The sequence below is a fragment of the Myodes glareolus genome, chromosome 5 (genome assembly GCF_982192425.1).
Source record: "Myodes glareolus chromosome 5, mMyoGla1.1, whole genome shotgun sequence".
Classification (NCBI taxonomy): domain Eukaryota; kingdom Metazoa; phylum Chordata; class Mammalia; order Rodentia; family Cricetidae; genus Myodes; species Myodes glareolus.
Window position 1 is genome coordinate 365,435 of NC_142030.1, and position 144,179 is coordinate 509,613.

General features: G+C 40.6%; 1 protein-coding gene and 4 long non-coding RNA genes across 6 annotated transcripts; 1 reads left to right on the forward strand and 4 right to left on the reverse strand.

Moving 5' to 3' along the window:
- Positions 1-20,900: 20,900 nt before the first annotated feature.
- LOC146894771 (uncharacterized) lies at positions 20,901-27,042 on the reverse strand. The gene is made up of 3 exons (XR_015737821.1): positions 26,770-27,042; positions 26,029-26,252; positions 20,901-21,028 (listed from the first exon to the last, which is right to left on the reverse strand). It is a non-coding gene; the product is annotated as an uncharacterized LOC146894771 (long non-coding RNA).
- A 221-nt stretch (positions 27,043-27,263) lies between these two features.
- On the forward strand, positions 27,264-43,239 carry LOC125403773 (uncharacterized). Its single transcript, XR_015737820.1, has 3 exons — positions 27,264-27,490; positions 27,648-27,813; positions 42,399-43,239. It is a non-coding gene; the product is annotated as an uncharacterized LOC125403773 (long non-coding RNA).
- Cd34 (CD34 molecule) lies at positions 38,694-60,993 on the reverse strand. Of its 2 annotated transcripts, none has more exons than XM_048439335.3 (8): positions 60,834-60,993; positions 51,584-51,751; positions 50,664-50,926; positions 49,190-49,270; positions 41,521-41,677; positions 41,245-41,297; positions 40,879-41,043; positions 38,694-40,177 (listed from the first exon to the last, which is right to left on the reverse strand). In XM_048439335.3, the coding sequence occupies exons 1-8, from the start codon at positions 60,910-60,912 to the stop codon at positions 39,992-39,994; spliced, it is 1,152 nt and encodes a 383-aa protein (XP_048295292.1). In that variant the 5' UTR covers positions 60,913-60,993; the 3' UTR covers positions 38,694-39,991. The 2 variants fall into 2 exon arrangements, with proteins under 2 accessions (XP_048295292.1, XP_048295293.1); XM_048439336.3 differs by lacking the exon at positions 38,694-40,177 and adding an exon at positions 40,188-40,321.
- A 43,346-nt stretch (positions 60,994-104,339) lies between these two features.
- On the reverse strand, positions 104,340-107,833 carry LOC148121965 (uncharacterized). Its single transcript, XR_015737822.1, has 2 exons — positions 107,579-107,833; positions 104,340-106,206 (listed from the first exon to the last, which is right to left on the reverse strand). It is a non-coding gene; the product is annotated as an uncharacterized LOC148121965 (long non-coding RNA).
- A 13,543-nt stretch (positions 107,834-121,376) lies between these two features.
- Positions 121,377-122,251, reverse strand: LOC146894772 (uncharacterized). The gene is made up of 2 exons (XR_015001093.2): positions 122,183-122,251; positions 121,377-121,532 (listed from the first exon to the last, which is right to left on the reverse strand). It is a non-coding gene; the product is annotated as an uncharacterized LOC146894772 (long non-coding RNA).
- Between the last annotated feature and the right edge of the window lie 21,928 nt (positions 122,252-144,179).

The window sequence follows — 144,179 nt, forward strand, 5'->3', positions numbered from 1 at the left end:
ATCTATAGCAATTTGTTATATATTTCAAAATAACTAAAAAAATAAAAAAATTCTAACACGTAGAAATAAATGAAAATGTTGGAAGATACAGAAATGCTAATCATGCTGGGTGGTGGTGGCACATGCCTTTAATCCCAGCACTTGGGAGGCAGAGGAAGGTGGATGGATCTCTGAGTTCGAGATCAGGACAGGCAGAGCTGTTACACAGAAAAACCCTGTCTTGAAAAATCAAAAGGAAATGCTAGTTATCCTGATATGATCATCACAAGTTATAATAAGTATCAAATTTCCAGTGTTCCATAAACGTGAACAAATGTTACCAATTTAGAAAATAAAAACAAATCCCCCTAAGGGAAGGCAGGCTCCTTGAACACAAGGTACATCTGAGATATGGAGGCCCTGAATAGATTTGTTATATATCTGTGGCCCCACCTCAGAATATGACAGCTGGCTACTGCTCATACATGTCCCCTTCTGCTTGCTTCTTCCTCAGAATGCAGAAGGGAACCCTTTGGGTGATACTTCACTTCATATCTCACACAATTCTTCTACCTCGGAAGTGCTTGATTCCAAGACATTCTCTTTGGGAAGTAGAAACCAACTTGGCCATCCTCAGATCTTGTGTCCCCTAGTAAAACCCAGGCAGCCTTTTCCCTCTTCATCCCACAGTAGAAATCCCATGGAGAACTCCTTCTGTAAACTCAAGCTAAGTGGCAGCTTCTATCCAGGAGCAATCCCAACCCTGTCCAAACTGTCTTCCTCTCCAAACACCTTGTGGGTGCTTCCTGAAGATTGGCTGGAACCTAAGTTCTATAACAGAACTAATGCTTTACAAACTGCTGAATTCCCAACAACTAGAATAATGCCTATCACTAAGTACCTGTGAAATGCCAGCACCTCACCCCCACCTCAGTAGAGCTGAGTAGAGTAGAGTAGTCCCGAAGGACTTAAAGCTAGTTTATGGCAGAACCAAAATTCAAGTTCAAGACTTCCCAGATACAAGCCAGCATCTACATAGTCATACTTAACTGAGTATCATCTGAAATACACAAGACATTTAGGATACAAAAGAAGGCAAACCCATGATCACAAAACTTATGGTGATTCATTTAGGTTATTTACCAGGCACTAGGGAACAAAGTCCATGGTCCTTCCTTAAGGACCTGTATGTGCATGTTCATGTGCATGTATAAATCCACACAGACAGAAATGTAGACATTTATGTACAAATGCTAATACAAACAAATGCTGTGTATGCATATAACCAAAAAAGTCTATGTATTTTGGAGGTATTCACTAGGTAGAATGGAGAATTAAAGGACTAAAATGGTTGATGAATGAAATAGCAGCCTATAAGTTAAAGAAATCATTAGCAGCAGTGAAATTCCATGAGAAGGCAGAAGCTAAAGAAGACCCAAAGGAATTCAAAACCCTCCACGAGACTGGATGGAGCAAAGGCAAAGTGAGGGGCAGGAGTCTTAAGTAGAAAGATACAGAAGCCGTACTAGGTGCAATTCCCAATCAAGTCTAATGACCTCATCTTTTTTCCTATTTTCATCTCCTCTTCTTAGAAAAATTGTAGCTTATTTTACTGTTTTATATTTTTTACCTTTAAGTAATATTTTGTTTGAAGATAATGTTCTCTATTTCTTTTGGAAGCTACTGTTCAAACCCAACCACCTGAAGATGGGAACATAAAAATTCCCAAAGTCCCTAAATTAGCTTTTAGAGAACTGAGGACAGACCCTATGTCTCCAGGCATCGCCCCAGTCACTAAAATAAACTTTACAGGTATAAGAGGGTCAGAGACAGTGACCACTGGAGAAACAACAATGTGAGGTGTAACATGGAGGAGGCCTGTTTGTTGGGGTTTCTGTCTTGCGCAGTACCCCACAACCAGCAGGCCCCAAAGAAAATCACACAGAGGACTCCGTAAGTTATAAAGCTGATTGACTCTTTAGGTCAGGCTACTTATTAGCTCTTATAACTTTTGTTAGTCCATTATTTTTATCTATGTTAGCCACACGGCTCAGTACCTTTCACAGTTGGGCAGGAATGAGAGCAATCAACTTCCTCCTTCCCAGAATTCTTCTGTTCTCATTGCATCACCTCTACTTCCTGTCTGGTTTTCCCGCCTATACTTCCTGCCTGGCCAATCAGTGTTTATTTAAAACATGACTGACAGAATACAGACAATTCTCCCGCATGAGTGAGGGCCAGATCTTAGTGTCCCCACAAGTAAGAAGTAAGGGGTGTCCTTGCACCCCTTAGCAGGAAATATTCAGGGGTTCTAGATGGTCTTACCCCTGTTTGAAAAGTTTTGTCATTTTTTTCTGCTGGAAGTCATGAAATGTTGGTTTGATTTTCCTACTTGACTTGTTTTTACACAGGGCAGGGGCTAATCTATAGATAACACACATGGCAGAGGGCCCCTCTCTGAAGCACCAGGTCAGCTACTTCAACAGGGTGAAATTTAGGAACCAATTCATTAGAAGCTGAACTCCACAAGCAGCTACACATTCTATTTGTCTCAAATCCTCAAACTGGCTCACACATTCTGCCTCTGCATATATACCTCTAAGGGAAAAACATTATAACTGACACTCTGTTTCCTCACCTTTCACATATAATAGTTACTCTGCAATTACTGTGAAGTTTCAATGAGCAAACACAAAGAAACTCTTATTGACAGGTGTACTGTGATGTCACTGTTTACGTATGAGAATCCTGAGAAGTTGGTTCCCAGGTCAGCATTAGTACAGGAAGCTGTGGATATTGACAGATGAGCATCTCAGGAGTCTTCAGACCTTCTGTGGGTCTCCAGTCCTATAGCCTCAGGTAAGTCTAGGCACAGCCAAGGTACAATCCTTACTTCTTATTCAGTCCTCCTGTCCATTCTCTAGCAATGCTGCACTTCTCTATAAGTAATATCTTAATAAAACTGAAAAGGGGATCTAGATAATGGTAATTTTCTAAGTAGCTTCCTTATCTGAATCACAACCTAGCCTGTTCTCTATCCTGCACACCTTCTCCTCTCCCATATTAAACCCAATCTTACCTCTTAAATGCTTTCCTTCCATCTTCCATCCTTGTTAGTTCCACAATTCCCATCAGCTCTTAATTTTAGACATAACATGAGGAATTAGGGGGAAAATGTGGTACCAGGTTCTAATGTTAGCTCTGCTAATTACTGAATAACCTCTCATTGGAGTTTTAATTTCCTTGCCTGTCAAATGAACAGTTGGGCAAGACATTCACAGGAGTTTCTTCTGGTTCAACCTGAGCTAAGTCTCCTTCTGAGTTTAGTATGTTCTTCCTAAGAACTCCAGACTACCAAGAAGAAAGGCCCCATTCAGAAAGGGAGTCCAGGCTGGCAAGGGAACTCCTGGCTCTCTCCAGCCACCCTGAACTTTACTGCCTGAAACCTCATAACCTTTACTTACTTGACCTTGATTCGTGCTAGTCCTATATGCCTGTGGAGACTTTTCCTAATCTGTCAATAACGAGGATGGCCTCTCCTGCAGACAAAGGACCCTGTTCTTTGACCACAAGCTTAGCTGCCCTGTTTCTATACAACCAGGATACTCTAGCTGAACTGATGTTATCAAGCCTCCCCTATAACACCAACTGATCTTCTTGCCTTGGTCTTGATCCCTGCTGAGTTCCCACATCTGCTAAGCAGGGTCCACTACCTGTACGCTGATTCTTTCACTCCACAAATGTTCACTGTCTCCTCAGTGACAGATATTATTTGTAGACAGAGATACAGCAGTATGGGATGCAACTGCTTCTCATAACAGCTTCCCATTGCCAGGACAAACTTACCTACTCAGTAAAGGGTCTGTCTAACACACACTGTTGAATCCTTATTAGGAACTGGCACCATAGAAAAACAATACTTGGGAAATGTGGCTCTTTGTGCAGTAAATAGCACAGAATAGCATGAACAGCACAAACTCTGCAACCAGAATCCTAGCTTTGTGATCCTGAGCATTTATAAAACTTCTTTGATTTATTTATTTACTTATCGCTTGAATATAGAGTAATAATAGCACTACATTGACCAGATTTCTTTAGGAATAAATGGGGCAGCCTATGTAGCCTAGGTGGAGTGTCTAGAACATTACATTACACACAGCAAACATTTAATACTTTTATTTTTATGGGTCCCAAAGATATCAGTTTTCATATTCCAATAACTTGAAGAGATCCTGAACTATCCTTTATAACCAATATCTCAGGGGTTCTTTGAAGATAATTTTGATCAATGTGGCTCAACTTCAGTAAGGTTAGCAATAAGATATGCTCCATAGTACTGTATACAAATCTAATATTTTCAAAGGGTTAATCTGAAAATAGGGAGACTAGAGGCTATAGGAAGAAGAAAATCTTTACAATACATATATCAATACTGAATTTCCTACAAACCACTAAGAATAAGACAGGCAAACCTATTATAAAAATGAGCAAGAGGCTAAGCATTAAAGTGTATGTTTAGACCACAGCACCTATAATACTAACAGTGATAAGAAAGATAACATCAAATACTGACAAGGATGTGCAACAATTAGAACTTTCCTGCCGGAAGCATGACTGGTACAACTGCTTTGTCACCACCTTAATAATACAATCTAGCAATTCTACTTCTAAGCAAATATAACAGAAAATTTATGCATAAGTACACATATGTACACATATATGCATGCATATGTTTACAATTACATTCTATATAACAACATGTAGGTCAACTGTAGACCAAATATACAGTGATGGTTCCCTGAGTTTCTATCTGCTAACGACAGAACTAAGAATATTCAGTAAGGTTCTCATAACTAAATTATTTAGAACATATAAATATGTGTTGATATTCATTCACCAAAAGCCATGAACAAACATATTAATGTAGTATCATTTATACTGACAACCTGGGCACAGACAGATGTTCAACACAGTATAAGGAGTACCCATTGTGGCCTGTTAATAATACAAAATACTATGGTTCCCAAGAAAATAGCACACAACATGGATGAACTTCATAAACAGAAAGGAATAAAAGAAGTCAGACTACAAAGGAAAAATTCTGATGATTCAATTTATATAAAGTTTAAAATAGGAAAAATTAATCTATTAGCAAATAGATCAAAACAGCACCCAACCTTGGATGGTAGTGAGTGACAAGAAAATACTTTGGAGTATCTTTGGGAGATTGTAATATTCCTATTTTTATCTTTATTTTGAAGCTGTTTATAGGCTGTGTATGCCTTGTGATGAGCACACTATGTGGTCATGTCTTTACATGTATATTATAGATCAGTAAAATCACTATAAAAATAAACTAATGACAAGGATTTTAAATGTTATTTTTTTAACTCTAAGAAAATGGAGTCTTATACAAATAGACTGACTTTCCACCAGCAACAAATTTTAGCACAACAACAACAACAGAAATCCAAAAGCCACATAGAGAGCTCTAAGCACATTCTTACCACAGTTGAAGACATGGCAGACATGTAACATTACACTACTCACATAGAAAAGAAATATGCTTTCAAAATTCTTTAATTTGTCAAATTTTATACTCTTTGAGACTGAGTCTAAAGATGGATTTGTGGTTTACAAATATAGTGAAATGGAGCCACTTTTCACAGGAAATAAAACTGACTAATGAGATAGAAGCGGTGAAAGCTATGTGTAAAGGGTTTGCAAAAAACAAGACCAAGAAATTCAGTAGATGCACAATCTGGAATCAGTATTCCACGGCTGTAATTCCCAGTGGATGCCAATGCTCTAGGTCAGAGAAGAAGGCACAGAGGGAGTCCAAGACAAGTTCTGGATCTGAACTGTGAGGGAAACAAAACTCTGGTAGATGAGCAAAAGCAACTCTGAGGTCACAAGAGGTGTGACCTGTACTTCCTGACCCAAAACAGGAAACAGTGGCTGGGTGTAGGCAGCCTTGGGTACATAAGGAAATGACCTCAGCAGGCCTAGGACAAGAGGATGCGGCCTGGGTGTACTCTGACCTGCAAGCAAGGATGAGCAGCCAGGCTTACCCAGGGTTCTTTCCTCTGGAGTGAGTTTCTAAATACACACACTCATCTGCTGATCCATTCAAATATTTGCCTTCACTGGTCAGGACTCCTGAAACTTTTGGTTCTGATAGCCTGTTTGACCAGAGACAGCAGAAGCTAGCTCCAGAGCCCACGAACCTCACCTCAGTTGCTTATGAAAGACAGCAGAAATGGACGTGAACTTGAAGAACACCAAGGATTCTGACCACGCAAAATAATCTGTAGTGACTGTTTGCTTGTGTTTTAACAAATAAAGCTTGCCTGAAGATCAAATAGCAGAGCTGAGCCACTAGAAGCCAGGTAGTGGTGACATACACCTTTCATCGCAAGACTCTGGAGACAGAGACAGATGGATCTCTGTTAGTTCAAGGCCACCCTGGGCTACACAAAGTTAATCCAGTCTAAAAGAGAAACAGAGCTCGCACAAAGGCTGGTGTGGGATAATTTTGTGACTTCCGCCTTCAAAAGGTGATCCCAGCACTTGGGAGTCGCAGGCCTTTAATTCCAGCACTAGGGAGGAGGAGACAGGAGTGATATTCTGGGCGAAGGAAGGAATATAGGGCAGTCTGAGCAGCAGTCAGAAGTCTGAGGAAGCAGTATGAGGAAGCAATCTGAGGACGGGAATGCCTTCTTGGTAGAGGTAAGAACTCTAGGGGCAGGTCGCCCTGATTCTTGGATCCTTCAGCTTTCATCCCTTGATAGCTGACTCCGAGTTTTTATTATTAAGAACAATTAGAATTCATGCTCCAATAATCCCTGGTGATTTACACTAACAAAAGGAAAACTATAAAAGGAGAGGTACCCAAATATCCTTTGTGAATGCTATTCACTCTCTAGAGCAAAAGTATCTTCCCAACTGTGGGCTACTCCACAAGAAAAGCAAGTGTCACCCCAAGGAAAGGGAAATATGGTGAGTACAAGGGACACAGGGACTGTCAAGCCGTAAACTGTTGGAATAGATGTCTGAGGCACCTAACAAGAGAATGTGCTCATCCTCCAGGTCCCTTAGCTTCTGCCCTGATGACCTCAGTTTCTCCCCTCTCTCTTTCCTAGTCACAGGGATCACTCACATCTTCGCTCTGACATTACAATTGCAAACTATAGGGGATGAGACTACAGAAAAAGAAGCTTGACACCTATCCTGTACTTTAAAACAAATCAACGTATTCCAGAATCTACACAAGGACCCTTCCCTTTACCACCCAGAAGCAGCAGAGGTCCTCCCAGGGAGACTCATTCTCCTTTCCAGAATGAAGCAACTTGCCAACTGCAGGTGTTTAACTAAGAGACATGATGGCTGCCGAGTGTTGCAGAGGACCATTGACTGTTTATCAAAAGGTTGAATCTTTTATCTAGGAAGTAGGGTAATAAGTATATGTTTCCTGTATTTAAGAGAATTTCAGCAAGCAGAAGTTCTGTAACTTCAACAAATACTTCAACTACAGAAAGAAGAAAAACAGCTCCAGGCTACACTAGAATCATTTCCACAGAATGCCTGTTTGCAAATCCTTCTCTGTTACCCTTAAAGGTATCGGAACCTAAACATGCTTGTGGCACCAGGGGCATGGCCTTGTGTAGTGCATGTGACCAGCCTGAAGTGTAAGAGTGTTAAAGGGGGTAGAAGCTGGGACAGATGCCGGGAAACAACTTTCTGGATACAAGTATGGCAAGATACTGAAGTATTTCTCCATTGAGATCCCTTACACATGAGAGTGGGAGAAGAAAACAAAGATAATGGCAGTGGTCCAACAGTTCCTGACTGAGATATAGTGATTTATTCTAGCAAATCATATCACAGAGGCATGATCCCAGCCCTGACCAACAGTGTAATCATCCATTCTGAAAGATCTGAGAAAATTCAGCCAGGTCATCATCTTCTGAGATATTAATGAGACAGAGCTCCTTTGGCCAAGCCATCACCATTAGATCTGAGGAGGGGAAGAACAGTCAGTCCCAAGGGAAGATGTTCTGTTACCCACAGACTACCATTCTCTCGTCTTCCAAGCCACTTCCCCCAACTGCCCACATCAGGACATAAGCCTTGGCTGGTCATAGAGAAGTCCTTAACTGTCTATGACTTGCAAACCAAACCAGCACAACTGACTCTGGGTGATAACTGGACAACCCACTGGCTTACTTTCTAGGAGTCAAAAAAGAGCATCTCAGCCCTTAAAACCCTGTTCAACCATCTCAGTTCTTCTTCTCCCAACCCCTACCCTGATCACCACGATCAAAAGTATCCCAGAAGCCAGATGGCTTGGAAAGAATCTACTGAAGTTCAGATCTTCTCTCTAGGGCCTTGCGGTAAAGGTTAGCAAGCTTGCCAACAGTCATGAAAGAAATCTACAACCCAAGGAGAGGCTATGCGGTGAGAAGTTCAGACCATGAAGAAGGAAGGGATATATGGATGGGTAAATGGAAAATCAAGGGATTGTTTCCTTAGTGTGGATGAAGCCTAGTCTCCAGGGGCAAAGCCAGGAACTCCTGCAGGACAGGCCAACAACGTCTTTGGAAACCAGAAGATGCTATGTAACCTCAAGCTTGCCCAGCATAGGTGACACTAAGCAGAGACAATGCTGACCGCATTACTGACTATAAATCTAGTCCACTCAGCTGGGTCTGGCCTCCTCCAGGCCGGCCCCCCAACAGCTACAGTTTTGCTAAATTTAGGGCTGCTCCCAGCCACCCCAGCGACTCGGCACTTCGTGTCCATTTCAGGTTCAGCTGGGGACAGAGAGGAACAGAACTTGTTGAGATCTGCCCTCATGTGACCCTCCCTCTTCCCCATTGAATGCAGGAACCCAGGAGAACAGAAGATGTGAGTAACCAGTCAGAGATTTCCTGAGCTTTGTGAGTAGGCTCTGCACTCAATGTTTCGCTCGGAGAAAATGGCTGCTGGTTCCAGGAAAATCACCCTACCAGGTCTGCTCCTCCCCACACAAGTGTCACTCTCTAGGAGTCCCAGATACTGTGGGCTTGTTGGGATAGGATATAATAGCCTGCCACTAAGTGAACTGATAAAGAATCACCCTCTATACAGGGAAGAAGGAGGACCCTGCTACAGTTAAATGAATAACTTAGAGTCAAAATATGGTCAGTCAAATACTAGAGGCCTTAAAGTATGGAGATTAAGCTGCACTTCCTAAACCAGACTCCACAGTGGAACCAACCAGGAAGCCCTGAAATTCCTGACATCCCTGCAACCCCTCCCTAATCAAAAGACCATTGGGTACCTAGTATGAGTTTTGTACATTTTAGGAGACTCGAGGATCTCTGTGCAGAAGTTTATCAACTACAGGTTTGGGAATTTAGCTTTTACTTTCTGAGAATTCAGCCTTCAAGATGCCCTAATATGGATTCCAGACAATCACTTCCTGCTATGTCACTGTGGGTAAGTTATTAAATCTTTGTTGGCTATAAAGGGCCTACTAAACACTAAGTACCTGTGACAAGATTGCTATGAATATGTAATATGATACTCCATGGAATGCATACAAAACACCAATATGTAGCAAGTGTTCAATAAGAATCAGGAATCATTGTAACAACACACAGGACGAAAGGAGTAACCCAAGAGCTAGGCTTAAGTCATGAAGTAAGAAAGTATGTGAGACTGAACATGAACCAGAGATAAGGCTCCTACTGTCGGAACACTGCCTGCATAGACATTCTCCCTGTTTCAGTTCACATCTTTCTCCCACATTCTGTGCTTTGCCCTCACCCCAATTCCTAAATCCTACCATTCAGAGCTCAGGGCTGTCTCCTTTCTCAGTATTTCTAACAATACCCCATGCTTATGATTTTGAGGATTTATAATTGGCCTACCTGAACAAACACAGCTACCAGTCAAATAGAATACTTGGCCTGTGGATGAATGTTTCAGCAGGGGTTAGTCTTGCACCTTAAATAAATAAGTAACACGAGGAAAGGCCCAATTCTCACACTTCTGAGTTTTCCTCACAGCACTGGCATTATGCTGGGCATACCAGATTCATATACATGAGATGAAAATACATGTTTTACAGATATGAAAACACATCCTTTGCAGAGCTAACTTCACATCAGCAGGTATTTAGGCTTAATGCTCAGGAGAACAGGGCCAGTACCCAAGACCCACAGCACTTTGAGCTTCCATTCAATCACAGCAAGAACACATCATTGCTCTACTCCATTATACAAGGTCTTACTCACCCAATCCCAGGCCCTGTGGCTCCTCCTACCAAATCAACAACCCTCATGATTTACTGAACCCCACAACAGCCAGCCAAAGTTCAGTTCTGCCCACATCAAGTTCAGAGCAGCTGGCTACTCACAAGCTGTAAGCTTCTTACAGATTAAAGATCCTAATTTAAACCTCTGTGTGAGGTACAGCATGTGGGTCAGTACTCTGCAGGCCCTTTGGCACAGAGAAGCAGCTATGATTTGAGAAATGCTTCGGGGGGGGCTCACAAATGAAAACACTGAGCCTTAGCAACTGTAAATCTGAGTATCTGAGACCTCAGTGACTCACCAGAAGGGTCAGCTCACTTCTAACCACCAGGAACCTAAGAATATGAATTCTATCACCTTCTTCAGTGAACCCCAGAAGCATAACACTAGAAAGGCAAAGTAAGTCAGAATGGCTTTTTTTCCAGCCCAAACTTTGATATGTGGGAAATATTTCTGCTGAGGAAAAAATTAAAAGAATAAATCTTAGAAAGTAAGGAAATGGTTATTTAAGCAGGAAGCACAGGACAGCGGCTGGGGCTAAACCTCTATATTCTGGGAAACTCTTCAGTAAAAAGGGAGGGACTGTGACATTTGTTCCTAACCCCTGCCTCTGTCTGGTCTCTCTCCCCAGCTCCTCTGCAACAGGAAGCAGCCCACATGGGTAAACAGCCTCAGATCTACCTAGGTTTTTTGTAAGCCCTCACTACAGTTGCTTCCATAGAGATAGCTTCTGGGAAAGTAGCTGGAACCGGGTTGCTCTGCTAAGAACACAGGAACCCTTTCAGGACAATACTCCTATATAATCTAGAGCTTGATCCATCGTAAGACCCAGGTTACATGGACTCCTGCACCCCTGTGTATGTGTCCTGTGTGTATATCTATACACATACACAAAAATGAAGCAACACTTTATGAAATACCACCTTTATCATATATTACACACTTTGATTTTTCTATTATAGATACACGTACTTTTTATTTTTTTTACTAACATGTACCTACATAAAATAAGTTTCATTAAGACTTTTTCATATGCATGCATATTTTCTAATGCTGTTCTCCCATTATAGTGATTTCATACCACCCCACTGTTAAGGACTTGCTCTGAAATATCCTAAGCTAAGACTACCTGAGTCCTTGAGCCTTCCTAGGGGCCCATGATCTCTTTCTTCTTGCCCCAGTGATGCGTCTAGTGCTGGTCCAGCTACTAAGCACAACAGGTTGATTCCTGGCCCCAGAACTGAGCAGACCTGTGGCACCAGACAGAATGGTATCTGTGCTGTTCCTGTGTTCACCTCTTCTAACAGTCTAGTTGTACATCAGACATGATAAAAAATCCTAGAGCCTGAAATCTGTTTGCTGATGTTATTAAACAGAAACAATTTTATAGTTTTTTTAAACATCAGGACAAATTAATTCATTTTAAAACTACCCTTAGCTTAGTCTTTTTTCCAAGTAGCCTATGAAATTTTGCCACCTTCTCCTCCAGATAGCTTACCCTAATGAATCTAATAGTAAAGGAATTTCCCAATACCCAGATTACAGTAATATGAAATCCTAATCATTCCTTTCTATTCGGTCCCCGTTCCCAGAAATATAACACACTGGTCTTTATATCTATGGCTACTGCCATCTGGGTATCAGAGTCAAAAACCATGTCTTAGAAAATCAATATTCTAGCCTGGTATGCCTTTCGTCCCAGCAGTTGACAGTATGGAGGGCCTATAACCAGGCCAAAGCCAGTAAGTCTCCTTCTAACAGCCCACCTTTTAAAAGTGTGCTTCTGCTCATAACTATCGGGTAACAACTCCAAATGTATCCATAGCCTCTTGTAAAAACACAGTGGAGAAGGACCCTTCCAGGCTGCATGCGTATGGACCTGGACCACATGGTAAAGAGCTTGCTGAAGATGACCCATTGTTGAAACTGCTGCACAGAAAGAAAACAAGCATGAAAAGACAACCTGCAGATCTTGAGAAAATGTTGTCAAACTACTTACCTGCCAGGATCAACATCCAGAACATATAAAGAACTCAAACAACTCAACAGCATTAAACAAATAATCTGATTGTAAAATGGGCAAATGATCTAAACAAACATTTCTTTTTTTTATATTTATAATATACACAGAATATTTATTGTTATTTTATATTTATATATTATTATAACATAATGGTTATATTTTAATTATTATAAGATAGATATAATAATAAACAATACATTTTTGCCCAAAATAGATCTGAGATGTCTATTGAATCAAAGCTCCAGTTGGTGCCACAGTAAATGGACTTAACAGAGAGCTAATAGTCTGGACAACAAGCCACCCATGTCTAAGTTAACAACTACATAAATGTAATGAGCTATCCTATCCACATAGCCATTAGAAAGCTTGCAGCCTGGGACTAAGCATTCACCTTCAGGTTCTTCCCCCATCACACTACATGACATTGAAGAAGCTACTACAAATAACTCTCTGAAGATATTTGCAGCTCGATCCTAACTCTCCGTGGAAATTAATGGCCCACAAATCTCACATCTGTTTTGATTCAAACATTTCTTTTAAAAAGACAAACAGCCAACAAGTATCTGAGACAATGCTCAATGTCACTAATTATCAGGGAAATATAAATGAAAACCACGGTGGAATATCATCTCACCCTAATGAGAATGGCTATTGGAAAAACCACAAAATAATAGTAATAGTAATAGTAGTAGTTGTTGTAGCAGTGGTAGCAATAGCAAATGCTGGGAAGGATAAAGTGAAAATGTAACTGTCATACTGTTGGTAGAACTGTAAATTAATACAGCTGTGGTGGAAAACTATATTAAGGTTCCTTAAAAATGGGAGGCAGAGGCAGGCGGATCTCTGTGAGTTTGAGACCAGCCTGGTCTACAAGAGCTAGTTCCAGGACAGGCTCCAAAGTTACGAAAAACCCTGTCTTGAAAAACAAAAACAAAAACAAACAAAAAAGAAAACAAACAAACTAGAAATAAACCAGGCATGATATGTGCAGGCCTACAATGCCAGGACTCAGGAAGCTGAGACAGGAGGACCATGAATTCTAGGCTAGTCTGGGCTCTATCTCAAAAAACAAAACAAAACAACAAAAAAATAGTGTGGAACTACCACATAATCCAGCAATCCCAGTACAAGGAATATATTTAAGGAACTGAAGTTGATATGTCAAAGAGACATTTTCATACCATGTTTACTGTAGCACTAATCAAAGTAGCCAAGAGAGAGAAAGACAGTCAACCTCAGTGTCCATCAATGGGGTAATGGACAAAGAAAATTTGGCGCATACACAGACACTCACATAGTAGAATATTATTTCACCATAAAAGACCAAAGTCCAGTTATCTGAAGCCATACGACTTAGAAGATCACACACCGAATGACATGAGACGAACACACATTCTCATCGGTATGTGGAAGCTGTGACTTCACAGATGCAGTGGTTACCAAAACTTAGGAGAGAGTCAAAAGCACAGAAAGTAGACAATTCATGAAGGTGCAGTAAAATATGGACAAAAAAACTTCTAATCTCCTGTAGTACAGTAGAGAAACTACAACTGACAATCATTTACTGTATAATGCGGAACAGTTGGCATAGGACTGACTGATTAACTGATGGGCTGGTTTTGTGAAGAGGACTCTGAATGTTTCCAACATGAAAAAAAATTATATCTATATCTGAGAAGACAGATACATCAATGACCCTGACTTGACCATCATACATTATATACATGTAGTGAAATACCAGCATCCCCAAAATATAAGCAATTATGTCTGTGTGTATACATTCATGTATATGTGCTTTTAAGGAGTAAGCTGGCTACTCCAGCAATATTCCAGAATGTTCTTCTTGCAGATTCCAAAGCAGTGTCAGCCCCCTAAATCACAGCATGGCCATGACCATAATGGTCACACTATGAAACTAGAAAAACATACAGTCAATAAATGCCTCAATGCTGTTTTCCCTAACATTACAAAATTATTCCATACAGTATCTCCAGCAGCTATCAAATAAATCTGTTTTGTCAGACTCTGTTGTCTAAGGAACACAGTTTTATAGTCCTGGATCATAGGACGGACCTGCCCTCCAGCCCACCAAGCAGTAAGTATTGATGAAATTCAGGTCCTTTAATATGAGGAACAACAAAGACAAGGTTAGCAGAATGTGGTCAAGAACCACTGAATGAGCATGTCTAAGGAGGTACCTTAGGATGAAGATGAAAATACTAGAAAATATCTCTTTTTTTGCTGAAAATAATAGTAAGTCAAACCAAACTATTATTTAGTATGTTTATAGACACAGGCACAATGCTTAAATTTGTGTGGCAACTGTCACATAATGTCCAAGAGGCCTCCTGTGTAGGATCCCAAGGGCAGAAGAGAAGCAGTGACATGCTAGATGCACAAACTTAAAGACACTCTCAACACAATAATGGTTGAGCACGCTAATGAGAGTAAGTCCTGAAAGCCAAGCTCCTATACAGTTCCTGACTGGCTCACAAAATATCGAGAAAGTAGCTCAATTTAATAATTATTTTTTTTAACAAGGACGGTTTGAAAATTTGCTGACCTAAAATGAATGTCTATCAGTAGGACATTACTTAAGGAACATCTTTAAGGAAGTAAATATTAAATCTGTCCCTTTCAAATGAAAGTTTTAAACACGGGTAAAAGTCACTATTCGTTAAAAGAACGCTGTGAAAACAAGCTCTTAGAAATAAATACCACCTTCTGTCATGACTCTGTCAATTTCAGTTAAGGACACCATGTCTAAATCTATCTCCATAAACTTAACTAGAAATATCTAGCTTCAAGTTTTCCCCAAATAAATGGTCTTGAATCCAGTTATTAAACATAAAAATATACAAACTCTTCCAATGAGTTTGCAACTACTGATATCTAGAAATAATAAAACTAATGTATTAGTTGAGTTTCAGAAACTGATAGATTTATTACATAGAATATAGAGCTTTCTTGATATAAGCATATTTGTGAAGTCTCTATAAAAAAACATATTCACTTGAACCAGAACGATAAACTACTAGATGATTCCAACATATTCCAAAGCAGTATAGTATACTCATTTTCACTAGTCTTACTAATAAGCATTCTTAGTCATTTATTCTATTTAATTATCAACAAATGTCTACTTCCTACATGACAAGCACCATCTCTGCTATGAAACAAAGCAAGGGACAAAACTGACAAAAACCAATAATTGTATAACTCCTGTTCCAGTGAACGGAAGGAGAAAAGATACTGATGGAAACTGTCTTAGCTCTGCTGCTGTGAAGAGACGCCATGACCACAGCAACTCTCAAGAAGCATTTAATTGGGGTTTGCTTATAGTTTCAGGTTCAGTCTACTGTCATCACGGAAACATATAGACAGGCAATGGTGCTAGAAAGAAGCTAAGAGTTCTACATCTGGATCCACAGGCAGCAAAAGAGATCTTGGGCTGTGTCAAGGCCCAAACACTTCCTCCAACACGACCACACCTACTCCAACACAGCAATACCTAATCCCTCCCAAGTACCTGATGACTAAGCATTCAAATATATGCGCCTAAGGGGTACACTTGCTCAAACCACCACAGAAATAACTTATTATATTAAATGGTGATAGAGAAAAGGCACTGTGTGAAGGGGCACAGAGAATGATAGAGAATGGTGAGGGCTGGGGAGAAAGTAACACAAAGAAAATAAGAAAACAACACAGGTCGAATTGGAAGAAGATTCCAAACAGAGAAAACTAGAGATAAAAATGCCCCAACACAGAGTTTGAGGAACGTGAAGGAAGCCAATGATGACGGCACAAAGTATAGTCGCACAGCAGCTGGGTCCTACAGTCCTGTGTTGTGCTGCATGGCAGTCACTAGCTACAGCCGGATTGTGCTATGACTCAGCACAAACGGAGCTAAACAAGAACAATGTAACCCACTTGAGAAGAAAAACACTTCTGACATACAAGCTAAAAGAAAATACATGACTACAATTAATTTCAATAGTTTTGTTTCCTTTGCCAGATATTTTTAAACTAACTGTGTGATTTTCTTATGTTTCTCACACTGTGTCTCTATTTCTCAGTAACGATACAAGCTGCAGTGTCCTAGGGACCTAGAGAATCACAGTATTTACTGACTGAGACAGAAAGTTACCCCTGGGTTTGAGTACATCAGAGCATAACAAGACTTCTGCTTCACAGGAAGATTCTGGCTGCTATGAGGACTTCAGACTATGAGGGACAAAGAAGGAGAAACGACAGCAACTGGCCAAGGTGCTGGCAGGGAAAGCAGTTCTGACAGGTCAGATATGGGGGTACTTTACAGATGGACCACAAGAATGAGAAAGGTGAAATACAACATTTAGTGTTCTAATAAACACCTAAACAGAATGCATTCCCATCACTGTGATGGGAAAACTGAGTAGAAAAGTCAGTTCGGTTTGGGACATGCTCAGGTAAATATCTACTACTACCAATACTAAGATGTTAAACCAGCAGACCCATATACAGGTCTGCAACTGAGGAGAAAGCCTGGATTAGAGATGAAAAATTAGGAAGCATCATCACACAGACTTTAACCTTTCATTAGGGAAAATGTATAACATAAATAAAATTATACAGAAAGCAATAAAAATAAAACTCATCAAGTACCCTCAGAAGCAATCAATGCATGGTTGTTGCTATTTCTCTTCTGTGACTATTCTGAAACCATTGAAGACAACATTTATAAGTAAGACATTTAAACACTTGATGTAGAAAAGACTCACAGTGAGGATGGAGAAGATGAAGAAGTGCCCCAAGGACAGAAAACTGAAAATGAGTGCCCAGCTGAAGACAATAAGAGACCAGAAACAGATGTCCTGGAAATGAGATGAAGACAGCCTCAAGGGAAATGGCAGAGCCAGCTTTGTCTGACACTGCTGAAGAGCCACCCAGTGAAGTCCAAGTCCAAGTGCTCACTGGGGAAGTGTCAGGAGCATGTTAATTAAGAGTGGTGGGACTCAGGGTGGATGTGAAAACATGAGAGTGAAGAATCTGGGGCTTCTTTAAAATGAGAAAAGTCGCCAGTGGAACAGATCCAATAGAAGGAAAACTGGTGAAATGAGTGGGCAGGGGAGCAGGGCAAAGTCCTAAATATGCAGGAAGGAAGATACCCAGGGTCTGTCTGGGGTAGAACTGTGACCGGCAGAGGAAAAAAAAAGTACCACGTATAATAGCCACCAACAACTTTTTTTCTATTTTCCTCTTTGTAGATTTTGTATGACATTACCACATACCCAATTTATATTTTATTTATATTGTCCACATACTGAAAGGTCCTCATTATGCACATTTCTGAATTCTTTGCTGAAGCGTTACATTATTAATGTATGACAGGAACAGAATCTGCTGATATAATTCAGGCTTATCATGCTAATAATTTGCATTTACATATGTAAATAACATCTCCAGATTTTAAAAAAGTGACCTGTGATTCTTTGGTATTATTAGTTTTATTTTTTATTTTTCAGTTTAATTCAGAATTCAGAAAATGAAAAAAAAATAAACAATGTTATTTATAAGTAGACAGTTTGATGGTTTCTATGTATACTATATCAAAGAGTGGTATGTTTTTCCAGGATTGATCAACCTTCACCCAGGACACTGATCTTAAATATTTAAAAAAAAATTTTTTAATGTTTTTATTCCACTAAAGACAAAATCTCCTGAATAAATAGGGAGTGGGGGGGGGGGTCATGGGAGACAGTAGAAGGGAGGGGAACAGAGAAAAATGTATAGTGCACTGACAACTTTCAATGCTGTGTTTTACTATGTACTATTAATACAGAAATGCTGTACTTAACATATACACAGCAAGATAATTAAAAGTTTAACTGATAGGTGCATGTATCAAAATAATATTTAGAAAAAGTCAAATTCTAAACCATGTAACCTTCAGTGACTAGAGACATGTATCATGCTAAATTTAAAATATTCTGTATTACTTGAATTACATAATAGTGAACGGATAAATGTTAAAAGTATTCTGGTCTTTACATCTGAGAATATACGTATTTTAAAAAACTGTACTGGTGTGGGATGATTGTCTATATTCTGTCAACTATGTTCTAAATAAATGCTGATTGGCCAGTAGCCAGGCAGGAAGTATAGGCGGGACAACCAGACAGGAAGTAGAGGCAGGTCAATGAGAACAGGAAAATTCTAGGAAGGAGGAAGCTCATTCCTCTGTAGTCCTGCCCAGACATAGGAAAAGGAAGATATGACCTGCCCCTCCAAAAAAGGTACCGAGCCATGTGGCTAACATAGATTTAAGAATAATGGGTTAATATAAGTTATAAGAGTTAATAAGAAGCCTGCGCTAATGGGCCAATCAGTTTATAACCTAATGTAGACCTCTGTGTGATTTTCTTTGGGATTTAATGGCTGTAGGAACTGGGCAGGACAGAAACCCTAACAAGCAGGCCCGCATGTTACACTGTACAGATATGCTAATCCTACAACACACCTGAAATTAAACTGAAAATAAAAAAAAACTAATAATACAAAAGAATCACAGGTCATTTTTTAAAATCTGGAGATGTTATTTACATATGTAAATGTAAATTATTAGCATGATAAGCCTGAATGATATCAGCAGATTCTGTTCCTGTTACATTAACAATGTAACATGAACAATGTAATGCTTCAGCAAAGAGTAGCACATTGAAAACATGGAATTGACACCTGACCAGCTGGTAGATCAGGCAAGAGCCCAATCCAATCCACAGCCAGGAAAACCATGGATCCAACTTGCTCTAATAAACCAGCACCACTGGGCACTTGCCAAGATCTTTAACAATTGGGAAGAGACTTTTAAATGTTTTCATTTAGCCTCTCTGACATCCATTATTTAAGTAAGCTCACCACTTTAACTGTCTGAGCTACACACACTCAAGCCAGAGTGCTAAACGCAGTAACAAAGCAGGGCCACTACAAAAGGCAAGCTACAGGACTATGAAAAGGAGGCCAGTCACAGAAACCGCGCCTGGTTTCTTATGGATAGCGCTCATCAATCATGTGAAATGACAGCATGAATCCATGAACTCAAAGCCCTAAAACATAGCACATTAAGCAGCACAGAAGTGACAGCCATATACTACACAAGAAAAGCTGACTGTATTTCTCACTATTTAGAATGTAGTATCCATGACAGTCAGGCCCTGACCATCTTTTCCTATTTGTCTGTCCAATGCCTGGTGCAGAGCAGGCCCTGAATAGTTAGCAGCTGGGCCTGGGGTCACAGGCCTGTGATTTCTGCATTTGAGAGCCAGTCTGGTCTATGTAGTGGGTTCCAAATCAGCCAGGGCTACAAACCAAGACAAGAAAGAGAGAGGAGGAGAAAGAGAAGGAAATAGGGAAGGAGGGAAGAAAGGTTACTGAAGGAAATAATAAATAACCAAGAAACTATAAACACAGTAAGAATAGCAATGTTTGAACAAAACTGGTAGTAGGTTGGAGAAAAAGGTAGGCAACCAAGCAAAGCTAAAAATGCAAAGCTACAAAGTAGATTCCTTATTAACAAGTGACTTACAAGTTATCAACTAAATAAAACATGGATCCTATTCACAACATGACTTTAAAAAGAATTTCATATTTTTGTAATGACTCATCAGAGAAATTGAAATACATACTGTAAAACAGGTCATATTTAGGTATATCTTTGCTTATTCACAGTGTGATAACACTAACAGAATTATATTCTTAAAATAACCTTTCAGGTAGAAGCATATAACAGAATTTGTACAAAAATGCTACCATGCTTAAAATCTTCTGTAACTCCAGGATTGGGGAGTAAGGTGGGGGAATACAAGTAGAAATTTAACTGAGAAAGGCCAAATTCTGACTTCCTCTGGAAACACTGGGCAACAGGAACATAGAGGTTGATGACACGAATTCTGCTTCTGTCTAAGGTGAAATAAATACTTACAGGGAGAGGTCATAAAACCTGTGCATTTGCCCCACGACAGAAAAACCACTGAGTGGTATTTTGGAATACACACTAGCAGTTTTTCAATGGAGACCTGCAGAACAGTGTTCTGTCTGTTCTCCACCCCTGACAACCTGTTCACCTAGGACTCTCACCCTAGCTCACTGATATCTCACATTAGCTTCTAGTCCCCTGCCCTGCCATCCTGGCTTTGCCTTCTTACTCCAGTCCTCTGCAGCATCTCTTGGTATCATCACAACCTAGCATTCTCATGGCTCCACTGACACCAGAGTCTCTCCTGCCCATGTAGCTCCACCCCTTCTCTATCCTTTCCTTAAATGTTATCATAACTACCCTAGAACGTCAATTTCTCCCAAACATGTTACTCTCGTTACTCTGAGATCCTCTCTTCCATCTACCTACTCAGCTATAGTCTGTACATTTCCAAGGCAAACCAAATAAAGATGGGTCAGCCAATTAATTATCTGGATTCCTATTGTGTGCCAAATTCTGAATCCAGCAAAAGGTGACAGAAACAGATATAACAGATGAAGACATCCTCTAAACCACATAATCTACCACAAATTTTCTTAGCTGCGGTTTCTACTTCTGTGAAGAGACGGAATGACCACAGAAACTCTTATAAATGAAAACATTTAATTGGGGCTGGCTTACAGTTTTGAAGGTTATCATCATGGCAGGAAGCACGGTAGTGTTCAGGCAGACATGGTGCTGGAGAAGGAGCTGAGAGTTCGACATCTTGATCTGTAGGCAGAAGGAATCCATGTCACCAGGCCTAGCTTAAGCATATATGACCTCAAAGCCCACCTCCACAGAGATACACTTCCTCCAACAAGGCCATACTTCCTAACAGTGCCATTCCCGATGGGTCAAGCATTCAAACACATGAGTCTGTGGGGACCAAACTTCAAACCACCACATTCCACTCACTGGCCCTCATAAGGCTTGACGCCATAACATAATGTAAATGCATTTAGTCTAATTTCAAAAGTTCCCATACTCTATCACAGTCTCAACAATGTTTAAAAGTCCAAAGTTCAAAGTCTCTTCTGAGATTCATGCAATCTCTTAACTGGAATCCCTTATAAAATCAAAATTAAAAACCAGGTCACATACTTCCAACATATAATGGCACAGGATATATATTACTGTTCCAAAACACAGGTAAAGGAGGATACTGAGGAAATACTGGGCTAAAGCAAGATCAAACACTGACTGGGCAAACTCCAAACTCTGCACCTTTATGTCTAATATCAAAATGCTCTTCAGATCGCCAAATCCTTTCAGCTTTGTTGATTGCAACACATTTCTCTCTCTAGAAAGGTTCCACTCGATCAGCAGCTTTCCCAATGGCTCTGGCATCTCCAATATCATGGGGTCTCCAAGGCAATCCAGGATTCACCTTCACACAATGGCCTCTCTAGACCTCCATGCATGGCCTTAAAGGTTTCCCTTGTAGTGGAGGGAGATTCCATAACTCCTTTCTTCTAATCTTGATTCTAAAGCCAGGACCATTTGGCTAAAGCTGCCAAGTTCTGCTGCTTGCTGGAGCTAGAACATGCTCCCCTCACTCAATGAAATCTTTACCAGCTTTCTGGTTTTGATGGTTTGCTTCACTGCCTAAGCTTGTCTAGCCTGAAACTCTAACTGTAGACCAGCATGGCCTCAAACTCAGAGATCCACCAGCCTCTGCCTTCCGATTACCCTAATAATGCCATTCCCTATGGGCCAAACATTCAAACACACGAGTCTATGGGAACCATACCTATTCAAACCACTACACAAATGGTACTGAAATTGGTTCAATTGTCCATGAACCTTCCAGACCAGACTGTAAGTGCTTTACTTCCCTGTCTTCTCGGAACTTCACATACTGCCTAACACAGAACCTTAATGAATATCCAGACCATGAAATCAATAACTCAAGTCAATGCATTATTTAAACCTCTACAGTACTGGGTCATCCTAACTCTACAAATGAAAGGTAGAAAGGGTGTTTGATGAGGGCTTTTGAAGTATCAGGAAGTGAAAGGAAACTCCTGGAGTCAGTCTCACCACTACCAGTTAAAAGCAACTCTGGATGTAGTTGGCTACTGTCTTTGCTATTCTGGATCCTCTGTTCCCTCCTCCTACTGGCACCTTCTCCTTTCTCCCTCCCAGCTATAATGGGAATAAACCTGTCACCTCTTCTTTCCCCACTGATCAGAGTATGTGGTTTCTTCTTGCCACCAAAACCTTTCAATTCCTACCTCACCCCTAGACCAAACTTCCCAGCTGTTGTGCTGCTGCTAGCTCATAGCACCAAGTCTTAAATCAGCACCATTGCCTGCCAAGGGTTTGACCAAGATTCCAAGCTGAAGACCAGGTCGACAAGAGGGCAATCAGGAAACAAAAGGTCTCCAGGAAGAAACAAAGAGGCTGATCCCAATCCCAAGATGACAGACAGCCACCACAACACCAAGCCTAAGCCTTGTTCTAACAGTGTGGATGGGCGCCATGATCAGACAAGACACACAGGCTGCTTGCAGACAATCTCTAGACTGGTACTCTCGGGACAGAGAGCAAAGCAAAACTACCAGAAAATATCCTACGGGACACCAAAGAATTCATCAGTCTCCCTTCTTCTGTCCCAAAATTGGGTTGAGCTTAGTCTAGCTCCTCTGCACAAACCTGAGAATCAGGCACAACAACTCGTCAAACCATGGCCACGATCCAGCTCTGCTCAGGAACTCTAGACTCTAGGCCCCCAAACAGAGTGGGGTACCTTCCAGGCTCCACAGAAAGGGCTTAGAAAGAAAGGAGCTTCCCACTATGGAATTATTCTGGTCATCGACTTTCTTCTTATGAGGTCACTGTAAATATCTAACACACAATCTTTAAGAACCTTTGAGGTCTGAACCAGTCCTAGCAAGAATTCCCAATAGAGACTCATGTGCTCTTATGGTAGCCAATGGCAAGGTTGGCAAACTTCTATCTGTAATGTCTTAAAGGATAAGGTGGTAAATATTTTAAGCCTGCAGGTCACGTGGCTATTGTACCTACTTGACCATACCATTGTGGCAATACATAAGCAACAGGCATTTCTAAGATCCAACAAAGTACAGAAATAAGCATCTGGTCTACATAGGCCATAGTTTTGTTTTGTTTTGTTTTTACACTAGAATCTGTTCTTTTAGTATTTGATGTTTCAGAAAGGAACACAGGCCATAATGTATCTATGTATCTCTACTATGAGATTCAGTTGTCCATATCTGCTACTTGCTCTATAAGGAACTAAAAAGAAGTCTAGTCTGTTTATTCTAAAAACTTAACCTGAATCAGAAACTTAAGCAAAAGTGGAAATGGCTATAGACATCATTTCTGGGGGCTTCAGAGAAGTAAAAACTAGATTCCTTATGCTAGATGCTAAGACCTGGAAAGGAAAGTAGTACATCCAAGACGGTGGACAGGTCGCCGACTCTGTGCTCCTACTCAGTGATAGGAAGGAAGGAAGGAAGAAAGAAAGCAAGCCAGAAGCACTTCCTGAGCCTCTAAGTCAGTGCTTCTCAACTTTCCTAGTACTGTGACCATTTAATACAATTACTCAAGTCATGACCTTCAACCATAGTTATTTGTGTTACTTCATAACTATAATTTTCCTACTGTTATAAATCATAATGTAAGTATCTGTGTTTTCCAAAGGTCTTTGGCAATCCCTGTGAAAGTGTTCGTTGATCCCACAAACGGGCCACAACCCACAGGCTGAGAATCATGACTCTAAGTGAACCACAAAGGTCAAGAAGGCAATATGGGGAGGGAAGTGAGTCTGCATGTGTTGATTCTGCATGTACTCAGACACGGCTACTACAAGAAGAAAGTATACACTAAAATCTGCATTTTAAAAACAGATATGGTCTGACAGAAGATGTAAGTAGTTAATAGAAACAAGCCAAGGAGTCTGAAGTGGTCCTGGGATTATAAGCATAACAAAGCATAAACCTGTACTTCCAAGCTCTTCCTAGAATCTCTCCCCAGAACTGAGTTCCATCTCACACTGTATATCTGACCATAAATGTTTCTATACCGATATCTAACGTCATTCCAAAGATTTCCAAAAACAAATCAAATGTGTCTCCCTTGAACAGTTTGAATACTAACTTTATTTCTACCAACTATTAAGGCTAAAATTTTAGCACCTTCCTTCCCCATGTCCTGTCCCCAAATCAAAATGGCTGTCTGACCTGTCTCTCGTTTCCATTCCCACAGGCTTCACAGACTCCTACCTCCAGTCTGGCATCTTACTTGTCTTTTGCCTGTACTATCGCCCCCACCCCATCCAGGCTTATAGGGTCTTACCCCATTTTATTTACTCATCTTCCTCCCATGCATACATTCTCTTCAAGGTCACGGCTCACTGCTACCTCTCTAGCTTCCAAGCTTCCAGAACCTTACCTAATTTAAAGGGCACACAATAACTGCTGAATGAGTGAACCCTGGTTTTTATCATAAGGCATGTCTTACTTCCCACAACCCTGAGCCCAGAGCTGCATACTCTGTATACCCTCTACCATCGTACTGTCTCCCTTCTACCTATCTACCATTCTGGAAAAAACCTCTGGCTTGAAGAACTCATCAATTCCTGACCCTCTCCATGTTCCTGTCACTGCTGCATCACATCTCTGCCCACGCTCGCCTAGCCTTGTCCAGTCATGACGTTCATACCCTGCCCCCTCCATGTATTCCAACTCCCACGCAACTGACAACTGTAGAGATTTAGGGGGAGCTAGGAAAAGTAGGAAAGGGGAGATGATTTTAAAAAAATGACAATGAAGGACATTAAGAGGGTATGTTGGAGCCTTTGATCCCTAGGGGCATCACCCTCCCAATGGGCAGGGTTGGCAGGCAATTGAAAGAGGAGGGGGAAGAGGAGGAACCAGATTTTTCCACTGAACGAAAAGCATGATTTCACCACTGCCTCTGTTGCCCTGGTAACCATGGACAGCCCAGTGGAGAGTACAGTAAAAGAACACCGTGTTTATCTTTGCTGTCTGATCCACTTCCCTGTACACCCTTCCCTGACCACCTCTTGTCCCCTAGGCCAGCTCCAAATGTCATATAATGCCAGCATCACCGTTCCAGTCTGTTGCTCAAAACCTCAAGGACAGAGCTAATCCTGATTCTCAAGCACAATGTATCATGTCTCCACATCCTGGGGGTTATCTCACCACACCCACTTGCCATGCCAGGTAGCCCCGAGAACCAACAGCTGGACTCAACGCTCAAGAATGGCATCCACATTACCAAACAATCCACTGGACAAGGAGAAATGAAAGGATGGAATGGAGAAAACTGCCCAGCTGACACCTTTCATAGTACAGAACTGCTGGGGTATGCTGGGTACCTGTTCAGCTAAACCTCTCCTGTTCCAAGACCAACAAAAGGATTCTAGCTGGGGATGAGCTGAGAGAACAGGTCCATTCAAAAACCACAGATCCTTTCTCCTACATAGACATACACACCCTATCAGTGTGACCTCAGAACAGAGAGAAAGCTATCACCGTGGGAGATTATATAAGCGTTATATAACATGATGACATCAATAGCACCAACGCAGTTATCCAATGCCAGAGACAGGCCAGGAGTGGAAACCAGCCCAAGGGGCTGGCATACCAATCCTCTAGCCACCAGTGCCAAAGAAAGCCAGGCCCTTGCTGCCTCAGCCCTGTCTATACCTGCTCCTTTCACCCAAGAGAACAGAGACTTGCCTGGCTCTTGCATTCTTCTTCCCCTGCTGGGTGGCAGGTGGGGGCCACAGAACCAACACCACCCTGGCTAAAGGCAGACTGTACAGCCTGGCAGGAGGGTATCCAGGAGCCTCGGCAAGTGAGGGGGAAGGTACAGAGACCCATCTATCCTGACATAAGAGGCACTGCAGCAGCAACAGGTTTGGCTGGACCCGCTGTCCTCTGCTCTGTGATTTGCTGTTTCTCTAAAAAAAAAAAATAAAATAAAAATTTAAAAAGATTACGTCCAATGTGAAATTTCAAAAAAATAATAAAGTCATATTTGGTAAGGGCCATATCCCATCTCTGATTACAAACAAAGCTAGGAAGGAGTCCTGAGTAAATTCAACGTTTCCCCATAGCCCCACTTCCCCCACGGGAAGATGACCCACCACCCAGAAACTTAAGTGCGGAACTTAGTCCACAGCTCTGACTCTATCTGCCCTATCTCTGTAGCTACCTAGGTTGCCAGAGCAGCTACCCAGAGGGCTTGCTCCTCCCCCCCCCACCCCCCGCAACGGCGCAGGCGTCTGTGGCTGGTGGATATGCACACGGGCCAGGGGGGCGCAGCTGGCCAGTTCAGAGCTCTGTCCAAGTCTCCCATAATCACTACCACACCCACGTTATTAATGGGGTGGGGGAACCGCACAGAACCTGCGCGGTGGCATCTCCTCCGGCTGCACCTGCGAGTACCAAGCTACACCCTGGCCTTCCCTCACGCACCTCCGAGCCTCTGAAGAACTAGAAGCAAGCTCCCACATCTCGGAACGTGCTGCGCCGTCCCTCGCCCCCTCAACCACCTGTCTCCGCTTCCCTCCCGGGAAGCCGCTCCAAGTCGCCGCACCCCTGCGTTAGCACCCTGCTCGCCGCCTACAGGGAAGCTGAGATGCAGGGCGCCGTTCAGGTTCGTGCGCCCAAGGCTGCGGCCCCTCAGGCCTGCACCGCCCAGGCCGCCGTCCGCACCCGCCTGCCCGCCCGCCCGCGAGGCGGCAGGGGAGTGGTAGGCGCGGCCGGGCCGGGCATGCAAGGGTCACGCGCGGCCCGCCCCGTTCATCCCGCCCCGCAGCTCCTACCTGGGCGGCCGCCGGCTTCCGGCACAGCTCAGCAATCGCAGCCCCGCGGCGCAGCTACCCGCGGGAGGCGCAACGCTGCGGACTCCGCTCCCTCCGAGAGCTCCGCCCGCTCTTCCCACGCTCCGCGCCCGCGCCGCGCCGCGCCACCATGCGGCCAAGTCCGGCGCTGCGCCTGCTGGGAACGCGATCGCCCCCGCCCAACCGTGAGAAATGCGGCAGAGGATCTAACCAGCCAGCCAACCAACCACATTCTCGCCGGCAAGGGGCCCGCCCTAACCTGAGGGCGGCTGCAGAGTTGTCCTTTTCTTCACAGGTTCTGGTTTCTCTGACCTTTTCTTCCAAAGTTTCTCTCTCATGACAGCTCTTATAAGGTAAAAAGTAGGAGATGTGGGCCGCGCTCAGGCAACTAAAGCCCTGTGTAGTGAGGTTCACAGGGGTGCACCTAGGTCACTCCTGGTGCTCGTTAGAAAACAGATTATGCTTCTGTCTACCTGTAAATGCTTACTCAGGGGGATGTTTTCTTGACAGTTTTCTGACTGCAACCTGTGGAGAACTGGAGAAGAACTGTGGATCCTCTCTACAGAAAAATGCGCACTCTCACAGAAGCAGTTTTGCATGGTATTTCAGGGTGTTTTGAAACTTCTCCATGTCATGACCGCCAACTTCAGACCTCTATATGTGCCTGTGAGGGCAGGTAAGCCAATTGGCAGTTCCTGAAACTGCCACTTTGCCGTCCTTCTGGAACATCTTCACCAGTCTCTGAGCCCATGTTTCTGCCTGTAAAAATACCTTTTTGTAATCCCGTCGATGGGGATTGGAGGCATAGCAGAGACAGGCAGATTGTAGAGGGGTCTGGTTTCTGGCCAGTCTTGCCGAAACTTGAGCTCAAGATTTAGTGAAAGATTTTATCCGGAAAAATAGGGTGGAAAGGAGAAGAGAAAGACACCAGATTTCTACTTCTAACCACTCATGCCCTCCTCCTCCTTTCCTTAAAGGCTAACACAAAAGCCTCCTTGATGATTTTCCTGCATCACATTCTGCTTTTTAACTACTGTTAGATGTATATGCTCCTGTTGCTGTGGTTGATTGTAAACTCTTTTAAGATCAGTGTTTTCCTTCTGCAACCGAGGTAATTTACATAATTTATTTGACAACAGTTTATTAATACTCAAAGTGAAGGAACTGAGGGGAATAAGAAGCCCAGCAGGATACCCAGAGGAAACTGTACCCTCCTTTTCTTTGGTTGCTCCAACAGCAATATATATTCTCCTGGGTATAATTCCATGACTAGAAAACAGAGCGCTTAAAATGGCAAGATCTTCTCATTTCTATTTTCTTCTGGACAAAACAGCCTCAATTCAATGGTTGCTAGATGGAGTTAGGATACAAGTTCATGCAGAATGCTCCTGTCAAGCAACAGTTATTTCACCACCAATGTCCATGAGTCCAATAAGGGGCCCCACCCCCTACTCATTGTACCTGAGAGAAGAAACAAGAATATCACCAATGATTTTTCACTTCCTCCAAGCCAATCACCATGTTCTGTGACTTTTCCTGGGAGATAGGAACAAACCAATCCATGGCAGCTAAAGAAACTATTCCAATCGGGTTTAGCTTAGTAAACCAGTGAATTTATTGGGGTCGCTTATGGGAACATGGGCGACTAAAGGTAGCTGCATCACTGAAAAGCCTGCTCCCACGATGAGTGACAGTTCATAAAACCTGCAGGTGTGGAACTTCCAGACCTGTTTATTGAAAGCTCAGAGTATCTTCTCTCCCCAGCTAATGCTATTGCTATGTAACCTTAAGAAGGGACCTGTGACTTGTAAATTTCAGGCGCTTGTTGAGACTCCTCGGTTTTTAAATTCGTACTTTTAGTTTGCTTCCTGACTCTTAAGAAGACTGCCTCCAGAAAAGTGTGGAAATAACTCTTACTCCAGAAAGAGTAAGGAAATAACTCTATAACACACTGTCTATGTTCTACTTCCTAAATCACATCTCGAAGTCCTCTTCTTCTTTGTTCCCAGCTCAGAACCACTATTTCTTTTTTGAATTTCCACATGTGTCTCCACCCCAGCTATACTCCCTGCTTCCAACATCACCAGGCTCAGATCCAGGCCCACATCTGCTATGGCCTGGATATGTGTCCTCTTAAAAATTATTTTCAAATCCATAGTCCAATGTGATAGTATTAGAGGGTAGAATCTTTGGGATATAGTTAGGTCATAAAAGTGAAATTTGTGAATGGAGTTTATGTCTTCAAAGAAGGGGCATTTGCAGGGTGTAAGTTGCACACAAATGCAATTTCAGTACTTTAGAGTCCACAGCAGAAATATCATGAGTTCATGACCAGCCTAGGCTATATATCCAGAAAAATATAAAATACACCCGGGAACTTGTTCATTCTCACTGTCTTGTGCCACCTGTAGAAAAACTAAGACAAGATAAAAACTCCAACAGCAGAGGCTGACCTTTACCTGAAAAAAAACTTGCCAGCACCTTAATCTTGGGTTCCTCAGCCTCCAGAACTATGAGAAATAAGCACCTGTTGTGTAATCTGTCCAGTCAATGGTTCCCTATTATAGCATCTCAGAAGAAATACAGCATTTCAGGCTGACAGGTCTCCAAAAGTATCAATCTCTTCTCTACTTACAACCATGTGAGAGTCAAACCTCTTCACTTGGTTCACTAGGCCTCAAAGATCTGTTCTTAACTGTATCTCCAGCCTCCCCTCTTGGTACTTTGCTTTAATTGCACACTTCGCTGATACTAAACATCAGTGTCCTTCCCACTCAACAGTGAGCACTCTCCCTGCTACACCCTGTTCAGCTATTCCCTTTGCCTTCTCTTGCATCTCTGTTCAGAGTCCATTCTTTTTATGGCATTATCCCTTCAATACTGCTATTTACTTCTGTGACATCTGCTTTCCTTGCCATAGAGAGACCTCTGCACTGCTGTTCTCCATGCCTAACACAATACCTGATGTTATGTAGAAGCCTGAACATTCCCATTAAATAAATGAAAGGTAGAATATGAGAGACACCCCCAGATAAGAGACCCTGGGGCAAATATAGTTGTATTCTTAATTGCAGTATGACCAACCTGGCTTGTTTTATTCTGTTTGACTTTTGTTTGTTGAGATAATGTCTTACTCTATAGCCCAAGCAGACCTCAAATTCATAATCCTCCTGCTTCAGTCTTCTGGGTGCTAGGAATACAAGTGTGTGACACCACACATGGCCAGAAGGCAGATTTTAAATATGGCAGAACTCAGCATTTTCAAATGATTTTCAATCTTTCTGAGTCTTCAGTTTCTTTAACTGAAACATGGGGATGATAACGCCCAGGGTTGCTCTTAGATGTATGTGGTGGTACCTAACAATTTTAAAATCTTCTCCATCTATGTGCTAGTCAGTTATGTTGTATCACTTACTTGATCCTAGCAGTAACATTTTCATTTGGCAGCTAACATTTTTTCATTTTGCATGTGAGGAGACTGAAGTGGATCAGTGGAACCCCATTTGTCATAGGTTACCTAGCTAGTTACCAGGCAACAGAGTGTGAGTTTGGGTTCTACGTCTAGGTATTCTCTACCAGAACCAACCCCCAACCTGTTCTTCCCTTCCAGCTCCAGAGGAGGAAGCACTGTTGGGACAGATATGTCACAGACATGTAGCTAACGAATGGAGATACAGAACTTCTGAAGGGTTTTCAAAGTATAAGGTAGTTTGGTTGGGAAAACTTAATCAGAATAGGAAGAAATGGGCTAAAGAGTCATTGACCTTGAGGCTAAACCTGTACTTGAATTTTTGTCCCCTTTTGTACTGTGGGACAATTGTCTTGTACCCTGTAATTGTATTGGTTTAAAACGTTGATTGGCGAGTAGCCAGGCAGGAAGTGTAAGTGGGGCAACCAGAATAGGAGAATTCTAGGAAGAGAAAAGGCTCAGTCTGCAGTCTTCACCCAGACACAGAGGATACAAGATGAGAACGCCTCATTGATAAAGGCACCAAGCCATGTGACTAACACAGACAAGAATTATGGGTTAATTTAAGAGATAAGTATTAGTTAATAAGAAGCCTGAATTAATACGCCAACCAGTTTATAATTAATGTAGGCCTCTGTGTATTTCTTTGGGACTGAATGGCTGCCAGGCCACGCAGGACAGAAACCTCTCTCAATACTTTTGTATCCTAATAGGAGAATCTCAATTAACATACTAACTTTATATGTGACTGAACACCTTCAGGCTCAAAGATTACCAGAAGCCTGGGTCTGTTTTCTCTATATTTGTACTTCTGCCCATCACCAAACAGCTATCAAACTCTTACTAAATGTTTTGTTATGGCTTGCAGATGTCTGGCCAAATTAACCACTCTGAGCATCCATTTCTCCATTCTGTAAAATGGGATTGATAATATCCCAGCATGTAGCTGTTAAGAGAATTAATCAAGATGATAAAACAGCTGTCGGTGGGTTGTTGCTAGTGGAAACACCTTCCCAGTGTCCTACCCTCTGTCTGATGGTGTTTATGCTCGTAGGTTGTCTGTTTAGCAACGAGGCAAAGGACAGAGGGAAACTTAGGGACTTGAAAAGCACAGGAGTATGAAAGTGGTTGTTTTCGCCTATTGTTCCTTTCACAGAGATCTGGAAATAGCTTTGAGGCTCTGAGTTTTTTGGAACTGTTCAATAATGACATATGATTCATATGCAGTAATGTTACCTATGTTGATGGCTTGTTGCCTGAGGCTGTAAATGTATCTGATATGCAAAATAATTTTTTAAGACAGAATCTTTCTAAAAAGCCCAATTTGGCCTCAAACTTACAGTTCTCCTGCTTCAGCTACACAAGTATTAGGTTTATAGTCGTGTTTTACCACACCTTCACATAGAAGGTATTTGAGGAGAGGCTTTCTCAAGACCTTGGTGGGCAGGAGGCCTGGACCAGTAATTGCCAAGACAGGAGAGCAAGAACAAAGTCGTTTTCTTTACTGATCATAGTTTAAGGTCAGTACTTTGAAAACATCGATGAAATCATCTGTCGTTGGAGGCCACCAATTTGTTGTCTGACCACCCTGACTCAAAATAATCAGAAACTATATTATTTGCAATACTGTTTGGCCAATAGCTTAAGCGTATTTATAGCTAGCTCTTATATTCTAAACCAACCCATCTCCATTAATCTGTGCATCACCACAAGGTCGTGATCTATCAGCAAAGTTTCAGTAAGCTCCAGTGGAGGTGTCTGTCTCCGGCTACATGACTCACCTACTCCCTCTCTCTACATCTCTGTTTGGATTTCCCACCTGGTTTTACTCTGTTAAGCCATTGGCTGAAAGCAGATTTATTTGTTAACCAATAAAAGCAATACATATACAGAAGGACTTCCCACACCAATCATCAAATAAGATATTATAGATATGAAGGACAGAAATGGCATCAGAAATTTAGTAAGAACTCAGTACACATAAGCTCCTGAAGAAGATGAGTGCACTTGAGCATCGGGCAGAGAACCACTCTTCTGATCAGTCTTCTAATGCCACCTCTGCACTGAATTGTGTGTGTGGGGGTGTGTGTGAGGGTGTGTGTGTGGGGGGGGGTGTGGGTGTGTGGGTGTGAGGGTGTGGGTGGGTGTGGGTGTGTGGGTGGGTGTGTGGGTGTGTGTGGGTGTGTGTGGGTGGGTGTGAGGGTGTGTGTGTGTAGGTGTGGGTGTGGGTGTGTGTGGGGGGGTGTGAGGGTGTGTGTGTATGTGTGTGTGGGTGTGAGGGTGTGTGTGTGTGTGTGTGTGTGTGTGTGTGTGTGGGTGGGTGGGTACACACACGTGTCTTGAGCTCCAGGAAATACCCAGTGGAATGGTCCTTCTTGGGTCCTCTTATGATTATGGTAGATTTTGTTTTAAAGATTAAATCGGGTTCTTTTTTTTCCCTTTCTTTCCAACAAAGACAGCAGCGCTTTGGGTTTTGATAAATGTTCTTTGCCTTGTAGCAGGTGGATTTGCCCCGGGGCACCACTAAAAGCTGTGCTTTTAAAACATACAGAAGCCCAGCTGTTTGTATCTGCTGCATCTTTTTTCTCCTATTTTCTGCCCTGAAGGCTGGGTTTTCTCTGCTTTGGCAGACTGATAACATGTGGAAGGAAGAGAACAGTTCTAACTAATAGACTAATTAGTGATACAAGCCTTTAATAACTGAGGATAGGAAAGTCATTCCCTACCCTCAAGTGATTAATTTATTTATTGCTGTTGTGCTGCATTAGGGTAAACTAGTCAGCTTCTAGCTATTGGTAACATAAATCAATCCCGTTTCTTCATTTCCTTCCTTTCCTTTGCTGTAGTGTGCATAGGCAATATGCAAGAATCGATGCAGCTGACAGGCAGCTCTGGCAGACGTGCTAGGACCCTGATACCACCATTAGGAACTGTAGGAACTGTGAAAACCCAGCTGCTCTGTGTTTGCTTCTTCAAGATCCTTTCCTCATGGCCACTTCCATCAGTTACAGCTTCCCAGTTTTGTCTTCCAGAACCAGCCTACTACGAAGCTTAAAAGCATATATTGACATTCAGTGGCCTACATGTCAATCCTGGCTTCCTCACTGGCCTGTCCAGAGGATCTAAGACAAGTCCCTTCACTTCACTGTGCCTCAGTTTTCCCACTTGTAAAATGTTGTTTTGGAACGCTTATCTCTTGGGCATGGCATGGCCATTGCCATACTGAAGTCAAAACAGCTGTAAATCATTCACAGCTGACCCTCACAAGATCAGGCCTATTAACATTTCTTCCAAGAAGGTGGGCAAGGAGGGTCAATGGACCCTCAATTTCAATTCTAGTTACACAGTCCTATGCCTCCCCAAGCTTCATGCAATCTTGCTCTAGCTTCATGTGGTTTGGGGAGGCACTAAATAATATAGTACTCCTGTAAAGTAGCACTGACCAGTTGTCATCTGTGGTGTGATGGGGCATTTTAGTGGCGGAGACCTTTGTGAGTCACCCTTGAGTAACATGGAAGTGACCCTTCATTCATGCTCCTTACATGCAGACCCAAAAAACTCCTTGGTTCATCAAGTTGAATGGAATTGCTTTTATTATTATTATTATTATTATTATTATTATTATTATTATTATTATTATTTATTACGCATATAATATTCTGTCTGTGTGTATGCCTGCAGGCCAGAAGAGGGCACCAGACCCCATTACAGATGCTTGTGAGCCACCATGTGGTTGCTGGGAATTGAACTCAGGACCTTTGGAAGAGCAGGAATGCTCTTAACCTCTGAGCCATCTCTCCAGCCCCATGGAATTGCTTTTTTCACCTGTCATTGGTACCCTATCTAGGGTGAAGACTTGTTCAACTCTCCCCTAAAAGAGTCATGTAACAAGTGAGAATATATTTGTTTCTCCCTAATGTTCATCTGAGGATTCAATAAAAGTAGTTGTGTCCAGTACTTAGGACATACTAAGCTCTCAGTAGCTATTAAATATACCTAATACATAGGAAGATAATTTGATGAATGCTAGTAGAACAAATGAGTAGCATAATTTATGAGTAGATTATGAAGCCTTGAAGTTCAAAGGGATGAAAATAAGAGGAAATGAATAATAAATCAAAATAATAAAGGCCTTTAGTTGAGTGCTTATTAATCAAGGTCTATGTTCTGAGCTAATTGCTTCTTGTACACTCTTTCATATAATCCTATGCAACTTGATTTTTATCGGCCTTCTTAACTCATGGTTTGTTTTTTGTTTGTTTGTTTGTTGTTTTGAAATCTTGAACTCCCATACAAAATTATGTGAGAACTGTGTGATCTCCTAAGATCTCAAAGGAATCCTGGAAAAAGGGCTGACATATTTATGTTTTCTTATGGATTTCTGGGCCAACCAAATTCAAGCTCTTCCAACTACTTCTGGAAGATGCTGCTATTGTTTTTTCTTCTTTTTAAAAAAGCCTTCAGAACACAGGGCCATTTTATACAAAGATTTTTACTGAAAGCAGGGCACAGCACAGGATACTTATAGGTTCACCAATGCAGCCACATCTAAAGTCCTCTGTTGATGCTCCAAGATGCTCTTCCCCAGCTGCTCTGCACCCTGAGCCCTGCTGCTATCATGTTTTCATCCAAGATTCTCAGCCATCTCTCTACTACCTCCTATATATTCCTGCAAACAGTAGATTATTATACAAAGAAATTTAGTTTTTGAACAAAGTCTACTCTAGGCTATTTTTAATCTGAGGTCAGAAAAAAATCTTGTCTGCCCTGTAGGAATTTATGAGCAGTATGTCTTATGCTGGTACCTGCAGAGGCAGAGAGCAGCAGATCCCTTAATCTGAAGTTACAGGTGGTTGTAAGCCAGCCAATGTGGGTATTAGAAGTAAAACTCACATTCTCTACAAGAACAATAAGCTTTATTAGTCACTGAGCCATCTCTCCAGCCCCTGGTCTGCTCTTTAATCAAATGTTATTAAGGGTTTTCTTTGACCAATAAGCAAAGTACTTTTGAGATTAATTTTGCCCCACCCTAATGAAGACATAAGACATTAGTTTGTGGCATAGCATGTTTTTATATATTCTTTCTCCTTTTTCATAAATGAGGAAACAGAGAGTTAAGGGTGTTTGAAATATAATACACTCAAGGTCACATAGTATCAGAGCTAAATCCAATTGTAGGCTAACTCCAGACCCTCATGGATTGACCAGAAAGCAGCTCAGGCAGGTCCAAGCAGTTCTATTCATGAACCAAGGGAAACTCAAGAAATTCTTCTATGGGAGAGTCTTGAGGTTCAGAGGAAAGTGAATTGCTTGAGCAAGATCAATGGCATTCAGATGAGTTAGAGTTTAGAAGAACTGCTGATCTATAGTTTTGTGTCTGAGAGCCTTAAGTTTCCAGAGGCCATCACTGAATGGTTGCACTGATTGCTTCATCTCCTTGTGTTCCCATCTCTGAATTACATTATGTTGTGTTCATCTTTGGTAAGCTGTGCTCAGGGAAGACAAGGCAGAATCATTATGCTTATTGAATACTTAACTTCTTTGGTAAAACAGTCTCATCAATTTGAATGCCAGTGGTGTCTAAAATCGCTAGCAAAATAATGGAAGCGCCTACAAAAGTTCCATAAAAAGCTATGAAAAGAATAATTCATTTCTGTCCTAGTTTTGTCTGTTGATGTGATAAAACACTGACCAAAACCAACTTGGAGATGAAAGAGCTTACCTGGCTTACATCAAGGAAAAGCCAGAGCAAGAGCTCAAGACAGGAATCTGAAGGCAAGAACTGAAACACAGATTGTGTGTGAGTGTGTGAGTGTGTGTGTGTGTGTGTGTGTGTGTGGTGTTTCTTGTTGCCTTGTTCTCAGGCTCAGGTTCAGCTGTCTTTCTTCTACTTCCCAGGACTGCCCTCCTATATCATCAACAATTAAGGAAACGCCGCACAGAATGCCTACAGGCCAATTTGGTAGAGGCAACTCCTCAAATGGGGTTCTGTCTGTTGTCACGGTTATCAGGTCAACCCTTAAAGTATTACAATGATTGTCTACAGGCCTCAGTACCAGCTAAGGTTTAAATCCACCAAAGGTCTTGGAATATACTGAAGGGGACGCTCATAAGTATTTTTATAGTTCTATATAGTACTTGAAAATGTATGCATATGTTTGCTGAGGTAAACTGTTTTTGCTCTTTCTCCTCTGCTAGAGCTGGAATCTCTATGAATGTCTGCTTAATCCTGTCTCTAGAGCAGCCACTACACAGAGTATACTCAATAAAATGTGTTGAATGGTTAAATTTTGATAGAAAAATCATTGGGCCATGAGTAGGTTTATAAGAAAATGAGTAGCATCCTACTGCACAAAACTGTTTGCCTCTCCCTGGCCTTCTGCCATGAAACAAGATTGATTTATCTAGAAGATACAGAAAGGGGATAGTATGCCTGTCAGACTCGAAGGACAAATCATTTATTTATCTGTTTAGACAAAAAGCTGGCAGAAGAGTCCATGTGTGTAACCTCATCGCCTCCTAAAATTTTTGTTTCTAGGCTCAGAGCCTACTAGGCTTTTGAGTCCTGGCATGGCACACATTGGTAAAATGATGCAAAAAAATGTAGTCACAAACTCACTCTGAAACATGCCACTGGCATTGAGGCACCTAACTGGAGGAACCTAGAGGCCTCTGCAGAAGAGCAGGATGCTCAAAGCAGGACATCTTCCTAAAGGCTTAGTGTTAATCCACACTAATACACACGCTGTACACATGGCATTGTACTGAATATATATTTAAAATCCTCTCCATTGTTACCTTTCTATAGTTGTGTGAGAGCTACGAATGAGATAAATTTGACTAGACTGTTAAGGATAGGACAACACCAGAGAGAAACCCAGCAAACATCAAGTACCAGTTCTGAGGCTGAATAGTGGGAACTCAGCAGAGCCAGCAGGTGGTGCCGTTGCTGCATCATGATTTTCAGACCTAGTGGAAAATAATGCTTTAGGAAGCAAATGAGACCTTTACAGTAAGCTATCCAGCTATCATAGTCACTACTCCATCTATCCCAGCACATACAAACCTCTCCCCTAAAGCCTGCATCCTCAGAAATGCAGGGTAAAATAGTCCTGAGGCCCCATAGCTTCTTTTCTCTCTCCGATGTTTCCAAGGACTCCATTTCCAGTACTTAACTACTTTCCAGACACCGCTAACCAAAGCCAGGCCCTTAACTGGTAACTCATTGCAAGGCATGCTATTAAATGGCGAACATAAATTTTATGTTCAATTACCATCTTTCCTTTCTCTGATCCCCCAAACACGCACCACCATGTGGGCAAGGTCTAGCCTTGTCCCTCGGCTTTTTTATCCTAGGGAGGAGTCTCTATGAGCAAAGTTAGACAAAAGCCATCAAGAAATATGCCTGGCTTTGACAAGGTAAGACTGAAAGAATCAACCTTTATTTAGCCTTTAACCCCCATGCACTGTTGGCACATGGATGTTCCCAGACGCCTCTGAAAATCTAGCAGCACCATTCTTCCACTTCATGTGACATGGAGGCAGGTTACGTGGAATCTGGCATGGGCAAGTATTTACATAGGGCTGCTGTATCTGGGAGTTGGCAACCAGCTCCAGAATAGACTTCACATAGTTCTTTCTGGTCATACCATGAGCTGGGTCAGCAGATGATCAGGTAACAAAGGCTGCCTAGAACATAAATCCTTTCCTTTGTTTTGTATGTTTTTCCCTTTCCTTTGTTTTGTGTGTTTTTCATGCGGTCACTCACATGCCCCTCTTCTTGGAATGGTGTTTTTGAATACCCAACATTTCTCATCCTTCTGAATGAGCATTGCAGGCATTGAAGGGCACTGAAAGGCATTGTAGCCTGCCATTCTCTCTACTATAAAAAGCTTCTAGCCTCTATGCCTCCCAATATGGAAGGGAACATTTCACAAAGTCACAAGCTCTGGGTGTCCTGTCTGGTACCTGAGTCCCTCCCTAAGCAGAGCTCCTCCTTGGTTGACCTCCCCCATACTACCACAGTTTCCCCAGGCCTGAAATGGAAGCCACCCAGTCACTTAGCACACTCAGCATGATAGGCCACAGCAGATTTTATCATCACTTTAATTATATTATTCTCACTCATCACTGTTTATTCAGAAAAAATTCACTCAATCTTCTCATCTCTGGAAAGTTCAGTTTCCAGTCTCATTGAAACCAGGATCCCTGTTCTTCTCCCACCCCCCTGGAAAAATTAGAGAAGGGGTCCTGGGTCAGATCCAGGAGAGGAAGATTATAGTCTTGAAGGGGGTTGAGCTAGGAAAGGCACAGACAGAAAGGAGTCTACCGGGGACTGCGGCCACAGCTCCCCCAGGAGTCAGAGGGCAGGGAAGTCATAGAGTTATAGAAGGTTAGGAGCCTGACACCAAGAGGGTTCTTCTGAAGAGTTCAGGGGGTTTTGAAGAGCTCAACTGAGCCTGGTAGTTCAGACCTGTAATTCAAGCTACTTGGAAGCCTAAAATAAGAGTTTAAGTTTAAGGCCTGCCTGACTGCATAGTTCAAGGCAAGCCTGGTCACCTACATAAAACCTTGCCTCTAAATAAGAAGAGAGAAGAGGTGCTGAGGATATAGCTCAATGGTAGAGCACTTGACTAATATGCATGAAGTTCTGGGCTCAATCCTAACAACAAAACAAAACAAAATTTAAAAAAAGAGAGAGAGGCTCAGTTCAAAGTCTAGTTCCACTGTCCTGTCTACATTGAACCAATGGGAATTTCTGTGAGGCCCCAAGAGACTAGGTGAGCTGTTGCTTTACAGCATGGAGTCCAGTATCAGGAACCAGACAGAAAGTTGTCCTTTCCTCTGTAGACAGATATTCGGGAACATGCGACCAAGAGAGAAATTGGTGACTAAATCCACAGTGTCTTGAAGAGTTATAAAGGATATACTGTTTTCTGGCTGTATACTTAGAAGGGTGCAGATGTCAGTGAATACCTTGGTTTTCCTAAAGTAGGGGAAGAAAACAGAAAGAAGAAACAGTAAAAAGCAAAGTTTCTTGGGAGGAAGGTATAGCTTAGAAAAGCTAGTCTTCCCAAGAGTCACTGAAAGAGGCAAGAGAAGAGGAAGACCCAAGGCAAGTGCTACATAGCCACCAATCTTCTTGGCAGCTCCTCTAGACCTAGGCTTCTCTCCATCACAACTTGACCCAAAGGTCAGAGTTTAGGTTCAGGGAGCTGAACGTTCAGAAGGCAGTTTATCTGCCTTCACAAAAGTGAAAAGTCCTGGGAACAGTCTCTAAAATGTGTGTGATGTGAGAAGGTAGGACATGAGCTGGAGGCAGCATGAGGTCAGAGGCAGAGATGCCACTTCCTGGATACCACCCAGTTTTGCCCACACAGCCAGGTCACAGTTCTGTGTCAGCCACCACATGTTGTCTTGCTGAATGGCCGTTTCTGGAAGTGGCCTGGCCGGTCCCGTTCTCCTGAGCCCCTCGGGTCACACTGGCCTTTCCCTGAGTCTCAGGGGAGGCCCCAGGTCCTGAGCTATAGCCCTGGCCTCCACCATTCTCCGTGTAATAAGGGTCTTCACCCTGGACAGTGTAGAAATAAAGTAGTATTATCTGGTAAGTCGGGTTGTGAGGTACTATGAGGAGAGCACAGAGGGAGGAGGAGGGGGGCAGGTCAGCTACATGTGCAGGCTCTTTTCTTCCCAACAGCCGTCAAGGTTCCAGCTCCTAGAGGAGAAAGGACAGAGGAGAGGCACCATACCATGTCAACGTGGCTCAGTAACCAGCCCCATAAGAAACAAGTCTCAGGGACAGAAAAGCCTTCCCAGTAGATACCAGCCATTGGCAAGAGTCATACTTCAATCTTGTCCCTCCCTCTATCCAGAACATTTCAAAAGTAGATATTCCTTCCATATGCCCCATGCTTGTGAGCAAAATGGCACCCACGGGGCATTCAATATGTTTACAAATAAGCATGTCCAATTTAGCAACCTGTTCTCCTTTATCCAGCTGAACTATCCAGGACAATATGAATAGATCACATAGATCATCAGCTGTGACAAAGACTAGCAGGTGAACTCGCCCCAGTTTACCATGCTCCCCATTTGCCGCATCTTATTCCTACTCTTCTGTAGATACAATGTCTTCATGCATGTATATCCCTATGTCAAAAATACCAGAAATATCTTTTATGGTATTTTCCCCTTCCCTCTCATGATATCCATGGGCCTCCCCAGAAGTTCATTATCTTCCTCATTTGCTTTTCCCCATACCCCAGAACTGACCAGCCTTTCTCCTGTGGGGCTCCAACTGCGGCGATTCATCAGAAAATAGCCAGTGGTGCCCAAGATGGCCAGCAGGACTCCCGAGGTGACCAGTGCAATCAGAGTCTTTCGGGAATAGCTCTGGTGACTCCCAATATCTTGTTTATTGAAGCCTTGGATCCCCAGCTTAAGGAAAAGATAAACAAATGGCAGCATGTCACTTGTGAACAAAAGAGTTCTAGCGAGAAGCCCAGACCACTCCATATCCCTGGGTGCAACTCCCTGATGTGGACTGTAGAGGATGGAAAGAAGTGGATGCCTGGAGAGGTCACCATCTCCTCTCCTGACCCAGTGCTCCCCCTGAGATGCATCATCTTGTGAACATACCTTTTTCAAGTCAGACTGGTGCTTTTCCATAAGCTGGAGTTTGCTGGAAAGTTCTAGAATTAGAAACAGGGGTTGCTAAATCTAGAAGCTAGTCCAGCTCATCTTGATCTGTCCTCCCATCTTGTCCTAGAAGCTTTTATCCGGTGATCCTTTTCAACCAGACCTTTCTTCCCAGCACCTGTAGTTTCTGAAGCTGAGTTCCAACCAGGATCTTCTATCATGAACCCCATTTAAGTTCAGCCCTAGTCAATTCCAAGTCCCCAAAGTGGCCCTTACCTGTGCTATTGGCCAAGACCATCAGCAAACACTCGGGCCTAACCTCAGATTGGGCTAGAAGCAAGGAGCAGACACTAGCACCAGCATCAGCCTCAGCCTCATCCTTCTCACACAGTATTTGGGTTAGGCCCTCTCCTTTTTCCTTCTTAAATTCATCCTGGAAAGACAAAAAGAAAAAAAGAAAAGAAAAGGCAAGAGATGAAATTACTTGTAGCCTTGAACTTCATCCAGAGTCTCAGGTAAGAATCCTGATTCAAGTCACACTATTATGCTCTCCACAAGAAATCCTTCTTTCTATAATTCCAACATAAAAGACCAATGCTAAATTATGTACAACAACATAGTAAGAAAGAAATAAGAAACAGGAAATATTTTGTTATTCAATAATTGCCTATATATGTATGCCAAATACAGAGCCACCACCAACATGATATCAATGCAATAGTGAATGTTTAATACTAATTAAAAACTAAGAAAAATCCTTTACTTCAAGGTTACAACAGTTCTAAATGATAGAGAAAAGCCAACAAAGATGAGGAGTAGAGAACAAGCCTATGCAGATGGATTACACAGCCACTCAGTACTGGTTCCCTCTTTCTGTACCAAAGCTATGTCAGCAAGCCTTGCTCACAATGACATAGCATTTTCATTGAAAGCATGGAAGCCAGTTTAATGAACTTCCCAGGTCCTCCCTCAGGTTGCTGCCTGGTCTACAGGATTCAGGAACTCAGGAAATAAACCCCCATAGTTTTTAACAACTGAGTCTCAGGAACAGCACTAAAGGGAAGCCCTGGCTATGTCCTTCATAAGGTGCTCCCCCACTACCCTGAACAAACTAACTAGCGCTCTCTCTCTCTCTCTGTCTCTCTCTCCCACAGTGGCCTCCCAACCAAGAAAACCAAGACTTTCTCCAGTTTTGATGACAGATGTCAGAGAAGGAAATGCCTCATGGACATGACAACATTCCTGTTAGGGGAAAACTCTGGAACTTGTAACTATCATCACACCTGAGCCTTGTAGAGAAGGCTTCCAATCTGCCCATGGTTTAGTCCAGAGGTCTTCACAGTTGGAAGGGAGCCTGGGTATTTTCCTTCTATTGTGATCTTAGGCAGGAAAACCTCCTTTGTGCCTCCGCCAGACAAAGTCAAGACTGGCCTTAGGCCCTGGGGGATTTCAAAGAGCAGTAGGAAAATAACTGGACCTGAGTGAGGCCAGCAGGGATTGGCTGGCCTTATAAGCTCTCCACTTGAGCAAAGCACCTTCCCTGGTATCATGCTTTTCAGGTTATAGAAGAGACCACACATGATGAGTCTGGACTCTTTGTGAGTCTCTAGCTAAAATGTTTGTTTCCTGAAAGAAGAGGAGAAACAGGTCTCCCACAGAATCTAAAGTAGCCACACAAAATGGGACCTTCCCACATTCTCTAGTGCTAAGACACTGCACTTTGACAGTATTCTGTCATTCTAACATTTAACAAGCCCTGATAGTAAAGCACTGTCAGAAAATGTGTGTGGGAACTGGAGAGATGGCTCAGAGGTTAAAAGCACTGAATGCTCTTCCAGAGATCCTGAGTTCAATTCCCAGTAACCACATGGTGGCTCACAACCACCTATAATGAGATCTGATAACCTCTTCTGGTATGCAGGTGTATATGCAGACAGAGTACTGTATACCTAATAAATAAATACATCTTTAAAAATAAAGAAAAAAGAAAATGTGTGTGTGTGTCTGTCTGTCTGTGTTTGTGTATTTGTCTTTACCTTACATGAGGATAAAGTTGAAGGTAAGAGGAGTAGCTATGCATTAATTCCACATGATCAAAACTCTTGTCTATATATGTAAAGATGTGGCAGTTAAAAATCAATGTCAGTTACTATGACCAATGCTCTGTCTTTGGTGCTTTTCACATATTGACTCATTTGGCTCTCCCACTACTCTACTCTTTTCATTTTATAGATAGATAAATTGAGGCATAAAGACTATTTACTATAAGAAAATTATAACAAAGCACTTAAGCATGCAAAAGAGGACAAAGACACATCTGGATAGTGTTAGCAGAAGTAACTCAGTGTGCTCAGGTAAAGCTGACAGGAAAATGCATGGAAGCAAGTCTATTGTGTGATAGTCTGCCCAGCCTCACTACAGCTAAAAGAAAATGCAAAAGAGTCTACCTTCTCTGTTTTGCTCCATGTCCTCCAAGATTAACTCAAATTCCATGTCTTCCAGGAAGCCAGTCCTATCTTTGGCAAATTGGACATTAATCCTTGCTGTCCAATTTTCTAGAATCTTTTCAAGTCATCATCAACTAGCCAGGTTCCTTAGCTCTAAATTGGTTATATGGTGATCACAACAGTGATGTATAAAAATATTTAATACATAAAGATTTTGATTGGTACAAAACAGCAGCTATTACTATTATTATCAATAATCATAGTTTTTGATGTATTACCTAGAGATCCAAATTGTGTGATCATCTTCTTACTGTGGTCATTTCCCTCTGACTAAACTGTTAAACTCCTAAGTGCCTGTGTGATGAGGGTGAGGGTGCACGTTATGTAATTGAAACCAGACTGCACTTAATGTACCAAATAAACATAAGAACTCAAGGACTTGTTAAGTCTAATACTCCAACTGGTTGGCCTCTACCAGGAGTCTCTCGACTGCATGGTTAGTTTCTTGGATTGAATTCAAGGCAGTAACAGTGGCCAGCCTCCTACTCTGAAATTTAGCAGTTAATTGTGTTTGGGCTGGAGAGAAGCAGGTGGATCCTGAACAAAACACAATGGTTCTCCGGATGTTCAGGATAAACATCCTCCCCCAAGAGACAAGTATCATGAGAGAGTAGGCAGGAAGAAGCCACAGCCACACTATTCTGTCCATGAGAATCACATTTAAGAGTTTCTAACTGCATCAGTGCACATATGTCCCTTTTGAAAAATAAAGATATCATCTAACCTTTCTAGAGGTGCATCCTAAAATTCTGTGATGCCTCTGCCCATGCTAAAGAAGCACATCAAGTATTGGTATGGAGAGGAGGGTACAGGCACATTTCTAAAGGGTCTTTGAGATATTTCCCAATGCTATTATTTCTAGAATCAATTGTCTCCCATTGTTTCTTTTCCTTTTTTTCTTTTTTTCTTTTTTGTCAATTTGACACAAGTTGTAAGTTGTTTGGGAAGAGGGACCTTCAATTGAGAAATTGACTCCATAAGATTTATCTGTTGACAAGTCTATAGAACATTTTCTTAACTAGCGATTGATATGGAGGGCTCAAGTCTTTGTGAGTAGTACCACTCCTGGGCTGGTGGTGGTCCTAGATTGGGTAAGAAAGCAGGCTGAGCAAAGCCAGGAGCAGGCAAACCAGTAAGCAGCACTACTCCATGGTCTAGGTGTCAGTTCCTGCCTTGAGTTCTTGCCCTGACTTTCAACCCTTTTTTCCCAAAGTTGCTTTTGGTCATGGTGTTTATCATGACAATAAGAAACCTAAGACATCCTGCAGTCACCTGTTTTAAAGTAATTTTATATTCTTTGCTGTATTAAATTTGTCAGTGGCAGGCAATTGAAGAGACTGAAATAATTAAAGGACTATTGTTACAAGCCAAACAACAAGTGGGCAATGAACTAAGGGCAAGAGTTAAATTGTCTCCAAATATTTCTTTCCAACAGACAGTCTTCCTCAGTTAGTACTTCATTGGTAAGTGATGTTATCTCTAAGGTAACTGACCTTTACTCTTTAGGTAGAGGGCAAGGAAGGCAGAAGCTGTGTGTGATTAGAGGGTTGGAAACAGACTGCCTCAGAGGAAGTTGGCATAATGTGTAAATGAGGTAATATGAGTGAGATGAGTAGATATAAACTTAGAAAAGATAGTAAAACCCAAACACTTTCATATTTTCAAGCTATATGGATATAAATAGTACATATAACAGACATAGCACTGAATAGATAAAGTAGTTCCAAAAATTATATTTGTAGCAAAGAACTACAAATTCCTCCAGAGATACACAAATGGCCAAGGACCACAAGAAAAAATTTTCGTTGTCACTAAGCACCTGGGAACTGTAAACAAAATCACAATGAAAAAATAATGAGATGATTGTTCATGTACATTGGGATAGCTGTGTATTTAAAAACAAGAGAGGGACGGAGGGCAGGTGTTGACAAGGCTATGGAGGAAATGGAGCCCTGTATACCATTGGCAGAAATGTCAAATGGTGCAGCCATTATAAAAACAAACAAACAAACAAACAAACTAGTGAAGTGGACTGGAGTGTAGCTCAGTGATAAAGCCTGCCTAGCATGTGCAAAGGTCTGGATTCAATGTCTGGGAATGCAAACAAAACCAAACAAAAATATGGTAATTCCTCTTCAAAAATAGAATTATCATATGAGTTAACAATTCTAAAGCTGGGTATTTAGTTTAAAAAATTATATTAGGGTATCAAAATACATATCCACATTAATGTTCACAGACACTTTATTCACAACAGTCAAAAGGTGAAAAAACTTGTGTCTACCAATGGATGAGTGGACAGACAGAATAAAGTATACACACATAATGTGGAATATTAGCCAGTCTTAATATAGAAGGAATTTATGTCACAATCTACTCATATCAGTACCTAGAATAACCAAGTTCATGGAGACAGAAAGGAAAGCAGTAGTTGCCTGGGGGGATGAGGAACTGTGTCATAGGAAGATACACAGAATTCTGGAGAGGTTGCTGCAAGGTTAGCATGAATGCATTCAACATCACTCCGTGTTACTTAGAAATCGTTATGGTAGTACTTTTCATGTTGTGTGTATTTTGTCACAAGTAAAAATGTTAGAGAACGCCCTGCACAAATGACTACTACACAAGAAAATGGAATCGTGACTACAAACATTAAATTAATAAAGATAGTGAAGAAGAGAGAATGGAAATTATACTTAGGGGACATGCTCTACGAACAAGGGCTCTGAGATGTGGACACAAGGGCTTGGAAATAGCTCTGCCATCCTTTAGAATGCATAAGATGCAGAGCAGAAGTAGAGTAAGTGGGGAATTCAGGGTTACCGTACAGAAAGATCTAAATGGTCCACACAGGGAGAGCTAGCACCTTGGTGCTCATCATGTAAATTGCAAAATCTGTTGAAATTTGTACTAGATGCAGGTAGGTATCAGTATCAAATAAGCTCTGCAAGCATGTGTTAATGGGGAAAATCCTTTGGGCATGGGTAGGACCTGGAGTGTCCCACTAGGACAGTAGTTCTCAACTTTCCTAACACTGTGCCCGTTTAATAGTTATGTTGTGGTGACCTCCCAATCATAAAATTACATTCTTTGCTACTTCATTACTATAATTTTGCTACTGTTGTGAATCATAATGTAAATACCTGTGTTTTCTGATGGTCTTAGGCATACCCTGTGAAAGAAAGGGTCATTCAACCCACAGGTTAAGAACCTCTGCACTAGTAGAACCAGTACTTCAAAACCCTCTGACACCAAAGCAAAAATGCAACCTATGGCAACTAGGAGGGACTGTGCCCCTACAACTTTTGCAAAGACTATCCGACTAGCGGGATTCAAGGTAGGGACTCTTGAAACACTGGGAGCCATGACTAGAAATTCTGGATCCAGGAGTGCTATCTAAGAAAAACTACTCCAGGGAGCACAAGGAAGCACTACTGCTTGTGGCTTGGGAAGAATGATCTGAGGAAGAAATGGAATGGACAGTGTGGGAACACCAGAGGATGACAACGCTTCACATCTGTTCTGCAATGGTAGTTAGTCTTTGTGAACAGTGTAGAGGTCTTTGTTATTGGCTCACACGGGAGAGCTGCTCTTTCCAGATCCTAATCACAGGTCTTCCGCCCATCTCAAAGGAACACACAAGGAGCTCTCTGGTCAGGAATGAAACAGACTAACAGCATAGACCACAGGTAGAAAGAGCAGTTCTTTCTGGAGTATCACTTGTCTTAGACAATGACTCTAGTTAAATTTGATCCTGAGAACAGCAGACTGATAAGAAAAATTCTCTGCAGTTGTCTCTAAGCCCTGGGCACAATAAACTAGCATTCTGGTACAAACCTCTGTGATTCTCAGTTTAAACAAACAAACAAATAAATAAACGTTCCATCAAGATGATAGGTAAGATTTAAAAAAGGATGATTTTATTTTTATCTTTAATTAGTGAGGTTAAAATTGGCATCAGACACACATTAACTATTGCTTTACTTTGTCTATTTATGCTCCCTAAACAGTTTTGAAAACTTCACTGAGTTACTATATTCTGCAAACTTGTATATTTATGAAACTGCCACTTTCAAATGCTCTAAGTTAAATGGTCCTTTTGAGATGTCGTTTTAAAATATTTGTAAGTCAGAGATACCCACCTGATAGCTGCAAGTAGGAAACTGGTCATTTGAGTGTCAAAATACGTAAGGCATGTCCTCTACAGCCTAAAGTCTGTCCAAACCATACTGTCAGCTGTTACCTACAAGGTTCCCTTCACTGCATTTCCAAAAGAGAACATCTTACTGTAAAGGAAAACAGCACTTTTTCCTTTACCTCCATCCTTACTCCAGGGCCATGTTACTGCTAGTAACAGGGATCTACTGTAACACACAAAAATTCACATATATTCTAACCAATGCAACCTGACAAGAAACAGAAATAAGAATCACTACTACTAAAAAGAATTTGAAAAATAACACATTATAGCAGATAATATGTAGTTCACTTTAAAAATGAAAAAGAACCAAGAATCTCCTAGAATTAATTAGCAGGTTCAAGAAAGACATAAACTGAAGACAAATATTCAGGCTCCAATAATTTTCTAATATCTAAGCAATAGTAAGTTAGAATATCTATTAGGATATCCTTGCTAAAAATCTATAAAACTTATAGTGAAAATGTTGGGGATATACCTCAGCAATGAAATACTTGCCTAGCATGTACACAACCTTGAGGTCTATCCCCTTCCAAAAGAAAAAAATGTATGCTGGGGAGTGGGGACCAATATTGAAATATTTCAAATTAAAAAAAGATGATGATGAACGATACAAAATATGACTTGTAAAAACTGAAGGATTTTTAGCAAGTTCCTATTCAAATTTTTGTGACTTTTCGGGGCAGGGATCTAGTAAGATATCACCAAAGATTTTCTAAAAAAAAAACAAAAAACAAAAAAAAAACAGAGTTGAAAGCTCACTTTTGTGGTATAATTAGGAAAGATCTGGCTTGCTGGACAATAAAAAACATTGTAATGTAAAAGCACAGCAAATTTAAAACAGACAAAAGTATAATCAACTTGAAGAAAGAAAATATCTCTGAAGTATATGACAAGATCATATAAAAACTTAATATAAATTCAGTATGCATTAAAGAGTTACATGTAAGTAATAAGATCATTTGAATTTTAGTTGACTGGTTAATATCTGGGCATTGACAAGGGCTCTTAACATTAAGTCTGACCTCAAATAACAACAAAATTTATTTAAAATTGGTTTTGCCCTATATGTTCACAAGATGGGGACTCTTATTGTCCAAATACAATGCTCAATTTTAGAAACAGTCTGACCCTGCTAAGCTTCCAGACTACTTACTCAAGTGAGGCCAATCCAAGATGGCTTCAGGTATTCAGAGGGGTTGGGGTGGGTGTGGGAGGAATGGGGTGGAGGTAGACTTACACAGCTAGATGCTTCACTTAGTTCCAGGCAGATGCCCTGGGCCAATCTCACTTCTCGGATTCCTGAACATTTGATTTCTCCCTATATTTAAAAAAAAAAAGTAAATATGCAAGTACCCTAGCCCCTCATTTCTTCCTCTACCTCTTTTAAGGCAAGGAAGTCTCTTAAAAAGTTTAGGAAAAAGTAAATTTAAAAGTTCTCAGAGGCCTAGGGATTTACATTATTTATTTAAGTACTGTTTTTTTTTAGACAAAGTCTTACTCTATAGTCAGGCTGGACTAGAATTCACTAGGTAGCTACATAACCTGGGCTGGCTTCAATTCATAGTTGTCAGCCTTTTGGTTGCTGTGATTTCAGACACTCCCAGTGAGATTTGCAGAAAAAAAATGAGCACCCTTAATCCAAAATTTAGAATATAATATGTTTGAAAATCTAAAACTTTCTGATTCCCAAATGATGCTACAAGTGACAAATACACACTACAAACTTTTGAGTGCATAAAATTATTGAAAAGTGTGATGTAAAAATGACCTTTTAAATTATGTGCATATGGTATATATGAAGCACAGATGAGTTCTATGTTTTGACATGGGTCTTATTCTCAAAATCTCTCATTATATATTCTAGAATCAAATTAAATATTCCAAAATAAAAAAACCTGAACCCAAGATTTTCAGATTAAAGGCACTCAGTATGTTTGCTCCCAGCTCATAAACTTCCCCATGGAGAGAATAAAGCTTTTTGTTACTATCCTGGACCATAAAAAAAGATGCTATTTGAAATCATGGGAAACCTGGGATGGATGATGCTTAAAAAGAAAAAGATAAAATTATTATTATTATTATTTCTTCACACATACAACGGGGTAGTCAGGCAGGGTGACACCCGATTTTCTCTTGGTCCCTAGGAGTCTCTTCATTCATCTGCTACGCCTTTAAAAACAAACAACTAGGCCCCTCATGCCTCTCCTTAGGCCTTCATACTTCCTGCCCTTCATACTGAAAGCTGTGGACTGCCACAGGCTCAAGGCCAAGAAGTCCAGAGGAACTCACCATTCCTATGTGTCTAGTTCTCACCTCTTCGGATGACCTCCTCACTGATATTCTGTGCTTCACTAAGCCCTCCATATATCAGAAACACTTTGCTCTACACATTTAAGAAAGGCAGCCCCAGTATACAGGAGACAGATCCAAATATCCACCCCCCCCCCCGAAAAAAAAATGGTCCCTCTGAAGAACCAGAGAACTAGAAGGATCTCTGAGACTCTCCCCAAAATACAAAACCCAACGCACAGATCAGACTTCTCACTGGACTGAACCCTCCCCTCCCTGTCTTCCTCCTGTCTAGAATTTCTAGCAATACATAAAGTACATATTCCATATTGATTCCAAGATGACCCAAATCTCATTGGCTGGTATGAGCAGAGGGATAGGTACTGAGGCATAATCTGCCGCTTTGGGCCCAACTCACCCACCTTGATAGTAATTGGGGCAGTAGAAGATGATGTGTATGCATATGGTTCAGTGGTTGATATCATCTCAGAACTGATATTAGTAGGTGAGTAATCAGAAACGTTTACAGATGGCACGCTGGGCTTCCAGGTCATCTCTGAAGTGGAAACATTGTCTGAAGTGGTGGGCAGTGTGATGGCTGGGGACGTCTGTGACTGCACAAAAACTTGTGTGGTTCCAGAGCCTGAAGGAATCCCAGAAGTAGCAGTAAAGTTGACTGTTGTCTCTGGAATACACCAAAACACAAGTAAGTGTATGCATCTGTACAATACACTTAGAAACACAATCTCACTTTATGGTGCTAGCACGGATTTCTGCACAGAATAAGAATTTGGTGAGGTCACGATTACTTCATATCTTAATCGTGACTCAATTTATTTCAAGCCAGCTGTTGGAACCATAGCTATAATATAAAACAAGGGTTTCCAACCTTTTAACATTGTAACATGTTGTAATCTACCAATATGTTGGGCTTCATTCATAGCTAACCTGAGATGCATGAGGCCCTCAGGTATTAGATTGGATGTACATGATCTAGAATATATCAAACATGCCTTCCAATTCTGAAAGAGAAAATGATTCTATCCTACAGAAGTGAAAGACCTACAGTTTGAACCCACACCATCTTCCATCACTTAGAAGAAAACAGAGACACCCATCAATGGAATCCCATCGGATCCTTTCTTTTACCAGTCGAACTTAGCATAAATACAAGAATCAGTTCTGTTCAGGACCCACTTGTCATGTATGGCCTACAAATGTTGCCAGCATAGAGAAAGTCATTTAGAACTTATTTAAGAATGCCCTTGCATAAAGCATTGGTTTATGTGACCCCCATCTGTGGTAGGGGAATAGGCTATACTAGCTGAGTACTTCTGGTTACCTGAGATGGCTGGTGTGGTTTCATTGCCTTCCTGAGAAAGGAAGTAGGAGCTGGTACTTCCAGGGATGCTAAGTGTGGTAGTTTCCTCATTGGATACATTTGTAGGAACTGATGGAGATATTCCTGGGGCAGTAGTAGCCGTCGCAACAGAGGTCAAGTTGTTTAGATCTGTGGGCCCAGATGTTACAGGAAAATAAGGAAAAATCAGAATCCGACCTTGGAACCTCATGACAACACCCGATTCAACTTCTTGATTTTAGGTGAATCTACCTGGAACATTCTTGCCACCCTCGACAATAAAGAAACATTAATAATATATTCGTGGACACCAGATTAGTTTTCTATTCTGTTTTCCCTAAGGAAATATACTAAACATTTATAAAACATAGGAATTTCAAAGTAATTAAAAATGGTAACAACACAGAAGGTAATGTTTGTAATATATTTAGCAAAATAGCAAGATACAAAATTTCACCTATGTAAACATTACAAGGATAGAAAATATGAGAGATGCTATGTTCCTAGTTCCCTTCGATTACTCACTTCTCTTTTTTGGTCAACCTCTATCCAATATACTAATTATTGAAAATAACCTACATTCATACTTTCTCTATGCACATCCCCTTAAATAATTTTTCATGCTCAGTCTTCCTTTTTCAAAGTTCAGGACCTTCAAACCCATTGTTTCTTTCAGATGAGGAACTCAACTGCAGTGGGCAACCTGGAGACTTCTTTCAGGAGGTTCAAAATGGAACCCTTCTTGATGGAAAGAAAGATAGAGAGCTTTGGCTTTGCCAGGACCATATATTTTCATGCATGTGTACCTAAGTTTAATAATCCCTAAATATAGATAGTTTGTCTATTTTTGAATGAGGAAAATCAAACTACTAAGGTAGAATGATTCTTTATCTATACATTCTCTGAATACCTGTGAGTGTCCTTGTCCCCATTATTCTATATATCCTTAGACTCGGGAAGGAGAACCTTGACCTTGCATATTATGGGTCCCAAAGCCTGTTCTACCTCTTACATGAGTCAATCAGATGGTCCTTCCATCTAGATGACACTTTGGAGACTATACTTCTTTATAGAGCTTGCTCAAATGGCTCTTTGCTCACATCCAGACCAGTATTAACCTATGATGGCTCATCCCTCCAAAGGTGAACTGCAGCATCACACTGTGTACCTCCAAGTTCCAGGAATGACTATTTGAAGGGAGAAGGGTTAGCATATGGATATATTAGTATTCTATATGTACATGCAAGATCCTTCACATCATAGTTCTAAGTCATATGAAGGAAGAAAAAGTAAGGGAAGTGGTCTGGGGCCAGAGTTGTGGATAGAAAGAAAAGAAGTAAGCTGGGGCCAGGGCTTATCTTGTCCTGATCAACCACATAAAGACTGAATTCCAAAAGAGTTAAAGTTCCAAATTCAAAGTTAGCTTTCTTAGTGACCAAAAAGGTGTATGGTTAAGGTAGGGGAATGAAACTGTTTGGTTTATAATTTGGCCTCAGCTACTAGTGTGAAGTTCAAACATACAGGGTGTGGGCCTCTTTGTGCATTGGCAAGGGATAGACTCAGGTCCCAAGTTCACGACTGTAATACCACCTGCAAGGAAAGGTCCTAAGGGCTCCAGGACACCTTGAAGTGCAACTCTAAATTTTCCTAATTGAAATCTAGCTCTGTATTTTTTTCTATGTTTCAAGGCCAATAACAATGTAGACTGATTGCTATTGCCATCAGCATCAAGAGGGAAGTCAGACTTTCAGTTTCTAGTCAACCCAAGGCCAAGAATGTTTTTCATTAGGTGCTTGTCAGGGTCTCAACTTCCACCTCTACCTTCTTCCCAACCTGTAACAAGCAGACTGTATTAACATTGACCACAGAAATCATATCTTATTATGTGCCAGGTAAGTAGGGAAAGAAGTGATATTACTCTATTCATTACAGAAAGGAAAAATCTATGTCACCAAGTTGTTGATTGGGGAAGAACACAGATCATGTGGTCAAGCAGCAAAGAACATGGACCTTGCTGACTCTGGTAGTTGTTAAAGATCTGGATACAGCCTCAAAGCCTTTGTAGACAACAAGACATGTGTGTTCCTATGTAGTTTGGATATAGACGCCAACCTAAGCTACTTCCTTAAGATAGTACCCCACCAATCTGACCCTAAGATACAAATTCGTTACAAGGGCAAGTGGTGGTAGCATTCAGACACTGAAATAAAGGAATCATACTTTCAATGGGCTATTCTAAGATATCCTTTGAATTCCCCTTTGGAACCCTTCCTTCTGCCCACACCCTCCTTGCTTTACTCAAACACGTCAATTCCTGGGAATCCCATCTGGTCTAGGTTGGCCCAACCCTTCTCTTTCTCCAAAGGAAGCCGGGCCTGCCTGAGATGATGTCATGCTTTTGAACCCCTCCCCCAAGAGGCCTCCTTCATCCAGACAAACATTTTTGAACTTTTCCAGATGTGAAGAGAGACCTGCTGTTGTTCTGAAGACAGAGGTGCCTGTTCCAGAACAGTGAATCAACTCCAGATCTAACCCAGCTATGGACCCACTGGGGATGGGCTCCCAACTATAGCAGTCTTATCCCCTCTCTTCTCCCCACTCTTTGGCCAGGTTGAAAATGAAAAGAGGACCCAGCCTCAGATGTATAGCTCCAAACTTAGGATAAGTAGCAAAGCATATGAGGCTATAGGACAGAACAAGGAAGGGAGCAGAAGGCAAGGCTAAGTGAAGGGCTACGTAAGAACTGGCACAAGTGAGGGGATACTATGGCCATAGGTCAGGATATACTCACAACTTATACACTACAGCACAGAGCCTTCTGTGAGTGCATCCCTGGGCCTCAGCCTCCAAGGCTCTTTTGCAGAACTAGTGGGTCATGAAGGAAGGCTCTACTAAGACTGGCAATGAGTCTCTTTGTTCTCTCTTTCTACATCTGTCCACTACCTTAAAACATCAAACACTGGCCTTCTTTCTCTGAACTTTTGATTCCCATTCTAGGAAGGAATAAGAACAGCCTACACTCAGTGAAGCCTTTCATATGCTGTAAAACTAAGGGAATCTTTCTTTCATCCCACATAAACGTGAGGAAAGCTAGTATAACTCAGAACTAAGTAAAACACTGCTCCTAAATTTAGTTCCCAGTCTGTCCTGTACCACCTCAAAGGCTCTACCTGACTAGTTTATTCTGGTAGATATGTATGTATGTCTGCCACATGTATGCCCAAGGGGACCAAAAGAAAAAGAAAGAAAGAAAGATTGGATACCCTGGAACTTGAGTTACAGATGGTTGTAGGCTAAAAGTGAGTGCCAGGGACCAAACCTTTATCCTCTGCAGTAACAGCAAGTGCTCTTAACCACTAAGTCATCTTCCCAGCTTCTTTCTATCAATCTACTCAATAAACTTTGAGCAAGACAGGAGACAAGCTACTGGGAAGCTATTAAATGAGAATCTTAAGACACCAACAGATGTAACAGAAAGAATTTGTGTGGTAAAATTTACACACTGACCTTGCAGGTACTTATTTAGAAGCAACTATTTTCACAAACAGTATTAATAAGCCTAGTTATCTTGATATTCCAGTCAAAGTTAGACGTTAGAAACAAATAGGGAGAGGTGGCAGTTGAAAACTAAGAAACTGAAATTTCTAAATTAAAAACAAACCCAAGTACCAAACCCATGCTGGTCTTGAGTCACTTATAATCACATTAAACAGAAATAAACACCTTGATATATATTAATCATGCTACTGACTGCAACAAAAACACCTTATTTCCATGATCCATTTGAGTCACAAAAGTTAAAGTGTTAGGGTAGGGAGTATTCTGAAGAAGCAGAGGCATGTACAATACATTTTGGAAAAAAAATTCTACTTAACATTAGTAAACTAGAGGTTCAGTTTTTGTAATAAAAAAAGGTTACATATTCTAAGATATTCAGTAAGTTATTACCTAAATAACCAAGTTTATGTGTGTTCTTGGTCTATTTTTTTTTCAGGTATCCCTAGTTTTAGAGTTCTGGGAATGTTTTTGTTTGTTTGTTTGTTTGTTTTAGATAGGGTGTCATATAGCCCAGGCTAGATGACACTTTATGTAACCCACTTTAGTGAAGGATGGTGTTGAATTCCTGTTCTTCCTGCCCATGGCTGTCTCCTTAGTGCTGAGGTTACTGGTGTATACCACCACACCAGGCTAGTTTTATTTTTTTTCTAATGCTGTTTTGTGATCACATCCTCAGTCAGCCCCTAGCTGTCCAACCTTTCTGTATATATCTGAAGCAAAGTCACATCCCTGAGAAGTGAATCACTGGACCTCTGAAGTTGAAGGCAGAACTACCCAGAGACAAGGAGGCCAAGCCTTGAAGACAGATGCTGTGGGTGCTTCTCTCCTGTATCCTAGCTGTGTGGCTCCAGGGCCACCGCAACTTTCAAACTTCTCCAGTAAAATGAGATCCAAGTAGGTCCTGCCTCGCAGTTGTTCTAAGAAACAAAGAAGGCGAGGAAATACAAAGCAGCCAGGCTGTCTGGTCCATGACTACCATCGTGAAAAGGCCCTTCCTTCTGCTTTTCCAAGTCAGTTCTTATCTCTGTCACTCATCTGGCACAGAGTCACACAAGTTGCTTCCTCAGGAGAGGTTCAACTGTCACCTCATTTAAGTTATAAATTTCTTGAATGTCAAGACCTTTTTTTTACATGTGTGTGTTTTACTCAGGATGCTTGGCAGATCCTGGGGTGTTAGGATAAGCAACTGAGTTGAACTGTACTGCTCACACTCACTGCCTACAGCTTTTTAGCCTTATTCTGATGCTCTATGGTTTATTATTATTTATAATTATTGTTATTGTACATGTGGGAGGAAGGGAGAGAGAGGGAGATGTGAGGGCAGGTAAAGAGGCACCCAGCATATACAGAGGTCAGAGGGCAGCTTGCAGTCTTCTCTCTCCTACCATCTGGGATCTGGGGATCAAACTCCAGTTTTCAAATTTGTATGGCAAGCACTTTTACCCGCTGAGCCATCTTGCTTGCTCTAATGCTCTGTATAAAGAGGAAATTTATTAAATTGGGGAGTGACTGTGTTAAAAATATCCAGTTTCTCCATATAACGAGGAAAAATCTACAATCCAAGCCACGGTGCTAAGGACCTGATTCTATGTCATCCAGATCGGGAACTGGCAAACTATAGCTCCTAAGACATATATTCTGCATTGGGGTTGATAGTGTGTGGTCAGTCAGTGATGCATGCCATCTACATATTCAAGTGTCAAATGCATCAGAAGCCACATCCAGATACCAAGCCTGAGATGCATTCTGTTTTGCCCTTCATAGGAAAAGTTTTCAAATAACCCTCTTGTAGACTAATTTCACTTTCATAGTATATGTATTTTTTTCCTTAAGCACCAAGGACATTCAAAGGATCTCACTAAGTTCTGAAGAAAACACAAAATAAGGTATAATTTGATTTTTTTTTTTTTTACATCCTTAGGCCTTAGCATCACAGCTCTCTAGGAGAGGGACTGACTAGACAGGTCTTTAGGGATTTTTATGAAGACTGGATTCATCCTAGGACAATCCAAAGAATAGAAAATACGACAATGATTATAAGTCCAAGAAAGGCCAATTTAACAGTGATACAGGAAACGAACTTAATGCAGATATTATTATCTTTAATGGGATGAGCTCATTAGTAGGTAAGTGAACATTCAGAGAAATCTTATTAGAGTCCCTTCACACCTGTCATATACATGAGTTTGAGCCATTGTTGGGTTAGAACAAAGGGCATGACAGAAGCTTTCCTTAGCTTCAGAGGCAAGGCAGAGGTGTCAGCATGAACTGGCCTGAGCATCCTCATTACATTGAGATTTCCCCATTATAATCAAATAATATCTTCATCCCTCCATTCCTCTGGATCCCCAAGAGGCCTACCTTTCTCCCACTTGCCTTTCTTCCTCTTCTCTGGTACCACTTACTCCTGGATGCCCACTCAGTGCCTTGCTCTGATCACTACTGTCACTTCTGCAGGTCAACCAGTAAAGAACCATTTTTTTTCAGTCTCTCTGAGTCCTTCTCAGGCAAACCTGCTATACTTGGGCAGTTTTTGCCAGAGGTTTGAAAGTGTGGAATAAATACCACAGAAGTCAGAAGAGACAGTGGTACAACCTTTAAATGTTAGTCAATGCTGTGCTAATGAAGCTATGCTATAAGAAACCCCCCTTAAGTCCTCCAACTCTGCAGAAGCATCACCCTTTTGAGTCCACCTTGGGATCTGGAGTCCTTCTACCTTTTGTCTATCAACCCATCCCAACACAAGACTGCACCTTCCTCTTAGCCACCCTGCCTCCTGCCTGCCTTCGACTTTCAGAGCTTGTCTGGGGTTCTAAGATTTCTTACCCAAAGACCCATTTACACATTTTCTTAAGCAATGGAGCCAACTACCTAGGGATACCACTTCTTTAAGAGGTTCACTTTTATTTTCCACTCCAGGAAGTAGCAGACTTCCCAGTTAAGCCAGAAGGCCTTTTCCTTTGCATCATTAGGGAAATGATTCATTCCCTGCCTTTCCCACGTGTAGGTCCAGGGAAGTGTACCTTGCCAGGCCTCCCAGTTTGTTTGGATCCCTACCCCCACTCCACCCCAAGATGCATGTACCATTCTCCTATAGCACAGCCAGGATCCTTGAGAGCAATTTTAAAGACACTATACTTTATTTCTTAGCCACTGTAAGAAGAAAATGATATAATCAGAAATGTAAACCACCCCTCAAAATATGTAAATTGTACCCTGGCCACTGTGAACATTTCTTTTAGAGATGAATTTGTGTTTTTTTCCATGTCTTCACATTTTTTACTTTGCCACATTACAGGCCATTTAGTTAGATGAACCAAAGTCCAGAAAAGAGGGAAGTTCAGGTACTGGAGACTGGAGCTGGGGAACCCTGAGAGTAAGCCCAGGTCCTCAAGCACAAAGTCAAAAATATCAAGCAAGGTCATAAGCAGTGGAGTCTGCTCCTCTTTTTTACTTGTTTTTCTAGGACTTTGTGACCAACTTTATCTGCTGCAATTTGGCACTTCTTGCCTTGGGTTTTTGTAGACAAAGACCACTCAGGAAAGGAACGCAATAAAAGCCCATGAACAGGCCCAAGGGGTGGGGCCAAAGGGATAAGAAAAGAGATCTAGGCCCTTGCCTGCTTATCAGCCAGACCGGAATGCCCAAGATGAATACATGTACTGGCAAAGCCTGGTTTGGTCCTCCAAGGGGAGCACTCAGATCACTGAATTACTCGGCAATCCCTAAACTCTTACTCCTCCTCACCGTGGAACAGAGAGTAAAGGGTGGAGGCCTTTCCCTTCTAGAAAAAAAAAACTGATAAAAGTCTTTTCCCTTCCATCCCCCCCCCCTTTCACATGTAGCCCCAGACAGGATACAGATGTGGAATCACCAGACTCAAAGGATGTAAAGGAAGGAAAGGAAGAGTTGAAGGTAGTGTAGGGGTAAGGGGTAAGACAGGCCTTGAGAAAGGAGACCCTGGTTTAAAAAAAAAAAGTCCTTAGCTGAAAGGCTTTTAATTCAACTGGCGTATGAAAGTGTTGCCTGGTAGTTCCCAGCCACAACCCAGACTCTGCTCACTGATCTCTCCTGCCCCTAAAAAAGTGGCACTTTGTAGTTGGCTAGTAGGTGTTTATACTAGCCTTTCACAGGGATACAAGAGACCTATCTCTTCAGAATCAGTTCCTACTCTACACCAAATTTTCAACTAATAACAGCACTGAATTTTTGCTGTTGTCTACGGTGGGCATTTTAGATTACATATAGTTGTTGGTTTAATTTATTCCACAATGTATTCCAGGACAGAAAATAGCTGTATTAACAAACAAAAGAATCTCAATACAAACCTTTGGAAGTTCTTGGAAAAAGTACAAAGCTTTGTTTGGCCCATGAAGTCTGGTTAGGTAGGGAATGGTGGCCCCTGCCCTGCCCTTTACCCCTAAAGCTGAGACACTGATATCCTCAGCATACTTGCCCTGAATTTCAGAGGTTTTTATGGTCTTCACCCCCACCCCTTCGGCTCAAGACATGGTTGACACTGGCCAGCTGAGGAAATACGAAAAGACAGCACTCCACCCTGGCCTGGGTCACTGCTGAATTGAGTAACCAGGAGAGTATCTGATGAGAACTCCAGCCCATGGTCACCCACCTGTGCAATGAAGGTATCGTATTGCTTCATTCTGGGCAATTCAGTCTTCAACAAGTTTTACCCCATCTAAAAGGGCATGTCCAGAGCTGCCAATCAGGTGAGCCCAGAACCTAATTCAACTCTTCAGTCAGCTCTCTTTGGGGTGGACCCAAAGACAATCGCACAGAAGATTGGGAACAAAGAGGCCTTGTGGGCAGACCCATGGTAAGTGGCCTTTAAGATGTACAATGGAGATTTAGAAGCCGTAAAGGGCTAGAATCAAATTGAATAAACCCCAAAGTTGAAAACCTCCAAGAACATGAGATGAGACAAAGAACAGTACCCTCCAATGCAATATAATTTGCTACAGACTGAGTGAATACTATTTTTTTTTTTTGCCAACTAACGAGAGGAAGAGCTTAATAAGTAAGTGTGGGGGGGGGGGGGCAACAGGAGGTGTCTTGGCCTGCCTACTAGCTTTAGAATCTGAAGGAAGGCAGGGCAAGAAAATTCCAAAGAGTAATGAGTGTGGGTTTGTGCAGGGTGAAGACTGGTGAGCTGAAGGACTTGGTGTGCACACCAAACCACCTCCCCACTAGCATCTGCGTGGTGTCTGCAGGGGCGACTCTAGTTTAGCTTTCTAATTTTAAATTTTAAAAATTGTCCTTCTTTTTCTCTGCTTGCTCTTTGTTCTAAACTCCTCCGCTAAAGTCCCTTGGTTCTCCTTGAGGGTCTCCTGGCCCTCACTGGGATTGGCTATCCTCACAAATTCTTTATGTCCTTGTCCTGGGAACAAAGGGTGCCTGGATCCTTCTCTGGGCCCCACTCTGGACCCTTGCTTTCTGAATCAAGGACAGTTATAGAACTTTTCCTTCCTTCCATCTGCGTTCTAGCTCCAACTTTGAGCTTTGCATCTTCAGCCACTCAATGAGGAAACTGGCATCTCCCAGCACTATCAGAGTAAGCTCACACCTAGCTCCAGCGAAGGATTCCCAGGTGAGGTCAACAGCTGGGGGCCTTCCCTCCTCCCCACCCATAGCCTGGCCCTCAGCGGTTAATACTCACGCAGCAGACTCATCAGGCAGATAGTCATCCAGCCCCACGGCAGCAGGAGCCCCGCGTGTGCGTCCCTGTGGACCTGCATTCTCGTGCACCGCTCCTGAGATGCTTCGGTGCAGGAGGCGCCGGGCGCGGGACGCGCTCCTCCGCCCTGCGCAGGGGTGGAGGATACTTGCTCTCCTCCCCTGCTCCGTGTCCGGAGGGGGGTGGGGGATGCTGGCTTATCCCCTCCCTGTTGTGTCTTGGCGGAGCCGGCCCCTCTCCTAGGCTGCTGCCAACCCTGAGTTCCCGGTCTACCCAGAGGCCCAGGACCTGAGCAATGAATGAGGTTGGGGCTGCAGACAGATGACTTGGAAGGTTGCCAGGCCAGCCGCTGACTAAGTGGGCAGATCGGGATAGTAGGTCTTCGAACTTCTTTACTTCATTTTTAACCCTGTGTCCCCTTGGCTGCATCTGGGCAGGGTCAAGTTTCTCCTTTCTGTTTTCTTTATTTTCAAGTTTTAAGTGTGGCAGGAGGCCACTGTGACCCTGAGTTTTTCCAGCTAATCAGGAAGTAACAGAAATCTGAAGGCGCCTTTAGTGATGGCCACAGTAGAATCTGTGCTGCAAGCTAAAAGTGAACGGGACAGTAACAGCCACCTGACCCATCCAACTCTTCTGCCATCACTCCCATCTCTCTTTTACACTTATTTTTTTTTCAACAAAATATACATAATTTGTATTAATTTTCCTGTGGCCATCCATATTTTCTCCAAGTCAGTCAGATCATAGCAGTTACCAACACCACAAAGATAATACAGCTACTCCACAGCACCCTGGATGATTTCTCTAAAGTCTACTCTTCCATCCTGGATGTAAATCTCCCAAGCTTTACAGGCCTCCCTTTCAAAGGATTCCTTGGATTCCCATCCCCCTCCACCCCTACCCCCCTGTATAACACACCTAGCACTCTTTGAGCTCCCTGTTCCTCAGCAGTTGTTCTAACTGAGCAGACAGACCAGTCACAGGAAGAACAAGGCAGGAAGACCAGGCAGATGACAGCATCAGGTAGAAGTTAAGATAAGGCACAGAAGGGTCTATGATGACAAATGCTCAGCTCCACTTTTTCCATCCTATCTGCTCACAGCCTAACGGGAGAGAAGATCAGACAAGTACCCTGGAGTGCGTTTGTGTTTATTCCTCTGAAGACCTACCTCCCAGAAGAAAGGAGAATCGTTTTTGTTGTCCATATACCTTGGGATTGAGGAGAAGACCATCAGTCCTCAAACTCATACTTTTACCCTGTTGCTTAGAATACCATTAAAACAGTGAGCAAAGGTTTTTATTAAATAAAAGCAGAGGCTGATTGAGATGGGTTTATGTTAAAGTGCAGTTGATGCTTTAAGATCTGACACAGTGTGATGGAGAACCTGCAAAAGTGCTTTTAAAATCAGACATCGGTGCATGGGATATGAACTAACAAATCACCATATCTTCTCTACTAATTCTTCAGCTTTAAAAGTGAATTTGCTTCCGGTACCTACCATAAAATTATGAGCAAAACATAGTTGTATGAAAACGAAGTACCTTTACTTCCAGATGTTTTCTCTGGTTACTTAATTTAATTAATTGAGGTATTCTGAGACAGAATTTTACTCTGTAGCCCAAGTTGGCCTTGGACTCAAGAGAATCCTTTCTCAGCTTTCTGAATGCTGGGATTATAGGTTCATACCACTGTTCCAGACTCTCCTCTGGTTACTTTAGATGTCTTTTGTCTTCTGGACCATAGGAAATGGGACAATAGAAAACCTATCTTCTGGACTTGAACTTCTTGACTAGCTTTGGGAACCGAGTGGGAGTGGGGCATGAGACAGATGTTGATTCCATGCAAAAGTTTCTGAAAACAAAATCCGTATAGAACCAGAATCAAGGCTGGATTAGCATCTGAACTTGTTACATGTGCTGTCTGTCATTCTTATTCATGCTAAAGTTCAAGAAGTCTTGAAAGAAAAAGAAGACATGCTAGGCACACAGTGTAAGGACAAAGCAGTGTTGAGCATCAGGGAAGTAAAGTGAATGCAGACATCTAGGAGGCGGGAAATCCATTCCTTGGAGAAACCAAAGCTGACTATAAAATATGGAGATGGAGAACTGGCCCTCAGCATGCAGTCAGTGAGACACCTTACTCACAGATTAGCTTCTCCCAGTACATGTACAAGTCCACTTGCTGCCTCAACCTTCTTGTGACTCACAGAACAGGTAGAATTGAGCAACTATATCTCTTCTAGTCTTCCTAGACTGTCCCTCAAGATCCCTACTTTCACACTCCATCTCATAAGCTCATGCCAAAAGACGACACTAGTTATTATGGCTATACCACTTAAAGCAGAGGATCCAAAAGGAATACATCAAGAGCAGCATAGTGGGGTCCTTTATGAAGGTCATGTTCACACTTATCATTGAATGATCTGTACTTTTCCCATCCTTCCCCAAACACACTTCATTCCAAGTTAAAACAGACTGTTAAATATAATGGCTTTGATGTGAAAGACAATATCTTAGGTCTGTTTCTTTAATAAAATACCTGAGGCTGGATACTTTATAAAAGATAGAGAATGCTGGAGGCAGAAAGATGAGCAAATACAATCATTTTCAACTATATTAGCAAGTTTGAGTCCTGACTGAGGTACATAAGACACCAATTCAGAGGACTTACCCCTCATAAACAGAGAGAAAACTTAAAAACAACAACAGAAATTTATTTTTTGCTTCATGGCACTAGAGTGTTAGTAGTTTAAGAGCACTGTACCTGTATCCACTAGATGTCTATTGAGAACATTTTTGTTGCATCATAGCATAGCAGAGGCCATGACATGGTAAGACAGAACAAGTAAGTGAAACTCACTGAATTTGGATCCAGAACACTCCCCTGGATAGCCCATTAATCCTTAAATAAATTCATTTACCCAGACAGACAGAGTACCCAAACCCATTAACATCTAAATTTGCAGATTAGGAAATGAAATTTAGAGGAAACATTTGAACCATAGAAGTTGGTGATTTTAATAAATCTGAGTTTATAATATATTTGTTATTATGTTTATAATCCAAGCCTTAATACATTTGAATAAATTATTAAAGAGTTTAATAGAAGTTTATATGTTAAGTTACCTTCTATAGACATTATTAATGAAGCATTTGTTCATTTCTATTTTTAGTTTCATACTTTGGAATCAAAGCTTCCCTATCCCCCATGTTGCAAATATTCTTTTGAAAGTATTTGAAAGCACTCAGGGACTGTCCTGGTATGCACAGAAAGATCCTTAATGGTGGTGGTATTAGATACTGGAGGCAAGCAATAAGAATTTATATTCTAAAAGTGATTCCCTCTTTTACTCTTTTTGCCCTCTGGGGACTCTTTTAGATATAATCAGGCTAGACATCTATTGATAGTGAAGTGTAGAACACCTGGCCTGCTGATTCTCCATCCCGGTGTCTCGTGGGAAACTATCTTGACGTTGTGGCTGTCTCAATGGCAGGCAGTCTATTCCAAAGGATACACTCAGACCACATTATTATGAGGCAATCACAAAGGTTATTTAGGACATAAAATGCCAAAACCAAGAGGCAAGAGTTGGGGAAGGTTAATCCACTTGGGATGGTGTGCAAACACATGTACCATCTGGATCATGTGTTTCCAACAAGGAGGCTGTAATTATAAGAACAAAGAGTGAGGCTGTAGAATAAAGCAATCAGCATGCAGAAGGCACCTGGAACCCACTGTTGTTTCACTGGAAGAGACCTGGCCTGAGGCTCACTTACATGGTTTATCAGTGTTCTAGGCAGTCTGTTGGCCCAGAGATGACATGATCAATACATTGGCTATGGTTTCCTTTCCTGTTTCTTTCTATCTCTGGGCCACACTCTACTTTGTTTGATTATTTTATAATATATTTTAATTATTCTAGTTTCATATGTCATTCATTCAGGTTACTGCCTGCCTATTTCTAGTACATGTTCTGAATTCTGCCAGCCTTACAAATTACTATGATCTACAGTTAATGTATCTGATGAGTTCTATTCATTCTGTTTGCTTTTCCTGTCCTCTGTGGCAGTGTTGAATGTTCTACATTGGCAGACAAGTATACTAACAAGAGGAGGCTGGAAGGGTCAGAATTAGACTTAGAGATGTAGCAGAAATAACTGACAGAAATCCAGGCCCAAATATTATTCACACAGATTACCCTGTTGCAAACTTTGTTTACTGTATAGTCTCCTCTCTCCTGATCTGACCTGACTTCTTAGTCACCTGCCACATCCATGTGTTGGTTCATCTGCCCTTTATGTAACACATGCCTCTCACACCGCCTGTATTATCATCTTATTTAATTCAGCTTTTCATAAGTCCTGTTATTTTCAGGCAAATCCCCCTCCTTTATTTTCTTTAGAATTGCCCTTGTAACATGAGGGACCGGCTTGTTGGGGTATCTGTTCCCGCCTGGTAACCCACAGCCGGCAAGTCCCAGAGAAAATCAATCACACAGAGATCTCTATAAGTTATAAAGCTGATTGGTCCATTAGCTCAGGTTTCTTGTTAACTCTTATATTAACCCATTATTCTGATCTATGTTAGCCATATGGCTTGGTACCTTTTTCAGCTGCCAGCTCACATGTTGCCTCTTCGGTGGTCTGAGCAGGAATGGCGGAGGGAGCTTCCTGCTTCCCAGAATACTCCCAGTCTCTTTGCTCCACTCCTACTTCCTGTCTGGCTTTTCCACCTATACTGCCTGCCTGGCCAATCAGCGTTTTATTAAAATATGATTGACAGAATACAGACAATTCTCCCACACCATGCCCTGACTATCCTTGGATCATTATTTCTCAGTGCATAATAATAATTTGATAAAGAATTATCAGATCTTTTTCCAAATTAACCTTTTAGAATTTTTTCTTTCCTCCTTCCCTCTTTCTCCCATTTTCTTTGCTGGTGTTGCTTTGTTTGTTTTTTTTGTTTGTTTGTTTGTTTGAGGCAAGGTTTCATTATGTTGCCTAAGCAGCCTTCAAATTTGAGAACCTACCACCTCTGCTTTCCCAGTGCCAGAACTACAAGCATAAGCCACCACACTCTGCTCTTCTCCTTTCAATTATGACCAAAATTATTGCACAGATTAATTCAGGGAGAACTGAATTTTTCTGTCCAACGAACCAGATAAACATATCTATGGTTTGAGTCTTTGTTAAAGTTAATGACTTTCTCTGAAGTGGTTTTAGTTTGTCTCATCAGGTTTATTCCTCAGCAATTTGTGTCTCACTCTGTGTGATGCAGCATGTTGGTGTCAGGCTTCCCACTGCTCCTTTTTCTGATCTCTTGTAAACTTTGCAGAGATCTTCCTTATCTAACTTAGCACTGCTCATGAGTGTTGCAAAACTATTGCAAACAAAATCTTCTGCTTAATTATTTTTGTTGTTAATATATGAAAACATAATTTATTATTTTAAATTAATAATAGTTAATAGTTAAATAATATAATTACTTGGTTTTGAGTCATTTATATCTTAGTTTTTCAGATGTCTAATTTAGAAAGGTTTTCAGATTCTTATATTTTTAATATAAATATATGTGTCATAACTATATCATACATAAATATCTTATATATAAGTAAATAGATACTATATATGTGTAAACATTAAGTGAGCTGGAGAGTCTCCTATGCTGTGAAAATACCACCTCTTGCACTTGTGTAGGGCAAGACAGGAGTTCCAAACAGATAGAGGAGAGAGTAGGCTGAGTCAGGGAGATGCCATGTAGCCGCCAGAGGAGAAAGACACAAGCCACCAGTTGAACCTTGCCAGTAGACCATAAGCCTCGTGATAAAATATAAAATAATAGAAATGGGTTAATTTAAGATGTAAGAGATCACCAATAAGAAGCTAGAGCTAATAGACCAAGCAATGATTTAATTAAATACAATTTCTGTGTGATTATTTCGGAAGCCTGGGCAGCCAGGAAACAGACGAGCAGCCTCCAACAACAGCAACCAATTTATGAGTAAGAGAAGACATGGCCTCTGAACTGGAATTACACACATAATCTGCAGTGTTTCTGTGTTTGCTACGGCTGTTAGGAGCTTGTGAGATTGCAATCAAAGTATATCAAAGTAGACTGTTGAAAAGGAGATTTAAAAAGAAGTTACTGTAGTTGGTGATAATGACTCATACATGATACATATGATTATTCTGCGTCTTAGTTTACTTTTCTATTTTTGTGGCAAAACACCATGACTGAGGTGATTTATAAAAAAAAATCCCTTAATTAGGCTTACAGTTTCAGATAGTTGCAGTCTATGAGAGCTAAACAAAAGAATAGCAGCAGGAACAGTGGAGAGCTTACCACATCTGTGTGGTGGTATTTTGTTTACATCGTAACAAATAAAGCTTGCCTAGAGATCAGAGTGCAGAGCTAAGCCACTGGAGGCCAGAAAGTGGTGGCACACAACTTTAATCCCAGGATTCAGGAGACAGAGGCAGGGGGATCTCTGTTACTTCAAGACTACCCTGACTTCACAAAATTGACTCTGTCTGAAAGAGAAACAGCTCACACAAAGGTGATCCCAGCACTTGGGATTACACCTCTTTAATCCCAGCACTAGGGAGGTGGAGACAACGGTGATATAGTTGGGTAGAGAGGGGAAAATAAAGCAGAAGGAGTCAGGAGGAGCTCAGTGCAGTCTGAGGTTTGGTGGAAACAGCTGCAGCCTGCTCCTTTGGTTTGAGCATTGGTAGAGGTAAAAGAACTCTCTAGTGGCTGGCTGCTCATCTTCTCTGATCTTCAGCATTAACCCTATATATGACTCTTAGTTTTTATTATTAATACCAATTGGAATTCATGCTAAACATCTGGATCCACAAGCAAAGAGAGAGAGCAAACTAGGAATAGCATGAGCCTTTTGAAACCTAAAGACTACTCACAGTGACACATCTCCTCCAACAAAACCACATCATCTAATCCTTTCCAAACAGTTCCATTAAGTAGGGACCAAGCATTCAAATACATGAGTCTATCCTCATTCAAACCACCACATTCTAGATAGTGGAGTTACGGGCAGTTTTCATTTTCTTCCTCATTCCTTCTAACATTTATTACATGCATATAAGTCTGTTTTGCACAATAAGCACACACTATTTTGCAAACAATTGTAATAAACAAATGTATTTTCCTTTTGCAAAAGAACAGAGTGTAGTAGCTGAATTAATGTACCAGTTTTCTTTGGATGTGTCAGGTCCACGTCATTGTGGGAAGTGTTTTATGAAGGATGAACACAGCTTGTCCAAATGTTAATAATGAAGGCAACTTGGGTGACACTCCTCGGCTCTGGGGAAGCAACCTCTCAAGAGCTTCTATTTTGTGCAAATGCAGCCTGTTGGGGTGCCAACATTGCCTCTGCTCCTTTCTCTAAATCTCTTCTAAACTTCTGGAAGATCTTTGTGATGGTGCAAGTTTAGCTTAACATGAATGTTGCAAGGCAGTATTTGTGTTCCCATTAAAGCCAGGGGCTCCAAAGAGTTTCTTGGTACCTGAGGTCAAGAGACAATCAGTTCAAGGAAACTCCAATGAAGAAATTATTCAAGAATATAGAGACTAAGCCAGGCAGTGGTGGCACACGACTTTAATCCCAGTACTCAGGAGGCAGGGTCAGCTGGATCTCTGTGAGTTTGAGGCCTGTCAACCTGGCCTACAGAGCTAGTTCCAAGACAGGCACTAAAGCTACACAGAGAGAAACGTATCTATTAAAAAAGAAGAAGAAGAAGAAGAAGAAGAAGAAGAAGAAGAAGAAGAAGAAGAGGAAGAGGAAGAGGAAGAGGAAGAGGAAGAGGAAGAGGAAGAGGAAGAGGAAGAGGAAGAAGAAGAAGAAATGTAGAGACTATTCTTTTTTTACTGGAGAGAACTGTAATCTTCTCAAGGGGTTGGCCCTTCTTACACCCTATATTTTATCCAGTTCCTTCCCCAAAAGGAAGCAAAAGGCAGGAACCAATCAACCTGTGTCTGTAAATTCAAAGGAGGAGCTTTCATGACAAGTGTTTTATGGATGTCCAAGCATTAAGCTGGCTGTTTTAAACAGCTACAATAAACAGCTGCAAAGGAAACATCTGTCTCACTGTTCTTCTGACTTCACACAGAGAACTTCTCTATCAAATTAAAATACAGAGCTCAGTCCACCCCTAGATTTAGAAGAAAAGGGTGAAACAAAGCTTTCTTCCTTCCCCTCTAAGTTGTGTTTACAACCTGCAAGAGGCTATGTTAGAGGATGGCTCAGAGATAGCCAAATTCCTGTGAAGTTCTGGATGCGCCCAGTACAGCATCTGTATCCAAAATGTCCCCGCCCTTGGGTTCAAACTTTGCAGATTGTTCAGCTGGGAGCCACCAGGGGATTCATAGTTGGAAGAGTTAACAGCTGAGTACAAGGACCCCTCCCTTAACAGTGAAGTTGCTGTACTCTGAGTGGAGAAGGCAGTCTTTCTTCTAGAGGTAGCAAAGGAATTCCCCTTATTCCAAGATCTGTCATCTTTCTGTGTCTAGACTGGAGTGTGTAGGGGATTCGGGGACATATTTATGTCTCCACAGAAGGAGAAGTATCTTTCTGAGAAAACAGGCTCCACTCACCCATCAAGGGCTCAGGGTGGTTTAAGTGATGGGGAGCCTGTTTTGTAACAGATGGTGCTCAGGTTATATACCGTACAAACCAGGAGATTCAGAGACTGGAATCTATGTCTGTTCACATCTCACATTGAGGGAAGGTAAAGAAGCAGAGGAGGAGGGCCAGAATGTGTGGGTGATTGAGAGGTTCCCAGTTTTTGTCTTGGAAAATTGGCCAGAATATTCACAGGGCAATTCTATGTTCTTTCCCATTTTTTCTGCTTATTTGATTTTTTTTTCTCTCTCTCTCTCCTGTTCTTAGGCAAGGTCTGAGCCAGAAGAAGAAAACTTTTTGTTTTCCAGATTGAGTAGGAAGTTGCCAGGAGAAATGACAAGGAAAAAAGAATAAAAGAGCCTGCACAGATCCATTCCCTCCCTCTCTGGGTGCATTCCCAGCATACAGTGTCAAAGCAGCAGGACTTGCATGGTGTGAAATAGGGATGCCAAATTGCATAAGTCTCTAAAAAGATCCATATGTCTGGGCTGAGGCAAGCCTGGAGCTCAGGGTGGGGCTGATAACATCATCTGCTGGACAAGAGTGTGCTCTCTTTCTCAGGGAGGATTAGATGTCAGCTTGACTACTTGCAGTTAGACTCAACATGGCCCAGGTTGGGAACTCAGGGTACATTTGGAGAAGGGAGGGAAGAAAAAAATTAAGGAGCAGGAAAAATAGAGAGATAAAATTTGGAAGCTAGCATCTGGAACTTTTGGTAGGGAAGCAGTTTAGAAACTCCAGGGCACTTTGGAGGGAGTGGTTGTGCAGAATGCCAGGCTGTGTGCCCACTTTGTGGGAAGTCTTGATTGCTGAGTCCCCCAGTAAGCCTTCCAGAGCCAAAGAGCACTCACTCTCCTCCCTTCTGTCTCCAAGCTCCAAGTGTAGCTTCCTTAGTAGTGAAGAGTGGCAGATGGTGTGCAGCTGTGGGACACATCTGGCCTTGTAGAAACTAGAGGAAGACACAGTGGCCAGTTGTACATTTAACAGCCACCCCAGAGGCCTATCTCTAAAACATAAGAGTAGTGCCCCAACACTCTACCCTTATCTTATACCAGGAACAATCTATGTTTTTCCTTTAGTTCCCATGCCTACTTTCCACCCCAGCTTCAACTGCATCAGGGGGATATGTTTCTGTGACAGTTGCCAAGCAGCTGTTTCCCAGATGTGTTTTCTCCAGAGATGGAGTATGCAAGTTAGGAAGATCTGGCAGTATTGTTAGAGTAACAGGGTCAAGCCAGGGAGGATTTTCTGAGCATAAATGTATGGATTTAGAAACTGACCATCAGAAAACCTGATGGCAAAGTACTAGGAAGATCCTAAAAGTTCTGATTTTCTCTATAAAACTACCCAAATGTGTGAATTGGCACATGCATGTGTCCCTGCAATGTGAAAGAAGTACTACTTTCCAGAATTGAGGGGAAGTGTCATCTTAAGCCACCCTTTCTCCATCTCTTCCATTGCTAAAATATCATTGGCTTGTACTATGGTTCTGATTCACTTAGTAGGCAGAGCAGTGTGATTTAACTCAAAATTAACCATTGCATTTTCTTACCGAAAACTCTCCACTGACTTCCTTTTCCTCTAAGATGAAGTTCAGTACCTTCATCATAGCTTGCAAGCCCTGTAAGGGCTAGATGATCACTGTCTCTTTCCCTTGACTATTCTTATCTTCATGATGTTAGCCTCTTCTAGCTACTAAAACTTTTTTCTGGCCCCAAATCTCTAACTGAGTTTTCCCTTTACCAAGCTGCCTTTTCCTGTTTATTCTCAGGACAATGGCACCGTGTCATCTTCTGACTTCCAACCAATTCTTTCTAGAGGCTCATTTGTGATCCTTTTCAGTTTTACAGTTACATGGTTACATTTTTATTGCCTGCCTTCTCCATTTGACTGTAAGAAACATGCAGAAGACATCAGGAATACTTGGTACCTTGTTGCAGTGCACACCGAAAGTAAACACTTTGAAAACCAGCTGTGAAAATGAATGAACTATTTTCATAAGCTTCTGAGTGTTCTCCAGTCTATGACTTTAATATCAAGGGTTGTGGCATATTTTTGTATCCATTTCATAAAAATAAAGGCTTTTTTTAAACCTCAAGGAAAAAGTAAATTTTGGAGAAAGCCCATTCCAAAGAAGAATGAAATATCATGTCATTTTTTTCTTGTTTTACAGAGGGTCTATGGAAATGTGGTTATATGTGGACACTGTCCTGATTGCCGTTTACAAACATCAGCCGCATGACTACCTGGTAGAGTTGAGTGCAACTCTGGGCATCCACAGTACCTAGATACCTGGACAAATCAGGGCTCCTCCTTGGGACTCAGAGCTGATATTCCCATGATGACACAGGGTTCTCTGGAAAAACACAGATTATTTTAGGCCCCTCCTAGCTCTTTAGTGTATCCACTCCTGATGTATAAGATGAAGGCAGAACTCTGCTGTCTATAGAGGAAACTAGAGGGTGACACCATCCCCAGCCACAAACTACTTCTGGTTGGGTGAGTGGGGTGGCCATTTCCTTGTGTGAGGGGCAGCCAAGGAAGAGGGGAAGCAGCCAGAGTGGGTGGCCGATTCCGGTCTCTGACCCTTAGGGCACTGCCTGCAGCTCCTGCCAGGCTCCCACACCTTGTCTAAGAATAGCTGCACTCTTTCCTGCTGGTCTGCAACTCTGGAGCTCAGAGGAAAGCATGCTAACTGTCTAGCCCCAGGCAGGGCTGTCCCTTCCGGCCATTCTCTCTCCCGCTGCAGATCAAAGGGCTGCCAGGGAGTTCAGCTCTAATTTCTGATGATGCCACCCAATAATAGTGTAACAGTGTGCAGGCATGCTAGAATTAAGACCATTTTCTGAAGGATGAGAAGCTACAGGCCTTGAACCTGAGAACCAATGCTTGAAGGAGATGTACTAGAGCAGAAAACAAGTCCTTCAAGGGAAGGTTCTCTCACGAGTGGAGCCAAGACAAAGTTCGGAAGCCTGCTTATACTCCTAGCTAAAGCAGCAAATAAACGCTACCCTTGGAGAAACAGCTAAATGATGAGTATACTGGTCCTTAGATGAGGTATTGGTCTATTTTGGCTCCTAAGGTGACCCCAGGACCATTGTATACCCTAGTTATTGTAATTTATCACCCAAATGAGCCTTTACATTGTTTTTTTTTTTTCACAGTTAAAGAGGATTTTTGCTAAATATGCAGAATGGCAAACACAAATGAGGACTATCTGGGTAAACCAAGTCTTCCAGTTTTTCCAGCTACTGTGGATTGCTGGGCATTCATGTTCCCATCTGTGTTGATGTCTTTAAAAGTTGACTTAAGAGGGAACAGATTAAAAAGAGTACCAGAAACTGAGACACCACAGAAACCTGGAAATTATTGCCAAGGTTTCTTTCATTCCCGCAGGTCACATCCCTTTTGCATCAATCCAATGAAAGAAAGTTAATTATAGATCTAGAGGAGTTAAGCTACAGCAGGGGTGGGAAAGAAAGGGGACTGTTTCTCAGGAAGTTCCGTGCTTGCTGGGAAGGAGAGTCTGGATGGAGAGATAAGCTGAGCCTACAGGATCAGTTGCTGCCTCTGCCCTTTATTTTCTGAAGCTGAAACTCAGGGCTGTTGGTAAAACACAGGCAGATCCCTTACACACAATTCATGGAAAACGATCTTAGTTAGCTCCCCTCCCCCAAACCTGTAGGTCAGTGCCTGTGGATCAAGAAGCAAGAAAGAGCAGCTGCTGTGTTAAGTCATCTTCCTGGAGCTAGTAAACAAGCAAGGCCACAGTCCTGCCACTCCAGGAATGCAATCAAGCAGGAAGTCACAGGGCCAAGTGGTGTGTGACAAGAGGGGAAAGATGCCCTTTGGAAAACACTGTTTCAGGACCTCTTTTGTGGAGCACGGAAAGCTTCTAGAACTCCCCTTTAAACACAAGGCAGCTGGCTGTATAGCAGCATGTCCCTAAGGTTGTGAAGCGTTCTGAGAGGCCCTGGCAAACATTCATGAACGTCATAAGTTGGAGAATCCATTTGCCTGAATTTGGATTTTAGTTCTTCTCACTCGCAAATTGATTATTATCCAACAAGTTTCCTCATTTTTTGGGATCTCCTACAAAAGGTTAATTTAGTAGCATTTATTTCATAAAGCAGGATCTGGAAAATGTAATATATGAGCAACTCATCTGTCACCGTGTGTAAATGCAGATTTTGATCCCATAGCTGTAGTATATAGTGCCAAGTTCTGCATTTGTAAGGCCTTCCCCAGCACTGCCAGTGTTGCTGGCCTGAAGATCACACTTTGATCAACAAAGTCACAGAACACTGGAAATGCTCCTATTTGTTAATTTGCTTGTTTTTCAAAATATCCTGCTCTGCTAACTTGGTCCCTCTCTTGGAAACCAGTTGTCATATACATGCCACACAGAAAGGGTCCCATCTAGATGCCACATGCATAGTTCACAGAATAGCTCATCGCTCAGTCATTGAAACCCTGACATCAGTCATTTAAACAAAGGGACCAGCATATTGTTCCACCTCCCAACTATTCATATCTTTTCAAACAGTGGACAGAGAAATCATATTTCCTGCTGGGTTCTAACCCTTACATTTCATAAATGAGTGCAGCGTTTCTTGTTTTAATGCCAGCAAAGGTGTATGGTGTCTTATTACTCAGCAATAATTAATTCAAACAGAAGCAGTTTTTTGACTGGGGAAAATATAGACATGATATTCTAAAATTAAAGTTTATATTGAAACTTTACTTACTTTCAATAGAGTCAGTTGCTTTTTAGGTTTTTAAAAGTAAGTTTTATTGATCTTTTTCCTGCAACTAAATTTTAATGCTGAGGTTAAGTATGATATCCTTAGAAGAGGAGGAGTGAATAGTAAAGAACTGATCTGGTGCATTAGTTCTCTGATGCTGTGACAAAATCCATGGCAAAGCAACATAAGGAAGGGAGGTTTATCTGCTCACATTTGAGATTGCATTCCCTCTTTTGCAAGGAAATCCTGGCAGCAGGGGTGTGGGCTGATTACATTTGCAGTTGGGAAGCAGAGAGAGATGAACACAGGCAAGCAGCTTTCTTTCTTCCTTCTATTCAAGCCTGGAGCCCAGCCTATGGCACGACGCTGCTCACATTCAGGATGTATCTTCCCTCTTCAGCTGAAGCTCTCTGGAAATGCCCTTATCAACAAGAACAGAAGCATATCTCCTAGGTGTTTCCAAATCTGATCAAGCTGACGATCAAGATTTATAATCACACCTTTACCGTTGCAACTTTAAAACTGATTAGCTGTGTTTTCTCAGACAACTGGGTTTACTTTTCTACAACTTAGTTTTTGTTGTTGTATTAAGTGATATGATACTGCATAATCTGGGGTATATTAAATAACTAATTATCAGACATGAGCAATAGCTGTTACCATTATTTTTAAGAATGATTTCTTGAGTAAAGAATGTGCATTGGGAAGTATAAGTTCATGTAAGAATGGAACCAGGAGATTCTACAATGGGCACACATAAGGATATATTAAAAGAGCTGCACCTAAGTTAAATCTCAAAATGAGTAACAAATAGCTAGGTTAGATATTCTCATACTTCAGAATTCCAAAGTTTTTAAAATCTTTTAGGAAACTTTTTAAAACTAAATTTTATGGAAACCCTTTTTAAATTAAATTTTCTAAAATTTTTGTTGAAGTTCAAAAGCTAAAACATTAGTATCAATATCTATTCTAAAGGTACAGTAATTAAGATAGTGAATTTTGGAACAAGACAGATAAACTAAAGAATGAAATGGAATAGAATTTAAAAAGACAGCCATGTATATTTCACCTGAGTTATACAAAACAAACAAATCTGAGACTGTGAAGAATTTGAAAGGGGTATAGAGAGGTAAGCCGGAAGAAGAAAAGTTATCAAAACCAAGGTACAAAGCAGCTTCCAGGGAAGGAGCAATCAAATCAATAGCACCAAATATAAAAAGTGTCAATGATCTGATAAGTTGCTTTGAATTAACTTCCAGTGGATTGTTGATGCTTTAGATAAGCTCCCCTAGCAAAGGGGACCAAGAGTGATAGTCGCAGTTTGCACTGATGTGCTTGAGAAGGGAGCTCAGGCTGGGCAAGGAGTTGGGCGAGAAATTGACAGTAGGTACATAGGGGCAGAATTTCCTTATTTCACTGATGAGAATAGCAGAGCCTTGAGCATATTTATAAGCCAAGAAGAAAGTGGAAGCAGAAAGAAGACACCTGACACGGATCTACAGCACTAGTCTCCAGAAACAGAATAGCATTTTAGCTAAAATCCCTTCAGGTTTTCCCCACCCCTTCCTTACCTTAGATAGATCTAAGATAATGTTTATTGCTTAAAGATGCATTTTGAGGTATTTCAGATAGTTACAAAAAAGGGTATAAAGAGTAATATGAGAAATTTATGAACCCTTCACTAAGGTTAAGAAATACAACATAAAAAGAGCAAGAAGGAGTATATGAGAGGGTCTGGAGGGGGGAAAGGTAGGAGAAAATGTTGTAATGATTTTATTATCCCAAAAATAAAAGAGATAATTAAAAATAATAAAATTCAGACGTTAAAAAATTTAGCATACCAATACAGTGGAGATTACATTGCCCTAATTTCTGATCGTTACTTGTCCTTGTCCCTCTACCTCCTTCTGAGTTTGTTGTTTATCTCAAGGCCTCCCCACAACCCACTCTGAGTATGTGTGTGTGTTTCTTTCCTTTCTTCTCTCCTCTTTCCTTCATTTTAAAATTTCATCTATTTTTACTGTGTGTGTATGTATGTGTGTGTGTATTCTTGGTGTATGCAAGTGTGTGCATGTTTGTGTGTGTATGTGGAGGCCAGAGGTCAATGTTGGTGTCTTTTTTAATAGATCTCTACCTGTACCTTCATTTTTGAGTTTGTTTTCGTCTCTCATTAAAGCTTGAGCTCATCAATTTGGCAAAGGCTGTCCAGTAAGCCTTTGGGGGTCCTCCTGTCTCGGCTTCTCCAGATATAGGTTCACAGGCACAATCCATGCCTGCATTTTTAATTTTTTTAAAAATGAGAGTTATGGGGACTGAATTCTGGCCATCATTTACCCTGAAAGTGGTTTATTGATAACTTTCACCCCCAAAACTTATTTTTATTGGTTATGCACACGCACATGTGAGTATGTGAAGGATATTGCTCCGTTACCCAGGCTAACCTGAAATTCACTGTGTAGTCCAGCATGACCTCAGATTTGTGTCAGTTCTCTTGCCTCAGCCTCCTGAGTGTTTGTATTACAGGTGTGAAGCACAACAAATGGACATTCTGAGCATTTCTTTACATTGACATTTGTGCCTTTAAGTGATGTACGTTTGCAAGAGTGAATATCTTAAGTAAATAGCATGGTACTAAACATTCTTGATTTCATGTTTCAGTGTTTCATGATATTTATTTGCTGGAATATGTACATCTTATTCATTGCTCTCTAGTGGTGCATGGTATTGTGTTATATACGTTAAAATTTATCTTTTTTTTTTCTCTGTTACTTTCACTATTTTTAAGTTCCAAGCACAAATGCAATGAAAGTTCTCCTTACTCATCATCAGTGTGGGAAAGGCTCGTTTAGTCTCTTCAAAAACCTTTTTGTGCCCCAATTATTTCCTTTTGAATCTCTGATTTAATCCTTATTAGAATTTCTTAATATTTCCTCTTAATTTTCTTAGCACCATCTCTATTTGCTTGTCTTTCATTCACTTCTTTGAATATCTGAGCCACGTTTTAGAAATTTCTTCATTTCTATCTTATTATGCACTAATTCAACTAATTCCTTGTCTGCAAATTATTTTAAGCCTACGTAATTTATTATAGTTATAAAATATACTCTACATGTATAAATTTGGAATTTTGAAATATCTATCTTCAGAATACTATTTGTCAGTAATTATTATAAGGTTTTATCCCAGCTTGTCATTTGATCCTTTTTAAATTATTTGCTTTTATAGAATGGAAGACTTTAATTGTAAAGAAGTTGAATTTACCAATTTTTTACTTTTTATCTGTGCTTCATACTTTATGTAAGAAGTTCTTCCCTATGCTACAGTGGTAAAGGCATCTTGTTATAATTTAATAATAAAGCCTAAAGTGCAGCTTTATCACATTTAGCTTTTGATAGCACTGGAATGGTTGTTGGGATCATAAAGATGGAGTGTGGTATAGTCATTCTGCTTGAAGTTATGTGATCCTGAAATATTAAAATTCTTAGTCTGCCTTTTGTTTACTGCTCTTATTTATTGTTGTTTTGGTTATTTGAAACAATATGTAATGTAGCCCAGACTGATTTTGGGACTTATTATATTTCCAAGATTGGACTTTATCTCATGATCCTCCTTGCTCCTCTTCCAAGTCTTTCTATTATAGGTATATATCATAACACCTAGTTTTAGTTACCAGTATTAAATTCAAGTTCGATTTTAGATAAATTTTCAGTGTTGTTTTAATTTGTTTCTGGCTACCTCCACTCATTTATATGTCTGTCATGAACTGATAACCATCTAACTAGTATAATTTAAAATAAAATTTGATATATAAATAAGTGGATAGATACAGTGATATTTTGTTTATGTTTTAACAAATAAAACTTGTCTGAAGATCAGAGTGCAGAACTAAGTCACCATAGAGACCAGAAAGTGGTGCACACAATTTAATCCCAGGACTCAGGAGACAGACGCAGAAGGATCTCTGTTAGATTAAGGTAACCCTGGCCTTATGAGATTGGCTCTGTCTAACGGAGGAATGGGGCTCACACTAAGGTGATCCCAGCACTTGGGAAGTGGAGACAGCGGTGATGACTAGGTGGAAAGAGGATGTAAGGAGAAAGGAGACAGGAACTCGCAGGCAGTCTGAGTTTTAGTGGAGACAGTTGTAGTCTCTGAGGAGACAGTCTGAGGACAGAATCACTATAGTGGCATTTCATTTGTATTTTAATAAATAAAGCTTGCTGAAGATCATAAAACTAAAACAGCCACACTGGCCAACCTTACAGATCAGGTAGCAATGACACACACCTTTAATCCCAGTACTCGCACTAACTTGTCATAGAAACCACGCAATAATGGTGCATGCCCTTAGTCCCAGAACTTGAGAGAATTATAAAACAGGAGGAGACAGTTCTCAGTCTCAATCTTATTATGAGGTTTGCTGGAGGCAGGATCACCATTTTAGGACTGAGGTCGAGGTAAGAGCCAGTGGCTGGCTGCCTTTCTTTTCTGGTCTTCAGGTTGAACCCCAATATCTCTCTTTGAGCTTTTAATAATCATGCAACAGATGGCCCCTTTGGTCTGAGCATTAAAAGGTCTCTCTAGTGACTGACCACACTGCTTCTCTGATTCTTCAACATTAACCCTTTATCTGACTCTGGATTTTGATTATTAAGGACGGCTAAAATTAGTGCTATAGATAGATGATAGGTAATTGATGATAGATGGCAAAGCCAGTTCTTCATACCTCATTCTTAAGAAAAAAAATCTTGACTATTACTGAACTTCCGCATTTTCATATGAATTTTATGATGAACTTACCTCCAAAATTATTTTGAATATTTTACATTTATAGTAAAGTTTATAATTATATAATTAAATAAAAGACCAAGGATATGCATATCTAAATAATCCTCGTCAAAATGTGGTCCTGCCCACCATTATCCAGGTTTCTTGTAAAGTTGTTAGAACTGTATAAAATTTCTTTCCAGGAGACAATTCCCCTTTTGGCTGACAATTTTTCTTCTTCCAGAGTGAGATTTCTGGGGAAATTCCCGTTTCTTTGTAATTTATTGTTTCAATAGTCTGATAGTTGGATTAAAAGGCACAAGTGTCCCTTTGTCCCTTTAGAACTAACCATTGGGCCAGTTAGTCACGCTGTTTTTTTGTTTTTGTTTGTTTGTTTTTTGTCAACTTGACACAAAATGCAGTCACTTGGGAAGATAAATTCAGAGATACCTCCATCAGATTATCCTGGGGGCAAGTCTATGGGAGCATTTTCCTGATTAATTATTAATGTGAGAAAGCTCAGCCCACTGTGGATAATGTCACCCTTGGGCAGATGGGCACCCCTGGCATATATAAAAAGCAGACTGAGCAAGCCATATGAGTGAACAAACTGTGAACAGTGTTTCTCCACAGTCTCTGCTTCAGTTTTTGCTTCCGTGTTTCAGGCCTTGAATTATTTCCCTGACTTCCTTTACAATGGACTATAAGCTGTATGACCAAATACACCCTTGTCTCCCCAAGTTGTTTTAGTGTTGATACGGTGTTTATCATATCAGCAAAATCAAACCAATGCAGTCCCTTCCTCACTCCATCCCCAAAGTTCAAACAGAATAGAGAAATTATCTTCTCATTTATCTTTGTGTATAAGCTGACATATGTCAAAGTAGAAACAGACCTGTCAAATTGCACATGTGCAGCAGGACAAGTAAACTGTAAGTCTAGATTGCTGCTAGGAAGGGAGAAGGAGACGAGGAAGAGAGGCAGCTATGGCTTTTGAGTTAGGGTTCAAGACAGCAGGCAGCTTCAGTAGAGGAGGTGCAAGCAGCTGCATTGGAGGAAGGAGAGTCTGTAAGGTAAGAGAGAATGTGAGACTTCTGTTTTGTAGGGCTCATTATAAAGATGAAATAGAAATAAAAGTAGAAAAGGAAAAAGAAACTTTCACCTCATCCTCCTTCTTCATATGAGCCACATTTCTCTCTTTTTCCAATTCTTTGGGCATTTCTCTCCATATTCCTAGATAACATGTCTACATTTACTGATTTTTCTTTTAAATCATTATTCATAAATTTCCTTGGTTGACAGATGAGCTATGACTTTTACTCTCTCCTGTGTTTGTTCAATTCACTCTTCATGGCCTACAAGATTAATTTCAGGAAATATAATAAGTAGTCCATTTTTCATAGTTACATCTTAATGTTGACCTATAACACTCAAATCATTCACTTAGTATTTAACTAGTAGGTCAGCCAAGTGACTTTTGAATTTTTTCCTTTTTCTTGGCTTTTAAAAGAAAATATTATCTAGAAACAGCCATAGGTTAAGCTTGGTGGAGTTTGTTTTGTGGGTGTTTTTAAGATTTATTTATTTTTATTGTGTGTATGTGTGTGTGTTTGTCTACATATTTGTATGTGTACCATGTGTGTGTCTTGCATGAGTAGATGCTAGAAGAGGGCATCAGGTCCTCTAGAACTTGAGTTACCGATGGCTGTGAGCTCCCACATAGGTGCTGGGGAATCAAACCTGGTCTTCTGTAAAATCAGCAAGTGTTCCTTTTTTTAAAATTTTTTTTGGAAATTAATATAAATACATAATTTTCTCTTTCCCTTTTCTGCCTCTAAATCCTCCATTGTATTTCCCCCTCCCCCCCTCATTGCTCTCTTTCAAATTCATGGTCTCTTTTCCTTTCATTGTTGTTACGTGTGTGTGTGTGTGTGTGTGTGTGTGTGTGTGTGTGTGTGTGTGTGCTCACATCTACATGTGTGTATCCCTAGCTATATAAATACAACCTGCTCAGTCCATATTGTTTGGCTGGGGTCATAAGCTCTTGGCATAAGCTCCCTCCCGTGGGAGTTGCCTCAGTTCAAACTTCATCTCCAAGAAAGCCTGCCAAATGGTGACCCCTCCCCAGGGAAGGTCACAGCCACTCCCACAGGCTATTTAAACTGCCCCCCCAAGAATGTTCTGTGTTTTTCCGGAAGGGGCGCCAGGGAGTGCTGGCACCCATTAAACCTGGGCATCTTCTAATTTGGTCTGATTGGGATTATTACATCGACGGAGAGGTTTATTGGCTAAGCAATAAGACTTAACACATATAAATTATTTTTTTGTGTATGCTGTCAGGACTGATCATTTTGGCACTGAGTAACCAATTGGTGGGCTCTTCCCTGGGGAAGATTTTTTTCTACCGCTCTCAGCATTCCTTAGTTGTCTGTAGTTCTTTGTGTAGGGTTGAGGCCTTGAGGTCTTTCTCCCATCCATGTTGGCATGTGTATTGGTGACATCCTTATTTAGGTCATGTTTAGTTGGTGAGACTTCATGGGTGTAACTTTTGACACTTCCAGAAGACAGAGTCTCTCAGCAAACTCCATGTTCCTCTGGCTTTCACAATCTCTCTGCCCCTTCTTCCACAGTAATTCCTGAGCCTTAGTTGCAGGAGTTATGTTGCAGATATAGTCATTGGAATTGGGCTCTACAATTCTGCATTTCAATTGACTATAGTTTTCATTACTAATCTACATCTATTTCAAAAAGAAATTCCTTTGTTGAGAGGTGAAAACTACACTTACCTGTGAGTATAACGACCAATATTTATAATGTAGTTAAGGATTATGTTGGTTTAGTAAACTGGCATTTGCAAATTCTCCTCCAAGATCCTTGACTTCACTAGACCTAGGTAGTTTGTTAGGTTTTCAATACAGTCATGATTTCCCTCTTATTGAGAGTGTTTTATTCAAATTAGAGAGCTTTTGGTTGCCATAAAAGTATGCATGCCACTACTGCTACACCCTTATGGTTATCATGCCATGCTGATTATTGAGATTTACAGACTATATTGGCTGTTTATCACTGTTAGTTGTTTTTCTCCTTTGGAAGCTTGCATGGATCCTTATGGTACCATGAAAGCTAGTCCTCAGGAAGGAGACTTTCAGATCAGATTCATCCTGGGCTTCTGGATCTGTATATGAAGTGCATGGTGTCTTTAAGACAGGAGCTTACCTTCCACCTCTGGGGTGCAACCAAGGGCAATAACACTAGCAATAGCCTATTCTGTTTTGAGACTCTCTTGGATAACCCTAACTAATAACTCAAAATAGGATTTCTCATGCCTCTTGTTTGGGTTTCTGTTAGGTGGTCTTTGGCTTTTTGAGAGAGCATTGTCAACTCCGATGGAAATTTTTCATTTAAACTATATGTGCATATTTATATACAGGCATGTATTATACATAGTCTTAGTATGACTTGTCAGATGTCCCTACTGTTATTTTACCTTTCTCTCTCCTTCAGTATTTATTCGCTCCCCCTCCCTAATTAGAGCTCTGATTTTTCCCCATTTTCCCTTTCAGGTCACTTGCAACCTTTTTTTCCCTTCTCTATTGCTTCCTTCTTTCCTGGCAAAAACTTTCCTGGTTTCTGCAATAACTCCAGATTTTATGACTCACATTTCAAGATTTTGAGCTGCAGCATTGTTCTTAACTGCTAAGCCACTTCTCCAGCCCCTTGGGCTTTTAAATTTATCTATCATCTATCTGTCTGTCTGTCTGTCTACCTATATATCTATCTCTATCTACCTATTATTTATTTATTTATTATTTTAAAATTTATTTTAATCTGTAAACATTTGCATTTATGAGTGATGGATTTTTCCAGGATACAGATTGAGTTTACATGTACTTTGATTGTTGTGAACTCATTACTGCTTCTCTCAAAGAGATGAACTCTCAAGATATCTAGACACAATATTTACCCTAACAATTAAGTGTCTTAGACTTCAGATCTGTCCCAAGCTGTACTTTCACCTGAGTCTGATGTAACTCTTACTGTGGGTTCTTTTAACTTCATCTAGGACGCTGCATTCTGCTCTCCTGGGTTGAATTTCCTGCTTCTCACCTTCTCTTTAATAGCTCATTTTATCTGTGAGGAGCACAGCCTCCACCAGCTCTCTGAGAAACCCTGAACAATAAGCAATCATTTTAACAGCATATCTATTTGAAAATGCTTTTTGTATACTAACAGTTAAAAATTCTTGACTGGGATTTGATTATCTTTATAATTCTGACAGTATTGCTTTAGGATCTTCTTAGATCCTAATGTTGCTGTATTTAGCAGTCTAGAACTGTTCTGATACTGACCTTTAGATATTTATTACACTTTTTCTCTCTCTGGAAGCTTGTAGTATATTTTCATTGCTGTTTAGTGTTTTGATGTGTCTTGTGTGGGTGAGATTTTCTGTATAGCTGGGCTCTCCATAAGGTCTTTTAGGGGAATCATAGATTGAATTACTTGTCTGAATGCTAGACTGTCTAAATTAGTTCTCACAGTTGCCTTTTCAACACTTTGTTTTCATATTTATTGTATGATGCATATTTTTGGAAGCTTTGTCTTGCTTTTAGCTTCTATCATAATGGTTTTTGTCATTATTCTAGAGTGTTTCTTGCTTTATTTTCTGAAAATTAGTTTTTTTTTCCTTTTCTTTGTCTTTATTTTGGCTTTTTTTCTTTATTTTAAAGACACTTTGTTTTCTTTAAATTTTTACTTAGTCTTCCCTAATTCAATACATACCTGTCATAGCCTCCCGTCTCTCCACTCCCCCTCCCACCTTCCCTCTCTCCCAGATCCACTGTTCCTTCAGGAAAGAGCAAGCCTCCTAGAGTTGTCAGCTGAACACAACATGACAAGATACAATAATGCTAAGTAAAATCCATCATATCAAGGCTGGATCATGCAGCCCAGTAAGAGGGAAAGGGTCCCAAGAGCAGGCAAAGGAGTCAGAGATACCCCAACTCCTACAAAAACCCAACCGCAGTATATATGCAGAGGACCTAGTGTAGACCCATGCAGATTCCTTTATTACCACTTTAGTCTCTATGAGCCACTATGAGCTCATGATTTTGTGGACTGTGTTCTCCTGAAGGACACAATATTTATCTCTCTAAGTATATGGATGAGGATAGTTCTTCAAAAACCTTTTCTTTGCCTTCCTGTATGGTCTATATTTCCTTCAAGTTGCTTTAAAAAAAAAACCACTCATTTGTTTTGTATTTATATTTCAAGACAGAAGCTTTCTTATGTTTGATGGTCCTTTGGTGTCCATATCTAATAGTTATTGTGATTCTAAAGATCTGATAGGAACCTGAAAGTCAAAGTCTGGGTGTGATTTATGTTTGGATATGCGCTGCCATCAGTAGTGTTCTCTTGCACTCTCTTCTTTCTCTATTTGAGTATGTGTATGGTGTGCAGGTGTGTGTAGACCAGAGCTCAACCTTGGGTAGAATTTCTCAAGCACCATCTACTTTTTATTATTATTATTACTATTATTATTTAATATTGGGTTTCTCATTAGCCTGTTTGTTTAGGCAGTGAGCTCCAGGATTCATCTTATCTCTGTCTTTCTAGTACTGGGATTACAAATGTACACCACCACAATTAGTTGCCTTGTTTTGTTTCATTTGTTTTTGGCATGAATTCTGGGGATAGAACACAAGTCACTCCACTTGTGTTTCAAGCACTTCACTAAAACCATTCCCCCAATTCAGTAGCTTTCTGTCTTCTTGAGCTTGTTCCAGAGATCCCAGAACATATTCTGGAGTATTTATTTCATCCTGCTACTGGGTTAGGTTCAGCTAGGTTCAGACCAGGAACACTTCCTAAACAAGTACCTGAACCCTTTGTTATGGAAAAAGTCCTAAGACAGCTGCTCCTCTGGCACAAAGAAATCCAATCAGGTCAAATCAAACCAAATTAAAATGCCCATGTTTTATTAAATGCAGCACTCTCAGGTGGTCAAGAGCATGACAGGGGAGACAGAGAACTGGGGAGAACATGCAAAACCTGGGACCATGTGTTCCTCCTCCGGGTGCCCACTTAAATACCCTGTGGCCGGGTCACGCTGGGAGCACTTTGTAGGTTGGCCAAGGCTTAGGCAGCAGGAGTGACCTGTAAAATATGCTTGAGACTGACTGGGGTTAGTGTAGCAGTAAAACAATTAAAAGAATTGGAAACCCTGGATTTTACCAGACCTGATTCTGATGTAGCAATAGAACTTTGGGGGGCCAACTTTCAGCTCTCCCCACTCCCATGTCATCCCATGCCCGTAGGAAGTAACCAGACTTGAGTCTATGCCCCTTTTTCTTTCTTTTTTTTTTTTTGAGAGTAAATTTTATTAAATTATAAAAGTTTCCATTTCCGCCCCTCTTCCCAACACCCTCCCACTCCCCCCACTCCCTCTCCTCCTCCCTCTTCATCCCTTAGGGCAGTCAGGGTTTCCTACCCTGTGGGAAGTCCAAGCTCCTCCCCCCTCCCTCCAGGTCCAGGAAGGTGAGTATCCAAACAGACTGGATCCCCAAAATCCAGTATATGCAGAGGAAACAAGTCCCAGTATCATAGTCAATGGCTTTTCAGAAAGACTTCGGGCCAGCCACATTCAGAGAATCCGGCCAAATTCCGAGAATCTGGTTAGATCACGTCCTCGTTCAGTCCCAGTCCAACTGGCCTTGGTAAACTCTCATTAGATCCGTTCCCTTGTATCAGTGGGTGATAGCATCCCTCACAGTCCTGATTTTCTTTTTCATGTTCTTCCTCCTTCTGCTCCTCATTTGGACCTTGGGGGGCTCAGAACGGTGCTCCAATGTGGGTCTCCGTCTGTATCGCCGTCCTTCGCCAGATGAAGGATCTATGGTGATAAGCAAAATATACATCAGTATGGTTATGGACCACGGCCGGTTCAGGCACCCTCTCCTCTGTCCAGAGAACAATCTGGGGATCTCTCCTTGGACCTGGGATCCCATATATAATCAAGTCTCCTGTAAACCCTAAAATGACTCCCTTATTTGAAATATAATCTTCCCTGATCCCATATTCATCCTTCCTCCCTCCCCCCCCATCCCAGGCCACTGAGCTTTCCCCATTCCTCCCCTACTCCCTTTTCTCTAACCCTCTCCCCTTCCAACAACCCTCCCACCTCCCCACCATGCACCGGAGGTTACCTGGGACTCTTGTCTATTTCCTACCTCCTGGCGGGTAGCTAAATACTCTTCATCAGGTTTATCTTCTTATTTAGCTTCTCTAGGATCACGAATAATAGGCTCAAAGACCTTTAATCATGGTTAGAATCCACTTATGAGTGAATACATACCATGTTCCTCTTTTTGGGTCTGGCTTACCTCACTCAGTAAAGCATTTTCTATTTCCATCCATTTGCATGCACAATTCAAGATGTCATTGTTTTTTACCGCTGAGTAAAACTCTAATGTGTATATGTTCCACACCTTTTTTAACCATTCTTCTATTGAGGGGCACCTAGGTTGTTTCCAGGTTCTGGCTATTACGAATAGTGCTGCTATGAACATAGTAGAACAAATGCTTTTGTAGTATGTTAGGGAATCTCTAGGGTATATACCCAAGAGTGGAATTGCTGGGTCCTGAGGGAGGTTGACTCCCAGTTTCCTGAGAAACCGCCACACTGATTTCCACAGTGGCTGCACAAGTTTGCATTCCCACCAACAATGGATGAGTGTTCCCCTCACCCCACATCCTCTCCAGCATAGGCTATCATTGGTGTTTTTGACTTTAGCTATTCTGACAGGTGTAAGATGGTATCTCAAAGTGGTTTTGATTTGCATTTCCCTGATCGCTAAGGAGGTTGAGCATGACCTTAAGTGCCTTTTGGCCATTCGGAGTTCATCTGTTGTGAATTCTCTGTTCAGTTCAGTACCCCATTTTTTAATTGGGTTAGTTAGAGTTTTAGTGTCTAGTTTCTTGAGTTCTTTGTATATTTTGGAGATCAGACCTTTGTCTGATGAGGGATTTGTGAAGATCTTCTCCCAGTCGGAAGGTAGCCTTTTAGTCTTACTGACAGTGTCCTTTGCTTTACAGAAGCTTCTCAGTTTCAGGAAGTCCCATTTATTCATTGCTTCTCTTATTATCTGAGCTCCTGGGGTTCTGCTTAGGAACTGGTCTCCTGTGCCTATATCTTGTAGACTACTTCCCACTTTCTCTTCTATCAGTTTCAAAGTGGTCAGATTAATGTTGAGGTCTTTAATCCATTTGGACTTGAGTTTTGTGCATGGTGATAGATATGGATCTATTTTCATTCTTCTACAGGTTGACATCCAGTTATGCCAGCACCATTTGTTAAAGATGCTTTCCTTCTTCCATTGTATGCCTTTAGCTCCCTTGTCAAATATCAGGTGTTCATAGGTTTGTGGGTTAATACCTGGGTCTTCTATTCGATTCCATATGTCGACTTCTCTGTTGTTATGCCAATACCAAGCTGTTTTCAATACTGTTGCTCTGTAATAGAGTTTGAAGTCAGGGATGGTAAGGCCTCCAGAAGTTTCTTTATTGTATAAGATTGTTTTGACTATCCTGGGTTTTTTGTTTTGCCATATAAATTTGATTATTGTTCTCTCAAGGTCTGTGAAGAAGTTTGATGGGATTTTGATGGGAATTGCGTTGAATCTATAGATTGCTTTTGGTAGAATTGCCATTTTTACTATGTTGATTCTCCCAATCCAAGAACAGGGGAGATCTTTCCATTTTCTGGTATCCTCCTCAATTTCTTTCTTCAAGGACATAAAGTTCTTGTCAAATAGGTCTTTCACTTCCTTGGTTAGAGTTACCCCAAGATATTTTATGCTATTTGTGGCTATCATGAAAGGTGATGTTTCTCTGATTTCCCTCTCTGCTTCTTTATCCTTTGTGTATAGGAGTATGCCCCTTTTTCTAAAGAGAGCCTAAAATGTTGGTTATAATTGTCACCTCAACTTCCTGTCCCCCTATAGCCAAAGAGTCTGGAATGTAGTGTTAACTTGGGAGCATCATCCCAGCCCCTGGCATCCATCCCAGCTCCCTGGCCTGGGAGTTGCGTTGGTCTGGACTCCAAATTCCAGCATGCCACTCCCATAGGGTGTTTAAGTGGGTGCCCAGGGGAGGAACATGTGGTCCCGGGTTTTGCATGTGCTCCCCAGTTCTCTGTCTCCCCTGCCATGCTCTTGACTACCTGAGAGTGCTGCATTTAATAAAACATGGGCATTTTAATTTGGTTTGATTTGACCTGATTGGATTTCTTTGTGCCTGTGGAGCAGCTCAACTTAGAATTTTTCTTAACACCATTGGTCACCTTGCTTCAGTTAGCAGAAGCTGCAGCCCAAGAAGGGAAGGATGAAATGGGTGGTGGATTGACTGTTCCAAAGTAGCCTTTCAACCAGTCCTTTTATTTTTAACTTACATGTGTGTGTGTACACATATACATACATATATAATATCTTTTATATATATAGTCCATTTATATATATATTCATAACAATATTTTAGGATATCTTATCTACCCACATTGCATACTAGAAGTCCCATAATTTATCTTCTGGTCAGCACTTCAGTCATCCTGTTATGTCCAGGTGTAATTTATTCCTAAAAATGTTTTTGATTTTGTAATTTCATATCAGCTTGAACCTATAACTACTTCAAATAAAAAAAGAAGTGGTGTTTTTAAATGTTTCAAGTAATTTCCCCACAGAGAATTTGTTCTGTAGTGTTTATAATAACCCATGGAGATTTCTGAAAGTTAAAAAGTATGTAAACCTCAGTACGTTTATTTGGCAAAGTCACTGGTGAATAGTCATGATTGTGCTTGGGACATCTTGTTCAATGTCTGCCATAAGGCAGGTCGTTCTTTCTGTTTTGTTTATTCGCCCCTCTAAAGATGCTTTTCACACTTCACACACTTACACATTCCTTTGGAGTGCTTCTAGGAGCTCTGCTGGACCTCTGTGGTTTGTGCTTTTTTTTTTTTCCAGAAGCTTTCTATTTTTGAGAAGACATTTTTGGTAAGCATTGTGAAGATGTGAGATACAACACAAGTTTAAACAGTAGGATGGATAATGCAAGCAAGCAAAAATCCATGTTATAGTTAGAAAGACTGAGGCCAACTGCAGACCTCCCACTTCTTGTCCAGACTGTGTTTAGTTCCTTGTTATGCCCAGATCACGGAGCCCCCCCCAAACCAACCAGGAGACCGAGTCCTGTATGTAAAAGCGAGGAGCCTTTATTCTTACACAGTTTGCAAACTTGTTCTCTCCATGTGTTCAACGTATTGGAGTGATCGGAGATCCCTGAGCTCAGTGTTGGGTTTTTATAGTAGCAAAGGTGGGGATGAGAGATTTTTAAGATTTAGGACCCCTGATTGGCTGACATTTGTTTAGGGGTATCCTGGTGAAAAGCGATGGGTGTGTACTGGCAGGTGATCCTATCAATAACGGTTTGAACATTAGGAATTTCTTTTGGATGATCTGTCCCTGGGTGGTGCCGGGGTAGTCTCAGTTTGTGTTCTTTATCAGAACGCAGGCCTCTATTGTCATGGCTGGGTCCTATGGTCCTAAGTGTCACTGACCCCAGCAGGAAGATGTCTCATTTCAGACTTTTGGTGAGAATTATACTGAAATTAAATAAAATGAAAATAAAACAAATGAAATAAAAATAAAACTGAGGAAATGTATGCAGGCCATTACAGGAAAAAAACTGGAATTGGCAAGACTGGAATTGGTAAGAGCTCTCTATATGTCTGTAGATCCATTGACTTCTAAAATAGAAGTGAAAGGTTTTCTGTTTGTTGTTAAGAAAAGACAGAAACAAAATTCAAAGAAGACAAATAATTATTTGTATTTCATTTCTTATGGTTTGCACTCTGTTGATTAGACAAGAAATCCCTCTATGAAAATTACCTTATTTTACAATTCTATCTAATAAATGATGCTAGCTGCCTCCATGGAACCAGATCCCAGGCCACAGAGCTCCTTGTAAGGAAGACCCAACATGAAGCCTGTTGGTAAGCTTGAAGGTTTATTCCCTCCCAGTTTCTATGTCCAGGTACCACATTCTGCTACTGTGTAAATGGGTTAGCTCTCCATAGAACTCCACCTCTCCAAATTAAAGTAACCTTTTCTAGACCACAGTCAACAAGACAAAATGACAGTCTGATTATTTATGCTGATACCCCCATGTAATATATCAGATTATATATATATATATATTTATTTAAATATATAATTTATATTTTAAAATAAAATATGTTAAATATAAGCACAATATTAAAATATAAGCATAAATTATCAGGTCACTGAAGGGACACTAGCTTGTGGCTCTGGCAGGCCTTGCCCTTCTCCCCAGTTCCCTCTGTCTGACTAAAAACTGTAATATTACATTCCTGAAACTAGCCCCCAGGGTTTATTCCCTTATTTGGCCATTTCCTCCTCCTAAGGCTGACTACCAAGGTCCAGCTAGCAAAGTATTAACGTCCAACAATTAAAAACCCCCTTTGGTTCACCTAATTAACATGCGCAAACAAAATATATCACCACATCCTAGCCCCTTCTTCTCTTTTTAAAAATTATACCTGCAAGGTCACTTGCTGCTGTTTTTCTGTCTGAGTCAGAAAACAGCCACTTTAATTTTTCATCCCCACATAATAAAGGATCTCTATGTGAAAAAAGGTGTTTGGGTGTGGTTTGTGCATAATGGGGGGGGCTGGGAGGAATCCCCTGCCGTGCAGGGGTTCTCCTGCAGTTACCCTGACACACCACTGTGTGAAAAAACACAAAACAGGAAGGCAAACTATCTTTCTTTTGAAAGATATGAAACTTCAAACTTTATCTTTAATCACTTCATCTAACCTCATATTTTCTTTTACTAAAACAAAAATTTACTTTCTTAGGTGAAGTTTCTGCTATCCCAAGTCCTAGCTTTTCATAATCCAAGAAAATCAGCTTCTTCCCTTCTTTGCTCAGAGGCCCTGGTAACCCCGAAGACAAAAGCGTGAGGGTGTCCTCCTACACTTAGGAAAGACTGTTCAATCTCCTCACATCTGGCCTCTCTGAGCAGACTCTGGGCAGCTAGGCATCTAGAGGAAATCTGCTCAAAGCTTCCAGAAGTGAACTTCCTCTCATTTTCTTTCAAAGTTAAAAGAGGAAGGACCAGGAAGACAATGGCAAGCAACAAACAATGAAGCCTGAATACCCCTGAGGAAAAAGAGTTCACACTCTAGCTGGGTATCTATGGGGTCTCTCCAAGCAGCAACCTTAGATGGTTTACACTCTTCTAGTCTAGTGTCCTGATAGAAATTCATTTCAACTCAAATATATATATATATATATATATATATATATATATATATATATATATATGAATTTTTGTCTTTTATATTTATTAATATCAATTATGCATAATGGGTTGCATTATAACATTTTCATATATGTATATAATGTTTTTTATCATATTCCTCTCATTACTTTCTCTTTTACCTATTGCTAGCCTCTGAAATTACTGGTGCGAGAGAGAAGGAACCACAAAACACACAACAAACACGCTTAGGAGTTTATTAGAGGGGGTGTGTAGAGGCCTGGGGAATCCATGTGCAGAGAGAGAAAGATGGTGCATCCAGCTTTTTAAAAGCAGCCTAGCGCATGCACACAGGGGGGTTGATGTGACCATGTCATACACAGATGATAGGGCTCACGCATATGCGCAAGGGCTTAGCTGAGTCATTCGTGGATGTAACCACGCATGTGTGCACATGGGTCACGCAGGGCCCTTTAACATTCAGGCATTTCTGCCTTAGGACTTGTCTGCACGTGCATGGCCCTAGAACCTGGAAATGCGGCTTTATTTGTGGCTGAATAATTACAACCTTCCTCTTCCAAGCTAGTCCTTCTATTTTTCATGTCTTTTAAATTTACTTTATTTTTTTCCGTTGAGTTTCATTAGGGCTGTTTACAGGAACATGGGCAACTTACTAGCGGCTACACGACTGAAGAAAATGTTTCTTTCAACTTAAAACTTTTTATTAGTTACATTAAAAAAGCAAAAGAACCAGGCAAATTAATTTTAGCTATTATTTTATAAAATACAGTGCACACAAAATATTCCTTTTAAAGTGTGTTGAATGTAAAAATATTTAATTATTTTAGATTTTCTTCTTCATGTTATGTAAACTTTATATACTTATATAGCAGATATGCATGATATATTCTTTTTTAAAATTGTGTGTGTGTGTGTTCTAATGCTCATGCTTGTGTGTACATAAAGGCCAGAAAGTGTGTCCTATGCCTCCTAGCTAGAGTTACAAGTATTTGCAGGATGCCAGAGTTGTTATGTAGGTGGTAGGATCTGAACGTGGGGCCTCATGATTATGCAACAAGCATTCTTTTTATTGTTTTTGGTTTTGGTTTTTGACTTTTCAAGACAGGATGTCTTTGTGTAGCCTTAGCTGTCCTGGAACTAGTTCTGTAGACCAGGCTGGTCTTGAACTCACAGAGATCCATCTGCCTCTGCCTCCTGAGAGCTGGAATTAAAAGTTTATACTACCACTACCTGGCATTTTTTTGTTGTTGTTTTGTTTTGTTTTTGGTTGTTTTGACTTTTTGTTTTATTTTGTTGTTTATCAAGACAGGGTTTCTCTGGGTAGCCCTGGCTCTTCTGAAACTCACTATGTAGACCCAGCTGGCCTTAAACTCAGAGATCTGCCTGCCTCAGCCTCCCAAGTATTAGGATCACAAAGATCTGCCTGCCTGTCTTCTGAATGCTAGGATTAAATGCATGAACAGTCCCAGTACAACAATTATTCTTAACGTTGAGCCATCTCTCCGGCCCCATACTCAACTCTAAATGGAAAATAGTTGAGTTAATCCATATAATCTTATAAATTCATATATATGGATATTCCAAACATTCTTAATTAGCTGAAATTATTCTTTAATAATTTCACCTAGATTTGGTTTCTCTCTCTCCACCTTTTATGATTTTTTTAAAAGACTGGATTTCATGTAAACCATGTTGACCTCAAGTTTGTTCTGTAGCTGAGTATTGCCCTGAACTCCCCCGGGAGAAACTTGCCTATGTCAGACACTGATGATGGGGGAACGCTATGCCTTGCACATGCGCACAGGCGTTTTGCACAACAGATGCTAATGACACAGATGGCAGGCGACTCACGCATGCACACACACAGGGGGTTAGTTGAGTCGCTGGTGGAAGTAACCATGCATGCACATATGTGGGTCACATGGGCCCTATTCCCAAGAATCTGCCCACATGTGCCTGCCTTAGAACCCGCAAGTGCAGCCTTACACGTGACTAAATAATTACAGATTATATTATGAAAAGTCTATTTCAATTAAAAACCTCAAATTTAATTAGCTATATCAAAGGTAAGCTTTCAATTCCTTGGAGTTCTAAATTTGGTTCATTTAGACATAGTATGATATTACAAATAAAAATGTAAATCTTACTGTCTTTTTTTGGTCTTTTATCTTATTTTCAAATATTCAACAATCTTTTCTTTATAAGAAAAATCTTGTACTAGAATAAACAGGCAATAAATCTTTGTAAAGCCCTTTCATGACTCAATAGAAGAACATTGGCAAAGAAGTCACGAAGCTATTAAATTCATTGTCTCCTATTTCTTTCAACAGTTCCATAACTCTCAAATGACTCATTGCTTTTGCATGTATGCAATGAATGATTTAACAACAGTATCCAGGGCACACTTCATGGAGTCTGCTTCAACAAACAGCATAAATATTTTTAAAATGTATCATAGAGCAAAACAAAGAAGTAAAGGAAACACTAGTCTGCCTTTGAAGATTTCAATAAATCTAAATTTTGACTGAACTTAGTTGGAAAAGTGTTTGCTGGGTTAGAAATTAATTTTTAGTATCTCTCCGAAATTCTTCTGTGACAGATACAGAACATTTATAATAACTGTGGCATGAATCTGATAGTGAATAAACAATGTTTTCTGTAAATTAAACATTCTTTGGGTTGAAACTTATCTAAAGTACTTATTGGACAATGTATTTTATGTCTTCTGACTTAGTTAAATTTAAACAAAAATACAAAACAGAAAACCAAAGGCCCACGGGGGAGGGGTGTTGGAGTTTTTCAGAATTTGAATTAATGGATTTTTGTTATTGTTCAGCTCTTACACTCTTACAGTCTTTTTTTTTGAGCTTACAGGTATCAGTGTGTGTGTGTGTGTGTGTGTGTGTGTGTGCGCGCGCTCATGAGCACTGGCACATGTGTAAATGTGTAGACATGCACATAGAAGATAGAGAACCTCAGAGGCAGGAGTGCTGCCTACTTTTTTTTTTTTTTTTTTTTTGCACCAGGAGCTGAGGACCAAACCCAGGCCTTGCATGCTTGCTAGTTAAATGCTTCACCACTGAACCAATTCCCCAAATCCTGTTGTCTACTGTTTTATTTCTTTTAACATTCATCTTGCCTTATAAAAATGTGTATGTATTTTATATGTATATGTGTGAAGCAAAGCACTTTAACATCTGGACAAAGAGACAAGCTTGATTCTTGTTAAAATTCATACATTAAAAAAAAAGTTATTGGGGCACTTGTGGCTCTTGTGGAAGACCCAGATTTGGTTCCCAGAATCCAGTTCCAGGGTATCTGATACCTTCTTCTGATTTCTGTAGGCACCACACATGAACATGGTATGCATGTACAAATTGGGCAAATCATGCCTATAAAAATATCTTTAAAAATTAAGTTTTTACATTTTCCTTAGATATCCAATTTTATAAAATTTTTATAAAAATTTCATCATTTAACTTGGATTCCCCAAAGGACAGGAAACCCTGACTGCTCTTGGGAATGGTGAGGGAGGAGGAGAGGGAGTAGGGGGAGCGGGAGGGTATTGGGAGGAGGGGAGGAAGTGGAAAGAGTGTTTTCAGATACTTGAATAAACAAAAAAAAATTCATCATTTCTTCTTTGAATACTGAGAGAAGTTTATCAAATTTACTGTGCCTTTGCTGAAAATGCCTCCTAATAAACTACATTTTATTATTGTTGAACAAAATACACATAATTATCTGTCTCATTTTAATCTGTTTCCAACAAATTACAGCAGTAATTCATTGTGGAATTTAGAGCATATCTCTGATCCTTCTTCCTTTTTTCTTTTTCTTTCTTTCTTTTTCACTTCTGTGAGTGTGGAATGTGCACATGTGGAAGAAAGGACAGTCCTGGCTGTTTTTTTACAGATGTCATCCGTTCTGTTTTATGAGACAGGGTCTCTTATTGCCCTGGATCTCTCCAGGTACAGTAGGAACTAATCGGGGATCCCAGGGACCTACCTGTCTTTACTACTCCAGAGCTGAAATTACAAGATTTGCCATCCTATTGTGCTTGGCTTCTTTATTTTTTCACATGGGTTTGGGGGATTAAATTCAGATCTTCATGCCTGAAAAGATAAGGTATTCAAATTAACAATCAAGCTATCATAGCATTATCAGCTAGAGATATACAGTTCTGCATCAATCATGTACTTTGACTTCAGATTTTAAAAAGTGTCCATATTTATTTTTAAGCTGAAAAATAATTATGTTGTGATTAAAATAATGTTTTTCCATCCTTATGATTACCAGTTATTATTATTTATATAGATGTCACTGTAGCTTATAATATCAGACTAGCATATTACAAAACAATATGTTATATAGTAAAGAAATAATTTAAGTCAGTTGATATGTAGACATGAACTAAATCAATGATGTACATGCAATACTAAAAATAACATGTGCCCACAAACGTATACACATGCGTGCTCACACACACATACCATGAGCAAAACAGACCACTATATGTGACAAGTGTTAAGCAAGATACATTTCCTGCCAAAAGGATCAAGATCATTAGAAAAATTTATACTGCTTCAGTATTTACTCATTTTATTGTTGTTGTTATGGAGACAAATGCTCATTATGTCGTCTCATACTGGTCTTCACCCCATTGTTTTCCTCCTTCAGCATCCCAAGTGCTAGAATTGCAGTGTGTACCATCATGCTCAACTATTGCTTCAGTTTTCAAAGTTAGTTGAGTAAGAACATGGCACTGCAGCAGTCCTAGACATATTTCAAGTACTTCAAAGCAAGTTGTGGTTGGTTACATCGTATTGGAACATGCAGTCTCTGATGGTGCATCATTTAGACCTTACCATCTCCCAGTTCCATCAAAAATCCTGGATTAAAAAGCTTTAAATTTCTTAAGTAAATATTTTTCTTTTAAAAAACATTTTTGGTATTATAATTTAATTACATTTCCCCCTTCCCTTTCTTCCCTCCAAACTCTACCATACAATCCTCCCTGCTCTCCTTCAAATACATGGCCTCTCTCTCTTGATTTTTTAACTAATTGTCATTGCATGAACATATGTACACACATATGGGTATACACATACACACACATTCCTCAATATAACCTTTCAGTCTATACAATGCTGCCTGCATGTATGTTTTCAGGGTTTATCACTTGACAGTCACCATCAGTTGGTATATTCTTCCCTGGGGAAGTCCACCTTTCCCATTCCGAGCTTTTCACATTTTTCTCTAGTTCTTTGTGTAGGGTTGAGGCTTTGAGGGTTTCTCTCCATCCAATTTTAAATAAATATTTTTAAACACACATGAATAGATGTTTTTAAAATATGGTTAACATATAATTGATTGTGACTCCTCTAAATAATGATGCAATAAAGTGAAATTTAAACTAAAAATTAAAATATCTTAACTTTCACAAATTTTACTTCTATACATTCCATGTTTTCTATTGCATAGTATAGTAAATAAGAGTTCCATGTATATATTTAACAAAGCTCAGGGTCTGGATCCTGATAAACCACATGCCTGCTTATTTTTCCCTATGACATCTGACTGTTGATGATTTTGAGCCAAAAGAGGGTGGTGGTGTTATCTTGAGCTGTTGCTGCTGAAGATGGGGGAGAGCCAAGGGTGAGCAATGACTGAAGGCCGAGATTAGACTTCCAAGCTGGCGGGGTTCCTATGCTTGTCCTTTTCCAGGGTCATGATTGCATCCCTTGGCGTCTGGGTTGAGAGTGCTCACAAATTGGAGTCATCTTTACAGATTGGTTGGTGTCTTGCTGTTGCCTCCTTCCCTGGAATCACATGTGCGGGGAATGCTGGATGCCATGGACGGCTTCACTAACTGGATTGAAGAGGAACTCTAATGTAGTGGTTGACTGGAAAGATAGAGAAATTTCCCTTTTCTGTGCAGTTCTTTGTGTTTCTTGGTCAGGAACAAGGGATGTGTGTCCTCCCTTCTCTGACTCCATGGTTTACCAAGTCAGGAGCCAGTTCCACAATCACAGCTGCTTTATCCTGACCAGATGCAGCTGTTAAAGATTACCATGTAGTATAGACAGAATTTTCTCTCCTGCCAATGAGCTCCTAAATAACCACACAGAGACTTAGTACTAATTATAAATGATTGGCCAATAGCTTGGGCATGTTACTAAGTAACTCTTACATCTAAAATTAGCCCATGTTTTTATCTATGTTTTGCTAAACAGCTTGGTACCTTTCCTCTCATCTTGCTTCTCTCCAGACTTCTTCATCCCAGAGCTCTCTCTTTGTCTGCAAATCCTGCCTAACCTCTTTCTGTCTAAACCATTGACAATTTAGCTCTTTATTAAACCAATGAGAGCAATACTTCTTCACAGTATACAAAAAGATAATTCCCCAACAATGTAGTCAGGTATAGAGGCTCTCAAGAGTCAGAGGTAGGAAAACCACAAGTTAGAGGCCAGTGTGGGCTACACAGTGACCCTTTGTCTCAAAATATAGCAAAAAACCCCACAAAACATTGACATATGATCTAGATAACTATAATCTGACTAAAGAAATCTCTATTGAGAGTAAAATTAAGGGATTTTTCCCATTCAAATTTTGGTTTCATTCTTACCTGACAGCATATAAGACTCTAGTATGAGACTATTAATCATGCCAAGATCTTTCAATGACAGGTGAGAAAAGGAGAGTTGAAAGAGTAAAGATCAGTAGTTACTGGGAGTTAATTATCCCTAGGAATGTCATGAATCTTCAAAGTGCATTAATTTTGATGGTTTTTGTCTATAATTTTGAGATGATGAATTTGAAGCAATAAGAAGACAAGTAACTTGCCCAGGACATAAAACTGGTCAAAGGACACTGGTATTCAAGTCACCCTTCAGGCTTTGGGGTTAGTCATCTTCCCTCTCTAATGCAGATGTCACATGTCTCTACACAAAACCTGTCTGGTTTTTGGCTTTCCTGCAACTCTTCTGAACAGAAATCTTAATTATCTACACAGCAACATACTCATATTTGTTTGTAAGAGTGACACAGTACTTGTGCTATTTACTGGTATTGTTGAATTAAATGAAATGCTTTTTCCTTTCATTTACAGTCTGAAGGTTGTCCTTCTTCCTGTTCTAGAAGGGCTCACATAAAACACAGTGAAAGACAAGATAACTAACCGCGAAGTTCTGCAGCGTACATGGGAGGATGCAGAAAAAGAAGGCAATGAAGACCTAACGGATTGAAGCAGGCACATGGTGATAAACTAACTATACACTTTTTGGGAGCCTAGACAAAAGTTTAAGATGTTGGATTGCAGACGTTTCCTTTCCTGACAATCAGAAGGATAAAACTCCTCTGCCGACAGCTTAAACAGGAACTGATTATACGAGTTCTAAAAAGAAAATTGAACGACGGCATGGAAAATATCTCACTCTGGCTTTATTAGACACAGAAGAGTCATTTAGATACTGAGTTGTCATATTATTCTGAAATAAGAGCAGTTGCCCTTACATACTAACCTGCTTGTTAAATCCTTTCCACAAGACTGAAGAGACACAGCATGACACTTCCTCCAAGGCCTGAGATTATATGATGGGAACCTGGAGAATGCAGACTTAGTACTTTCTGGCAACTTTCTCAGATACCAGATGCTGAAACAATCACCAGGCACATGTTAAATATCTATAAATAATGAAAAAAAATTCTCTAAACAATACAGGATTTTTCTGAACTGTTTGTCTAAATGAAAGCTACATACTTTAAATACATGATGGGTAAAAATAAACATGTCATCTGAATTTTCAGACCTGGGTTTGTCATCTTGTCCAGACAGACTGACCACTTCCTGTAGTAGGAGGCCGCTTATACGTCCTGGCTGCCCAGAACCAAAATAACCACACAGAAACTATATTATTTAAATCACTGCTTGGCCCATTAGCTCTAGCTTCTTATTGGCTAAATATTAATTTAGCCCATTTCTAGTAATCTGTGTATTGCTACGTGGCTGTGACTTCCTAGCTAATATTCCGTCTGGCTCTGGTGAGACTACAAGGCTTCTTTTTGATTCTGCCTCCTTTCTCCCAACATTCAGCTTAGTTTTCCCTGCCTAGCTCTTGTCTCCCTATAGCTCTGCTATAGGCCCAAAGCAGTTTCTATATTAATTAACCAATCGTATTCAAGCATACAGAGGGAACTCCCACATCAATTTCCAACTTCCAGTGAGACCTGAGCCCCAGGCCAGGAGAGACAGTAGAACAAAGAATAATGGAGTATTCTGTGCACAAAAGTCTATGAAGGTAATATCATTGTTACCTCCATTCTGCACGTTAGAAAACTGAGGCACAGGGAAATCAGATCCTAATTGCTCTGAGTAACAAATCTTTTCTTCCTTGAGGACAATACTGGTTCTTGAAAACTTATAAACTGTGTTGTAAACTACTTAGTCCAAAAATGCATCTGATCATCTTGGGATGGTGTGGGACAATAGTTTTACCCTGTAAAGATTTGTTTCTTGTACTTGTTTAATAAAATGTTGATTGGCCAGTAGCCAAGCAGAAATTATAGGCAGGGTGACTAGACAGGAAGCAGAGAGAGGGCAATGAGAACAGAAGAATTCTGGGAAGAGGAAAGATTCAGTCTGCAGTCAACACCCAGACGTAGAGGACACAGATGAGAACGCCTTGCTAATGAAAGGTACCAAGCCACGTGGCTAACACAGACAAGAATTATGGGTTAAGATGTAAAAATTAATTAATAAGAAGCCTGAGCTAATAAGCCAACCAGTTTATGATTAATGTAGACCTCTGTGTGTTTTTTTCAGGAGTGAATGACTATGGGACCTGGTGGAACCTCTGTCAACATAGGCTTACCTTTCAAAGGAATTCTCTACATTGCAATTGCCTGTCTTTTCTTTTTAAAAGAAATCTGTTGATGTCAAAGTGGGTATTATAAAAGAGTAACTTAAATAACAGAATGATTCCATGAAGCTAAATGAAGTTGGGTGTGGTGGCTCACATCTGAGACTCTAGTGCTTGGGAGGCTAAGTCAAGAGTTCAGAGAGTGGGTGGTCAGCCTGGAATACATAGTAAGATACTGTCACAAACCCAGACCAAACAAAACTTTGCCTCTATAGACACCTGGAGTGTGGAGCTGTTCTCATAGGACCGTTCTGTCTACGTGACTAAAGGAACAGAGGCTGTTCTGAGTCAAATCATGTCAATTTGACCAGGTATTCTTGATGATTTCACATGGTGGAGGAACCTATTTTCTTTTTTATTTTTCTAGTCAACTGGTTTTAATAGATCTTAGTCTATGCATATTTAAATATATGCACACAAAAATAATAGGTTGTCACAGTATTTAGTTTCAAACATGAGTTTTAAAATTAATTTTACAAGCAGATAATATGATTTCTAGCATGTTATAATCTGAATGCTAGGAGGAACAAATACATTCATATACTGATAAAACTCAACTGAAAATTCTTGTAGTGACAAAGTATTTTTATTTATTATTAGTGCATATTAATTATATCAAATAACAGGATTCATTGTGACATTTCATACATGCATATACCATATTTTGATCATCTTCATATACACACCAACCTTTAGCTCTTACCTGCCTTCTCTCTGGATTATCTTTTCTAATAATCTCTACTTTCATATTATTTCCACCTTCAAGAGTCTACAATGAGAAAAGAACATGTATTACTTTGCTTTCCGAGTCAAGGTAATTCAGAGGGTGATTTCTAGTTCTATTTCTCTGCAAATGACATAGTTTTCTGCTCTTTATGGTTGAATAATATTTCATTGTGTATATATACAACTTTTTAACCATCTAATGAAAAGGATCTAGTCTCACTCCGTATCTTGACTATTGTGACTAATTTACAATTCTACGTATAGTAAATAACAGTTCTTCTTTCTCCCACGTCCTCATCAGTATTTTTTTCCTCTAAGAGACAGCCATTCTGACTGATGAGTAGAAATTCCTGTGTGGTTTAGATTTGTGTTTTCCTGGTGGTTAAAGATGGTCAATATTTTTCATATAATTGGCCATTTGAATGTCTTCTTTTGAGAACCATCTTCCAGTTCATTGATCACTTACCGACTAGATTACTTTTTCCTGGTGTTCTTTTTTTTTTTTTTTTTTTTTTTTTTTAGTTTTTTCATGATCCTTTATTAGAGTTACATTCCTAGACAAAGTACTTTTGTGTATGTGTTTACATGTGTATATATTTGGGTAGATAAATGTTAATATGTGTTAGAAGCTAAAGGTCATTCCTCAAGAGTCTTCCAAGTTGTTTTCTGAAGCACAGTTTTTTCACTGGGACCAAGGACTTTGGGATTTGAGCCCCAGAGATCCTCCTGTCTCTACATCTCCTGTGCTAGGATTACAGGCATGTTCTACCACACCCAGTCTTGTTTTTTTTTAAATGGGTTCTGGGCATTGAATTCATGTCTTTATTCTTCGCAAGCATTGTATTGACTGATCCAATGTCCTAACTCACAAAGTACTTCTTAATACTAACAGTATGACTAGGAAAATTGTTTTATATGGAAAGTGAGAGGTCTTGACAGAGGAGATGTTGGACTTTAGGAGCACTGGTAAAGCCAGTAATGACAGGAGTTTTACATTTAAACAAACAGCAAAAAACATAAGAACAATGCTTGTAACCAAACAGTTGTGGCACACACTTTTACCCCTCACTCAGGAGGCAGAGGCAGGCAGATCTCTATGAGTTCAAGGCCAGCCTGGTTCCAAGAGTGGTATGCAGACAAATGTAGACATCTCAAAGGTGGATGTTGGGAGCAGCAATGGTTCTAATGAATAATCTCCCTACTTCCTTTGTTTGAGATTCGTTTATACCTTTTCTCAATTATCTTCAATGTGTTGCACCAGTAGTAGGTCATCCATCCATCTATTCTTCTTCCTACTCCATTTATCTATGCAACCAAGCTGTGTTTCTGAGCCAATCACTGCAGGCACTATGCTGGGAACTTGAAGTAAGGTGGTTAATAATCTCAGCCTTATGAGAGAGATACAAGAACAGGGGAAAAGGGGGGGGGAACATTTTGAAAAGTCATCACAGAAACAGCTAATTCAGTCACTAGAAACTTCCCTAGAAGGGGTGATGATCAGGTGCTGACTGGAAGCAACATGATAGGAACTTTTCAGGAGGAGCTGGGAACAACTCAATATTGAGGTAAGTAAGGAGATACGGAGAGAGTTGGGAGTAAAGACAGACAGGTAGGCTGGATCATGACGTGCGTGAGTCTTCTACAAGGGTTTCAACTTGACTCTAAGAGCGGTGTGGTGTGTTTCATGAAGTACTAGAAAGATCTTTTTCCCTGAAGTGGGAAGAATAAAGTGGGCTTGAAGCCGAGCTTCAATAGCTGTGTAGTTGCTTTCAATTAATTACCTGTAAGCATTTTGACTTATATTTCAATTGAGAGCATTGTCAGGGTCCAGTGCCAGCCCAGACCATAAATTATTTCTCCGGACCAGAGGGGAGGCGTGGGATTAAACTCACATGGCTTTATCGGGAGGGAAATTCTCAGTGATCCCTCATAAAATCCTGAGTTTACATCCTGAAAATTCCACCCATGTTTATTCTTCAAACAGCTTTTATACCAAAATGTAAACTGAGGGAAAAATTTATTAGCATTCTGTTTTCTAGGTAACCAGGCAAAAATGTCTAAGGTCTTGACCACACCTATATATGCCTGCTCTGTCACATTGGCTAAATTAACATCTCTATCTCAGGGATCCTCCAAATCACAAAGAAGGAGCAGAACAACATTAGCATATCCTGACCCTTTGTTAGATTTTTCTGGAAAGGCTAGGTGACAGCCTTCTGTGAGGCCAGGTGCAAACTATGGCCTGAGAGTCTGGCCACCATACAATGTAGACATATGGGCCTGTATAATATATGGCCCTACAGAGCACCTTGGGAGTTCAGACTTTGCTCCAAAGTCAGCAAGGCAGAGCCCTGTCTCTGATTGTCTTCCACTACTATGTTAGCAGTGCTCCCCAAGACACTAACCTGTCATAACCCTTTATGGCTCCCTCACAATATCCCTTCACAGCTGTGATCATTATCTCCCTCCACAGAGGAGAGAACTAAAATTCAAAAATATGAGCATGTTCCAGAAAGCACAAGAATGGCAGAGTGAAGATTTGAACCCAGGAAAAGTGACTAAAAAGTCTCACACATTAACTGATTTCTCAGATATGGAGTTATAGGTAGTTTTCTAAGGAAAATAATCTTAGCACTTTAGAACATGCCATTTAAAAGATTTTAATTGTTATGCAACTATCACCATCATCTATTTTCAAAACTCTTCTGTTATCCTAAACAGATTTGTTAGTTATCCCTTTGTGCAGTGACTCCTCATTTCACACTTCCTCTAATGCCAGTGATTGTCTTTATTTTCTCTCTGTATGAATCTGCCTAATCTAGATATTTTACATAATGAAATCACATACCATTTGACCTTTTCAATCTGCTTTACTCTATATAATATAACATCAGGAGTCATTTATACTGTAGCAGATATCTGAATTTCACTCTTTGTATGAATGAATTAACTTCCATTATATGTATGTGGTGTACTTTGTATATTTATTCATGAGTAAATGGGCATGGGTTTTCCCTCAACTTTTTTGCTGTTATAAGTAATGCTGTAATGAGCATTTATGTAATGCTAATCCTGCTTACAATGCTTTTAGTTGTCTACCTTAGAGCAGAATTGTTGGATTGTGTAGTGTGCTTTTTTTCCCCCCAATGAATCTTACCTTCAGGCTGGTCTGGAACTCCTACGTTCAAGCATTTTTGTTTTCTATCCTCTCAAGTAGTTGGCATGTGCTACTACACTCAGCTATGTTTAGTTTTTTTGTTTGTTTGTTTGTTTTTGAAGTCTCAAATTATAGAAGAATGGAAACACAAGTCTATTAACGAATCAATCCCACACCAGTTATGTTTTAAGGGGTTATTTATTTGGCGGGGGGTAAAACTTACATACACCATAAACCGTCAGGAAGGGAGCCTAGTCGCTGGAGCAGGAGCCGGGAGCAGCAGCTGAGACCGAGCACCGGAACCAAGAGCCGGAACCAAGAGGGCCTTATCCGGAACTGCTTCTCTTTTTAAGAGAGAAATATACCACGCCCCAGTGGGCTGGTATTTCAGCAGCTATTGGCTGACGGAGCGGAAGTCGCTCCCCGCTGCACTGTGGGCTCCTGCTTCAGTGATTATTGGTTGAGGCAGCGGAAGTTACTCCCACAACACCTCCCCCTTTTGTTTAAGTAAGAGAGTTCTAAGCCTACTACGAAATTATATACAGTAAGTACAAACCTACACAATTATATACAATAAATACAAATATCCTATTCTAACTAGCTTAAGTCTTGTATAAGAAATAACTTGGTCACGTCATAAAAGGAAAGTAACTACGTTTATATAATCTTCAATCCCATCAAAGATCTGAGAAGGGAAATAATGTTACCTAAGTAATTAGGAAGTGCAATCAAACTTCCAGAACATGTAACAAATCACAGAGACAACTGGCTACCTGGGCAATCACCCAAAATCACGTTTGCAGCGTTGAAGCAACCAACTTTGGCTAAGGCCTAACGTAACTGACATACCATTTTCAAAGGCAAGGAACTTTTCAAAACTATCTTATCCTGTCTTGGCAGGATATGACAGTCCTGTTTTATCCATTTACGGATACTCTGCAACTCTGTCAGTAGTTGAGGTATGGGCATTTCTTTACCCAAAGGCCAGTTCTACCAAGAAGAAAGGCTCCAGGTGGAGTGTCTTTGGTGCTCAACATTCTCTCGGGAATAGATCAGTGTTGCCAGGAAGGATTGTGTCTCCCTACCACAGAACTCTGAGTTAGATTAAAGGCCATTTTCTACAGCTCTTTGAAGAGGTTGAAGATTATCTATCTATACTGAATATAATCTCTATGTATCTAAAGAACCTGATTAGTCTAATTATAAATGACAAACTTAGATAACTATTGATCTATATTATTCTCAATATCTATCTAACTTAAAGACTGAAATAGTAAACAACTGTGCAATAAATGGGGACAATATGACCTCCAAATATAAACAATGTGCAAGTATACATTGCAATATGGTAAATATATATATCAATACATAAACAATATATAAGTATCTTAATCAGAGGTAGAAGTGTACAATGCAATATGGTAAAATATACATATATCAATACAATATATATATGTCAATACATAAAAATGTTTTAAACAGAGGTAGAAGCATGTATGCATAAAATAGTCAACATAATTTAACTTTGTATCAATATATAAGAATCAATACCAATATATTTGTCAAAAACAATAACTCACAAGTACAAAGCTATTATCCCATAATCCAATTATCCCTCTTTTTTTTTTTTTTGATTCCTGCGCTTATAAAATTCCTCCCCCAACCCTCAACCCTATACTAATTATAACCAACCCCTAAATGATGTCCCTAAACCCAAGGACAAACTTTACTGGGAGAGGGGACGTCGTTCTCTAGAATTACTTCCAGCTGTCATGGGGGCGACGTTCTTTCTGGGGGATCCTGTGAAAGTAAAATGATGGTTAAATTTCAAGATCAATGTCTTTTAAAATTGCAAATAGTCTCTGAGTATTTTGTGGAGGTCTGGCCAGAATGTTGTACAAGATGTGCATCATTTCAGCTAACCACGTTGGCATCGTCTTGTGCAGCTGGTACTCAAAACAGGTCTTGTAGTAGCGCTATCAGTATCATGATGTCATATCAACCAGGTGGAGTTGTTGTTATGGGGCCCCATCTTCTTCCTGGAAACTTCAAATGTCACTGCAGGAAAAACTTATTGTTCATTGTGGAAAAATTAAACATTAATCATATATATTAATCATATATTAATATCATATATTATATGATTATAATAATATATATTCGTATATTAATCATATAGACATATACAGACATACATATATTCAATGAAAGACATGATAGATATATTCACTGAAAGGTATGATAGATATGAAGAAAAGTAAAAATGTTTACTAAACTCATATTTCTTTCTGTCCCATATCATGGCTCTTGACATGAGACAGAAACTCCAGAAATTCTGGGTTTTTCTTTTAACAACAGGCTTGGAATTAGAGAGGGACTGAGCCAGAGTCCAACTCTAAAACCAGCTCTATAAATTTAGAAATATGATTTAGTATATTTTACTTACAGAACCTATTCAGTTTTCTTGATAGTCCTTATTGTGCCATTATTTTCCATCTGTCAGTATTCAGATATCCAGGGTCCCTTGAACTTTTCAAAAATCAGTGTTTTCCTGTGGAGATAAGAACAGAACCCTGCCCCCATTCTATATGTTTTTCTTACCAACTATGAATATCATCATTGTGGATGAGCTGTCATTTCTCCTTTCCAAGAGGTTTCTCCTCTTCAAATCGAACCTTTATTAATTTTGATGGTATCCACAATTTTTCTTCTCCTGTGGAAACAAGAGCAAAACCCCTTCCCCAACGCAGCACATCTCCTGGCCTCCATTGAGAGGTCAGCACGTCTTTGAAATAAACAGGTTGGTTTAGTTCAGAAGTTTTTTCCATTATCCAATGCCTCTCTGCTGCTGTTGTTCCTTTCTCATTAGCATTAAGAAAATTCAAGGTTAATAAAGCATTATGCAATCTATTTCTGGGGGTATCTTTCGTCCCTTTCTGTTTGTTTAGCATATCCTTTATAGTACGATTTGATCTTTCTATAACGGCTTGACCTGTAGGATTGTATGGTATACCTGTAACATGCTTAATATTATAATAAGCAAAAAATCGTTTCATTTTCCTAGATACATAAGCTGGACCATTATCTGTTTTTATTTGTGCAGGTATACCCATAATGGCCATAACTTCTAATAAATGTGTGATTACTGAGTCAGCTTTTTCTGAGCTTAAAGCGGTTGCCCACTGAAAGCCTGAATAAGTGTCAATGGTGTGATGTACATATTTTAACTTGCCAAATTCTGGAAAGTGAAACACATCCATCTGCCAAATTTCATTCCTTTTAATACCCTTTGGATTAGTCCCTGCAGGCAATGGTGTTTGGTTATAAAAAGAGCACGTTGGGCGCCAATTATTAACGAATCAATCCCACACCAGTTATGTTTTAAGGGGTTATTTATTTGGCGGGGGGTAAAACTTACATACACCATAAACCGTCAGGAAGGGAGCCTAGTCGCTGGAGCAGGAGCCGGGAGCAGCAGCTGAGACCGAGCACCGGAACCAAGAGCCGGAACCAAGAGGGCCTTATCCGGAACTGCTTCTCTTTTTAAGAGAGAAATATACCACGCCCCAGTGGGCTGGTATTTCAGCAGCTATTGGCTGACGGAGCGGAAGTCGCTCCCCGCTGCACTGTGGGCTCCTGCTTCAGTGATTATTGGTTGAGGCAGCGGAAGTTACTCCCACAACACAAGTCTTTAAAGATGAAAAGGTTCTCGGAAAGTTAGCAAGTTAGCTCTTACTTTATTGGCTAGGAGGAAATAGCAACTAAAAAATAGTTACCAATTTGAGGACTGGCTATATATATATATATATATATATATATATATATATATATATATATCAGCCATTTCTAATGTGACATTCCATCTAACCGGTCCAAAGCCTTATGAAGTGTTTACAATATTAGTTTCACAGATGAAGGGAGTGAGAACATGCCTGGTCCTCTCACCAGTGACGTATGGCAGACTCTAACTTAAAACTCTGACCAAGGATCGGGTTGGAGGTATGTGATCATTTGGTTTTGCTTGCTGAAGTTAGTTCTTAGTTTTGTATAGATTGAGTAGAGAACATTGTGCACTTGTGAAAACTCATCATTGCTTCTTTAAATTTATTTTCTATTTCACTGTGTGTACATATTCATTACCTGGGTTTATTATAGTGTAACATATGTCTTCATTGTGAACAATGGAACAGGCAGGAAATTTTTGTGGGGCAAATATAGTATTTCCTTTCCCAACTTTTCTAAAATTTTTCCTTGTATAGCAACTATAATTTGATCTATAATGAATATTCTCTAATGTGGATGCTGTTAGGACTTTGGAAGAACTCATCTGATTTCTACATCTGTCCTATTGTACTTCATGGGGATGTCTATCCCACATCTCTGGTCTGTTTTCTTTTTCATAGATTTAGCTTCCTAATTCAAGCTCCATCCATACCTGCAGCTAGTCTTTCCAGTACTCTTTCCTGTTTAAGACCTCTCACATACCACTGTTTATGCACAGGCACATTCCATATGCAGTCAAGGATAACATCTCCAGGACTTCTGCTTCCCCTCTGCTTTATGAGTGTTTGGTTTTACTCACTCATTCATTCTACTTAATGTCCCTTCTACACAACGCGTTGTGTTGTAGCTTTCTTTTTCCTTTCACATTCTAAGCAATTTAGTTGATTATTTGGGAGATGATACTGTTTCCCTTTTTGTTTGTTTGTTGTTTGTTTTTTGACTTTTATGTTTTGTTCTTGGCGATGTTGAGAATTAGTCTATCATGTTTATTCATCTGCCCTTTTCACCTAAAGACTAAAAGTGGACTGAATAGGAAATATAGCCTTTGCATCTTGTCTCTAATGCTTTCTCTCTGGAAAAAGAAAAGACATTTTCCTCTCTGCAGGCGTCTAGATGCTCAAGTAGGGGATTTTACTGCTGTGGACTTATCTGGTTTCCCTAAGGGACTTGCTAGTTATTCAGAGTGGGGGAGTAGCTAGCATTTTTAGCCATCATGAATTTTAGAAAAAAACATTGAGTTTATTGTCTGACCTGAGTTTGACTTAAGTGCACTTAATACACATTATCAATTCTATTTGTAGATGAAGAACTAAGGTGTAAGAAAGTGATTTCCCTAGTTATACAAATTAAGCTGCAAGATACAGATTTTTAGTTTTCATGTATGTATAAATGTGTGTATTGTATTGTTCCTGTTGAGATAAGATTTCATTATGTAGCCCAGACTTGCCTTGAATTTCATGACCCTTCTGCCTCAAACTCCTGAATTCAGACATTAAAAGCATATACCATAATCGGAGACCGTACTTTTTAGGACTCCGCCTACACACTCTCTCTGTGTGTGTTCATATTTGCTGCCTTGCTATATTCTGTCCTGCCACAGGCCAAAGAAGCTTCTTTATTAACCAATGATAATAAAACATATTCACAGCATACAGAGGGGAATCCACATCATATACCATCATGCCCAGCCAATTTTCTTATGTTTTATCAACATTAATGTAGAGTCAAATTATTTATTGTGTCTAGTAATCATATTTTGATTTAAAATATTTATAATTAAACTAATGGGAAATAAGAGGAAGCAAATATGTGGAAGGAACAAAGTGCATATAAGATGAAAATACATGGATTTCTAGTCCTAAGTCTGAACTGTACATTTGTCTCCCAGTGCTGCATAAGAAATCACCACAGGTGTAGCAGGTTAAAAAGAACATTTACTATTTTATTTTATTCAAAGCTCTATAGGCTACACACACTTTTAATCTGGAAGAATGTGCCTCTGTTCCCTGCTCAGAGTATTAAAGCTGAAGACAAGATGTTGACCAGGTTGGCTCTTCTCTGGAAGTGCTTAGGAATGAACCCTCTTCCAACTCATGTCAGCAGAATTCAGTTTCTTGTGATTGTAGAAATGAGATCCTCATTTCCTTGTTGGCTGTCAGTTGAAAGCTGCTATCAGGTCCTTTAAGCTACCCCATTATCTTGGTATGTGCTCCTCCATTTTTGATGATGGGACCTCAAGTCCTCATGTTTCAAGCCCTGAGCTCCCTTGCTATGACCAGAACGAATACTTTGCTTTTAATAGAGGAATGAATAGACTAGGGTTATGCAAATAATATTCCTATCTTTTTGTGATGTTTTTAGGGGTTTGTGTGTGTGTGTTTGTGTGTGTGTGTGTGTGTGTGTGTGTGTGTGTGTGTGTGTGTGTGTGTGTATACATATGTTCAGGTTTCTGTAGAAGCCAGAAGTCAATATTGGGTCTCTTACTTAATTTCTCTTTACCTTAATTTTTGAGACACAGTTAAACTGGCTGGAGAGTAAATTTCAGGGATCTGCCTATCTCAGCATTGGGATTACAGGGTGCCATTGTGCCTGAATAGGTGCTGAGGATCAAACTCATGTTCTCAGGTTTGTGTAGCAAGCACTTTACTAACTGAGACAGATATCTTCCCAGCCCCTAATCTCCATATCTTAAGGCCAACAATGCCATTTAAATAACATAAGGCTAAAAACAGAACTCATACTAAATTCTGGGAGTTATGTATTATATAAATTACATGAAGGTGAAATATCTAAGCACTCTGTTTTCCAGAAAATGATATTCAGAAGCACACAGGTTTAATTACACTCCACTGTCTTAGGTCACACCAAGGCTGGGTACCTTTATTGTAAAGCCTGACTAATATGTCTCCAACACTAATTTATGGCTTGCTCTCCGAGCATCACTGCAAGTATCCATATTGGACTAAATGAGGCTCTCGGCTGTTTAATAGTTCATTCCTGACTTTAGATCCAAGAATTCTAAATCTGTCTTTCACAGCACTCCCATCAATCCTCCATCCTCGACCTCCCAAGTGCTTAGCTTTCCCATATGCTTTCTTAGAACTTTATTTTAGGAAACATTATACTGCAGACATTGATGGTATTCTGCCCCCAGTTCCAGTTCTGAGACTCTACTTACACATCCTGACACAATGTAAAAGGTTTCACAATGACTAAAACAATTCTTAAAGCATTTCACATGACACACATGTGGAAAAATCATCTGTAGTATGAATATTTTAGACAGCACCAGTTTGCTTCCTGTGTGGGTGCATGGGTGGGTGGACCTAATTTGGGGATATTTTCTGAGGCTATGTGCAAAGACTCTGGCTGGGATCTCACTCTTGGGTGTGCAATATATTTACATCTCAGAGACCTTGGTTTAGCATGGCTATTTCATTGCTCCCCTATGAAGTTTCTACCATCAGGTCTGTCTTTTGTATCTGCCAAAGCATTGTTCCCTTCTAACAGAGCCTTCCCAGACCATATCTTCTGAGGTTGAGTAGGCTTGGCTATGTACTCTATCCAACCTCCTGATTTAAAGACATTTAGTCTCCAGGATGCATGAGGTGGGCGGGCATGAAAAATTCTCCTAATAGGAGTCAACTGACTAAAGAGTTCTCTTTCTTGGAAATCTGAACTGTAAGTGGTAGAAAGAAACAACCAGTTGGTAGAAAGTGGGAATAGAAGACGTAAAAGGGGGCATCTGGCAAGAGGGTAACTAAGTCAATTTTATTGATTAAGCACTATTAATGTTTGAATGTGAAAAGTTCCCCATAGGCTTCTATATTAAATACTGGGTCTGCAACTGATGATGCTGTTTTGGGAAGTTCTGGAAATTTCAGGATGTGAAGACTAGCTGGAGGTGTGCTTTCAAAGGCCATATCTGGTTCAGTTCCTGTCTCCTGCTCTGCTTCTTCCATACCATGAGAAGAACAGCTTTCTATACCACATGCTTTCACTACCATGATGTCTTTTCCAAGCGTCCACGGCCAACCAACTATGGACCAACTCATCTGAAACCATGAGCAAAATAAAATTCACCTCGTTTAAGTTGTTCTCTCCAGTTCTTTCATCAAAGTGGTGCTAAGTGATTAACAAGGCTTAGAACAAGGAACTTCTGAAAGGAAGATACAAGATGACCCAGTGTTGAAAGTTGACAGGAACCCCAAATATCCTGATCCTTCTTTGTTCAGCCAGACTTCTCTTTCTGCTTGCATAATCCAGTGAGAGTCCACTCTCACTGACTGAGTCTAGTGGATATTTTGAGATTCAAGTAACAGAAAACCAAACTACAAGTGGTCTAAATATTGAAAATGTTTCATCTCAGGTAGCAAGACAGATCCTAGCAATTCATTGAATCCTGTAGCTCAATAATGTCACTAGATTCCCATGTGTTTCCTAATTTTCTGTCGGAACACCTCAGTATTATGTCTATCCATCTTTCATGATTGTAGAAGACAGAAGGAAATTTAGGCAAAGACATTGAGAGGCAGCAAAAGACCTTTACCTTTCCTGTGGCCTATTAAACAGGAAGAAAAAAGTTCCATCAACTCCTCAGCATGTTTCTCCCATGACTCCTTGGGCAGCATATGCTTATGATATTTATTCCTAATCACTTGCTGGAGCCAATGAGGAAAAATTAAGGCTCCCTGAAACCTAAGTACTTTATCCAGAAAGCACTAGCTTTCTGTCAGCTGAGACCAGGCAAGCAGCAGTATCTGTACCACTTTAGGCACTTGTGGTGGTTTGAATGAGAATGGTCCCCATAGGCTCACATATTTGAGTGCTTAGTCAACAGGGAGTGGAACTGTTTGAAAGGATGATAAGGATTAGGAGGTATGACCTTGTTGGAGTAGGTGTGGCCTTTTTGGAGGAAATGTGTCACTGGAAGTGGACTTTGATGTTTCAAAAGCCCCAGAGTTGTGTTGTGCTCTCTCTCTCTCTCTCTCTCTCTCTCTCTCTCTCTCTCTGTGTGTGTGTGTGTGTGTGTGTCTCTTCTCTCTCTCCTCTTTCTCTTCTCTCTCTCTTCTCTCTCTCTCTCCTCTTTCTCTTCTCTCTCTCTCCTCTCTCTCTTTTCTCTTCTCCCTCTCCTCTCCTCCTCCTCCACCTCCTCTTCTTCTTCTTTCTTCTTCTTCTTCTTCTTCTTCTTCTTCTTCTTCTTCTTCTTCTTCTTCTTCTTCTTCTCTCTCTCTCTCTCTCTCTCTCTCTCTCTCTCTCTCCTGTCTATGGATCCAGATGTTGTTATCAGCTACTGCTTCAACATTATGCATGCAGCCATGCTTCCCACATAATAAAAATGGACTAAACCTCTGCGACTGTAAGCAAGCCCCCCAGCTAAATGCTTTCTTCTCTAAGAGTTGCTTTAATCATGATTTTTCTTCACAGCAACAGAATAGTGACCAAGGTGACACTGAGTATAAATGTTCCCAATCAGGTTGTTGGGTTTTTTTTTCAATTTAAAAGAGCCAAATAACCTTTGATTATGTTTTCATAATCAAAGGTCATAATATGTATAGACATGCTTTGTAGTGAAGTATAGTAGCAATAATTTCTGTACATGATCAAGAGTTTATTGCAACAATTCTTTTCCTGTTCTCTTTTTTTAAGGGTTAGCATTAACAAATGTCAAGGAGTAGCAAAGTCAACACAGATTTTAGGAGGACTTAACAACAGGCACAGATCTGTGATTCTTTGGAAGTGACACTATTGGATGTGATTCTAAAGTATTTTTATTGAACATTGTCAAATTTGTAAGCTTCATAGGGATGGACATAATATTTATATTAATGCCCTTCTTATGTGTTACCATAGATGTGAAACCTTATATTGTCTTTGAGAATGTTAAATTGAGAACTCTGTTAACATTTTATGGATTGGCGCATATTCTATTACTGCAAGAAACATTTGATTTTCAGCACAGTGTAAAAGTTCTTTAAAATGCATACATCTTTTTTTTCCTAATTCCATTTTGTTTTGAAGCACATTTTAAATGTAGTTTTCTCATTTAGTAAAAGTTGTCTAATTGATAAAAAAAAAAGAGCCAAATAACACGATGGTTATCATTAGCAAGTTGAGGTCTTTGACAGATATGCTTAGTGTTGGGACCTGAGTGGTTATGCAAATGTAGGATTTCATGGAACCCTCAAAGTCCTCATTACTTTCTGATATTTTATGGAATCCTAAAGCTTTGTGTGGGTGCAAAGTTACCAGAAACTGAAGAGGAGACCTATCGCAGTCACTGTGAAGAGACACCGTGACCAAGGCAACTCTTAGCAAGCATTTAACTGGGTACTTGCTTACAGTTTCAGAGGTTTAGTTCATTATCATCATGGTGGGGCACATAGCAATGGATCAGTAACTGAAAGCTATATCCTGACCTACAGGCTATGAGAGAGATCCTGGGCCTGATGTGGGCTTTTGAAACCTCAAAGCCCATTCCCAGTGACATGCTTCCTTCAACAAGGCCTCCACTCCAGAAAGGCCATACCTCCTCCATTAAGACTACAACTCCTAATCCTTCTAATCCTACCTGGTGACTAAGCATTCAAATATATAAGCCTATGGGGGCCATTGTTATTCAATCAAACACAGGATCTATAACACTGCTCATACATCTTCTAGCTTTTCAGTTCATTTTTTTGCTTTCCTGGGCCTGTGAAGCAGGATGCCAGCAACCTAGTGGATGCAGGACCTACCTCTAGTCTACCCAAGCACTTTTCTAGAGTAGTAGTTCTAAAATTTCCTTGTGCCTCACAGAATCACTTGGAATCTCCTTTTAACAGGAACTATGAGTCTCTACCGTCAGAAAGAAGCTTTGAGGAATTAGCTGCTGTCCATGATTACTGATGATCAGATACTCTCTCATGAGTGCCTAACTTTCATTTCAACTTGGAGGAATCATCTAAGAAGGTCACTACAAACTTTCTACCCTCAATAAAACCTGCTTCGCTGGCAACCACTCTACTATACAGCAGGGCTGGCTGCCCAAAGACATAGAGGACTCTCCTCGCCAGGAACCTTGGAGGTTGCAAAATTGCCAGGAAGAGAGAAGAGAGAAAGTTTTGGGTCTCAGAGCCTAACTAGGTAAACTGCCATGGAATTCCATGCCTTTTCTGTCCCTTTGCTTCTTCCACCAAGAAATAATTAGTCTAGTTATTAGCCCTGGAGGTTACACAGGAGGCCTTAAAGATAAGGAGATTGGTTGAAAGCACCAGAAAAGGCAAAGCTCTATAGACCTAGAGTCCTAGTCACAGTGGAGGTGCATGCGGATGGAGTGGGCAGGGCTGTGTAGAAGGTACCTGTTGGAGTGGGGGAATCAGTCTGTCCTGTATTTCCGGTTATTACACATGCTCTGAAAGCAGGTACAACCATTAGAAAGTGCACTCCTACCAAGTCGCAGGTGTATCTGCGGTTTTCTTTCACACACCACGCACCTCGGTCTGCTTCCTGATTTCCTGGTTCCTCCCACAGTCCGGATCCCTGCAAGGCCTGAGGAGCCTAGCGATGACAAATGGCAAAAGGAAGTTGGTGTCTTCCTACACTGGAGGATGCAGCAGGCCGCTGGCCAGTGTCCTGGGGAAATCTGGCAGGCGCTCCAGCGCTTCTTCAGAAGACACTAGGGCTACTAGTGTTCATAGTCAGTGTCAGCCTAGGCCAGACACCGGCTGTCTTGGCCCTTTGTGAACCCTGTGGGCTGTGGACCAGGGCATCGCGGAGGAGACCTCTTCTCTATGTCCTCTCTTGTAAAGCAAAAGCTGCGACTCTTGGTTTGTGCGCAGCTCTGCACTACATACTCCCTAAGTTCTGGCTCTAGTTAGCAGCGCCCACACAGCAAGAATCATGCAGAGGATTTAATCAAGCTTTATGGAGGAGCTCCCCACCACAACACTGCCCTCTGTGCTCATGCAGGAGTTGCCACAGTGGAGTGCAAGAAAGAGGCCCCAGGCAGTCGGTGGTGGGTGCACGCCTTTAATCCCAGCATTGGGGAGACAGAGGCAGGTGGATCTCTGGGAGTTTGAGGCCAGCCTGATCTACAAGAGCTAGTTCCAGGACAAGCTCCAAAGCTACAGAGAAACCCTGTCTCGAAAAAAAAAAAACAACCCCCCCTTAAAAAAAAGAGACCCAAACTTCCTCTGTGCCCCTACAGTTGCACAAGGACTCAGGCATCCCAAGGCTACACTTGGTCCTGGCGCAGGCAGAAGGGCAAAACTGAAGGGTTTTTTCTGTTTAAGTGGTGAAGGGGTTTGCATGGAGGCCTACTCCTGGCAGGGGACTTAGTTCTCCAGGGAGCAGAAAGGCTTTTGGATGGATCTTTAATCTTAGTTCCGCCCGCCCGCCGTGTACCAGCTGTCCGGCCTTAAGAAATCCACTCCCCCTCTCTGTTTTTTTGACTATAACTAATTATAGCTACCATTCGAACTCTTAATTATTTTCCTTGTACTTCACATATATTATTTTTATCTATACAACGATTTTGCAGGCTTGGTGTTATTGCCCACATTCTGCAGATGGAAAAGTAGGATTGTACCCAAGAAATCTGACTTGCCAAGCTTATACCACTGTTAAGTGGGGACACAAGACTTGAATATATTTCTGCCTCTAGGCATGGTACTGTCTATCAGGAAGAACTCTGATACTATGCAGTTTTTTAAAAGGTAAAATACGACAGTGTCATTCTTTTCTGCCTTGTCATCTGGCCAGGTCCTGAAGGGTGGGTGAATAGCATGGCCTTCCCTTGTGGAGATCAGAGTGCAAGAAGGAAGGGGATAGACTGCTGAAAACCAGTCTCATTCGCCTTCTACCACTGGAATGGAGGGTTCCCTTCTCTCCTGTCAGTTCTACAACACATCAACCAAATATTTGAGGAGGAAGCTGAAGACCACTGTTGTGGAGTTTCCTGGCCACCACCAGACAGACAAACATTTTTTTTCCCTCACCATTTCAGAATGGGAAGAGAGGAATGGACCACAGAGGTTCATAGATGACTCTAAGATTCTAGATTCTTATCTTATGACCATTAATAAGAGGCCAAGGGTGCCTTAATTTTTCTTTTGTGTTTCTACTCACTTCATAGACAAAATGTGGAATACTGGGGAGAAGAGGGTGTCACTAAAATCCAAGTGCTAGTCTTGTAAAAATAAAATCTGTTAATATTACCACCAGTCTTGCTTGGCCCACAAGTGATAATACTCAAAGTGGATAATGGACAAATAACTGCTTTGGGAAGTGCAAATGCCTTGGAAATATAGATGATGGTATCATTCATACAAGGAACTGGAGGAAATAGGAATATAAAGATGAATACCATTTTGGAAGCTTTCAGATTGGCAAACAAAACAAGCAGGGTAACCCAGAGAAAGGAGAATATTCATGCACCACTAATAGGAGTGTAAATAAGTATACCTATCATGAATAACACATGGAATTTCCTTTTACAAATTAGAAATAGAACTATCATTGGATACAGTTACCCTACTTCTGGGTAATTATACAAATGAGATTAAGTTTGTGAATCAGACAGGCATACCATGTGTATTTATTACAGCATTATTAACAATAGCCAAGTTATAGAGTTAACCTAATGAATAGATAAAGTGAGGTGGATATACACAGTGAAATATTATTCAGTCATGAAAGAATCACAACCTGTAAATGTTACAGCAACGGTTGTAAATAGACCACGTTATGTTGAATAGAAAGTCTTCTCTTCCTTGGCTTGTGGTTCTGTCTTTAAAGCTACTGTCTGTGTCTTGCTCACAGAGAATTACTGTACTCTTTGTTTTCATTGGCAAGTTCCTGTCCCTACTCTAAAGATACATCCTCCTTCTTTTAAGGGGCCTGTACTGGCTGGTTTGTGTGTCAACTTGTCACAAGCTAGAGTCATCAGAGAGGAAGGAGCCTCAGTTGAGGAAGTGCACCCAATGAGATGCAGCTATAAATTCTTTTTTCATTTAGTGGTCATTGAAGGAGCCCATGGTGGATGGTGCCATCCCTGGGCAAGTGGTTCTGGGTTCTATAAAAGGGTGGGCTGAGCAGACCAGGTAAAGCAAGCCAGTAAGCAGCACCCCTTCATGGCCTCTGAATCAGTTTCTGCACTCTAGGATCCTGCCCTGTTTGAGTTCCTGTCCTTACTTCTTTCAATGATGAACAGTAATGCTGAAGTGTAAGCATAATAATCCCCTTCCTCCCCAACTTTCTTTTTGGCCATGATGTTTCATCACAGCAACAGAAGCCCAAACTAAGACAGGGCCTTTAGGCTACATCATGTTGGGAGCATAGCATGAGGTCCTTCTGCCCACAGATCTCCAGAAAAGCATTAAGCACACAGAATTGCTTTTCCAATGGAAAAGATGAAAATCCTGTTCTTCCATCCAGAAAACTGAGAATTGGGCCATGTCATACCAAGCTCTTATAACCAATGACCCAGATAGCCAGACAATCCCCCAAGCTCCCACAACCAGGGCCAGAGGTAGTTAACAACCCCAATGACCTATGCTATCTGTATGGCAGAGAACAGGACAGACCCATAGACCCTTAAGCTAGTACACGTAGACTATCTCTAGAACCCATCTTCTTAGAGGAAATGACAAGTACTCTGCGTCAGTTTCAATATAATTGTGCTTCCTTGTGCAACAGGGATTGTATTACACCAGGAAACATTCTTTTCCAAATACATCAGGAATAAACTGCCTGTTATTAGACTCCTCGAAATCTGATCCAGGTTGAAGACGTCAATCTGCATGGGGTCTTCATTCTTATCTCTTTGCAGGGCTCACTTTCCTCACTTTGCAGGGACCCCCTCAACATCAAGCCCACATAGATACTCAAGAGTAATATTCCCATCTCAAGTCTTTTAAAATTATTTATTTAATAAATTATTTATATTCCACGAGATTCTTACCCATAAGTATCTTTGATTATGCCCACGCCTGTTACCCCATCTCCCAGGCTCTCTTAGCTTCATCTACTCATTTTTAATTTTTTCCATAACCCATTGAATCCAATTACAGCTTCCCATAAGTATATGGGAACAGGGCAATCAGCATAGACAGGACAATATACGAGAGGCCGTTCTCTGAAGAAAACCGACTCTCAGTTGGTTTCCTCAACAGCTATCAATTGCAATAGCTATGAGCTAGGGGTGGAACCTCAAGACAAAGGTTTTTATTGTAATCACAGGTACAAAGTTCCTTCAGCCTGATAAGGTAGCATAGTCACAGGTACCAGGGACTAGGACTTGGACTCCTTTGGATTCACACAGGTATGTGTGTGTGTGTGTGTGTGTGTGTAAGGCATTTACAACATCAATAAAATCTAGGGATTCTATTTAAAAAGAAATATATCTTAGTGAGGTAGCACAGATTTATAATTCCAACAATTGGTAAACAGAGACAGGGGATTGCAAGTTTGAGGTCAGACTGGGAAAGAGAGAGAGAGAGAGAGAGAGAGAGAGAGAGAGAGAGAGAGAGAGAGAGAGAAGAAGAAGAAGAAGAAGAAGGAGGAGGAGGAGGAGGAGGAGGAGGAGGAGGAGGAGAAGGAGGAAGAAGGGAGGAATGGACAGATGGAAGGAGGGATGAACGGAAGAAGGGAAATAGAAAAAAATAACAACAAAATACAATAACAACTAAAACCAAAAATAAGAAGAAAAACTATATATAATGGTGAACACTTCCACCAATAAAAACAGACTTCCTGCTATTAGGGAAGAAGCTATGGGGAATATCACACTTAGGTCACATGAGAGGAAGAAGAATGACCCTAATGGGGAAGTTATAATCCCGTAAGTGTTTCACCAGGGACTGGCTACACTGTAGCCTTTAGAGGTCATCAGTGACTAACAGGGACTGGCTACACTGTAGCCTTTAGAGGTCATCAGTGACTAACAGTTGTTCACAGCTCTTTAACTGTTCTAATCTACAGTCCTCTTGCTTCAGAGACTTCAAAATCTTTTTCAAAAAATCATTAATCTGCATTTTGTAGAGAAGTTTCAGATTCACAACAAACTGAGCAGAAAGTACAGAGAGTTTCCATATACACAGGGCCCACACCCACACCCTCCTCCACGAAAAACATTTCGAAAGCAGAGTTCTTGGCTTTTTTTCTTTTCCAAAATTAATACCAAGATAAAAATTCAAATGTAGCTGCTCTGGCTGAAGTGGCATTCACAGCCTCTCAGCCTCTGTCAGACCCTAGTGTTTGCTTTGAAACATCTGTTTTTAAAAGTTCTTTCCATGCGTGAAATATGGAGAATAACATAGGTTAGAAAGTACTCTCTGGACTACAGAAGAAGAATATGTTGGAAATTATTCTTCAGGCTGCAGAAGCAATAAACAATAATGTTCTGCCAAGAACTGGAAGAGAACAGGCTTCCATTCTGAGACTTGGTTTCCCATCTCTGCCACAAACAGGTTCCTCCATGCTATGAATCAGTCTATATTTAGCTACAAGAGTGAAAGGGCTAAAAAGCTACAACTGAAATGTGCACCCGCACCTCAGTGGATCTGATCCACTCATAAATTTAAGGGGTTTCTTGCCATGGACTCCTTAGATGCTGAGGACAAACCAATTAGTTGTTTTGGGGGAATAAGAGGGCAAGAGAAACAGAAATAAATGGTGAACTCCCCTGGAATGCAGTGTTGGAAGAGCTTCCAGGAGAGATACCATGAAGGCCTGTAACATTATCCAAAAGAAACGGTGTTTCAGCCAATAAAGATACAGAGAAATCCTGTCCTTGGGTGGGAGGAAGAGTTAGATCATTGTAGAGGTTGGGTAGACTGGGATCCTGGAGATGAATGATCAGAACCAGGAGATGGAGAAGAGCCAAAATAATTTGTGTGTGTGGGTTTTTTTTTTTAACTAAGCAGGGAATAACTGGCATTTAAGAGAAAGACCCTGGGTCCATTAGTGCCAAAAGGCTAAGCCCAGTGTACACCAATTAGAGTACCAGTAAGGAAAGAAAAGAAAATTTATCTAAAGCATTAGGAAGAGGAACAGATAAAGGGGTCAGTGACTCCATGCCCCTCTTCAGGATACTGACAGGAGCCTTAGGTTTAAATAGAAGAGGCATTAGGGTAAGAGTGAATAGATACTCATCGCTAAGCAGTCATAAAGATGTAACCTGGTTGATCATTGTTGTCTTCTGCCTCACCTCTCAAGGGCTGGAATTATAGCTCATTGCTCCCACACTTGACTCATCATCTCAGTTCTGGTTCTGAAAGCTGATCTGAAGAAATTGTTAGGGCTGACATCACTGGAGGGAAATGATGTAAGTCCTGCAAGATGGTTACTTCTGCTCCAAGATGCATCCTCATCTGGGGGATGGAATTTTCTGTTCTAAAAGGATTTGATTTTTTTTTCTTGGACTCCAAAGTGACTGTAGTTTGAACAACAACTTCCTTCATGTCTTTATTCTCAAAAGAGGATGAGAAAAGTTAGGTACACAGACTCCTTGAATGATCAGCATGCTTAAGCTAGATCCAGCGGGAGATGGAGACAAAGTGAAATGAAGACGGAAAAGCCAGGTTTTCCATTCTGCTTTCAGCTGGGCCCTGTAGAAGAAGTGAGCATTTTTAGCAAAAGCATCTTCTAAGTGCCTGTTATAGGGGGTATATGTTGTCAACAGACCTTGACACATATTAATTGTGGACTTTCTCTAAGAATCAAGGCAGCCACTTGGGGTCTGTTTACTCTTCTCTGCCTTCTCCTCCCGAGTGATTGACCTTGGATCCCCGAGGCTCTTTCCTTGCTGTGACTGTGAGGTGTAATATTTACAGCCTATGGGTTGGTGAGGTTCTGTGTGCAGAGGATTGAGGCTTTTGCTCACACAGAATGGAAGACCAAGGAGTGGGTCTATAAAGGACTTTGGATTCCATGACCTGAGGTTCCAGGCTAAGGTTGAGAGCCTCTGGGAAGGAGAGTTGAGAGTTGAAACAGGGTCGAGGGCCAAGAGCCAGGGTGGAGTGATTTGAGGGCCAAGATGGCAGTTGAGGCCTGGTAATGGGGCAGCTGAGGGCAGGGATGGACGTGCTGAGAGCCTGGACTGGGACTGAAAGCAAGAACCCAATTTGAGGGCCAAATTGGCTTAGAGCAGCCTGTAGGGTGTACTCCCAACCCTCACGCCTTAGTTTCAGCTCTTGGCTTCTTATCGAGCCTCTGGGCCCCAGATGAGGGATTCTTGGCTTGAAAGCACGCAGCTTACCCTGGGACTTCAGCGTCACTTCTTTGGAGAACAGCTGCTGGCAGCACAAGCCTGTGCGGGAGTGGGGGGGAGGGTGGGGAACACTTGTGCGCAAGCGCAGACTGCAGCGCTCAGCCTGGTGGGCACTGCAGCTCGCGCGCACTCTCTGGTGGATGCTCAGAGCCATGGCTTGTGGCAGGAGTGCACAGATTTGCTTCAGGCGCCCAGCCAAATGCGGTGATTTTCCAGGTCCACACAGGCCAGGAAGAGAGGATTATAGGGAAACGAGACAAAAGTGCCAGGCAAACCGGCCTGTTCTGCATTGTTTGGTAATCAGGTGAGAGCAGTGATGGGGACCATTCCTCACCCCTCACAGCTTGGACAAACCCTGACACTTGGTAGGGCGCTGGGCCCAATAGCTTCCAGCTTTGGAGGGCATATATTTGGGGACAATATATCCAGACTTAGACTAGAGCTGACCCGCACGTTCCTCCCCGGCAGTGTACAGAATATGTCCCCTCTGCATACTCTCACTAAAGGCATAAAGAACGTGAGGAGAGACACTGCCCAAAGAGTCCAGACTTCTGCAAAACTAGTTGAAGTGGAGGAGTGGCCCAGGGCCTGCCCATGCTTAGCAGAAAGGTCTCCCCAAACATATGAAAGGCTGAGCTAGTAAATGTGAACCCACAAAGTAATTACAAGTCGAATTCATTTTTCTTCCTTAGCTGGCACAGCTGAGGGCTCCTATCTCCAGATTCTGAGCTGTTCTTGCTTCATCTTCTTGGGTCCCACCCTAATCCCTCGGAAGTGGTCACTGTGGAATGTGTTTCCTCCAGCCTGGGACTTGAAGATTAGTCATTAACATTATTGTAGTAGGAGGCCACTTGTTCGTTTACTGCTGCTCAGCCCCAAAATAATCACACCGATACTGTATTAATTAATTCACTGCTTGACTCATTAGCTCTAGCTTCCTGTTTGCTATCTCTTTTGTGTTGTTGACCATGTCCTTTCAGGAGGTCCCATTTATTAATTGTTTCTCTCAGTATCTCAGGAAGTGGTCTCCTGTGCCAGTGCATTCAAGTGTACTTCCCACTTTCTCTTCTATAAGGCTCAGTGTGGCTGGCTTTGTGTTGAGGTCGTTGATCCATTTGAACTTGAGCTTTGTGCATGGTGATAGATATGGGTCTATTTTTATTCTTCTACACGTTGATATCCAGCTATGCCAGCACCACTTGCTAGATATCCTTTGTTTTTTCCATTTGATAGAGAAATGGCCTCTTTAGGGCCATCCATTTTCATGTTTCTCTGGTTCAGCTAATACTCCATTGATGGCTGTCAACCAGTCCTCCGGGAGGACCTTTTTTGTACAAATTTGGGACAAATAGCAAGCAACTTCAAAAGTAACAATATATGGGAAGTGGTCTCGACACTTTTACAGAACTCGTGCATTCCATTCACAGACACCCCTTTCACCACAGTACTGCCGTGGCCACAGGTGCTGTGTTTCTGCCATTAACTGCATCATAGGTACTGTGGGTGTGTAAGGCTCCTGGCATGCCCTCAGTATGATGACACAATATCTCATGTTCCTCAAGAAGTATCTAAGGAGATGACCTCATTGGTGAGCTGGCACAATGTTCTTGTGGCACATTGAAATCCAGATAGAAGGAACTGGCCTGATCACTCAGCAAGCTTGTGATACAGCTGGAATTAGAACCCAGGTTTCCTGATATACAATCCCTTCTTTTTTTTCTACTGAGTTTTAGAGGCTTTGATGTTTCCTGGGTGTATATGTCCACTCACATATCATATCTCACTATGTGCTAGGCATAAGGCAACAGATGTGCAGTCATATATCGCAGAGTGAAGCTTCAGACACCAATGAACAGTGGTCATCCTCTAAGATTATGTTAAACTGAAACAGTTGTATTACTATAAGACATCATAGACATTTAAATATCATAATGCACTGTATCACCCACACATTTATTAAAATGGAATAAACAGATCTAACTTCTCATATAAAAGTATAGTGCACATAAGTAAGTTCACTGCACGATACTTGATAATAAATTACTATTTTACTGATTCATGTATTTTCACTACTTTTAGAGTGTATTCTTTTTTTTTTAAGTTTACAGTTAAAGAGTACACCAGGTTTACCAGCAGCAGTTTCATGTACCACGTGTTCACTGGTCTCATATCAAAGGCAGCATTAAGTGATGGTGTGAGTACATTCTGTCATATTTGCCTGGTGACAAAACGCATTTATCATGTGTCCCTACCATTAAGCCATTTATGGTGGTACACAGAGAGGATCTAGCTCCGAAAGCTTGCATGTAGATGAATAGAGGAAGCATGCCTTCTAGCATCTTTCTGTGTACTTCTGCTGTTCTCTATGTTCATTGTTTCCTCTCCCGGCCTCTTTCAAAAAGGAGGCTTATAGAAATCTAATCCTGAAATGATACAAATCTGTCGCCAAAAGACATCTCAAATCCAGCTGACACTACTGACTTATTGACAGACATTGTCCAGTGGCCTTGGGGAGGTGGTGGGCAGCCCAGCAATGGACTGTAATAAGGAGAGACAACTCAGCACCCACCCTCCTGTGAATAATAGAACAAAAGCTGCCAGTGCCTGCCTGCAGGATCAAAGCACACAGACAAACATTGTGTCTCTCAGTTAAATAGATCTGCAAACAGCACTGGAGCAGTGGAGTCACGGAACTTTCTGGCAGGGAAGTCTGGGCAGTAAACAAACATGCTAGAGAGAAGATTTCTGTACCCTGCCAGATGCTTCTCAATGGCACTTTCTGTGGTCTTTCTCTGGAATTGGAGGACTCGTCCATCCGTCCTTATATACCATCTATCTCAAAGTCCAGAGAGATGGAGTGGACAAAGTCAGAAGTGATGGGCAAAGGGTGCTGAACTAGGTGATAGGAGACTTAAGATCTGTGATTTAGGCACCCCAAGAGTTTTCTAGGCCTTAGTTTTTCCATTTGTAAAGAAAGGGAGAAATACTGGCTCAAGTCCATTTCTCTGGGAAGAGGAAGATTAAATCAGTGGCTTTCAGGCCCCTGTCTGATTATTGACTGACGATGGAAGTGTGGGCATTTCTGTTCTTGGTCTCAGTATGAAGATGCCCATTTCCTGGGAAATTTGGAGATGGCAGAACAGCCAACTTATTTATTCTTTCTTCCATCCTGATTACACTTGCTAGTAGACAAACTAGCAGCAACCTCAGAGTAATTCTAAGAGCAAATACATTATTAGGATTTTTAAATCTGAAAAGTTTCTAAGATGCTAACGTCTGGGACTGGAGGTTGACTCACTGTCTATGAGCGCTTGTTTCTCTTACATAGGAACTGGGTTCAATTTCCAGCACCCATATGGCATCTCACAATTGTCTAGCTCCAGTCCCAGGGTATTAGATGCTTTTTTCTGGTAGCCACGGGCACCGACAATACACTTAGTGCACATAGATACAAACACACGCAGGCAAAACAATCATACTCACAAAATTTTTTTAAAAAAATTAAAGAGTTTAGGTCTGTGCATCTGGTGGTATGTGTATGAGTGTTTTGCCTGAATATTTTATGTGCGCCATGTGCTTGCTTGCCCACAGAATTCATAAAATGGTAACAGGTTTCCTGGAACTGTAGCTCCTGTGAGCCTCCACATAGGTGCTGGGAACGGATCCAGGTCCTTGTCAAAACAGCTAGTACTGCTAATTCCTGAGCGATCTCTCCAGCCCATGTTCACTATCTTTTCAAATGCTTCGTGGAAGCATTTAGAAACCTTTGGTGAGTTATGTGTATTGCTAATTTTTCAACTGAGATTTTTGTTGTTTATGTGAACTGTGGTAGTTCTTTCTGTATTTTGTGTCACATATACAAATTGTAAATATTTTATCCTGGTCAGTGGCTTGCCTTTTCTTTGACCTTATTTATTTACTTAGACAGTGTCTTACTGTATAACCCTGATGGCCTTAGACTTGTCATAAAGACCAAGCTGGCTTCAAACTCACAGAGATCAACCTGCCTCTTCCTCCCTACTACTGGAATTAAAGGCATTCATCATCACATCAGTCTGATTTTCCTTCTTTTTTAGTGTAATGCCTTTCAAAGACTAGAAGTCTTAAACCTTTGATGAAGTCTGTTGAATGATAGTTTATCTTATGGTTGTTTTCTTTAATTTCCCCACCCCCCCCAAAACATTGCCTATCCTGAAGTCACTAATATTTTCCTATATTTTCTTACAGTTTTAGGTTTTATGTATAGATGGATGAGGTATTTTTAATCAGTCTTCAGTGTGACATTAGAATTCCATTAACTTCATACTTTTTTTTCCTGTAGGGATATCCAATTACCTTATTAACCTGCTGGAAAAACAGCCATTTGTACCTTATGAAAAATAACTTGAGGGCTAGGCTTGGTGGCACACACCTTTAATTCCAGCTGAGGCAGGTAGACCTCTTGGCATTTGAGGCCAGTTGGGCTTGTATAGTGAGTTCCAGGCCAGCCAATGCTACATAATAGTGAGATTCTATCTCAAAAATAAATAAATAAATAAATAAATTTTCAAAAATTGGTGCAGTTTCACTCCTTGGCTCACTGCTGTGTTCCATAGATCTAACTTTGTGCTTGCTGCAAACTGTTTTGATTATAGTAGTTGTTTACTAAGTTTTGAAAATAGATGATAGGAGCCTTGATCTAATTTTATTTAACATTTGATATTGTTCTATAATTATTTGCCTTGTTTTATTAAAGAATTACTGCGTGAAAATATTACTAACCTGAGGTGAACTTATCACAGCCCTGCCTCCAACTTTGCTCTTCTCATTATTGTGACTTGTGGGGAATACTATTTTCAGGTGTGCTACTTTTGCTTATGCTGCATTTGTTTAACTCCGTGAAGCTGGGATTCTTTGCCTGCCTAAAACACCTGATGGTCTGACAAAGAGCTGGATGGTCAATAGCAAGGCAGGAGCGGGGATAAGCAGGACTGGCAGACAGAGAGAGTAAATAGAAAGAGAAACGAGGAAGAAGAACAAACAAGAGAACCAACAAGGAGAAGAGGAAGGACATCAGGGGCCAGCCACACAGATAGTCATGGATTAAGAATGAAAGTAAGATATATAGAAGTAAGAAAAGGAAAAAAACCCAGAGGCAAAAGGTTGTCAGGATAATTTAAACTAAGAAAAGCTGGCAAGAAACAAGCCAAGTTAACAAGACCAGGCATTCATAACCAAGAATAATTCTCCGTGTGTGATTTATATGGGAGTTGGGTGGTGGGCCCCTCAAAAGAGACTAAAGAGCCAAATGAGTAAAACATCACACAATTGTGGCTACTCTACATTGCTTCCATGTTAATGTAAAATTTAGAATAAGTTTGTTAATCACCTAAAGAATGTTTATTGGGATTTTAACTAGTCTTTGAACTTGAAGATCAGTTTGGAGATTTTTTTTTGTTTTGTTTTGGTTTTGCTTTTGTTTTCCAAGACAGAGTTTCTCTGTGTATTACTGGCTGTCCTGGAACTCACTCTGTAGACCAGGCTGCCCTCAAACTCACAGAGATCTGCTTGCCTCTGGCTCCCTGAGTGCTGGGATTACAGGTGTACACCACCACTGCCCAGCTCAGTTTGGAGATCTTAACTAAATTGAGTAGTCTGTGCCTGAATAAAGTGAATGTCATCATTTATGTAGATAATTCTTTACATTTCTCAGTGCCATTATATAATGTTCAGTTTGAAGCCTTTCATATTAAATTTATTCCTCAGCATTTTATATGTTTTGATATTATTTTAATCCTTTTATAACATATATGCTTTTAATTTATTTCTTTTACTTTACTATAGAGACTAGAACCTCTGTAGTATTTTAAATAAAAATTTAAAATAAGTAGGTGTGGCCTTGTCAAAGGATATATGTCACTGGGAGTAGACTTGGAAGTTTAAAAAATTCATTGTCCCTTGGTGCGCTCTTGCTCTCTTTCTCTCTCTCCTCCCCCTCTCCCTCCTTCCGCCCTCTTTCTGCCTTTCCCTCTCTCTCCCTTCCTCTCTTCTCTCTCTCTCTCCCTCTTTCTCTCCCCCCCCCCGTCTCTCTTTCCCTCTCTCTTGCCCTCTCTCTGTGTCTCTCTCTCTTCCCTCTCTCTCTCCGGCCCCCTCCCCCTCTGTCTTTCCCTCTTTTTCTTTCTCTCTCTCCCTCTCTCTTTCTCCCCTCTCTCCCTCTCGCCTCACCCTCTCCCCCCCCGTCTGTCTCTCTCCCTCCCCCTCTCTCCTCCTCTCTTTCTCTCTCTCCCTCTCTCTTTCCCTCTTCCCCCCTCTCCTTCTCTCTCCCCTCTCTCTTCCCTCTCTTCCTCTCTCCCCTTCCCCCTCTCTCATTCTCTCTCTATCTCATGGTTGCTGTCTCAACAAGTAACCTCTCATCTACTGCTTCAGCACAATACTGCTGCTAAGATGCTCTTCACCATGACAGCCATGAACTTCCCCTCTGAAACTGTAATTAAGCCCCCAGTTAAATGGACAGAACAAATAATAAACAAAACCTTTAACTCTTTATGGTCTGCATCTCAGCAGCCATAGCTGTGCGTTCCTTCAGTCTTCTCCTAGCAGAAGGTGGGGCCTGAATATATGATAACGTAAAAATGGCTGAGCAGAACTTAGTAGGCTAAAGTTTCCAGAAGCCCTACTGACTTAGGTTTCTCCCTCCCCCATCCTATTTATGCTTTCGGCAGTCCATTCTTCATTTGTCTCTCTTCCCAAGTACACAAGTACTCCTGTACCGTCAGATGTCAGAGACATGAAAATCTTGGAAAGGGTCGGAGAAACTTTACAAACACACATGCCAGTACACATGGGGGTGATGCTAGAGAAGGAGAGCCAGGTGTGATGGTGCACACCAGCAGTCTCAACAATTTATAACTTACCCAGGCTGTGGCAGCACATTACTTAATTTAAGGCCCACAGTTGCATACTGTCTTTTAACATAGATGCTGCCTCAAAAAATTATCATAGATGATGTGGTGATATCTTTACTTTCAGTGTTCATGCCTAGGATGAAGGGCAGGAATGCACCCCATGGTTTCTAAGGGACCTGCTGCTTGGGATTATCATTCTACCTAATGAATTCCAGATCCAGTCATAAAATTCTATCAAGTGTGCGTGGACTCAGGCCTATAAAATAATCATACAAATGACCAGTAATATAGAAAGCACTTTCTATGTGCCAATCACTGTTCAAAGTGCTTTACTATATAGACCTCAGATAGCTAATAAGGACAGCAGTAAGATTTGGATCCAGGTGCCAAAAGAAAGAATATGATATATACATTTTAAGCTTGAAGTCATAACATACCCCCATTTACTTGAACTCCCCATATTGTTGGCAAAAGTAGAAGGTCTGAAGGTCTGAGAATAAGGAACATAATAGGAGACAAAAAATAAATGACCATTTGGGCCTCTCTCTCCATTCCGCCTTTAAGCCTTGCCTTCTGGCCACACTGGGAGGTGCCGAGGACTATGCTTTCTAGGGGATAATTACTCACCAGTGTGCCCAATTCCGTCTCCTCCTTTTTCTTTTCTTTGGTTATTCTAATTATTTGAGAAATTACAGAATAATCCATCATCAAGTCCTCCAGAACAAATTGAACGTCAGGTTTATAAAACAACCTAATAAAGCAGATGGCATTGCCCACTGGTAAACCTCTTCTGCATCTCCTACTCCACCCCATAATACTTCAGTGTCTCAGAAAGTTGACAGAGTATCCATTTACAGGCAGACTAATCCTGAACACTATAAATGTGGGAAGAAAATTACATTTCCTTGTCTTCATAATTGATAAGAAGGACTCGTTAATCTATAGAGCCCAGAGGAAGGGCCCATCTGTTTGTCCAGACCTTCGTGGGGGGTCTGGGAAACAGGGAACCTGCCCATCTGTTTGGCTGTGTGTTTACCAGTCTGTTGGTCAGATACCCCATTCAGTGACTGAAACTGGGTACTTGCACCCTCAGACAGCAACCCACTCTGCCCATGAGCTGAGGGAATCAAGCCCCACATTCAGAAATCCAGGCCTGTGGTTGAGACTGCCACTTCCTGCTCTCTTTCGCCTTGCAGGATCTCTGAGATTTGGGAAGTCTGCACCCACATCTCTGATGTAATTCTCTAAGTTGGCTTTTGTGTCAACTCACTAACTTTTGAGAGGGTCCCAGAAGGAATGTGCTCAACAAGATTCTGATTTAATTCCCTCACTGCTTTCTACTGTTGCTTTTCAACATTTAAAATTTTTACATACTTCTCTCCCTTCCAGGCTAGACGCAACTGTGAGGTATTATATCTCCCGGAGGCCTGTCAGAGTTGTCAAGAAATTCTTCACTGACCAAGTTTTTTCTCAGAGGCATGGGGTGGAGTAGGGGTTTCTGAGGAAATTCTAGTTCAGAATGAAGGATCCCCCAAATGGACATGAAGCTGATCAGGACACATAAACACTGCCCCCACTCCACCCTACTCCCACCCCACCCTGATGTGGAGGGCAAGTTCTGGTCATCAGGCTTGAGAAGACTTGAAGAAGAGATGGAGCGATTATGGTAGGTGGGTGGGCAAATTTACCCAGCATGGAAGAGAGGCTCAGGGTCAGTCTTGGCAGATGCCCCTCCTGGTTGAGATGAGAAATAGGATAAAGGAGAAAGGGAAGAGTTTGCCATTTCTGACTTTGGTCTTGGGGTCTGTTTCCTTAGCATCTGTGGTCCTGTTACCTCCAGAACAGAGTAGGAATGCTGGCCTCAAGGCAAGTGGGGCACATTCCTGGTGTGATTATCCAGCAGGGTGCTTATGCTCTGAATAAATAGCAGAATGTACTCTCTGGTAGACTGTGTCTTACAGTACAGCTCAGCCACCCTGGGCAGCACAGGAGCTTCTCTGGGAATCTTAAAATTTGTCTGAAAATGGGATATTGTGGGCTGAACTGAACTCCCTAGGTTATTTCTCACCACTGGGACTTCTTGAAGGTGTCACAAATGTTCTAGTCTATACCCGGACCTTAGGCTGTTCATACAATTACCGTCCCTTCCTGAAGTTTGAGCATGGCTGAAATGGGGTTACCCCACCATGTCCATAAGAGCTCTGAGATATCAGGGCTGTTCTGGCCTCTGTAACTAAAGAACTGTGGAAGATGGTGAGTTATGTTAAACAATGCTTTCTTCTGTCTTGTTGGTATATTTTGCTTAACCCCCTTTCGCTGACAGATTTTTCTCCACTTTGCTATTTTTTTTATCTCATTCTTTATATTATAAACTAAGCATTAACTGTGGTCTTAATACAATCCTGGTGACATTATAAATACTCATTTTGGTTTTGTGCTTTCCTTTATTAAATAAATGATTAACTTCTACATATATATTTAAATTGACAATTACAATTTTAAAGGAGAAAAAGGATTAGCAACTCTGATCCCGGGGTCCTTCAAGCTTAAACATAATATCATTCATTTCATTGACTGGTTCTAATAAAAATTATTAAAACATGAATTATAAAGTAATGATATGTAAATTATCTAGAGAAACTAACAAAGCACTTAATTTCAGTCCTTAAATGTGGCAATTAATGTTGGATGTACATCTATGGTTTGAAGGGTTAGTCTTAATAGGTATAAGTTTGAGTGTTAAAATGAAGAATTTTAATGCATTCTCAGCTGAGTCTCAAACTACCTTAACCAATTAACTTGTTTCTGTCTGAATTAGGGTTTTGCAATCTTTTACTAGAAAAGCTGAGTGTTTAGTGTCTCTTCATCTTCCCAAAGTTATAAAACATGATGATCCTTCCACACATTGTCCAAAAACTGGGAGCTGTTTGTTGCCTTTTTATTTTATTATTGTTATTATTTGCTTTAACTTACAAAGTTCTATTTGTCATTCTTAGAAGATACAGGAGAAGTGGAAAGTGCTGTTTTTGACCTTGAGCAGACAAGGCAAAGTGAGACTATATACCATTCCTGAAGATGTCATTAAGACTGAGACAAATGAGAACTAATAAGCTAAAATAAAAAAATTAAAGAATGTGATACAACAGGATAGAGTACTAGGGAATGAAGAACCTGTCTGTATGTAGGTTACTGTTGACAGAGGTTTCTGTCCCGCCTGGTCCCACAGCCCTTAAGTCCCAAAGAAACACACAGAGGTCTACATTAATTATAAACTGGTTGGCTTATTAGCTCAGGCTTCTTATTAACTCTTACATCTTAACCCATAATTCTTGTCTGTGTTAGCCACATGGCTTGGTGCCTTTATCAGTGAGGCATTCTCATCTTGCATCCTCTGCATCTGGGTGATGATTTCAGGTTTCCTCCTCTTAGCCTTAGTACCCAGGCTGCCTCTCCTATATTATGTCCCTTGCATTCCTGTTGTTGTGCTTTGTTAAAAATGCATTCTGCAGTCTCACATGTTTGAACACCTGAACTACATTTATCATTCAAAACAAAATTGATACCTTTATCGGCAGAGTAGTCAGTATGTGAGGTTACAATATAAAAACAGTTATAACATGCAAGTCAGTCAAGGGGACTAATAAAGAAGCCCGATAGTTGTAAAGCTTCTATGCTTAACTGGAATACTAAAGTACATGTATTGTAATCTCTAGAACAGAGAGATCTGGCTAAAATGATAGTGTTAATTTAAACAGAATATAGAAAGTATTTAAATCTTCCAAAAGAAGACTTGAAAGGGTCCATAGAGGAACTGAGATGAAGGAGACAAGTAAAGTCAGAAAATAAAAAGGTAGTGTTACATCCAACCGAGAAAAATTCATTAAACCCTGTCCTCCTAAACCTGTATTTAGTGGGGATTGAGATAGTGGGGGAGAAAATAAGACCTTGGATTGGATACCAGCTCAGCTGGTAAAAATGCCAAGACCTGATCTTGATCATCAGAAGAGAACCCACATTAAAAAAAAAATTTAAGCAAGGTAGAGCATCTTTGTAATGTCACAGCTGGAGAGGCAGAGATAAGTCAATCCTTTGGTTTTCTGGCCATACAACTTAGTCTATTTGTCAAGTCTCAGGTCAATTAGAAACCCCATCTCAAAAAGGCAAAATGAAACTAAAATAAGGTAATGAGGATAAACCAGAAGACAGTGAAATTATTTCCTTGTAGAGAATGAGTTAAAATAAGGATATAATAGTAAGGATAAGGAAAGAAACTTCTCTAACTATACCTTTCATTTAGTTTTGATTTTTGATCCTTATAAATACTATACAATAAGTGAAATACCAAACAAGGTTGAACACTGTCCTGTTTAGAGCCAGTTGCCAACTTGACACAGTCTTGGATCATCTGAAAGGAAAACATTGATTTAAGAATTGCTAGATCGGAGTGGCTAGTGGGCAACGGGAAATTTCTTGATTGTTAATTGATGTAGAAAAGCCTTGTCCACTGTGGTTGTTACCATTTCTGGGCTAGTGGTCCTAGGCTATATAAGAAAGCTACCTAAGCCTAGGCTATATAAGAAAGCTACCTAAGCCAGAGCCAGTGAAAAACCCAGCCAGCAGTGGTGTGGGTCAATTGTATTCTGTCAATTATGTTTTAAATAAATACTGATTGGCCAGTAGCCAGACAGGAAGTATAGGTGGGACAACCAGACAAGAAGTAGAGGTGGGGCAATGAGAACAGGAGAATTCTGGGAAGGAGAAAGCCCATTCCTCCCCCAGTTCTGTCCAGACACTGAAGAAGTGGGATGTGACCTGCCCTGCTGAAAAAGGTACCATGGCTAACATATATAAGAATAATGGGCTAATATACATTATAAGAGCTAATAAGAAGCCTGAGCTAATGGGTCAATCAGTTTATAACTTATGTAGACTTCAGTATGATTTTCTTTGAGGGTTACCAGCTGTGGGAACTGGGCAGGACAGAAACCCCAACAAGCAGGCCACCATGTTACACAACAGCATTTGTCTGTTTTCTGCTTTGAATCCCTGCCCTGACCTCCCTTGATAATGAACTTTAATCTGTAAACTGAAAATAAACCCTTTCCTTGCCCAAGTTGCTTTTGTTAAGAGGCTTATCACAGCAATGGGGATGAAACTAGAATAAGAATAATATGTCACACAATTATGTCTGTATTTAACCATTTGTTCAGTAATTAATATACTTTGAAGACCTATGAACATGAAGCAAAATATTTATAAAGTTACCCACTATAATGTTATTTGTGATATAATACTAGGAACAGTCTGCAATTTATGTAAACATAGCAGATTGGCAGAATAAATCACTGCTTATCCACAAAGGTGAGAATATTTCGTAAAATGGTCAGATTTTCAGAATACATTTTTGAGTAGAAGTCATACATGTTACATTATTGTAAGAAAGATGATCAATGAATATCCACAGTGGTAGTGCTAATATTTTGTCATAAGTGATACTCTAATAGATAACTTTATAACTTTTTAAATTCCTTGCCACAGAATGCTCTTCAAAGTGCTTGGAATTTTGCCAATCTTGCAGTTGCAAATGCATTGTCAGTCTTTCCTTTATTCTATTTCTCTTTTTATGCATTTTGGAACCATTTGCCTTCTTTCCTTTTGTTGTTGTCCCTTAATTTCTATGAATTGTTTACACAGTAGGTGAATTAGTCATTTATATTATGGTATGCATTGCAATTATTTTCCCAGCATATAGTGTCTTTTTTTTTAGCTTTGGTTACAGTGATTTTAGCCAAGAACAGTCAGATTTTAGATGTTGTTATACTAATTAAGATCTACTATTGATTTTGGACTGTACGTCCTAATGAGAATCTTTCCCAATCATGATGTCAAGATTCCCTAATACTGCTATGATTTCCTTTACACTCCAAAATCTCTGATCTATTTGCGATTTACGCAGAGGTAGAATGTAAGGTTTGATTCCAGGTTTATCCTTTTTCCTGATGATTGCCCACATCCTTGTTGAAAATATCTGCATTTTCTCCAATGATTTATTACTTTTTTCATATAATAAACTTCCTGTTTGCTTAGGTTTATTTCTCTTTCTCCTTTTCTCTATTCATTTGTCTACTAATGCAGCACTCTTAGTTTGAGAGAATTTCTGTGCTTTATGTGGTCAGATAAATTCTTTGAGAACATGTTTGCAGGGGAATGCAGTTACTGCTACACCGTTGTCTGAAGACAGTTCCTCCTTTATTTGGGGCAGGATGTCTGCTTCTACGGTGTGCACATCTTTTAAGAGAGGCACATATGGAGTGGTGAGGAAGAAAGCAGATACTGCCTAGTCACCCAGATCAGCCAAGTCAACCTTGGAGAAAATAGGGTGACAGATGTCACAGCCAGATCACCCTCATTTCCAGATACATTGCTTTATGTGCGTTGTAACACTACACAGTGATTAACTATTTCTGTTAAATTGTTTTATGTTTTCATTTACTTTTATATTATTTTTTGCATCTTTTGGTTTTCATTGGAAAATTCCAATATTCTTATATTGAAAGCTTTATTTTCTATTTTTATTATTGGGTTATCATCTCTAATTTAAGACCTACACTCAAAGTTTCTTTACCTTGGTTGTCTAAAGTTTGCAGTTTGGGGTTGTAAATATTCTTTAACTTTTTTCTTAACCTTTTTTGATCCTTTCTTTTTTAAACAATAGCAAACTTTACTAATATAATCATTTTTCATCATATTTATCTTGAGGCACTTTCTAGATTTATTGCTTTTTATTGGCATATGTCTAAGAGTTATCTAAATGAAATTTTATGTGTCAAACCTTTTGTGACCTCACATGCCTCCAAACATCTTTGTGGCATTTAATAGCCATTCCTCATGGCATTTCTGGTTATAAATAACAGTTTAGCTGGATATGAAATTCTGGGTCCAACAACTTTCAATGTTCTGAAACTATTTTCCATGATTTCCTATATCTAATACACTGCTCCGAAGTTTAGTAAATTATGAGTTTTCCCCTTTGAACAATGTTTTTTTTTCTGTCTGAAAACTTTTAGAAATTTTTCTATACCTCTCTGTATATTTTTTAGTCTTACTAAAGTATGTTTGTTTCTTTGTTTTAGTTCTTCTTGCCACTCATAAAGGTCTTTTGATATGAAATCTCTTCTCTTTTGCTCTCCTTATTCAATATTCCCTGCCTTTCTTTTTTTTTTCACTTTATCTTAGTAGACCCTTATTCTTTGGAAATTAGTGTTAGTACTTATATATAACATAAGGCATCTTTTCTATCTTTTATCTACTTACTTTCTGTTCCCTTCCAAGGAAGTTCTTTCAGTTTTATTTAAAATTCAGATCATTTTTTTCCAATTACCCATGTTTCAAGAAAGGCAACTGCTTGGTTTTTCTTCTTTTTTTAAAAGTAGTTTTATTCTTTTGGGTCACATTATCTTGGCCTGCAAACTTCCCTTGAAGGTGTCAGCTATTGTATGAAGAATGAGTACAGTCTGGAATCCTAGCTGGTTGCTTCCTGGTGAGTTTAAACAAGAAAAACAAATCAGAGCATGTTAAAGTCACTTGGTTTCAGATAGCCCCTCTAACTTCTTTAAGAATCTGCCCTCCACTCCTGATTGAGGACTACTACTTCCATACTATGGAGTCCTCTGCCTGGAATCTTTGTCTGAGAGAAGCAGACTTGTCAGTGGACATTTACGGTAGATTCATCCGCTTTGTGAGTTGATGGGTATAGTAAGAGAAATGAATGACTGAGTTGGTACACTGGGAAACTAGAAAGCCACAGCTGGTCCCATTAAAGATAAGAATGTCAAGTGTGATGGCTCAGTAGGTGAAGGGACTTGCTGTCAAGTCTGATGGTTTGGTCTGTGGTGTCCACGTAGTGGAAGGAGAGAATCAACTCCTGCAGGCTGTTCTCTGACCTCCATATGAGCACCATGATACACCCCAACTCCACAAAAACAAATATAATAAAAAGTAAAGGTTAAATATTGGTGAAGTTTTAAGTATTCTTCAATAGTGTCTGAATTCTATAGTTTGAGCTATGATGCTGCTTGCTCATCTCAAATTGTGCATATGTATGTGTACATGTGTGCATTAGTTCTTTAGTGTGTATGTGCAAGTGTATGTATGTACATGTATTTTATGCATGTGTGTGTCAGTGGGTGCATATGTGTACATTTGTGTGTGCATGCAAAATGACTAAGGTAACCCCATACTGTTCTAACATTATTTTTTTCTCTGCCTGGTCACTTCTCAACTTTCTACCCCCAACAGCAACATTCACCTTGGTGAGACTTCTGAAAGTGTTCATGACGTTTGTCATGGCCCAAACATATTATGTAGTGTCTGGAAGATACCACTGATCCTTGCCAAAAAAAAAATGCAGATATTACTAGGCTACTCTAAATCCCTCACTAATGTAGCCTATTCTGTTTCTAGTGCCTTTTATCTCCCTGAAATTTCTCATAGCTTTATCTTTAGATCCTCAGATCCTTGACCTTTTTTTGTCATTGTTCCCCAGGATAAATTGTTTAAGAGGCAGCCGACTGAAGGGATCATCTACCATCTTGTCAGTTAATGGTGATTCATTCCTTCTGGGTAGACTCTCATCCTTTGTTATGCTTCTCCCTGTCTTTAGTCCTCAGGCCCCTGGTCATCATCTGAGTTGTGCAGGAGGGGTTCAAGACCTTGTGGAGCTACCAAGAGAAGGATATCTTAGATCCAACCTCTTCCACATGAGACTGATCTGGGCTAATGCCCAGCCTTGTGATCCATGATGGTCCTGTCCGGCTGTCTGGGTCATTGTACTGGTCTTCATTATTAGAATCTGAGGTCCCGACCTGGTCCCTTCCAGGTCCTGACCATCTTTGCAGGTCATCATCGGGTGGTGCATGGATCAAGGGCATAGCCTAACTGCGCCAGGGACTGCTCTGTGATGGATGCTGTGTAGGGTGTGCCTGCCTGTGTGCTGAATTTCTTGTATTAGGCTGGGTGCCCACTGTCCCCAATCTACACCTTAGAGTATAATGCCATCTTTCCGGCATTCTTCATTTTCCTTCTTTTAGACTTCCTTTGAAACATACCACACCCACACACACAATTTCCTCTTCTTTTTTAAAATTACATTTGTTTACTTATTTGAGGAATAGGGAGGTGCATGCCACAACATTCTTGTAGAAGTTGGAGGACAGCTTGCAGGTCCCTCTTCTACCACGTTGGTCTAGAAGATCAAACTGAATTTTGTTAGGCTTGGTAACTTTGTCTTAACCTGATGAGCCAACTTGCCAGCCCACAAAATTTTTATTTTCCCACATCTATCCAGATGTTTCTACAGTGTTTCTTTTCACCCAAATCCATAGAGTTCTAAATAAACTCCCATTAGGGTTACCATTCCCCTGCATCAGAAATATTTATATTCCTGTCTCTATGACTGGAGCGTGAACTCCCTAGAAGCATATTTTTTCCTTGTATCATTTGGTGTCAGACTTTGGCTCAGCATAAAGTAAGTACTAGATAAATAAGTTGAATCACACTGAATACTACAAATTAAAAGAGAGATAAGTGCTTTAAGAGAAATGTTTGGGAGTAAAAAACATTATTTATGACGTAGGGGTGTAGAAAAGTTGCTTAACACAGTCATGCTAATACATTTGATCTACAGGAAGAGAACTTTTGAAAAGGGAGGCAGCAGGCGTGAAAGTGTGCACAGGAGCAAGCTCTGCTCCCTTTCCAGGCAGGAGTTATTCCTCAGGTTTCTTTCCAAACTTTTCTAGGTGTAATGTCTGGAACTTGAGTGATGCTGAGAATAAAATTGCATTGAGTGGAATAAAATCTGTGTTCTCTTACATCCTTGGAAAGGTAGTCCAGGAGTTGTGTGCCCAATGGTCCTAGAAGACATTACATTATGAAGAAAAGTCCCCCCCTTTTTTTGGTTGAAGACACATAATCTGGTATTTTACAACTTTTAAGTCAAGGTCTCAGCAGGAAATGAATAACATACCAGAAAAGATAATTCAGGACAATATAAGTGAGAAAAAACTTTTATGAAGATGTGGGTATTAAAGAAACTCCACCAAGGGCAGTAGCTAGTCATCTCTGGATATGTGAAGCATTGTCCGTTTTGCCACTGTATTATCTGATCTAGCATGCTTCCCTGGGAGGTATAGTCAAATCATGTATGTGCACTTGTGCATGTGTGTGCATGTGGGATGGTTACAGGTCTTCCAGCCTCTTTCTCTTCCTGCACTCTGGGATCTGTAGCTAATGGTTTCCAGCAGGTAAACCCAACTGGAAACTTTTAGGGTACAGAACAAAATGTGAAGAGCAGCTTTGCAGATGTGAAGTACCTGGTTCACATCTTTGTCCCATTCATATCTCACAGCAGTCCAGTGAAGATGATTTTAATTATTCTATACATGTGAGTAAGACCTGAAAAGTTACTTTTCTCAGGACCAAATGATACTAAAGGAAGACTTATATCTTTATAGGAACAATTGTTATTGTTGGTGGTGGTGGTGTAGTGAGCCACAGCTCAGCATTTAAGAACACTGGTTTCTTCCAAAGGACCAAGTTCAATTTCCAGCACCCACAAGGCAATGCACAGCTGCCTATAACTTCAGTCTCAGGGCTCCCACTTTGGCTTCTGCGGGTTTTGCAGGCATGGAGTGCTCAGTCACATAGGCACGTAAAACATCCACATGAAAAACTAAGTTTTAAGACAGTGACAGAGATAGCGCTAGAGGTAGAATGTGAGCCCAAGGGTTAGTGAGAATTGGATGCACGGCAAGATAGAGTCTTCTCTGCCACTATGAGAGAAATCACTGGAAGGGATTCAAGAAGTTTCTGACTGGCCTTTGGGGATAGAAACTTGATCCTGGGATTGAGACACAGAGGAAACCCTAGGATGCCAGGCCTAAGAGAGAAGAGACTGGTGGGGGAAGGTGAGTAAGAGTCACTCATTAAGCCATCCAGGCTGTCCTTGATAACCCTATCCCTGTCTCTGGAGTCCTGGGATTACAGCATGCATGGCTCAGCAGTTCCCTTTTGATACTGTACTTCACTTCCATGAAAGCTACTCTCAGAGTTTCTTTACAATGTGGAGTTAGAGCCTTTTATATACCACTGGATGTTTTACCTGAAAATCTGCTCTTAGTTTGTCCATTTCCATGGTTCTTCGATTATGTCTTGTGGGTCATGTAGCAAGATTTGAAAAACGTGACTTAGCTGAGTTATTAGGTTTTCCGAATGCTGAACCATTTTATTATTCAAGATAATTAAAACAACAACAATAATAAACAAAAATAAATGCAGAGCAGATTAATTACAGTCACCAATGACACATCATAAAGGACAATTCCAGTATTGAGAAATTCTTACAGGTTGATGGTGGGGAACCAGACTTTCCAAAGGCATTATTTTTTTTAAATGCAAAAGCATGATTAGTAGCATGGGTCACAAGTTTATCAACTGTTTTCTCTAAAATGGCAAAGTTTATTTTTGAGGTAATTTCTACCAAAGTCACAAATCTGAAGGACTAAAGCTCATTAATCCGGCTTTCAAAAAGGAATGAAGTGTCTCCTGCAGCTCAAGGCTAGTGGTCCCCTGAGATGAGGATTGGTTGACTGTTTGCAGTAGAAATATCACTTGTTTACTTCCTGGCTAGTCACACAGCATATTAAAAAGATGTGTACTGAAAGGCTGAGATTTAATAAAATTAATTATTTCCACTGGTGCATAAAAAGCATTCATAAATAAAAACGGCTTTGGAAACTGTGAATGTATGGCAATAAGAGGAGGGGGAGGAGAAGGAGGAAGAGGAAGAAGGAAAAAGAAGCAGAAATGACAACTTACTATGTAATTTGTGAGGTGCGGACAATGTTAGCCATTACCTTTGAAATCCCAGTGCAAATGTCCATGCAGCAAAAAAGACAAACACTGTCATAAGGTGACTAAGATAGTTACCTTGTAAATCTCTAAAACTGAACCAGGGAAGCTCAGCTGTCAGAGAATTCTTGAGTCAGAAAGTGTTATTACTTTGGGTACACTTTAAGAACTAACCATACCCACCCAGCCACTTCTGACCTCCCCCTTCGCCATCTTTCTCTCTCTCTTGTGTGGCTGTCTCCTGTCGTGTGCACACGTTTCTCTCTGTCTCTGTGTCTTTATGTCTTTATATTTGTCTATCTCTGTCTCTCTGTTTTTTTATTTCTTTTTAAGTAATAAATGTTTACCCTTATGTTTATTTACTATGTCTTGTGAGCCTTTTATCCTCCGTAACCGCCCTCCTGACTCCCCCGGCCGCATGGCGCTGCAGGGACTCACAGCCATTCTTGCCGGACTCCGCGAGCCGCCTGGGACTTTCCATAATCATATTCATCATAAAAGAACAAAAGAAAGAATTAATGGGTGCAAGACTGTGAAGACAGGACTCTCAGAAGTGCTCTTTCTACCCTTGTCCCCTTCCTAGTGGCTGGGCCTTTTCTACATACTTTGAGGGTCAGAATTCAGAGGCAAGGGTGTCAGAGTACTAGGATGGAGCCATCACCTGTGAAGCTTAAGTTTAGGGACACAACTGTAGTGGAGAACAGTGTAGTGGATGGTTTAGTGTAGAAGTGTTAAAAGGCAGATCCCCAGGGCCATTGGATGGATTGTCCTTTTAGAAAACTCTCCAGGAGGTGACAGACTGTAGGTCTGCTAGGTAGCTCTCCACCCTAGTCTTTCACAAGCTTCAGGGCAGCCTCCCAGAGGCTTTGGAGTTCAAAGTGATCCTGCTGAGTCACTCCATATGGGGAGGAAATTCATAGACATGAAGCAGCAGGAGGTATTGATTTTTGAGGATCTGGGTTTAGTTCTATTTAAATTTAAAATTCCACATGTCCATTATCTGTTTTTAAAGTAGAATTCTCATACATACAGCTTGAACAGAGATTCTCAAGTCTGTTGATTAAGGGTTTCTACCTCCAAATTTATTTGGTCCTTTTTTTCCTGCCTCCTTCAAAAACTCCTGACACTTTCCTTTTCCATCCCATGTCATCCCTACTTCCCTCCTGGAAGTGTGTGATTCAAAGCCTCCGGAAATCTATCATTATTGCTCTGTCCCTAGTCCCAGAAACCTTGCTCAAATTTACCTGTGTCCTGTAGTTGTAACAAAAAGTTCCACAATAGGCCAGAATGGAGTATAACAAAGGCTTATTTATTTGGGGATAAACTCACAGTAAGGATAGTGATTCACAGTCCTCTGCATGCACTGGGAACTGGAACCAAATCCAGCATCAAAGACAGCCACACACACTTTTCATCTGCAATGATAGTACGTGAGACCATGCTCAGAGTGGACCAGTATCTGAAAGGCTATTGGCTGAAGGAGTTCCCACAACACCTCTCCCTTTTGTCTAAATAAGAGAGTTCTAAGCCTAATACAAAACTATATACATGGGAAAGAGGCAAAGCCATACATAAAAATTAGAATTACAACCAGCATGAACAACATCAAACAAGAAACATAGGCTAAATGTTTCAATAGTTATCCTATCCCAAGGAGTCTAAGTTTTACACTAAAAATGTTATGACTAAGTCATGAGAGAAAGGTAACTATGACTATCTAGTCTTCAACCCCATCAAAGACCTGAGAATAAAAATAATATTACCTGAGTAAACAAATGAGACTTTGTGTGATTGCCCAGGTAGTCAGTTATCTCTGTCATTTCTTGCACATTTTGGAAGTCTCATTTGCATTGTTGGGATAACCAACTTTGACTAAGGCCTAGAGTATCCCACAGACCATTTTTAGAGGCAGGAAAATTTGAAAAACTGTCTTACCCTGCCTTGGCAAGATTTGGCAGGCCTTTGCTTGTATCCTGCTTGCCCAGTTTATATACTGTGCATTTTGTCAGTAGTTGAGGCAGGGACAGTTCTTTACCCAAAGGCCAGTTTTGCTGAGAAGAAAACAAGCTCCAAGTGGAGTGTCTTTAGTGTCCACTATTCTCTCTAATCTGTCAGGAATAGATTATTGCTGCAAGGAGCAATTGTGTCTTACGTCAACAGTATCCTAAGTCATTTAAATGCCATAGTTTACAGTTCTTTGAAGTGTTTGAAGATTACCTATCTATGTAGAGTACAATCTCCATGAATCTAAAGAGCCTAACTAGTCTAACTATGACAAACATGGATGACTGTTGACCTAAAATTCTTAATAGTATATAGCTTAAAGACTAAGACTTCATATTAAAATATTAAACAATCTTTAAACAAATGAGCAGAAAATGAGGACAATAAACTCAAAATGTAAAATAATAATCTTGATCAGAGGTAGAAATTATAGTGCAATATGATAAATAGTGCAGTATGGTAAATGTATCCTAAAATTGCATCAATATACAAGATATCTTAAGCAGAGGTAGAAATATGTGTGCATACAATATGACAAAATAACTTTGCATAAGTGTACCAATACTGTAAACAGAAATAGGAGCATATTCAATATAACAAATACAATTTGAATTTCTATCAATATACAAGAATAAATACCAATGTAGGTTTCTATAAATAATAGTTCACAAGTAATTATCTATTGTCTCATCCCATCCATTCTCCCTTGTTTTCAAAAGAGATTCCTGAGCCTACTCCATTTCCACCTCCAACCCTATACCACTTATAACCAACCCATAATAGATGTCCCTAATTCTGAGGACAAAATCTGTTGGGAGAGGTGACATCATTTTCTAGATTTACTTCCAACTGTCATGGGGGTGATGTTATTTCTATGGGATCCTGTAAAAACTAAAATAATGGTTAATTTTCAAGATTACTGTCTGATACAATTGTGGATAGTCTCTGAGCAGTTGGTAGGGTTTTCTGAAATTTTATTTGAAGTTCTGGCCAGAATGTTGTAAGAAGGTGCACCATCTCAGCTAGCCAAGTTTGGTGCTGGGCCAAATTTGGACCCCAGGGTGTGCTGGGTGCTGTGCTAAGGACCCTCTCTTTTCTGTTCTGTTTCTAGATCTTGCAGTAGAAGTCCCCATTTCTCCCTACCTTCTCCTCTAATACCCAGACTGACAGTAAGCCCATTGATACTGCTT

Bases quoted from the DNA above. Each gene is read 5' to 3' on its own strand.
- Cd34 (XM_048439335.3), bottom strand. From the start codon at position 60,912: ATGCAGGTCCACAGGGACGCACACGCGGGGCTCCTGCTGCCGTGGGGC. The intron at 50,927-51,583 runs GTAACCAGAAGT...GGTGTATTCCAG, and splicing joins AACCACACCAGCCATCTCAG to AGACAACAGTCAACTTTACT. The intron at 49,271-50,663 runs GTGGGTGAGTTG...TTTTAAATATAG, and splicing joins CTGCCCCAATTACTATCAAG to GGAGAAATCAAATGTTCAGG.